Here is a 144,179-nt window from a genome sequence, read left to right as displayed (position 1 = left end):
AAAATCCAGTTATTCTACTCTAATCAAAACAAGTAATTTTCAATCTCCACCTGGGAACCAAGAGGTATCAAGAAATCTGGGAGCTATTTTTGGAAGTTCGGTGGGAATAAACTGCTCTGCCATTCCCAGCACAGTGATTTGCCATGAAGGCAAACAACTCCAAGCAATTATAGTAACCAGCAGGAACTCCCAACTGCTCTTCATCCCAGATATAACTTGATGTAGAAAGTAAGACCAAAGCAATTGCCCCAGCCCCTTACTTCATGCTGTTCAAAAAGGTTTACCAAGAAATCTGTGTGCAACAATACACACCTCATGCAAAGTACCATGCAATCAATAGGTATAATAACGTCATAAAAATGTGAATATTTTCTCTTGAGGATTCAATTTTTAAAAAATGATTGTTAGTGGCAATCAGAGAGTTCAGACTTTAACAGGACAACGAAAGCTGGTGTTTGTTGGTCGCATGTCCCACAGATAGAACATAGAACATTACAGCGCAGTACAGGCCCTTCGGCCCTCGATGTTGCACCGACCTGTGAAACCACTCTAAAGCCCATCTACACTATTCCCTTATCGTCCATATGTCTATCCAATGACCATTTGAATGCCCTTAGTGTTGGCGAGTCCACTACTGTTGCAGGCAGGGCATTCCACGCCCCCACCACTCTCTGAGCAAAGAACCCACCTCTGACATCTGTCCCATATCTATCTCCCCTCAACTTAAAGCCATGTCCCCTCGTGCTAGACATCACCATCCGAAGAAAAGGGCTCTCACTGTCCACCCTATCCAATCCTCTGATCATCATGTATGCCTCAACCAAGTCACCTCTTAACCTTCTTCTCTCTAACGAAAACAGCCTCAGGTCCCTCAGCCTTTCCTCATAAGATCCTCCCTCCATACCAGGCAACACTCTGGCAAATCTTCTCTGCACCCCCTCCAATGCTTCCACATCCTTCCCACAATGCGGCGACCAGAACTGCACGCAACACTCCAAATGCGGCCGCACCAGAGTGTTGTATAGCTGCAACGTGACCTCATGGCTCCTAAATTCAATCCCTCTACCAATAAAAGCCAACACACCGTACGCCTTCTTAACAACCCTCTCAACCCTAGTGGCAACTTTCAGAGATCTATGCACATGGACACCGAGATCTCTCTGCTCATTCGATACTGCCAAGAAACTTACCATTAGCCCAGTACTCTTGTCTTCCTGTTATTCCTTCCAAAATGAATCACCTCACACTTTTCTGCATTAAACTCCATTTGCCACCTCTCATCCCAGCGCTGCAGCCCATCCATGTCCCTCCGTAACTTGTAACATCCTTCCGCACTGTCCACAACTCTACCGACTTTAGTGTCATCTGCAAATTTACTCGCCCATCCTTCCATGCGCTCCTCCAGGTCATTTATAAAAATGACAAACAGCAGTGGCCCCAAAACAGATCCCTGTGGTACACCACTAGTAACTGGACTCCAGTCTGAACACTCCCCATCAACCACCACCCCCTGTCTTCTTCCAGCTAGCCAATTTCTGATGCAAACTGCTAAATCGGGCAGGAGATACAGAAGTCTGAGAACACGCATGAACAGACTCAAAAACAGCTTCTTCCCCACTGTCACCAGACTCCTAAATGACCCTCTTATGGACTGATTTCATTCACACTACACCCTGTATGCTTCATCCGATGCCAGTGTTTTTGTAGTTACATTGTATATGTTGTGTTGCCCTATTATGTATTTTCTTTTATTCCCTTTTCTTCTCATGTACTTAATGATCTGTTGAGCTGCTCGCAGAAAAATACTTTTCACTGTACCTCGGTACACATGACAATAAACAAATCCAATCCAATCTCCCTGAATCCCATGCTTCCGTATTTTCTGCAGTAGCCTACCGTGGGAAACCCCATCAAACGCTCCACCGAAATCCATATAATCTCTTTGTTGTGAGAGACTTGTCACCCAAAACAAAGCCTCGCCATATACTTACTTCTCTGGAATGAACTACTGACTAAACTATACTGACCACTGCACAAACTGAGTTTATTGGGGTTCACTGCTTATTTCTATGAGTCTTCCAGGTTGCTGTGAGCAACAACTGGCAATGTCAGCTGAGACAGAGTATTGGAGTATTTGGTATGGTATCCAAATGTATAGAATGATGAGAGGACTACACTGTGTACAGATTGCTAATTTACTCTAGTTTAACAGCTTGTCAAGGACCAAATGCATACATTTTAACTGAGCAAAAATAGGAATAGATCTGGATGTTAGCTGGTTCTTTTCCCTGAGAATAGTGAGCCTCTGGAATGCATTGCTGACTTGTGCGGTGGGTGCTGACATGCTGTATGCCTTCAAGAGGGAGCTCGACTGGTTCTTAACTGGGGCAGAGATTGCATCATAGAGGAGGTAAGTGAATTAATGCAAGACCTGGTCAGTTGACCTTCTGGACTGGTTTTGATTGCCTCAGGATATTGGAGAGGAATTTTCTATAGGATTTCTTCCTTGGCTGTTTTATTCTTTTGTCTCCCCTTGGACATTAGGTATCTTGTGAGGATGAGGCGTGTCTGGCCATGATATTCAGCGTGGGGCAATCCTGATGGGCCAGCTGGTCTCTTCCGGTTGGATTAGGCAATTTTAACATTGAAACTAGAAACCTGTGTACATAATTCTTGCTGGAGATGCTCCTTTTGGTTCAGTGATGGCAGAGGGGAATTTGAGGTTATTTTCTCAGAATTACTCCGTGTTCTCTCCAAGTTCGGCTTTGTTCAAAATCCAAATATTTCCTAAGTGCCAACATTTTTAGATCTTCACTTGTGATCTAACTATACCTCTCCGTCTTTTACCGTTTGATTGTCAGTTGTAGATTAAAGCAGAACATGGAATTCCTAGAGTAAACTCATCATGTTAACCAAGCAATCATGCGTTGTAATAAAAGTCCTTAACACTCATTTTGTGCTTACTGTTGTTTTAATGCAGAGATGCCAGCCCTCATGGCTCTTCGAAAACGAGCCCAAGGAGAAAAGCCATTAGCTGGAGCCAAGATAGTTGGCTGCACTCATATTACAGCTCAGACTGCGGTGAGTGTCCAACTTTAAATCCCTAGTTATTAAAATCCAAGGGGTGCATGGTGAGTGACTTAATTAACTCAATGCAATGTTCAGAGCTCCTTTTCCAATCCAGCCCAACCTGATGAAACTTTTATGTAGGTTACTGTGTGAAATCAGTTTTTGATTTTCACATCCAACTCTTAAAATGGAATAACAAGGAGAAAATAGTGGTATAGCAGAATATGCTCTTCTGAGGTTAGAATGGAGGGGCATTGTTTGGAGAGCTTTAACCATCAGTTGTACCTTATTTGGTGATGCAAGTAGAAAAAAATCCTTCTTCTGTACTGATGACTGTTGCCATTGTTAAAATATAACTTTGAAAAAGAAATTTGAACTTCCAGCTGATAGCTAATTTCGCATTTTAAGATCGTTACTGTAACAAAATACTAAAATAACTTTTGACTAAGGACTAGCTTTGTAGGCAATATCTTGAATCATATAACAAACTTTCTCCTTTTTACTTTTAGCACGAATGGAAAGAATATACTTCACAGATATACTTTACATGGTCCTTGCAATTCTCCTGTAAACAGTCTAAAGAGATTGCTAGCTCCCGTTCTTCTGTCCTTTTGATTTTTCAGTCTGGTAACTTTTAACCTCAGGATTGTCTTCCACAGTCTTTTCTCTCTTTCTCAACCCCACCCCACCGAGACTCTTCCTCTAAGCTGGGGTAAATCTTCCAGCCTCATTCTAATTCCTCATGAATTTGGTCTTTCCAATCCAAACACGAGCTCTCACCTACGTTCCTGCGCGATTACCCATAAAGACTCTTTCTCACTCTCAACCTGGCAGACTACCCAACCTTTCTGCGATATTCAGGGATATTTTAGGAAATCCTGTAACCCGGTATCACAATTCCTCTGTGACGTTCCCCTCTCGAAGCCCAGCACAACAGCAACATGAATCGCATAGACCTTTTATGCAGGTAGAAATGCTGATTCTTTAGACCTCAACTCTATTTTATCGTGGAATCAAATGGACTGTTTAAAACACTACATGATATTTTAAACCTTCCTGGGAGTTTGGAAACGAGCAGTCTGAACACTGTAAACACTGATGTTTCTGCAGTTGTCTCCTGCTGCGAAAGTCCTGCAACTTCCCAATAAAACAGTCTGTACTTTTCATCTTTAACAGCCCCATCACCCAGGCCTGTTGTCAGGCAGACTTCAGCACAGGTCACTTGACCCCCCTTCATTTTGCCCTAAATTGAAGGCACAGTCCCAAAACATAAGAATCTGATTAACCTCTCAATTGTAGCGCCATCATAACTAGAAATTATCTCTCGGCTCTTTAAAATGTAATTTCCTCATTTAATTATAAATCTTTATTTTCCCTCCTCTTAACTATTGAATATTTCCTCTACTGGAACCTCTTAAGTTTGGAGTCAGAAATAGGGAGCTGAAGTAAAGGCAGGAACCAACAGTACATTCAACAACTGCCAACACAATGTTCCTCACCAGGTTCATGTGCCATCTGTTCTGCATTCACCCACAGCCCCTTTAACTGATTTACTAGGTAAAATGAAGGTTGTGTCATTTACCCCATGCTGTGAAGGTGTGCCGTGATTATTCCTATTAGGCTGCATTCATCTCCAGACTGTTGCAGTTCAATACTTTTCACTTGCAACTATTCCACATTTAATTTTAAGAGCTGGATGGTGGTGCAGTGGTTAGCACTGCTGCCTCATGGCGCCAAGGACCCGGATTCAATCCCGGCCCCGAGTCATTCTTTATGTGAAGTTTGCACATTTGCCCCGTGTCTGCGTGGGTCTCACCCACACAACCAAAAGATGCACAGGGTAGGTGGGTGGCCACGCTAAGTTGCCCTTTAATTGGGAAAAAAAGAATTGGGTACTTTAAATTTAGTTTTTTTTTTAAAATAATAATAATTTCAAGAGCTATGTGGTAAACAGCAGTATCACAGCATTTCCTGCAGGTGGCACTACTGAGCTGTCAGAAACAGCACCACCAGCAGACAATTAATTGTCTACTGCATCCACAGTTCCCTTTATTTCATATGGCATTAGACATTTTCCTTTTTGACTGCATTTGGGTTAGTAGTACTCGCATATCCTCTCGCTGTTACAGCAGAGTCTATACAACTATTTAAGCACTCTATGGTTGCCCACAATAATAGACTGGCTTTTGTTCTTCAGCTACCACCAACTCTGTGATCCTTTTCTTTCTTTTTCATACTTTATCAAGCTGATAATGTATGCTGGGTACATTTCTAGCCTACAAGAGGTGGGGATGGGGATGGTTGTGGGTGATTCAGTGGCCCTTGAAAATCTCACCCAAGTGACAATTCCTCCATGTTTGACCCTGGACAGTGTGGGCAGACTATATTACCTGCAATGGTGAAACAAACAAGCCAGACTGTGCTCCAGATGTCTACGCCCCCATTCCTTTCCAGCACGAGTCACTGGATGGGGATTGTGATCTTGGGGGATCCGACTTAACTGGTATCCCAAGTGGCTCTTTGTATTTTGATGGTAAAGTTATAGGGCGAGATTCTCCGATATTGAGGCCAAGTGTTCGTACCGTCATGAAAGCACGACGGCGCGAACAGGGTCCGGGCACGACCTGTGGGGGCCAGCACGGCACTGGAACGGTTCACGCCGCTCCAGCCTCCTTACGTGGCGCCAAATGGGCGCCGCACCAACCCGTGCATGCGCAGTTGGGGCAGCTCAATCCTGCGCATGCGCATTTGGGCCGCGCCATCCTGCGCATGTGCAGGGAACCTTGCGCGCGCCGGCCCCGACCCAACATGGGGTCGGTGTTCAGGGGCCGTCTGCGCAAGGAAGTAGGCCCGGGGCGGGGGGGAGAGGCCGGCCCGCCGATCGGTGGGCCCCGATCGCGGGCCAGACCCCATCGGACCCCCCCCACCCAACGTTCCCGCAGAGTTCCCGCCAGCAGCGACCAGGGGTGAACGGCGCCGGCGGGACTGTCATTTTTTTTTGCTGGGCACTCGCCCCATCAGGGCCGGAGAATCGCCGCTCGGCGTTTGCAGCGATTCTCCGAGTGGCCCGCCGCGATTCGCGCGTCACTGGTTTCCCGGGGGGGGGGGGGGGGGGGGGGGGGAGAATCGCGTGCGGGTGTCGGGGCGGAGTGATGCGACTCGCGCGGCGCCCCGGCGATTCTCCCACCCGGCGGCGGGGGGGGGGGGGAATACCGCCCATAGTTTCTCTAGTAGCATGATCTTCATTTTAAGTGACTTCCTTGCATAATTGGTTAATATGATTAGTATGATTTTTGGGCCTTGTGTAACAAACCGCTAATATAAACAGTAATGCCTTTCTTTGAACATGATTTAACTGAAACATATGCAGTTACCTTTTCTAACCAGCATTTTTGTTGACAGTAAATATAATGAGTGCAAATTTGGGGTTAATATGTGGGGAAGTCACTGAGGCTAATGAGATGGGCTGAATTGCCTTTACTCCAGTCTGTTACACAAGACTGACTGAAATGCTTGTAAGTGAGTTGTCTCCGGTTTAAAATGAGATGTTGAAGGTTTGTTTAATAATTGTGTTTATTTGGGAGTGAAAGGAATTGTAAACTTTAACGCACAAGGTTATGCATATACTGATCCTGGGGTTTAAATATTCTTCTTTTAACTGAGTAGTTGGCAGTGAACAATTTATGGTGACCACCTTTAATTCCTGCTGCTGTAGGTGCTGATGGAGACACTCGCTGCCCTTGGAGCACAATGTAGGTGGGCAGCCTGCAACATTTATTCCACCCAGAATGAAGTAGCTGCTGCTTTGGCTGAGAACGGTAAAGGAGAAATTATTTAAAATCAATTGCTGTATTCAAGTGGTCCGTTTTCTGCAGTCTGTTCCATGCCTTTTTCCCTGCCTTTTGTCTCTCCCTTTTTCTCTCAGTCATATAACATGACTTAGCTCAGAGGGTGTACTACGGACCAGGTGCAAGTGATTCCCCCTCCAGTTATTCTATTGTTCTGCAAGTTCATAATGTACCCTTCCTTTTAAGTAAAGGTGTTATGTTGCGAGTGATTTAGTGGTACAATTTAAAAATGGGTCATAATTTGTTGTGGGAGTGAATCTAATGGCACCTGCCATGAGGCAGGTTTACCTGTGCTCATAATCTAAATTGCTAAAGTACAACTGAAAAACGTATAATCAGGAAAACCCGGCGCCTGGGACCCGAGTGAACTATGCTTGTGCCTGTGTATCTCTTTATCGATTGTTGAATAAACAGTGCAAGGACTGAGAAAAAAGCATAAATTCGAGTGGCTGAAATTAGAAAGCCAAATTAAGTACAAAGTGAGAAATAAAGTTTGAAGATAAACAAGATTGGATTAAGAGAGGGAGAGAAAAGAGCCAAATAAGGAATGTATATTAAAAAAATTAACATTTTCTAAACATCCAACAACAACTCAATACTGAGAATAGGACACAACATTTGTGGAAGGTGATTTTCAGTTCCAGAGTGTTTCATTGGCAACAATTAAAATTAGAACATTCTTAAACAAATCTCTGATAGCTAATTGAGGCTTTAAAATGCTTCCAAAATAGGCTCCTGGTGCCATTTCAGACCTGGTCACGAGTTAGTTCAGATCTATCTTGCAAGTATGCGTTTCAGTGGTGAGATGCCACTTTTGCAAAGCAAACAGCATAGCAGTGCATCGCAGACAGCAACCTTTGCAGTTGCATGTTAATTCTGGCATCTGCTGTGCCTGAAGTTACTGTGCTATTTCCATGTAAATAATGGTGAGGTTAATTGGACTTGGTGTTATTTTGATAAATTATGGAATATTATTTCCTCCTATTTATATGTTTTTAAAAAAACGTTTTACAGAAACTGTTAGCACCAAAATAAATCCATTTAAAGTAATCCAGTTGTCAATTTCATTGAGCCTTTCCAAAAATATCTTGTTTATTTTTATAATGTTCTGTTAACGTTCTGATTCAGCAGACCATTTACAAATATTATTGTTCAGTGCTCAATTGCAGAGGATTTCTGCATTTAAAAATAACACTGAAGGATTGACATTCAGTATTGTGTCACCTTCAACACAGAACCAGGGCTAGCGGCTGGTATGATGAGCGTTCACCGCATTAAGCAGGCCGCATTTTTGAACATCTTGGAAGAGTGTGAAGCTAACCTACTAAGGTGTAATTTTCTGGTGAATTTGAATACAACAATCTTGAACAAAAATCTGGCTAAGAAACAGATTTTTAATCAGTAGCAAATCCTTCAACAGTCTTGGCCTTATTCCCTGGAAACTATCCCCTTTGACCTTGCTACTTTTCTCCCTGCTTTAAAAACGACCATGGATAGATTTAAGGCTTGACTCTCCAGTACTGCTGGCCATCGTTCCACTTGTGATGCGCCTTGTGATGGATTCTGCATTAAAGGTGCAGCATAAATGCATGTTGTTGCTGTACATTAATATAATGAGACATTGTTTTGTTGCTTGATTACCAATCAAGATACTATAACTGACAACCTCCTAATGTTAGAAATGAGCCTTTCCAATGATCCAGTCATGTGTCAGTTCAAGAACAATTCTTCACTTTCAAACTTTACAAAGTTGAAAAAATATGCTGCATTTAATTAAGTTGGTTGGGCACTGAATATACTTCTGTGCTAGTGGTGGAAAATGTTAAATCTAAAAATAGTATTGAAACAGCATTTAATTTGAAAGCTGTTTTGCACATAATCTGAATTCCTTTGAGGTAATGATATGTGCCAGAATACTGCCGAGCAGCATCTATGCAACAGGGCGTGAAAATTTGGTTGCTTTGACCCCCACCATCCACCTATCACTCCCCCAGCCATTTCACTTGGTTGCCATTCTGAGGTTGTGGAATCTACTTGCAAGATGGTGAAAATTAGCTTAGTTCTCCTCCAGAGCCAAGATGGCCATCTGTGGGGCAATGTCCGGAACCATACACAGTATTCAAGAGAAAGGAAGACCAATGGTTTGTACAAACTGACAATCACTTTCTGGACTGGTGACGGTGGAGTTTTGCTCTGCTGTGCCAGCTATGGGCTATTTTTCACTAAAGCCCAGATCCTTATGTATCCTATCCTGCAGATTGTTTCCATTTTTCATTCTCGCACTTACTTCACTTAATTTCCCCAGCTTTGCGTTGAATAGCAGATGATATTTTTGTGGCCTAAACTTCCAGCCTGCACAGGATCCTTTTGCATTCTTCCTGAATAGTTATGCTCTATTACAAATTTATTTTGGTCATTTAACAAAAAAAAGGAACACCTCACAGACTCTGCTTCCACTGCATCTAGTTTCAATTGTAGTGAGCCAGTTCTATTAATAAAATTGGGAGCTGCTGGCTACAATGCTGAGCTGAAATCACTGTAAACTCTTGAGTCAGCCTTGCCTGTTGGAGACGCAATATCCAATAAACATTAACGGTTGGCTGGAGTCTATCTTACTGATGACTTGACCATAATCTACTCTCTGATTGGATGTGACAAATTACCGTGATGGTTGTGAGGAAAGTTTTATATTGCAGGTATTTATCATGGTGTTTTAAGGATGTCAGGTGCTCTATAGTCTGGTAAATTGTTTGACGTAAGTGACGAATGTAGCTGATAAGTGTGTACTTCAGTCAACACCATGAGGGAAATCTCTGATCTGCTGCCATAATGGAATCAGGAGTGCAGATAATGAATGACCTTACCCTGCAAACTAAATTCACTCAGTGCTGAGCTGGCATTCATATTGATGTCACTGTGGGGCGTTGTGTGTTTTTTTTAAATGGTAGGTGATGGTGAATTTTTCTTTTCAATACATGAGTGCATGGTGCCCTGTTGAGCTTGTCTCATTGCCAATAGTGCAAGATGCAAGTCTTTGAAGAATACCTGTGCTGTGATTGAACAATCCCTCTGAATTGTGAATTACCTCTTTGGAGTCCCAACTATTCATTCTGTTATGGTTCTTGCTTCTGATGAGATTAAATTAAATAGAGTGAAAGTTCCCATCATAGGAATCTCCAAAATAATTTGAAAATGAATCATACCACAGAGCAATAACCGTGGGTTTTAGATGTTGAATACAGACCATTTAAGCTTCACTCCCGAGTTCATTATAGTAGCTGAAATCCATTAAAAATTATTTAAGTATCATTCAAAACATTGAATCCTTCAGTCTGCAGGAAAAAGAATAATCTGTTTATGTATCTGTGGGTGTTACAAATAAGTCACAGCTTTAAGTAAATTTTATTTTATAGATCTGCATTTAAAAGGGTAGATGACCTCCGTTTGGTTTAGGTGTCTGTATGTTTATGTTTTCTAAATTTAAAGTACCAAATGCATTTTCTTTTTTTTAAATTTGTTTTTATTAAGCTTTTCCTCAAACAGAATTTTTACATAACCAATGAAAAAAAAAGAATATTTAACAAAACAAGGTGGCTGTTATCATTATACAAAACGAGAATATACATTAAATGAACAGTCGTCTCTCCTCCTCTCTTCTCCTCTCCCCCCCCCCCCCCCCCCCCCCCCAAGACTGCTGCTGCTGCTGACATTTTAACGCTCCCCTAGAAAGTCAAGGAACGGTTGCCACCGCCGGGCAAACCCCAGCAAGGACCCTCTCAAGGCAAACTTTATTCTCTCAAGACTGAGAAACCCAGCCATGTCCCTAACCCAGGTCTCCACACTTGATGGTTTCGCGAGTCTCCACATTAACAAGATCTGTCTCCGGGCTACCAGGGAGGCAAAGGCCAAAACCTCGGCCTCTTTCGCTTCCTGCACTCCCGGATCCTCTGAGACCCCAAAGATCGCTATCTCTGGACTCTGCTTCACCCGCGTGTCTAAGATCCTGGACGTAGCCTTTGCAAAACCCTGCCAGAATTCTTTAAGCGCCGGGCATGACCAGAACATATGGGCATGGTTTGCTGGGCCCCCTGAACATCTCGCACATCTGTCGTCAACCCCAAAGAGCTTGCTTCAAATTCATTTTCTTTCTCCAATTTGGCAATTTAGCGTGGTCAATCCACCTAACTTGCACATCTTTGGATTGTGGGGATGAGACCCACGCAGACACTGGGAGAATGTGCAAACTCCACATGGGGCCGGGAATGAACCTGGGTCCTCAGTGCCGTGAGGCAGCAAAGCTAACCAATATGGTAATTAAAGTTTATGACCTAAAAGAAAACCGGAAAACTAGGTTGTTCTGAGCAACCAGGGGCCACCCCAGCTTAGAAATAACTTTTGAGTTTAGTTTTAAGCTGGACCCAGGAAGCTGGGGGAAAAAAAGCAAACTTCCCAAAAGAACAAAAAGTCCAGAAACCAGGGAGTTGGGACAAAAATATTCCTCAAAGACAATTAAGTTAAAGGAAGAAGATCATGTTGCATGAAGTTAAAGCAGACTTGCTGAGTTAAAGAGACAGCTTCAAGAACCAGGTTTAAAGTCCAGACATCTGAGGTAAATCAAAAGTTTGGTGATATCTTAATACAGCTGTTTTGTTGGTGTAGCTGGGTACCTGAAAGATTGTGCGGAAGCTTGAATGCATAGAGGAATACATAAAGGAGAGATTGAAATGCTGGAATTGGGTGCTTGGTGAAGGCATCCAAGAGAAAGCACTGTTTGGGAGAAGATTCCAAGATTTCTTTTTCGAGAGTAGAGTTTGGAAACACTTGTGTGGAAGTCAGAGTTTCAGTGAGGCCAGTTGGCTCACCGTGTAACAAGCATCTGGGGATTTGCTGGGTGACACCTGTCAATTGGTTTCAGAGTGTGGTCTGTCTGACCACATTTCATCTAATAATTTAAATGGACTATGTACATTGAGTACAAGGTCCATTTTATTACGTTCCCGGATTAGACCCCAGCGGTTGCCGGGAGAAAATTCCAATATTTTATTTAATTTGTAAGACTGTGAGGAAAGAATACTTCGCTCCAGGATTATTCCACACACAAATAGGGATATTGGATATTAAAACAAACTTTGTAACTAACACAGGATTAAAATAATTTTAACATCATACAAGAAGATAGCTTGCACGTTCAATAATGCTTAACAATGAAACTGCAAAACTTAACGCGGTTGGTGGAACAGATGGAGGAGGACTTCAAGAGATGGGACATGGTTACTCTGTCACTGGCAGGGAGGGTACAAGCGGTTAAAATGGTGGTCCTCCCGAGATTCCTCTTTGTGTTTCAGTGCCTCCCGGTGGTGATCACGAAGGCTTTTTTCAAAAGGATTGAGAAGAGTATCATGAGTTTTGTGTGGGCCGGGAAGACCCCGAGAGTGAGGAAGGGATTTTTGCAGCGTAGTAGAGATAAGGGGGGGGGGGGGGGCTGGCACTACCGAGCCTGAGTGAGTACTACTGGGCCGCCAACATCTCAATGGTATGTAAGTGGATGGGAGAAGAGGAGGGAGCGGCGTGGAAGAGATTGGAGAAGGCGTCCTGTAGGGGGACTTGCCTACAAGCCATGGTGACGGTGCCGTTGCTGTTCTCACCGAAGAAATACACCACAAGCCCGGTGGTGGTGGCTACTCTGAAAATTTGGGGGCAATGGAGACGGCATAGGGGAAAGACGGGAGCCTCGGTGTGGTCCCCAATAAGAAATAATCATAGGTTTGCTCCGGGGAGAATGGATGGGGGATTTGGAACATGGCAAAGAGCAGGAGTAACACAATTGAGAGATCTGTTTGTAGATGGGACGTTTGCAAGTCTGGGAGCGCTGACCGAGAAATATGGGTTGCCCCAAGGGATTGCATTCCGGTATATGCAACTGAGGGCTTTTACGAGGCAACAGGTGAGGGAATTCCCGCAGCTCCCGTCGCAGGAGGTGCAGGACAGAGTGATCTCAAAGACATGGGTGGGGGACGGTAAGGTGTCAGACATATATAGGGAGATGAGAGACGAGGGGGAGATTATGGTAGATGAGCTGAAAGGGAAATGGGAAGAAGAGCTGGGGGAGGAGATTGAGGAGGGGCTGTGGGCTGATGCCCTAAGTAGGGTAAACTCATCGTCCTCGTGTGCCAGGCTAAGCCTGATACAATTTAAGGTGTTACACAGGGCGCATATGACTGGAACACGGCTTAGCAAATTTTTTTGGAGTAGAGGATAGGTGTGCGAGATGCTCGAGAAGCCCAGCGAATCACACCCACATGTTCTGGTCATGTCCGGCACTACTGGGGTTTTGGGTGGGGGTGACAAAGGTGCTTTCGAAGGTAGTGGGGGTCCAGGTCGAACCAAGCTGGGGGTTGGCTATATTTGGGGTTGCAGAAGAGCCGGGAGTGCAGGAGGCGAGAGAGGCTGATGTTTTGGCCTTTGCGTCCCTAGTAGCCCGGCGCAGGATGCTGTTGATGTGGAAGGAAGCCAAGCCCCCGGGTGTGGAGACCTGGATAAATAACATGGCCGGGTTTATAAAGCTGGAACGGATTAAGTTCGTCCTAAGGGGATCGGCTCAAGGGTTCACCAGGCGGTGGCATCCGTTCGTCGAATACCTCACAGAAAGATAGAGGGAATGGAAAAGAAGAAGACAGCAACAGCAGCCCGGGGGGGTGGGGGGGGGGGGAGGAACCAGAGGGATTCTCAGGGATGTTAATATATAAGTATAATATGTATAGGTTGTTGTTATAGATAATTGTATATTGGACTGTTAAAACATATTTTTGGAGAATATTTATCTGGGACAAGGCAGTTGCCATTTAGTTTTGTTTTTGTTTATATATTATTTATTTCTTGTTTATAAATCTGGCCATTGTTATTTATATTGTTATATTACTGTGTAAAGGATACACAATGTACTGTGATGATTGACCAAAAATTTTCAATAAAATATTTTTTTTAAAAAAACAAAACTGCTGTCTTTTATCTCCACTCAAGCAAAACCCATCTCCGGCCAAAATCCACTTTCAAGTACAGTAAGCCAAACTGTAGTCTAACCTTTACAATGCTTTTAACTGCCCCTTGCAGCCCAAGTGTCGTCTTTTAAACCAGGACTGTAAAACAAAGATTACTGTGGCAGTCATACACACGCTAACCCTTACTGAACCAAATTTGCTGGTTTCGCTCAGTTGGCTGGACAGCTGGTTCATGAGGCAGAGCGAGGCCAACACTGTGGGTTCAATTCCCATACTGGCTGCAGTTATTGATGGGAGACCGCCTTCTCAACCTTGCCCCTCGCCTGAGGTGTGGTGATCCTCGGGTTAAATCACCACCAATCACCACGGTGACTTTTATCATAATTTTATAACTTGTGTTATCCTTACAAACCTGTGTACATCTGTAATATTATGGGTGGGGTGAAGGGGTAGGGTGAATGAGTATTATAGTTAGTCTTTTCTTGTTTAATGAAGGTATTATTTTTTTGTTAGAAGTTAATTGGAATCCTACGACTCTGTTCATTCATGTCTCTAAACAAAAAATAAAAGTTACTGTTTATTGAGCCAGGGTTCTGCTCTGGGATCGGCCTGTCCAGTAGTATCATCAGATGGGGCTGGGATTGTAGCAAGTTACAATCAGCTATGGCTTCTGTCTGGATATTCTTTACTCTTTTAAAAAATAAATTTAGAATACCCAATTCATTTTTTTCCAATTAAGGGGCAATTTAGCGTGTTCAATCCACCTACCTTGCATATCTTTGTGTTGTGGGGTCAAAACCCACGCAAACACAGGGAGAATGTGTAAACTCCGCACGGACAGTGACCCAGAGCCGGGATCGAACCTGGGACCTTGGCACCGTGAGACTGGCGTGCTACCACTGCGCCACCATGCTGCCCATTCTTTACTCTTGGAAACACCACCAAACCTCTTAATTAGATTCCAGTACGCGGTGTACAACAAATACCTATGCGTAATGTCCAGGATAGTGACCGACAGAAGAAATAACCTTCAGGAGTTTAATCATAGCACAGGTATTCTCTGAAGACTTGTATCTTGCACTGTTGGCAACCTCAATATTGAGGAAAGATGTTGGGGGAAATTTTTTTTTCACCATCACCAAATTTCATTCCTCGGCATTCATTGTTCTCTGTTTACATTTTGATCCTACAAGAAAGCAATTTTGGTAAATTCCTGATTAGCATCAGGCCTCAAATTTTAAAACTTCAAGTGAGTAGAGGTGATTTATAATTGTTTTTCCATCTAGTAACTGAAAATTTTCTCTCTTTATTCCCCTGTGGCAGGTTATCCAGTTTTTGCTTGGAAGGGAGAATCCGAAGACGATTTCTGGTGGTGCATTGATCGCTGTGTGAATGTGGAAGGATGGCAGCCAAACATGGTAAAGACAGGTTGTTGCTCTTCGCCCATTTTGAATGTTGGTAGATGAAGAGCGACTCTAATGTGATCATTCAGAGTTTGATCAGTTTGCATGATTAAATTAAAAAGCTGAGTAGGTGGTCTTTTTTTACTGTTTTTTGGATGGCTGCGATTTCAGTTAAAAATTAAATATATTTCCTTTGGGTCTTGATGCTCATTGTGTTTGAGAGATCATTTACACCAGTGTTTATCAAACTTTTTTACCAGGGACCCATTTTTACCAATCGGCCGACCTTTGCGACGCCCGCCGGCCGACCTTTGCGACGCCCGCCGGCCGACCTTTGCGACGCCCGCCGGCCGACCTTTGCGACGCCCGCCGGCCGACCTTTGCGGCGCCCGCCGGCCGACCTTTGCGGCGCCCGCCGGCCGACCTTTGCGGCGCCCGCCGGCCGACCTTTGCGGCCCCCGCCGGCCGACCTTTGCGGCCCCCGCCGGCCGACGTGCATGACCCACCATTTTCTCTTGCCTTGTTTGTTGCTAATGAAAATGGGGGAAATGGTTTTTGGTCCCTTTGGCCCCCCCGATCTTGTAAAAAAAAAAGCTGTGACCTTATAATAAACATTTTTTAAAATGCGGCCGCACTGCGATGCGTGCCTGATCATCGGTGCGCATGCACATAGTTTTGGACATGCGCATCGATTGATCGGGCACGCATGCGCAGTGCAGCATTTTGTTTTAAAAGTTCATGGCCACTTTGAAGGCCGCTCGCAGCTGGCATAGTTAAAAAACGTCTGTTGTGCGCGGATTTGCGCGATCGGGAGTGCCGCGACAGACGGTGGCACGACCCTCCCGACACCCGCCCGTGACCCACCCGCGGGTCGCACCCCTGAGTTTGACAATACCTGATTTACACCATGGTAAGTGACTGAAGCCTCCAGTGCCTGCCTCTAGCCTATCCAGTTCTCAGCGACTCCTTTTAGGCATTCTCAAAGAAACCTGCTGATATTATAAAAATATTAAAATTGATTTGGGAATCGTAGGAAAGGAACAACACATTTTCACAAGGACTGAAAGATGGAAAGGATATTGAAGAGTTAGCATGATGCAAAGATAGATTCAATGTAGGAAAATATGAAATGGAAGTAAGAATACTGGAAACTTTAGCAAGATTTTAGAGAAGTAGATTTCACGGTGGTTAGCACTGCTGCCTCACGGCACCAGTGACCCGGGTTCAATTCCGGCCTTGGGTGACTGTCTGTGTAGAGTTTGCACTTTTCCTTGTGTTTGCGTGGGTTTGCTCCGGGTGCTCCGGTTTCCTCCCACAGTCCAAAGAAGTGCAGGTTAGATGAGGTTACAGGGATAAGATGGGAGAGGGGTCTAGATAACTTTTAATAGATTTTGGTTATGGGGAGCACAAGGGCCCACTTTACAGGTGTGATGCAACAGAGATCTAAAGTATTTTTAAACAAAACAATGTTTATTCTATGAATCCAGTTAACATTTATAAACACACAGTAAGCATCTCATCAAGTACCAACACTGATACGCTCCCCAAAAATACAGTACTCTATAGGTAACCCTTAGTAACTTTCCTAACAACTTCCATAAGTCAAAGACCCTTTTTAACAAAGACACTAGGTTTGCATTCCTTACAGTAACAGGTCTTACTCTGAAATCATCAAGTGATCTGGAGCCATTCTTTAGCATGCAGAGAGACCAAAATGCACCTCCTTGGTTTGAATGCAGCTCTCCAACTGAAAACGAAACTAAAACTCAGAGCCAAAAACAGCTTCCAGCTCAAAAGGAAAAGTAAAAAGCAAAGCCAGAGCCCAGCTCCACCCACACAATGACATCACTGCAGCCGCTTGAGAAGACAAACATTTCTTAAAGTGATATTCCCATGACACTCTGGTAGATCGTACTGGCAGAGTAGATATTGATCTCTCTTTATCTTTGTTTGGACAGGTGGTGTCTGGAGCATCTTTGTAGAATTTCACCTGAAGAGATTACCCAGATTAGGTAGATTCCATAGTGGATGGGATATACAAACCTGTGCAATGATTGAGTTCTGAGGATGGGGAATGTCTGCTGTTTCTTTTGTGCTTTTCTTCAAAGGCTTGACTTTTAACACTGGGGGCTAGACTTGCAGTGATTTCCTGTGGCCCCTGTATCACTGTTCTGGTCTGGTTCTACCACATATTATGCTGGCTATCAAATTGCCTTTGCAAATTTGTGTTTTGATACAGATCCTAGATGATGGTGGAGACCTCACCCACTGGATTTACAAGAAGTATCCTAATATGTTCAAGAAGATAAAGGGCATAGTGGAAGAAAGTGTGACTGGTGTTCACCGGTGAGTATTACTCTAGTATACACGAGACTTAGCCAGCCTTCCTTATCCCTGTTTTATTGATCTAACTAGAGTTCTCTGATTCCTTCTAACATTTTAAGTGTCATTCTATATGCTTCCTCTTTGCTGAATCCTCCTCTCCCTCACACTCAACCTTTTTGAGCAATAATATATGACACTGTCAGTTCTGGGTGCTTCTCTTCTCCCACCTCCCAACGTTCCAGAGTTCTTAGCACCACTGCAAGAGATTACAGGAAGCATGACTGACCTATCAATCTCTACAGCAGCCCTGTCTCTAGACTACCTAATTAAACCATACAAGCATATTTGTTATTCAAATAGTCGCTTGGCGATACAGAACTTGAATATTGCTGAAATAAGAGACTTTTGAAGCTTTTCATCTTGCATTCATCAGGAGAGATGCAAGAATGCCAAATTTCAAAGGAAACAACAATTTATACTGCATGAGAAAAAGGTGCTGATTGGTTGGTGAATTGGCTCAGATTGGTCGTGATGTTACCTGGACCGATCCTACCAGATTGCCTGGGCAGCAGGATTCGCCGGCATGTCCCAGGTCCAGGAGATGATCGACGGGACATATGTCCCCCTACGGGCACCAGCACCTGAGGGAGTGACCTTCACCCATCAGAAGGGATTCCATTCCCTCAATGAGCTGTTGGTGTGTGACCACTGGCTGTAAATCCTGTACATCTCCGTCTGCTGTCTGGCACACTCGACGGTGCCCGACACCTTCGAGACGCTTTCCATCAGCTGCCCACAGGGTGTTGGCCTTGGGTCAGCAACATGAGCAGGTCTGGTCCATGGGGCGGGGGATGATAACGACCCACCCCGTGATGAGCTCTGGTGCTCTGCAACGTGTGACTCCTGTCCTGGTGTCACGTTCCACTGTCTACCTGGGTGATCCCTGAAAGTGTACTAGCAATTTAATTATGTGGGTCCACATCCCTCTGGGACTGACTCAGGTCAGCCAGCGCCAGGCCAATGCTCTCGATGACCGCAGCCATGACCTGTTGCGACTGGACCGTGCTCTGGAGCCCTGCAGCAATGTCCATTATTCCTGGTACATGGCTGCCTGTGACATAGCAGTCCTGTCCTGTGCCTCAGCCACTGCCCATACAGTGTGCCCCAGGCCTTGGACATCCTGACTCGACGCTGAAACCTTCGCACCCAAGTCTTCCACCGTGGGCACCACCCATGCGATAATAATAATCTTTATTATTGTCATAGTGAAGTTACAGGACAATGGTTGGGGTACTGCAGTTGGTGAAGAATTGAAAAAACAGCCGGGGTTCTCTTCTCATGATCACAACTCACAAGCCCTTCTGGAACTGGACAATCAGTTGAGCCTTTGCTGCTGTGGTATAAACCTTGCTGACACTCACTGTCTGTACACAGAAGGGAAAGGTGAATGTTGGCAAGACAAGGAGAGAAAATAATATATTGTCATAGCATTTCCCACCTCTTTATGTTACACTGCATCTCCTGGTGTCATATTGAAATTAACCCATTAAAAGTTTTGAAGTATGTCTTTCGTTGGTTTTGATCAGTTGAATTTTGTATTTGCCTTGAGGATAATTCCAGAATATAATTGGGATGATTATACCATCCCAAAGTTAGGGGACTCTTGCAAAGTTGTCAAATAAGTGGGGATTGATTTGCAAGCGTTTCAACCTGATTCATTCTGACTAAAAAAAATAAAGTTCTGCTTTCATATTTGGGTGAAAGGTCCTTCAGCACATTCCATTCATGCCTCAAGTCTTCAGGTCTTTATTGGGCTTCATTGTACTACGTAATTCATTCTTCTGTCTTGTTTATGTCAACTGATTCCATTATAGCTCTCTCGCAGTTATCTGGTGCTGCAATTAAGGCATATATCCTGGTGTTGAGTTATAAAAAGTCCAATGCAGAATGTTAATATGGTGGAAGACTAGCAGGCACCAAATCAGGTCACATTGCACCTTTAATCAATGTGGGAGTAGTCTGTTGAAAATATCTGGAGGAATTTCCAGTCCCATGTTATCGGGCAGAGTAAAGTAGATACGTGATCAATTTAAAAAAGCTTTCTGTTAGTTCAGGCTGGTTGCTCAGGAAACCTATCAGGCTCAGTTGATGTATTGCAAACCAATTTTGGAGCTCTTGGTATTTGACTTGTACTATTTCTCTTTGTTTCTTTTTTAGACTTTACCAGTTGTCTAAAGCTGGTAAGCTCTGCGTCCCAGCCATGAATGTAAACGACTCCGTAACCAAGCAGAAGTTTGATAATCTCTATTGTTGTAGAGAGTCCATACTCGATGGGTATGTAATAAAAGTTTACTGTTGTGAACCAGCTTTAAATTAAGGTGATCAGTAATGTTCAACTATTTGATGGTGAAATAATGATGAACCAATAAATGGCAATGTGTATATCCAGAGATTTTAATGCTCTCAAGTCCTCATCCTGACCAAGTAAGGATATCAAACACTAACCATTCAGCCTCACAAAGTGGTCGGAAGCTAATTTGTGCCTTCACTGTTTTCTGCTGTATTTCTGTGGGAAGATCCCAGGTGGAGCCAAATAGTTTCCCAAAGGAAGTGGAAGCTTTCAGAAGAACTGTAGCCAGCATCTCCTGATGATCTGGGATAGTGTCCCTGGGCTTTGTGTTTTTATTGGGAATAAGCAAAGTGGGAGGGGCCCATGGAAATGAGCAGAAAGCCAATAGAACTGAAGTTGTGAAAAGTTACTTTGTCAATGAGTGACTGACCCGTTCTTAGAAAATTTGAATCCCAACAAGTTATCTCTAGTTTCAAATGGATAAGGTTTGGTTCGTAATCTATTTTATTTCCAGTTTCTCTTACTAAATCCTTAATGTTAGGTTTTCTATTTATTTTAAGAGATCACATTGTTCCCCTAACTACATGCATTGTACATGTTTCGCAATCTCTGATCTCGCTAACCGATCTTAACTCTCAACCAGGTGGACATGTGCCACCGTCTACTCTTTGGGTTCAGCAAGATTTTTGGAAGTGGTTCTTATTGTGGAGAGACATGATACTTCTCTGCCTCCCTACCATACCCCTTTCACCATATGATTAGTTCTGGATAGAGCTGCAGAGTTTGGGATAAGTGGTTAAGAAGGAATATGGGATTCTTGCCTTTTTTAGCCAAGGCATAGAATATAAGAGCAGGGAGGTTATGAGAAGTCGTTTAAAACACTGGTTGGGCCACAGCTAGAGTTTTGGTCACCACACTATAGGAAGGAAGTGATTGCACGAGAGAGGGTGCAAAGGAGATTCACCAGGATGTTTCCTGGGTTGGAGCATTTCAGCTATGAAGAGAAGCTGGTTAGGCTGGGGTTGTTCTTCTTAAAGCAGAGAGGGCTGAGGAGGAATCTGATTGAGGTGTACAAAATTATGAAGAACAAAGATAGGGGAGATAGGAGTTGTCGATAACCGGGAGCATAGATTTAAGGCAAGGGGCAGGGGATGTGAGGAAACTCTTTTTCATCGGGAGGTGGGGGGGGATTTAGTTCACCTTTGGAAAAACACAGATGATTTGGATTTAGATTGGAACTGAAAGTCTACTGGAACTGGTAAAGTCAACTGGAACAGTAAAAAGTATTGTTCTGCATACAGTTGAGTCATATCACTCCATACATGAAAAAAACAAAAGGCATACATAAATACACAATGTAAATACATAGACAGACATCGGGTGAAGCATACAGGATTGTAGTACTACACAGTAGGGAAGATGTGTGGAGAGATCAGTTCAGTCTATAAGAGGATCATTTAGGAGTCTGGTAACAGTGGGGAAGAAGCTGTTTTTGAATCTGTTAGTGCGCGTTCTCAGACTTTTGTATTTCCTGCCTGATGGAAGAGTGAATAAGCCAGGTAGGAGGGATCTTTGATTATGCTGCCCGCTTTCCCAAAGCAGCGGGAGGTGTAGACCGAGTTAGTGGATGGGAGGCGGATTTGCGTGATGGACTGGACTGTGTTCACGACTCTCTGTAGTTTCTTACGGTCTTGGGCCGAGCAGTTGCCAAACCAGGCTGTGATGCAGCCAGATAGGATGCTTTCTATTGTCATAGTAAGAAGTCTTACAACAGGTCCAATAGGTTTGTTTCAAATCACTAGCTTTCGGAGCACTGTTCCTTCCTCCGGTGAAGACTTCTTCCTGTGCTCACCCCAGTCCAACGCCAGCATCTTCACATCATGGCTTCTATTGTCATAACAGTGAGTGATTATAATACATTTTTGCTCAGTGTGTTATATTAATTTGAGAGCTAATTGTATGAATTTTACATCTTTAACAAAAGACTCAAGAGGACTACAGATGTGATGTTTGGAGGAAAACAAGTTGTCGTCTGCGGATATGGGGAGGTAAATATTCCCTTTTTTGGGTGGGAGGGGGTTCTCAGACTAGTCTCCAACCTGCTGTTCTCAACTGTTGAGACCCTTGTTGTCCATGTGAACCTCCTCAACCGGAGTTTACCTCCCAGCCTCAAACTGGCTTTCTTTTTCTTTACGCAGTGGGCTGTGATGTCAGTGGCTTCTGCTTCCCATCTGTGCTATTTTAGATGATTTGTTTGCTGACGTTTGTTTGGTAGATCACACTGAAATCTGTTTCTTCACAATTACTAAGCTTCAGTGAATTTTAAACACCATTTTATGATCACTTTCCACATTAAAGTAACAGGAGTTCTGATGAAACCATCAGTCTTTCAGATTTTATGTGCAAGTTCAGAAAAGAAAGGAGCCACAGAGATTTGGTGATTTTGATGGTGTTTGTCCATGTTTGATGGTACTTCAGAATGATGGTGTGTTGGCATCAACCAGTGCTCCCCATGCATTTTCAATAGGTCATAGTGTCCATTTATCTTGGACGTTTTCACTGCTGCAAGTTGAAAGAAATGTAACCAATGTAAACAAATTTAGCAGTGATTGTTTTCAGTATGTTCAACATCTGAAACATTGTTCTAAATTGTATTTTGATGTTTGTCTGTTATACAGTTTCTTTCATTCTTAAATAGGTTTTAAAATGATGTACGCACTCACAGTAAACATGGGCTGAGATAATGGTATTTCACCAAAAAAAACAAAGTCTATGTATTGATATGCATCATTGTACATACACAAGGGGTTCATGTAAATACACTATAACTAAGTAACCACTAGAGGGAGCACCAGAAATGTCATGATATGCAGACACGCAACCAATGGGTCATTAGAACAGGACACAACCAATGGGTAATCAGGACACCCTGAGGTGGCATTACCACAAGGGGGCACTACACGATCCATATAAAAAGGGCAAGTCACACAGGCTCTGCCTCTTCCACCAGCTGAAACCAAGAGAGCAGGACAGGGTTGATTATCAGCAACATCATACCCTAACACATGGTCGAGAGCAAGCATGTATAGTTAGCGGAATAGACTGAGTTACAAGAGGCAGATTAGCAGAGTGTCAAACTCATTTAGGAGCATTGTTAATCGTTCAATAAATATGTTAAACTTATCTCCAAATCTGGAGCATCTTTCAGCAAAACCTACATCAACATCAAGTAGCAGGTTATGTTACTAGCAATAACACAACACAACAGTCTAGAGATGGGGGATGAATCCTTGCTTATATTCAATTCAGCCCAACATTGGGCTTAAAATGTGTCTGATGATATTCAAATTTGGAGAATGATTATCTGAACAATGCACTTGAGCACTGATGAATGCTGGAGTTTTTATTTATTCCTCTGCTCTTGCCACTTACCAGTATTCAAATAGTCTGGATATGGACACAATGACACAAAAGTGGAGAGCCTGGTTAACTGGGAAACTATCCAGTGGGGAACAGACACTGGTAGATTGTTCGAAAGATTTCACTTATAATCTGATGCAGAGAAAAATAATGCATTTTGAAATGAAAAATAAGGAGAGAAAATCATTTAATATTGCTGAAAAAGAGACATGATGTTGAAACTTCATCTTGCACTCGTCAGGACAGTTCACAATAATACCAATAGTAAAGGGAACAACAATTTATACTGCATGAGAAGAGAGTGCTGATTGGTTGGCAGGTGGATTCTGATTGGTAGAGGCATTGCCACGGAGAGTGCATGCGAAAACAGCTAATTGCCAAGCTTTTGTTCAAATTCAAACCAAAAAGGTCAGCTCTGGTCAAGGAATTGCCATGGGATACGGACAAATAGGACAACAAGGGACTATTTTAGACTGCACCGGGGGACGAGACAGGGATGCCCTCTCTCCCCACTGTTGTTCGCGCTAGCTAGAGAGCCATTGGCAATTGCTCTGAGAGCCTCAAGGGGCTGGTCCGGGGGTGGGGGGGTTGGATGGAGCGCAGAGTCTCGCTATGCAGATGACCTGCTTCTGTATGTATCGGACCCATGGACGGGATGGAAGAAAGCATGAGGATTCGAGGGGAATTTGGCCGGTTTTCGGGGTATCAGCTAAATATGGGGAAAAGTGAGATGTTTGCAGTCCAGGCGAGGGGACAGGAGAGGCAATTGGGGGAGCTGCCATTTAGATTAGTAGGGGGAATCTTTAGGTTCCTAGGCATTCAGGTGGCGCGGGAATGGGACTGGCTGCATAAATTAAATCTGGCCCGGCTAGTAGACCAAATGAAGGACAATTTTCGGAGATGGGATGCGTTCCCGTTGTCATTAGCTGTGAGGGTGCAGACGGTGAAGATGTCGGTCCTCCCGAGATTCCTGTTCGTGTTTCAATGTCTCCCCATCTTTATTCCACGGTCCTTTTTTAACGGGTCAACAAAGTGATCTCTGGCTTTGTTTGGGCGGGCAAGACCCTGCGAGTAAGGAAGGTAATGTTTGAGCGGAGTCGGGGAGAGGGCGGGCTGGTGCTGCCAAATTTTAGTGACTATTACTGGCTGGCGAATATAGCCATGATCAGGGGGGCGGGGGGGGGGGGGGTTGTCGGCATGGGAGCATATGGAGGCAGCTTCATGCAAGGGCACCAGTTTGGGGGCGTTGGTTACTGCGCCTCTGACGTTCCCGCCGGCACGTACTCCACCAGCCCCATGGTGGTGGTGGTGGCCCTGAGAGTCTGTGGGCAATGGAGGAGACGTGTGGGAGCAGAGGGAGCATCGGTCTGGTCCCCAATCTGTAATAATCATCGGTTTGCCCCGGGATGTATGGATGAGGGGGTTCCAGATATGGCGGATAGCAGGGAGGATGGGGGATATGTTTATAGAGGGGAGCTTTCCGAGTATGAGGGCGCTGGAGGAGAAGTTTGGGTTGGCGAGGGGAAACAAATTCCGGTATCTGCAGGTGCGGGACTTCCTATGTAAACAGGTGTCAACCTTCCCGCTCCTACCGCTAAGGGAGATTCAGGACAGGGTAGTTTCCAGAGGGTGGGTAGGAGAAGGGAATGTCTCGGACATTTACAAGGAACGTATGGAATCAGAGGAGACGCAGACGCAAGTAGGAGGAGGAGCTGGGAGGAGAGACAGAGGATGGTCTATGGGCGGATGCGTTGAGTACAGTCAACGCGTCCGCAACATGTGGCAGGCTCAGCCTGATACAATTTAAGGTTGTTCACCGGGCTCACATGACAAAGTGGCCCGGATGAGCAGATTCTTTGGGGTGGAAGACAGGTGTGCAAAATGTGCGGGAGGACCAGCGAACCATGTCCACGTGTTCTGGGCATGTCCGAAGCTTAGGGGATTTTGGCAGGGGTTTGCAGATGTCATGTCCATGGTGTTAAAAACAAGGGTGGCGCTGAGTTCAGAGGTGGCGATTTTCGGGGTGTCGGAAGACCCGGGGATCCAGGAGGAGAAAGATGCAGACGTTCATGGCTATTAGCTTGGAGGGACTCCAAGCATCCAAAGTCGATGACCTGGCTATCGGGCATGGCTAGCTTTCTCTGTTTGGAGAAAATCAAGTTCGCCTTGAGAGGGTCACTGTTAGGGTTCGCTCGGAGGTGGCAACTATTCGTCAACTTCTTCGCGGAAAATTAATCGTCAGCAGAAATGGTGGGGGTTGGGGGGGGGGGGGGGGGTTAGTTTAGCTTAGAATAGGGGGTTAATAAAGGTGGGACCTGGAAGGGAGGGAGACGGCTTTTGCACTATGTTTATAGTTTCACGTACATTGTTTATTGTGTTGTTGTTATAATACCAAAAAATACCTCCATAAAATGTTTATTAAAAATAAAAATAATAAAATAATTTTTAAAAGGAATTGCCATGGGAAATGTACCAGGGAATGCCTGACCCCAAGATTTTGTTTAGTTGAAAAAGGTGCAATGCGCGTATATGCTCCTTCTGTCTGCAACGGACGAGGCCCTATGTATGTAAACACATGTAGCTTCTAGCATACGCAAGTAAGCCACATCTTGGGGGCGCTGCAATTCTCTGGTTCATTCCTCATGGCAATGCCCTGACCAATCCATATTCACTTGCCAGCCAATCAACACTCTCGTCTTGTGCAATATAAATTGTTGTTCTCTTTACTATTGGGTGGCACAGTAGCACAGGGGTGGCACGGTAGCACAGTGGTTAGCACAGTGGCTTCATGGCTCCAGGGTCCCAGGTTCGATTCCCTGCTTGGATCCCTGTGTGTGGAGTCTGCACATTCTGCCCATGTCTGCGTGGGTTTCCTCCGGGTGCTCCAATTTCCTCCCACGATCCAAAGATGTGCAGGTTAGGTGGATTGGTCATGCTAAATTTCCCTTAGTGTCCAAAAAAAGCTTAGGTGGGGTTACTGGGTTACGGGGATAGGGTGGAGGTGTGGGCTTAAGTAGAGTGCTCTTTCCGAGGGCCAGTGCAGACTCGATGTGCCGAATGGCCTCCTTCTGCACTGTAAATTCTATGGTAGTCTTTTGTTTTAATATAAATTTAGAGTACCCAATTCATTCTTTCCAATTAAGGGGCAATTTAGCGTGGCCAATCCACCGACCCTGCACATCTTTGGGTTGTGGGGGTGAAACCCATGCAAACACGGGGAGAATGTGCAAACTCCACACGGACAGTGACCCAGAGCCGGGATCGAACCTGGGACCTCGGCGCCGTGAGGCAGCAGAGCTAACCCATTGCGCCACCGTGCTCTCCTTATTCTATGGTATTCTTGAGAACTGTCCTGATGAGTGTCAGACAAAAGCTTCAACAGCATGTTTCTTTTTTCAGCAGTAATCGAGTTCCGACATACCAAATTACTTTATAACACTTAATGGTAAAACTTAAAAGGGAGAGCATGAGCAGTGAAAGTTGGGGGCTCAAAAGAAATATTGCTGGTGCTAGAATTTCCAAAATTGGACATATTCAGCAAGTCAGGCAGTGTCTGAAGAGATGATCCAATTTCCACTTTCAAATGGATTTGCAAACTAAAACTAAATGTAACAATGTTGACTTTGCAGCATTGAGGTTTTGTTTGTATCAACCTTGAAACCACCAAAATTGTTGCAACGTATAGTTTGATCATTAAGGGCATCATCCTACAGTAATTTTGATTGGGAAATGATGCTGGTTTAGCACAGGACTAAATCGCTGGCTTTTAAAGCAGACCCAGGCAGGCCAGCAGCACGGTTCAATTCCCGTACCAGCCTCTCCGAACAGGCGGCGGAATGTGGAGACTAGGGGCTTTTCACAGTATCTTCATTTGAAGCCTACTTGTAACAATAAGCGATTTTCATTTCATGCTGTGTCAATGGCTCGGTTTATTCTCACCATTTCATTGCCATGCAGACTTTTCCTATGTTGCTTTCCAGGTTGGAAAGGGCTGTTGTGCTGCTTTAAAGGCGATGGGGTCCATAGTGTATGTCACAGAGATTGATCCAATTTGTGCTCTGCAAGCCTGGTAAGGACCTTGAATTAGAATGTTAAGTATATTTGTATACAGGTTTGTTCATGGAGAAATGCAGGGACTTGTGGTTTAATTTGCTTACTCATGACTGGGAGAATCCCACATTTGGTTTCTTCACACAATGCATTCTGTCTTGGTGAAGTCACTTTAGTCCATGTCTGTGCATGTCTGTAATATAGATGGCAGCTGGTGTTAACCTGACACCAACGACATGAATAACATTCACTGCATACAGTGTCTTTTGCAGTAACATGATTACAGACAATTGTATTCTTATTGAGAAAACTTGCAGATTAAGGAGAATTTGTCCTAATGTTTAATTGCAAATGATTGAATAGCTCATAGCTGTAACTAGCCTGAATAAAACTTCAATTAACACTGGTTGACAGGTATTTTGATACTGTACTGGGTTCTCTCAGCAGAGCCAGGATAAGAAAGTACTGTAATTTTTGAAATTTAAACCTTACAGGGTAGATTTTAAACCATTTGCCTGTTGCTTTATTAAATAGGGACAGGCCTAATTTGTTTTTCATCAGTTTGACATGTTTTATGAAGGGACGATGATAGCACAGAACTTTAGGATCTCTTGGATTTGATAGATTCCAGGGACCCGACCTTCTATCAGGTTGCCCCGACCTGTAGGCGACCTGATAGAAGGGGTATAGATAGGGTGAACAGTTGGAGGCTTTTTCCCATGGCGGAAATGACAATTACAAGGGAGCACAAGTTCAAGGTGAGGGGGAAAGGTTCAGTGGAGATGTGCGGGGGGAGTTTTTTTACACAGAGGGTGGTGGTGGCCTGGAATGCACTGCGAAGTGAGGTGGTTGAGGCAGATATGCTCGTGACCTTTAAGACTTATCTGGATAGGCACATAAACAGACAGGATATAAAAGGATACAGGCGGTTGGTCTAGATAGGACACGTGATCGGCACAGGCTTGGAGGGCTGAAGGGCCTGTTCCTGTGCTGTATTGTTCTTTGACCCCAAGGCTTGGAAATTAGGTACATTGAATTAAACAGCATGGTTCAAGTCATTTAACTGATTCAGGATATTGCAGCTTGGGTCTTCACCCACATCGACATCGTTGGTTTGTGCTGAGCTATACTGATTTCCTGTCTCCCAGTGAATTGACTTCAAGCATCTCATCTTCACTTTAAAATCTTCTAGACTCATAGGATCCCTGCGGTGCAGAAGGAGACCATTCGGCCATCGATTCTGCACTGGCCATTGCTCCGATAGAGCACCCTATCTAGGCCCAATCCCCTATCCCTATAACCCCACCTATCCTTTGGGCAATTTAGCATGGCCAATCCACCTAACCTACACATCTTTGGACTGTGGGAGGAAACCGGAGCACCCGGAGGAAACCCACGCATCACAGGGAGAACGTGCAAGCTCCACATAGACAGTTGCCTCATGTCTGAATTGAAACCGGGTCCCTGGTGCTGTGAGGCAACAGTGCTAACCAGTGTGCCACCATGCCACCCTCCATGCTCTTCCATGTCTTGGTTCCCCTTTACTTCAGCAGTGATCTCCAGCCATAATTCCTCATGCAGACTTTTCACATAACAAACCGTGTTTTTCACTTTGTTCGCTCCTTACCATTGGTTGCCAGTCTTTTCGCTGCTGTACCCTGTCCTCTTGAACTTAATCCTTAATTCCCTTCTCCTTGTCACTTTCCTTCTGCCATGAAAATCTCTTTAAAAGTTCTCATATTTAATCATGCCCCACTCACTCATTGTTTTAGCTCAATCTTCAGCAAATGGTATACCTGACCTGCACACACCATATCCCCAGTCACAGCTCATTGTTTGGCCAATAGTGTTCTGTGTTCTGACACTACTAAAATAAACAGACTGTGATGTTTAAAAGCAGAAATACCAAATCAGGCAGACTTGTTTACAAACTCTGTCCTTCTGAATGTGACTCAGCTCCTGTATACATTGACGCAGTTCTGCCTTTCTTTTGCAGTATGGATGGATTCAGACTTGTCAAATTAAATGAAGTCATCAGACAGGTGGATGTTGTCATTACTTGCACAGGTGAAGTATTAATAACATAGGTTAATGTTGGTCTAGGTTCAATATAGCAAACAGAAGTTCAAGTTGGAATTACAGTTAACCACTCAGATTAAAGTCTACTTTGCTGGATTTATTTATTTTTGATGCTTTAATCTTAGATACCAAAAGACCGTAAGGAATAGGAACAGGAGTAGGCTGTTTGGCCCCTTGAGCCTGGTCCGCCATTCAATAGGATCATGGCTAATCCGATATTTGTACCCTTTCCCCGTAATCCTTGATTCCCTTCCTGGTCAAGAATCTATCTCCGCTTTAAGTGTACAGAAGGACTCTGTCCCCACAGCTCTGTGGCAAAGAGTTCCAAAGACACTCAACCCTCTTGAGAGAAGCAATTTATCCCCATCTCAGTCTTAAATTGGCACCCCTTTATTCTGTGACTATGCTCTCTGGTCCTAGACTCTTCCAGGAGAAACATCCTTTCAACATTTACCCGGTCAAGCCCCTTAAGAATTCTATGTTTCAATTAGATCACCTCTTATTCTTCTAAATTCTTAATAGTTAAGTCCCAACTGGTTTAACCTTTGCTCATAAAACAATCCCTCCATTCCAGAGATCAACCAACCCTGAAATATGGGCCAACAGTCTTCCTGATTACCTGCTGCAAATGTGTGCTAGCTTTCTGTTTCATGCAAAAGTACCCCCAAGTCCCTTTGTGTTGCAGCTTTCTGCAGTTTTTCTCCATTTAAATAATACTCTGTTCTTTTGTTCTCCCTTCCAAAATGAACAACTTCACCTTTTCCCACATTATACTCCATTTGCCAATGTTTTGCCCACTTACTTAACCTATCATTATCTCTTTGCAAACTGTTTGTATTCTTCTTGCAACTTGGCCTTTCCACCTATTTTTGTGTCATCTGCAAATTTGGCTACTGTATATTTGCTTCCTTCCTCCAAGTCCTAATATATTGTAAACCGTTGTGGTCCCAGCACTGATTCCTGTGGAACCCCACTGGTTACAGGTTGCCAACCTGAAAAATAACCCCTTATCCCCACTTTCTGTTTCCCGCTCATTAGCGCCAATATACAGCCTCCAACATCATGGCCTCTTATCTTGCAACTTAACCTTTTGTGAGGTACCTTGTCGAACGCCTTCTGGAAGTCCAATTGCATCACACCTACGGGTTCCCCTCTATCCACTCTGGTTGAGACTTCTTTGAATAAATTTGTCAGACATGATTTCCCTTTCCTGAAGCCATGCTGACTCTGCTAGATTATGATTTTCCAAATCTGCTGCCATTACTTTTTTATTGATTCCCAACAATAGATGTTAGGCTAATCGGCCTACAGCTGCCTGCTTTTTACCTCTCCCTTTTTGAACAGGAATGTCACCATGGCAGTTTTCCAATCCTCCAGTGCTTCTCCAGAATCCAAGGATTTTGGAAAATTACAATCAATGTATCCACTTCCTCTGTCCTTGTTTCTTTTTGGATCCTAGGATGCAAGCCATCAGGGCCTGGGACTTATCTGCCTTTAGCCCCATTTGTTTGTCTAATACTACTTCTCTCGTGATGGTGATGGTATTTAATTTCTTCCATGTATTATTTAGTATTAATATGATGTTCGAAGTATCTTCCACCATAAAGACTGACAAAGAACATTTTAAACTAAATTTAGAAGAATCCTAAGGAAATCTGTAATTTTGGCTGATCTATGATGCAGGAATATGGTTGTTGTAAATTTCTCGGGTTCTGTGCTTCAACATGAAACAAGGAAAATTTTACAAAGCTTTACCTGTATAGTTCCCTATTCCATTGCTGAAATAACCAGAAGTTGCCAAAAAGCAATATGTATACAGTACCTCACTATTTTGAGTCCCCTAGAACTTGGCCTTCTTGTAACCAGCTCAACATCCAGAGCACTTACACAATGTTACTCATCTACAACTCCATAACTGCTGGTTCAGCACAAGGCTAAATCGCTGGCTTTTAAAGCAGACCAAGGCAGGCCATCAGCACAGTTCAATTCCCGTACCAGCCTCCCCGAACAGGCGCCGGAATGTGGCGACTAGGGGCTTTTCACAGTAACTTCATTTGAAGCCTACTTGTGACAATAAGCGATTTTCATTTTCATTTCATTTTCAACTATATCTTGATAAAGCACCTGTCTTGTGAGTTTTAATGCTGGATATCTACCATGCTTTTAGGTAACAAAAATGTAGTGACCAGAGAACACTTGGATCGCATGAAGAATGGCTGCATCGTCTGCAATATGGGACATTCCAATACTGAGATTGATGTGGTATGTAACTCGACGTACAATATTCCAATACTAAGATCAGTGTGGAATTTAACTAGACGTGAAATAACTGAACCAAATTATTCCAATATTGAAACCCATGTGACGCATACAAAGTGTAAAATAACTCAACATTTCAGCTTAATAAGAACTCTCAAACCGGTAAGCTGTTGAACAAATTCCTAATGCTTATTACTTTCCCATAATTACTTTCCACCCTCCAGTCAGATGTGCCACTGACCCTGCTGTCAATAGTTTTATGGATACCAGTATTCTTTTGGCATATCAGGTGTTTGTTTAATTTGAATACCCAGACCTGTTGCCAATGTAGCCTCCCAACAGCCAAATGTTTTTCAGAGAGAACAGCTACTATAAGTTGCTGCCTCAATAATTCCCCTCTGTCCTTTCAGGCGAGCCTTCGAACTCCAGAGCTCACGTGGGAGCGTGTTCGGTCACAAGTGGATCACGTTATTTGGCCGGATGGGAAGAGGATTGTGTTGCTAGCTGAGGTAATTGTGCCTTTAGCAAACTGTTCAGTTTTCTGCTTCTTTGTACAGTTTGTGCATTACTGGAGGAGATGACAGAGATAGGTACAGCTAGACCATGAAGCGTCGTGAAAATAAGGATTCAAATTTTAGAATTGATGAGTTGCTTGACTGGGAATCAATGTAGGTCAATGAGAGCAGGTGTGATGGGTGATTGGAACTTGACTCAAGTAAGGAAATGGGCAGCAGAGTTTTGGATTACCTCAAGTTTGTGGAGGGCAAAAGTTTGGACACTGGCTAGGAGTGCTTTTGAATAGAGTGGTTTGGAGGTAACGCGCGTAGGTGAGAATTTAAACAGCTGATAAACGAAAGCAGCAGGGCAGCTGATCAGTTGCTTTCAATCTTGATGACATAGAAGCCCATGAGCTTCTCACATTTGCTGGTAGAGGTGATGATGAAGGAGACGGTGTGGTTTAAGAAGACGATTCGCAGTCTTCTTGCAGGAAAGAAGCAGGGGGAGGTGGTATATTTTTGCATTCCAGGGTGATCCTGGAATAGTGAGCAGTTTTAACAGAAGAGCAGGACCTGATTGTGTCTTTTTTTTGTAAATATATCTATTGAAATTTTATAACCAAACACAACCAGCAAAGATGTAAAAGTACAATGTCAAAAGGTTATACATAAATCTTTCATCAAAATTGCAACATAAAACTTAACCCATTATAAACTAAACCCCCTAACAACTGACAATGCCTAAATCTTTAAAAAAGATAAATGGTTGGCATCTCGGGTAGAACCTCCCCACCTACCTGCTGATGGTATACTTAATTTTTTCCGAGTGCAGAAATGATATCAAATCGTCCAACCAGGCAGATGTACTGGGCGGTGTGGGAGATGTCCAGTTAAGCAATATTTGCCTCCTGGCCGCTAAAGAGGCAAAAGCGAGAACATTCTCCCCTACCCCAGAGTGAAATGCTGGTGAGTCCAAGGCACAAATATAGCTACGAGTGGATGTGGGTCTAGAACCACCTGAAGAATCTCCGAAATGGTATTTAAAAAAAAGGAAACTCAAAAGCTAGCAAGTTTGGGACAAGACCAAATCGTGAGTGTGGTTAGCTGGCGCAAGTGAGCAACAATCACACTTGTGTTCCACATCCTGGAAAAACCCACTCATCGTCGCCTTGGTCCAATGTGTTCAGTGTAATACTTTAAACTGAATAAAACTCAGTCGGGCACAGGAAGAAGTGGAGTTTATCCAGTTCTCTTCTCTTCCCCCCCCCCCCCCCCCCCCCCCCCACCTCTCCCACACCCCATCTAAAGGAGTGGGATCGGACAAAAGGGTAAGGCCATACAGATCTGAAATAGACCCCTTGTCAGGCTGTGCCAAGGACAAAATCCTCCTCTGTAAGGAGGGGGGCGGGGCTAAGGGAAAAGAAGGAAACATCTCACGAGAAAAATCACATTTGAAAGTAACGAAGGAGGTTAGAACTGGGCAACTAGAATTTGTCAGTCAGCTCCTCAAAACTGGCAAATCTCCCATCTACGAATTGATCCCCAAAATGCACAAGTCCCTTTGCCTTCCAAGACTTAAATGAAGGGTCCAGGCCCAAAGGCAAAAATTATTACAAATAGGAGCTAAAGAAGACAGGGAGCGAAGTTTGAAATGCTGCCGAAACGGTTTCCAAATCCTTAGGGAAGAAATCACCACAGGATTTGTAAAAAAAATCCCTTCGGGGAGAAAAGCAGTGGTGCAGTAATTGTAGTGTGGAGAAAGGAGGTGATACATGACCGTGCCTCCATTTTGCCCCAAACCGAGTCAGGGTCACTAAGGCACTGCAGGATTTTTTGAATGTTGGCAGCCCAATAGTAAAACAAAAAATGCAGGAATTCCAACCGTACCGATCCTTTGTCTCTCTGAAGCAGATCACTGCGAACTCTGGGACACTTACCCGCCCAAATAAAAGCAGAAATCAGTTTGTTGATCGTAATAAAAAAAAATGATTTGGGTTTAAAAGAAAAGGGATACATTGAAAGAAAAATAGAAATCTGGGAAGCACATTAATTTTGATCATTTGGATTCTACGTGCCAGGGACAGATGGAGGCTACCACTCCTCCACAGATCTGTTCTGACATTCTTAATGAGGCTTGAGTAATTTAATTTGTATAGTGAAGCCCAATTATGGGCTACACGAACCCCCAAGTAACAGAAACTGGTGTCAGAGAGATGAAGAGGCAATGAACTAAATTGAGTTCCTCTAGCAGGCGGATTCCGTGGAAAACACTCGCTCTTACTTACATTTAGTTTATAGTTGGAAAAGATACCAAATGTAGTGATCGTCCTCATTATGCTATCTATGGAGGATGTCAGGTCTGTAAATACAGAAGTAGGTCGGCTGCATAAAGTGATACCCAATGCTCCACTCCATTCCAACAAATACCCTTCCACAAGGGAAAGTAGTCTAAGTGTACAGTGTTTGTGTGAAAATTGGTCATAGGAGTATTGTACAACAGAACAACACAGGAGGCAAATTTGGGGCCGAATCCAAATCTCCCGAGAATCTTGAGTAGATAGTCCCATTCCACACTGACTATCAAATGCTTTTTCTGCATCCAAAGATACTAGCCCCTCAGGATCTGGAACTCTGGAGGGAGAAGATGATGATGTTCAAAAGGCGTTGAATATTGGTTGACCATTGTCAGCACTTCACAAAACCCGTTTGGTCCTCTGATATTATGCTGGAGCGCCAGGACCTAAGCCAGCAGCTTGACAACCGTATTCAAAAGTGAGATGGGTCGATATGAATCACACTCTACTGGGCCCTTATCCCCCTTAAGGAGCAAAAACATTGGCCTGAGTGAGAGTCAGAGGCAATGAACCCTGAGACAGTGAGTCATTAAACATATCCATAATGAAGAGTATGAGCTGTTTTGAGTACTTTTTATAAAGCTCAGGACCTGGGGCTATGCCACATTGCAGTAGCCTAATACACTTTAAAATCACTCCCAGACATAAAGGGGAATCCAATTCTTGTCTCCTACTCTCTTCGGTAGTCAGAATTTGAAAAACGTCCAGAAATCTAGTTGTACTTGACTTGTCCAAGCGGGGTTCTGACTCCTACAGGTCACGGTAATATGAATTGAAAGCTGCATTGACCTGGAGAGGAGCGGAAACCAGATTGCCGCCTTTATTACAAATCATTGGGATCACTTGAGAGGCAGTCTGCCACTTGGGTCGATGAGCCAGAAGATGATTGGCTTTCTCCCCATGCTCATAGAATGTACTCCTGGATTGTCATAACTGATACACAGCCTTACCAGTAGACACCAATTCAAATTGAAATTGTAACTTCTCTGTGTGTCAGTTGCTCCAGAGTTGATTAAGTTTGCCTTGAGAGGGTCTGCGCAGGGGTTCTACAGGCGGTGGCAACCGTTCCTAGACTACCTCGCGGAGCGTTAGAGGAAGGTCGGTCAGCAGCAGCAGCAACCCTGGGCGGGAGGGGAGGGGGGGAACGAGAGATTGTTTGAGGGGATGGATGCGCAGGCGATAACATGGAGGGTGGGGGAAACTGGCACGGGGGGATATTGTTTGTAAGGGGAAAAAATTGAGTTGTTAAAAAACTTTAATAAATATATATATATTTTTTTTTTTTTAAAGTAGCTCCAGAGTTGGGGCGAGTGAGTATCGGCAGTCCATCTCCCAAGATGAAATCCACCAACCACTGTTGCTCCAACTGTTCCATTTTCAGGGTATAAGCCCTATATAAAATAATTTCCCCCTTACGACGGCCTTGAGTCCCTCCCAAAGTGTGGAGGGAAAGATTGAATCTGATTTGTTGAGTTTAATGAAATCCTGTGTGAATAGAGACAAACGCTCACAAAATTTGTCACCGGATAGCAAGAGTGGTGTCTAGTCTCCAGGGTGGGCATTGGGAAGTGCCGGAATCAAACAGTAAATCAACAGATTGTGGGGTGTGATCCGAGATGACAATCACCAAGTAGACAGCTGCAACTACCGAAGGGAAGAGGAGGGCCTCAACAAAAATAAAAAAGTTGATTCGAGAATATGCACAGTGACATGCGGGGAAAAAAAGAAACCCCTTTATTGTTTGGGTGCAGAAAACGCCATGGATCTACCCCACCCATCTGCTCCATAAAAGAGGACAAAGCCCTGGCCATCCCAGATGGGACAAGAGATTTTGATTTGGAACAATCCAATTTAGGGTCCAAGACACAGTTCCAGTTGCTTCCTAGAATCATCCCGTGTGAATCAAGGTTGGGGAGAGAATTCACGAGAATTTATAAAGTTTGAGTCATCCCAGTTGGGTGCATAGATGTTTACAGGGCTACTGGAGTGTTCGCCACTGAACCGCAAACAGTAATATAGCAGCCATTAGGGTCAGCTATAACCAGAGTGGTGGAGAATTGTATTCTCTTATGAATTAAGATTGCCGTGTCTCTGGCCCTGACATTAAAACTGGAGTGGGAGACCTGCCCCACCCAATTCTTACGTGGTCTTGTCTGTTTTTTTACACGCAAGTGGTTTCCTGTAAAAAAACAAAACATCAAATTTAGATTCTTAAAATGGGTAAAAGCCTTAGACCTTTTTACTGGGCCATTCAGAGCCTGAACATACCAGGTGACCAAACAAATTGTAGGCCCCCCATTGCTCCTCAGCCCAGATTAAACCATTTCCAAGGAGGAATACCAGGCATGGGATCTCGGGAAGATAAAGTGAAGAGACCCACCCAAGACCGCCACCGAGCCAAGTCATACGACTTGACAAAAAAAGGACTCTCAAACACCACCAGCCAATTCACCTTAAAACTCCCCCTTCCCTCCCCACCTCAATGTTTTTAAAATTTAGAGTGCCCAATTCTTTTTGTCCAATCAAGGGGCAATTTGGCGTTGCCAATCCACCTACACTGCACGTTCTTCTTTGTTTGTGGGGGTGAGACCCACTCATATATGGGGAGAATGTGCAAACTCAACACTGACAGTGACCCGGGCCGGGATCGAACCCGGGTTCTCAGTGCCATGAGGCAGCAGTGCTAACCACTGCTCCACCGTGCTGCTCCACCGTGCTGCCCCTCCCTACATAAATAACGCCCTTTATAACACTAAGATACAATATCCTATCTCTGAACCCCCAATTAACAAAGCCCCACTAATTATGCAATAAGCTCATATTCACAAACTGTTCGTGAAGAGCTGCAGTAAACCCCCCCTCACTGTCCGTTAGCTAACTTCATCATTAGCCGAGAGACTCCCCATTATAATAAAATCCTGTTTAATTTATGATAATAAAAATAACCCTTACAAACTTAACAGCATGTACAAATCCCAAGCATGATGAAAACAAATATGAAATTCCCGGTCACACAATAGAATAAACATGAACATGTTTTAAAGAGTTTAAGTTAAGTTTAAGTTTTTGAACAAACGATTTTGCTTTGCCAATCCAAAAGGCAGTCTTTCTCCCCAACAGTCACTCTGGACGAGATGGGTAGATCATGATAAACCTGAATCCTTTTTGGTATAAGATGGAGTTTATCGTGTTGAAGGCAGCTCTTCCTTTTGTCAGGTCTGCACCCGGATCCTGATAAAGTCAAATGGAGTGTGGGATATATGCATAAAGCAAGTTTGTACGTAATGTTTTTTTTTAAATAATTTTTATTAAGGTTTTCACAGAATATCAATAACAAAATGAATAAGGAACCCAGCAGGATTAAATACAAAACAGTCAAAAAACAACCCTCCATACCCCCCCCTGTACATAAATAATAAATTAACACCCCAACTTAACACAAAGCCAACATAGCAAATATATACACCCCCTCAGATCCCCCAGTGTAAATAAACAAAAATAAAGTAACCCCCCCCCCCCCCCCCACCCGAGTTGCTGCTGCCATTGACCAATGTCTACCGTTCTGCCAGGAAGTCTAAGAACGGTTGCCACCGCCTGAAGAACCCTTGTACCGACCCTCTCAAGGCGAATTTCACCCTCTCCAACTTAATAAACCCCGCCATGTCGTTGATCCAGGATTCCACGCTTGGGGGCCTCGCGTCCTTCCACTGAAGAAGAATCCTCCACCGGCCTACCACGGGCGCAAAGGCCAGAATACCGGCCTCTTTCGCCTCCTGCACTCCCGGCTCGTCTGCCACCCCAAATATTGTGTACGTAATGTTATGCACAACCTCCAACCACTAGGTGGCAGTGTAAACCCACCACGTGACCCTGTGGTTGGGAGAAGGTCCTGCTGAAAGATAGACGTATTTTGCAGTAGCTCTACCATAGTTGATTAGTGTTAGTAGTTTAGTATTTTATTTATCCTAGTTATCTTATCACGCAGGTGTTCCATAATTAATTATTTAAACTAGATGTTCTGTAGCTCATCATTAATTTTGGCCAGTCTACAGAGCATGACAGAGTGGGCCTGCCATATTCTATCCCGATGCTCCCTAGCCCAGCGAAGCTGTGAAAATGAATGATAACCTCAAGGTGGTTCTCCAGCTCAAGGCTTTGTCCGCAGAGAGCTGTGTGTCCTGTGTAAGTCTGGGGGGGATGTGAATACACCCCCACCCACCATCTTGTACAACATGCTTGCAAAGTAATCAGTAAGGGTGCGGCCCTCTATCTCCTCCAGCAATCCCATGATGCGGATGTTTTGCCTTCTTGATTGGTTTTCAAGATCTTTTATTTTGGCCTTTAGAATTTTATTACTCTCAACCACTGGGGTTAGGTCGGCTTCCAAAGATATGATCCGATCATTAGGGCTGTTTCAATGCTGTTCAGTGATCCTTTTAGATCTATCGTCAGACTTTGGCAATGTTTTCCCAATTCTATCACCATTATGCGGCCAAGATCGCCAGCCATCAGTGGCGTGGTCGGTAGGGGAGAAGGAAAGCTCGCCCCTGCCATCTTACTGTTCACCAAGTCTGAAGACGTACTATGGCCCGAATCCTCCTTGCTTTTCTCCTTTCTTTTGTAACTTTGTTGTTTTTTTAAATAAGTTGGGCTGTTCGTTGTGCTTAAAACAAAAATGCGGCTCTAAGGAGAGTTTCCAATTGCACGCTCCTCTTCTACGTGCATCACCTGAAATCCAGTACTGATGATGCTTAACGTGGTCCAGCCAGGTCTGACACTGGTAGCTAAACTAGTTCTTTGTCACATTCTTTCAAGTCTGCATCCCTTGTACTTAAGGGAGCAGATATAAGGGACATACAGGAGCAATGGCTCGGGGGAGTGAGTGATGATTTTTTTGGGGACTAGGACATCAAAGGTGGTGGTGAGGGTGCAGTTGAGCAAATTAGTAACTGCAGAAATGTTGTGGTGAATGAGGGGTGTGCCAAAGGTTAGTCAGTTAGGATTTTGAAAGTACAGTTGTCAATTAATTGGGGGATAGATTTTTCCAGGGATGGATGTCGGAGATGTTAGAGTTGAAGAGGAGATGTGAATGGAGAGTGATGTAAACAATCAGAAATGACCTTGTCTATGATTTGATAGGATGGAACTAGCAAAACCAATAAGATGGCAGGATCAAGGTGGAGGCTGTGAATATGGGTTAGGTTGTTTATAAAGACTTTATGTAGCACGTACCCAGGTTACAGAGATGGAAATATATAGCCTTGAATGTGTAGTCAGTAGCTGGCCTCTGCTTCAGATCTGACACCATAGTTACAAATAGTGTGGTTTAGTCTCAGATGGTTGCCAGGGAGAGGGATGGAGCAGACAACTAACAAACTTGAGTTTGTGGCTGGGATCATAGACAGTTCATTGTTTGGTTGAATTAAGTTTCTGCTCATCCAGTACTGGATGCCAGACAAGTAGTCTGATAGTTTAGCAACAGTGGAGTAGTTGTGAAAGGTGGAGGTGAGATTCGAGCTGGGTGTTGTCAGTGTACATACGTGCAAAAACGTGTTTTTGATGATGTTGCTGAAGGACAGCACGTAGATAAGAGGAGGGAGCCAAGCATAGATTTTTGGAGAACACTACGTAGTCTTACGGGAGCAGGAAGAGAAGTCACTGCAAGCGATGCTCCGGCTACAATTAGTTGGATAATGCACCCAGCTGAGACGGTTGTATGGCAAGTAAATCAGCCTGGTCCTCTTCAAGAGTTGACTAACCGTGTGGTTGTTACAGCTGTAATGGGGTCAGTACATTCTTCCTAGATGGATGGCAAGGGTGAGCAGAATGACGTCCTTCACCTGTACCTAACTTTGTATTACAAAATCGTGCTTTTAGGCAGCATGATCTGGTTATGAGAACTGAGGAATGAATAGAAGTGACCTCACTGTGCAGTTGAAGCTTAGCTCCTGAGGTGTACCCTGTGCTTTGCTCTATCTTTCAGGATAAAATATTAGCAGATGAGTAACTGGTTGTCCCACTTTTCTATCTAGGGGCGACTGCTTAACTTGAGCTGTTCCACAGTCCCTACATTTGTGCTGTCAATTACTGCTACCACACAGGTAAGGTAACTTTTATAGTGTTGAATTGTTAACGGTGGAATAGAGGTGTGTCCTGTGACACGGGAGCGCTGGACGCCTTAGTAAATAAATTAATTCCAAAACTGATTCGAACTGATCTTGGAGTATAGTGTTCAATTCTGGTCGCCACACTACCAGAAGGATGTGGAGGCTTTAGAGAGGGTGCAGAAGAGATTTACCAGACTGTTGCCTGGTATGGAGGGCATAAGCTATGAGGAGCGATTGAATAAACTCGGTTTGTTCTCACTGGAACGAAGGAGGTTGAGGGGCGACCTGATAGAGGTATACAAAATTATGAGGAGCATAGACAGAGTGGATAGTCAGAGGCTTTTCCCCAGGGTAGAGGGGTCAATTACTAGGGGGCATAGGTTTAAGGTGAGAGGGGCAAGGTTTAGAGTAGATGTACGAGGCAAGTTTTTTACGCAGAGGGTCGTGGGTGCCTGGAACTCACTACCGGAGGAGGTAGTGGAAGCAGGGACGATAGGGACATTTAAGGGGCATCTTGACAAATATATGAATAGGATGGGAATAGAAGGATACGGACCCAGGAAGTGTAGAAGATTGTAGTTTAGTCGGGCAGTATGGTCGGCACGGGCTTGGAGGGCCGAAGGGCCTGTTCCTGTGCTGTACATTTCTTTGTTCTTTGTTCTTTGTTCTTTGAAAGGAGTTTGTCACTGTTTTATTACAAAGTTTAAAATGATAAATTCTCAAATCGGTATTTTTGAAAGTGGTTATGGTTTGTGTTGTATATTGTCTTAATAAACAGCCTAACCTATATTCACGGCCACCCCTTGCTCTTGCCATCTCGTGGTCTTGCTAGTCCCATCGTATCAACCACAGAAAAGGCCAACTTTGTTTGTTTTATCACTCTCCACCCACACCCCTCTTCTACATCTGATCCTACCACCACCTATATCCACTGCTGGAAAAGTCTCCCCCAATTAACATACAACTTCACTTTCAAATTCCCAACCGACTTAACCTTTGGCCCTCTGTCCACCACAATGTTTCTGCAGCTACCAGTTTGCACAGCCACACCCTCACCTGCTCTCATCTGTTAAAACTGCTCACTATTCCGGAATCAATCCGGAATGCAAATATAGAGTCCTGCCAGCTTCTTTCCCTGACTGCAAACTGTCTTCTTAAACCTTTCTCTCCGTCTTTGTCATTAAGATTGAAACCATCAAATCATGTCACATGTGTTGGGCATGCCTGAAGCTTAGAGGGTTTTGGCAGGATTTTGCTAAGGCAATGTCCACGGTACTAAAATCACGGGTCTTTGCCTCCCTGGTAGCCCAGAGACAGATCTTGTTAATGTGGAGGGACTCGAAACCCCCGAGTGTAGAGACCTGGGTTTGTGACATGGCTGGGTTTCTCAATCTCGAGGAAATAAAGTTCGCCTTAAGAGGGTCAATGTTAGGATTCTCCCGGAGGTGGCAGCCGTTCACCGACTTTCTCGGGGAAAATTAAAACGTCAGCAGGTGCAGTATTCCGGGGGGAGGGGGAATAAAATATTACAAAAAAAAAAGATTGAAACCATCCAATTAGCTGCCTCTGCTGCTTGCCGTAATTGTGTTTTCAGTTGCCTAGCCCCTATTTCCCCCGACACATCTCCACATCTCTACCTTGCTTTCCTCCTTTTTGTTCATCATGCCCAATTTCTCCCTTTGTGGCTCCGTGTCATACTTTTCAGAAGAGTCATGACAGCTCTGAATTGCCCATTGGGTCCATGCAGCGCTCTGTCGGGCAATCCAGTCAGTCCCAATTCCCACCCTATTCCCATATCTGCAAGTTTGGGTCCCTCAAGTGCCCATCTAATATCTTTTCCAAATCATCTGGGTAGGATTCTCCATGCCCGGCATGCATTCCCCGGTGGGGCGGAGAATTGACCATCGGGGGAAATCAGCGCCAGGTGTCGACCCGAATGCAATGTTCTGATCCATCCATCCCCCCCCCCCCCCCCGGTGGTGTAAACGAGGTCAACAATGCGTGCTGGCAGGTAGATGCAAATTAAATGTAAATGGGTCTCAATGACCCGCTGGCACCTATTTAGTGGGTCAGGCACCCTATACTCCGGCCTCCTGTGATTCTTCGGTCCCTGCGGCTGGGAAACATGTGGATGCGGATCATTTGTGGTTTCAGCAATCGTGAACCTGGTGTGGTGGACCTCACGGTGTTGCCCCCTTGGCCCACTGCGAGGTCCACCACACCAGGGCCATGCTGGTAGAGCCCATCCGCAGCTCTGATCCATTCCTTTTTTAAAAAAATTTCTATAAATTTAGAGTACCCAATTAATTTTATTTCCAAATTAAGGGCCAATTTACCATGACCAATTCACCTACCATGCATACCTTTGGGTTGTGGGGGTGAGACCCGCGCAGACATGGGGAGAATGTGCAAACTCCACACGGACAGTGACCCGGAGCCGGGATCGAACCCGGGTCCTCAGCGCCATGAGGCAGCAGTGTTAACCACTGCGCCAACATGCCGCCATTCTGATCCATTCATTTCCCTTTACGCTTCAGTGACCCAAGTGATAAGACCGCCATGTTTGCAAGCATATACCACATCCAAGAAATGTGAGTGCACTCCAAGCACTAAGTGCATTCCAATCACTCACGCGTATGATTTCACTGCACCCACCTCATTTTGGTCTTTTGGAGTTGGAGTTCTGTGGCAGGGTGTCCTTTAGGCAGGGGGTCCCAGGGGGGAGGGGCCTTATTACATGGGTTCCGGGGGGGGGGGGGGGGGGGGCAGGGGGGGCGGGGGCAGGGGGGGGGGGGGCAGGGGGGGCGGGGGCAGGGGGGGCGGGGGCGGGGGGGGGCACCCAAGCAATCTGGGGGTGGGGGGGGCTGCTGTGTGATGGGGAGGGACGGTTTCCGGTGCGGGGAGGGGAGTGGTCGGCTGCGGGATCTCGCTATCAGGCCGTCTGCTGAAGATGACGGCCCGATGGTGGGATTCCTTGGGAATCCCTCATGTTCCACGCCATGCATAAATTTGATTGGTGTGGAACATAATGAAATAAACAACCAATGAGAATGCAAGAGTGCAAGAAATTACAAGCAAAAAAGAACACATAATTAACTTAAACACTATAACTAAACCCCCTAGCAGGTGACAGTGTCCAGATTCTTAAAAAACGAAATAAATAGTTGCCATCTCGGGTAAAACCTCTCCACATACCCCCTAATGGTGAATTTGATTTTCTGTAAGTGTAGGAATGATTTTAAGTCACCCAACCTGGCAGAGGCACTGAGTGGCATGGGAGATCTCTAACCGAGCAATATTCACCTCCGGGCTATCAGTGAGGCAAAGGCGACAACGTCTGCCTCCACCCCAGAGTGAAATGCTGGTGAATCCTAAATATGGCTACCATGGGTTTAAATTTATCCAGATTATCTTCGACATAGTATTAAAAAAGGAAGCCCAGAGGCTAGCGCGTTTGGGGCAGGACCAAAACATATGTGTATGCTTAACTGTGGCAAGAGAACAGCGATCATGTCTGTCCTGAATGCTTGGGAAAAAAACACTCATTCTTGCTTTGGCCAAATGCGCCCTATGTACCACCTTGAACTGATTTAGACTCAACTGGGCACATGGGAGAACGTGGAGTTGACCCTGTGCAGAGCCTCCCTCCAAGCCTCACTAATAAATATAGGCTGCAGCTCACTTTCCTATCTCGCCCTTCTCCCATTTAGTGGGGAGGGATCTGACGAGAGAATATAGCCATATAGGTACGAAATAGACCCCTCGCCAGGCTAAGCCAAGGATAAAATCGTCTTTAAGAAGGAGGAAGGTGGAGCCAAGGGAAAACTGCAAGAGAAGTAGCGAACTTGAAAATAACGAAAAAGGCTAGAGCTGGATGTTTGTCAGCCAGCTCTGTAAAGCTGGCAAGGTTCGCCTCCACAAACAGGTCACCAAAATGCTCAAGTGTCTTTGCTTTCCAAGATTTAAATGTTGGGTCCGATCCAGAAGATAAGGATGATTGTTACAAACAGGAGCCAGTGAAGATAGGGAAAGGAGTGTAAAATGTTGTCGAAACTGTTTCCAAATCCTTAAAGAGAAGAGACTGCCACTGGGTTTGAGGCGAAATTTATCAGGGAAAAAGGACAATAGTGCAGTAACTATGGCAAGGAGAGCAGAAGTAGTGCAAGAGCATAGAATCGGGGTCAGTGATCCACAATAAGGTTTTTTGGATGTTAGCAGCCCAGTAACAAAACGATAAATTTGGGAGGGCCAAGCCCCCTGTCTGCCTGTCTGTCTCTGTTCTAGAAGGCTACGGATTCTGGGATTCTTACCCATCTAAATAAAAGTAGATAGCAATTTGTTAACCTTAATGAAAAAGGATTTAGCAGAAAAATGGGGAGTCATTGAAAGAGAATTAAAACCTAGGAAGCACGTTCATTTTAATTGTTTGAACCCTACCCTCCTACGGTCAAGGAAGGTTGTTCCACCTCTGTAGGTCCATTTTAACATTATTAATCAGGCTTGAATAATTCAACTCATGAAGTGAGGCCCAGTTGTGGACCACCAAGAAGCAAAAACATATTAGATTTATTTGATTAAGGGCCAATCCACCTGCCCTGAACATATTTGGGGTGTGGGGGTGAAAACTTGTATTAGAGAGGCGGATAGGTAATGTTCTTCTTGGTGGCTCCACAAGCTTCAACTGTCCTTTTGTGGTTTCAAGAACCAAATGAATGGGGACCAAGACCTCTTCAATTGATTGTTTTAAGATCCACCAACAAGTTTTGTTCATGTTTCTCAAGCTCGATTGCCAAAATGTTAGTGAGAGCCATGGCCGGTTGTGGAGTGGTCGGAGAGGAAGAAGCTATCCCGCCATCTTGCCTCCAGTAGAATACTGAGAGACTTCAGAATCAGTTGACTGATTTCGGCTCAAATTTCTCTTGACTCAACTCCCTTGGGCATCGCAAAGAAGGGGGAACTCTTCCCCTTTTCTGAAACGTAAATTATCCATGGCACCAGGAAAAAGGGCAAAAAGATCAGCTTTCCAGCAGAAGTCACCCCATGCACGTCTTCCCCTCACATTGCGCCACCGGAAGTCAAACTGTGCCATTAAGTCTATATTACTTCTCCCTATCCTCTGCCAAAATGCACCACTTCAAACCTTTCTGCACCAAACTCCATTTGCCACCCATCTGCCTCCCCCATCAGCCTATCTACATTCAGTTGGAGTCGATTTATCCCATTCCTTATTTGCCACATCTCCAAGTTTGGTATCATCAACAAATGTTTAAATTTTACTGGTGTACTCCAATATCCAAGTCTTTTATACATATTTTAAAAAGCAGTGGTGCCAGCACTTTGATCTTTGGAGAACACCGCTATCAACCATCCTCCAATCGCTAAAAACAACCAATTACCAAGACATGCTGGTTCTATTCTTGTTTCATAATGGTTCTCTGCTTCACCTTAGGATGTTTTTCTCCATTAGAGACATTATATAAACAACTTGTTTTAAATTGTGGTACGTATGATTCTCTAGAATTGATAGACCCAGACCTCTATTTATTATTCTGTGCAGTAGGTTTGATTGTGTCAGCATGAAGTGTAATCAGGAACTTCCGGGTGCGGCGATGACCAGCTGAGTCGCACGTTTCGGCAGCTCCCTGTGAAACGGACTTTTGGGCTCTTGATAGGAGCCCCAACGGCAATTTTAACGGCTGAAAACACCGTGCGGTAAACCAGAAGGGTGTTCCCCCTGGACACGGATGGAAAAAGGAGAGGAAAGTGGCCGGATTGCAGCGGATCCTTTGGAACAACGGCAAGGAAGGCAAGCAGAAACCAAGATGGCGTCGTAAGGTGGCAGTTTCATATGGGGCCCTGAACAACAAGAGTTTTTGAAACGCTGCGTGGAGGAGATAAAAAAGGAAATGAAGAAAGAGTTGTTGGCCCCGATATTACAGGCGATTGAAGGGCTGAAAGAGGAACAAAAGACCCAGGAGCAGGAGCTTCGGGTCGTGAAGGCGAAAGCAGCAGAGAATGAAAACGATATACAGGGTCTGGTGGTGAAGTCGGAGATACAGGAGGCACACCAGAAACTATCTGTGGAGAGGTTGGAGGCACTGGAAAATAACGCAAGGAGGAACAACTTGAGGATTCTTGGCCTTCCTGAAGGTGTGGAGGGGGCGGACGTCGGGGCATATGTGAGCACGATGCTGCACTCGTTAATGGGAGTGGAGGCCCCGACGGGTCCGTTGGAGGTGGAGGGAGCATACCGAGTTATGGTGCGAGGATCGAGAGCAGGAGAAGCTCCCAGAGCCATAGTGGTGAGATTTCTCCGTTTTAAGGATAGAGAAATGGTCCTTAGATGGGCGAAGAAAACTCGGTGTAGTAAATGGGAGAACGCGGTGATCCGCGTCTATCAAGATTGGAGTGCGGAGGTGGCGAGAAGGAGGGCGAGCTTTAATCGGGCCAAAGCGGTACTTCACAAAAAAAAGATAAAGTTTGGAATGCTGCAACCGGCAAGACTGTGGGTCACATATCAAGGGAGGCACCACTACTTTGAGACGGCGGATGAAGCGTGGACTTTTATTGTAGAAGAAAAATTGGAATGATTGGACTACGAAAATGAACGTTTGGACAAAGTGGTGGGACGAGTGGGGGGGGTGGGGGGCGAAGAGGGATTGTATGATTAATCCTGCGGTATGGTAACTTTTCTTTCTCCCACAGGTGGTGATGGGGGGAGGTGGGGAGGGAGAGGAGATGGGGCGTTGGCCATGGGAGGCGGGGCCGAGGGAGAGGCGCGGGCTTGGTTCCCGCGCTATGATAATTATGGCGGGAATAGAGAAGCAGGAAGGAGGGGGCGCCGCACGGGGCGAGCCGTGATCACGGGGGGAAGCCGAGGTCAGCCAGAGTTTGCTGACTTCTGGGAGCAACATGGGGGGAGTAATTACGCTAGCGGGGGGGGGGGGGGGGGGGGGGGGAATTACTGGGTTGCTGCTGCTGGGGAAAGGGGGGAGTGGGTACGGGAAAGGATGGGCGGGGGGGCACCGTCTGGGAGAAATACAGCTGCGTGGGAACTGGGCGAGAAGCTGGAAAAAGATGATGGCTAACCGGCAAGGGGGGGGGTGGTGGGAAGCCCCCCAACTCGGCTGATCACGTGGAACGTGAGGGGGCTTAACGGGCCGATAAAGAGGGCACGAGTACTCGCACACCTTAAGAAACTTAAAGCAGATGTGGTCATGTTACAGGAAACGCACCTGAAACTGATAGATCAGGTTAGGTTGCGCAAAGGATGGGTAGGGCAGGTGTTCCATTCGGGGCTGGATGCGAAAAACAGGGGGGTGGCTATATTAGTGGGGAAGCGGGTAATGTTCGAGGCAAAGACTATAGTGGCGGATAACGGGGGCAGATACGTGATGGTGAGTGGCAAATTACAGGGAGAGATGGTGGTGTTGGTAAACGTGTATGCCCCGAATTGGGACGATGCCAATTTTGAGGCGAATGCTAGGACGCATCCCAGACCTAGAGACCGGAAAGCTGATAATGGGGGGAGACTTTAACACGGTGTTGGAACCAAGGCTGGATAGGTCGAAGTCCAGGACTGGTAGGAGGCCGGCAGCAGCCAAGGTGCTTAAGGATTTTATGGAGCAGATGGGAGGGGTGGACCCGTGGAGATTCAGTAGACCTAGGAGTAAGGAGTTCTCGTTTTTCTCCTATGTCCATAAAGTCTATTCACGCATAGACTTTTTTGTGTTGGGTAGGGCATTGATCCCGAGGGTGAGGGGAACGGAATATACGGCTATAGCCATTTCGGATCATGCCCCACACTGGGTAGACTTGGAGATAGGGGAGGAAACAAGAGGGCGTCCACCCTGGAGAATGGACATGGGACTAATGGCGGATGAGGGGGTGTGCTTAAGGGTGAGGGGATGCATTGAAAAGTACTTGGAACTCAATGATAATGGGGAGGTTCAGGTGGGAGTGGTCTGGGAGGCGTTGAAGGCGGTGGTTAGGGGGGAGCTGATATCAATAAGGACACATAAAGGGAAGCAGGAGAGTAAGGAACGGGAGCGGTTGTTGCAAGAACTTTTGAGGGTGGACAGACAGTATGCGGAAGCACCGGAGGAGGGACTGTATAGGGAAAGGCAAAGGCTGCATGTGGAATTTGACTTGCTGACCACAGGCACTGCAGAGGCACAATGGAGGAAGGCACAGGGTGTACAGTATGAATATGGAGAGAAGGCGAGCAGATTGCTGGCACACCAATTGAGGAAAAGGGGAGCAGCGAGGGAAATAGGGGGGGTGAGAGACGAAGATGGAGAGACGGAGCGGGGAGCGGAGAGAGTGAATGAAGTGTTTAAGACATTTTATAAAAAATTGTATGAAGCTCAACCCCCGGATGGGAGGGAGAGAATGATGGAGTTTTTGGATCGGCTGGAAATTCCCAAGGTGGAAGAGCAGGAAAGGATGGGATTGGGAGCACAGATCACGGTAGAAGAAGTGGTGAAAGGAATTAGGAACATGCAGACGGGAAAGGCCCCGGGACCGGACGGATTCCCAGTTGAATTTTACAGAAAATATTTGGACTTGCTCGCCCCGCTACTGACGAGGACCTTTAACGAGGCAAAGGAAAGGGGACAACTGCCCCCGACTATGTCAGAAGCAACGATATCGCTTCTTTTAAAGAAGGAAAAGGATCCGCTACAATGCGGGTCCTACAGACCAATCTCCCTCCTCAATGTAGATGCCAAGGTATTGGCCAAGGTAATGGCAATGAGAATAGAAGAATGTGTCCCGGGGGTGGTTCATGAGGACCAAACTGGGTTTGTGAAGGGGAGACAGTTGAACACGAACATACGGAGGTTGCTAGGGGTAATGATGATGGCCCCACCAGAGGGTGAAACGGAGATAGTAGTGGCGATGGATGCCGAGAAAGCATTTGATAGAGTGGAGTGGGATTATCTGTGGGAGGTGTTGAGGAGATTTGGGTTCGGAGAGGGGTATGTTAGATGGGTGCAGCTGTTGTATAGGGCCCCAGTGGCGAGTGTGGTCACGAATGGACGGGGATCGGCATATTTTCGGCTCCATAGAGGGACAAGGCAGGGATGTCCTCTGTCCCCATTACTGTTTGCACTGGCGATTGAGCCCCTGGCGATAGCGCTGAGAGGTTCCAAAGGATGGAGGGGAATACTTAGGGGAGGAGAAGAACACCGGGTATCTTTATATGCGGATGATCTGCTACTATATGTGGCGGATCCAGCGGAGGGGATGCCAGAAATAATGCGGATACTTGGGGAGTTTGGGGATTTTTCAGGGTATAAATTGAACATGGGGAAGAGTGAGCTGTTTGTGGTGCATCCAGGGGAGCAGAGTAGAGAAATAGAAGACCTACCGTTGAGGAAGGTAACAAGAGACTTTCGTTACCTGGGGATCCAGATAGCTAAGAATTGGGGCACATTGCACAGGCTAAATTTGACGCGGTTGGTGGAACAGATGGAGGAAGATTTCAAGAGATGGGATATGGTAGCATTGTCAATGGCAGGGAGGGTGCAGGCGGTTAAGATGGTGGTCCTCCCGAGATTCCTCTTTGTGTTTCAGTGTCTCCCGGTGGTGATCACGAAGGCTTTTTTCAAAACGATAGAAAAGAGTATCATGGGTTTTGTTTGGGCCGGGAAGACTCCGAGAGTGAGGAAGGGATTCTTACAGCGTAGTAGGGATAGTGGGGGGCTGGCACTACCGAGCCTAAGTGAGTATTATTGGGCCGCTAATATTTCAATGGTGAGTAAGTGGATGGGAGAGGAGGAAGGAGCGGCGTGGAAGAGATTAGAGAGGGCGTCCTGTAGGGGGACCAGCCTGCAGGCTATGGTGACAGCCCCATTGCCGTTCTCACCAAGGAACTATACCACGAGTCCGGTGGTGGTAGCTACACTGAAGATTTGGGGACAGTGGAGACGACATAGGGGAAAGACCGGAGCACTGGGGGGGTCCCCGATAAGAAACAACCATAGGTTTGCCCCGGGGGGAATGGATGGGGGATATGGAATGTGGCAAAGAGCAGGTATAACGCAATTGAAAGATCTATTTGTGGATGGGAAGTTTGCGAGTCTGGGAGCGCTGACCGAGAAATATGGGTTGCCCCAAGGGAATGCATTCAGGTACATGCAATTGAGGGCTTTTGCGAGGCAACAGGTGAGGGAATTCCCGCAGCCCCCGACACAAGAGGTGCAGGACAGAGTCATCTCAAAGAAATGGGTGGGGGACGGTAAGGTGTCGGATATATATAGGGAAATGAGAGACGAAGGGGAGAGTATGATGGACGAACTAAAAGGGAAATGGGAAGAAGAGCTAGGGGAGGAGATTGAGGAGGGGATGTGGGCAGATGCCCTAAACAGGGTAAACTCGTCGTCCTCGTGCGCCAGGCTAAGCCTGATTCAGTTTAAGGTATTACACAGGGCACATATGACTGGAACACGGCTCAGTAAATTTTTTGGGGTGGAGGATAGGTGTGCGAGGTGCTCGAGAAGCCCAGCGAATCATACCCATATGTTTTGGTCATGCCCGGCACTACAGGGGTTTTGGATGGGGGTGACAAAGGTGCTTTCGAAAGTAGTAGGAGTCCGGGTCGAACCAAGCTGGGGGTTGGCTATATTTGGGGTTGCACAAGAGCCGGGAGTGCAGGAGGCGAAAGAGGCTGATGTTTTGGCCTTTGCGTCCCTAGTAGCCCGGCGCAGGATGCTGTTGATGTGGAAGGAAGCCAAGCCCCCGGGTGTGGAGACCTGGATAAATGACATGGCAGGGTTTATAAAGCTGGAACGGATTAAGTTCGTCCTAAGGGGATCGGCTCAAGGGTTCACCAGGCGGTGGCAACCGCTCGTCGAATACCTCACAGAAAGATAGAGGGAATGGAAAAGAAGAAGACAGCAGCAGCAACCCGGGGGGGGGGAGAGGGGGGGGGGGGGGAGAGGGGGGGGGGGAGAGGGGGGGGGGGGGGGAGAGGGGAGGGGGGGGGGGGGGAGAGGAGGGGGGGGGAGAGGGAGGGGGGGGGGAGAGGGGAGGGGGGGGGGGGGGAGAGGAGGGGGGGAGAGGGGGGGGAGAGGGGGGGGAGGGGAGGGGGGGGGAGGGGGGGGGGGGGGGGGGGAGAGGGGGGGGGGAGGGGGGGGAGGGGGAGGGGGAGGGGGGGAAGAGGGAGGGGGGGGAGGGGGGGGGGGGGGGGGGGGGAGAGGGGGGGGGGAGGGGGGGGAGGGGGAGGGGGAGGGGGGGAAGAGGGAGGGGGGGGAGAGGGGGGGGAGAGGGGGGGGAGAGGGGGGGGGGGAGGGGAGGGGGGGGGGAGGGGAGGGGGGGGGGAGGGGGGGGGGGAGAGGGGGGGGGGAGGGGGGGGAGGGGGAGGGGGAGGGGGGGAAGAGGGAGGGGGGGGAGGGGGGGGGGGGGGGGGGGGGGGGAGGGGGGGGAGGGGGAGGGGGAGGGGGGGAAGAGGGAGGGGGGGGAGGGGGGGGGGGGGGGGGGGAGAGGGGGGGGGGAGGGGGGGGGGGGGGGGGAGAGGGGGGGGGGAGGGGGGGGAGGGGGGGGGGGGGGGGGGGGAGAGGGAGGGGGGGAAGAGGGAGGGAGGGGGGGGGGAGGGGAGGGAGGGATGGGGGGATGGGGGGGAGGGATGGGGGGGGGTGGCCTGAGACAAGGCAGTTGCCAATTAGGGCTTGTTTTTATTTTTTGTTATTTAATATTTATTTATTTGTTGTTGTTTTTGTTTAAATTTAAAAAGGTCATTATTATCTGTATTGTTACAATGTTGTGTAAAGGATGCACAATGTGCTGTGTTGGTTGACCAAAAATTTTCAATAAAATATTATTTAAAAAAAAAATGAAGTGTAATCTTCATTTCCCAAATTTGGGTCAACAAGCTTTCTGCCAGTAATGCTACTGAATAAATCCACCAGAGTCGTAACATTAAAACCTATTTGATCCTGTTTGACAGATCAGTTTGTTTAAATATATACTTCCACTCACATGGCACAACATTGTTCACGGTATGATGCTTGATTCATTTTACTTATTTGACAGACCTGATTGTGCTCAGGTGGCATTTGAGCCAATGACACAGTTAGTAGATGCACTATCCATTGTGATTTTCTTCTACCTGGAGCATATGTTTAATTGCCAGTCTGTGATGCCAGCTGATGGCAGTAGGAATTCAACAGGTGGCATCAATATCCCTGTGCTAAAGAAAATAAATCTCAGCAAGAGTTTCCACTCCTCATTGTTTTCTAGTAAACCTCTGCAGAAACCCCTGCAGAAAAATGCACTTGTGGCTTGTCTATAAACACTTTCCCTGTCAAAAATCCTACCACTTGCCATCTGTGCTCCTATGTGAAGAATGATTACCGCATTGAAGCCTTTACAGGACAGCAGACAACAGTACCCAAACACGAGTTGGTACCTTCAATGATAGAGGAGGAAAACATAAATAAGAATATTCCTTCTAGGTTTAATTTCACTTTGTATTATTTTATGCAGCACTTGTATTATGAGCTGTTCATTGGAGTACGGGGCAAAATAATGAGTTCATACTGGTTGAACATTTACCTCAAACTCCATCATAGCTCTGGGAGTTCTCTATTTTCTCAAGGAAACATTTAAGGACTTCCTGACCCATGAGCTTTGTGCTAATGACTAATTATTAAAAGTTTTCTATCCCAGAGTATGTAAGGGAGGACTACACAGTTGAGCAGGAAGAGCTGAAACAGATTAAGAGGCTGTAATTCCCATGGTTATTATCTGGCAGTTGAATGAAAATGTCTGCCCCAGTTTAATGCAGATCTTTTTTTCCAAGTTTTTAACTTTGGAACAATTATTGCTGCATTCATTGTCCGTTTTCTCACATTAACCTGAGCTACGATAAATTGTAATTATTTTTTCCGCCTAAAATTTTTCCTCTGCTGTCCTCAAGGTGCTCACTCTTGCTGAAGAATAATTCTGTAGACAATAGCAGCCCTCTGGAATCTTACCCATTTCTTGTTTGGGTTGAGGTAATGACCAGGCTTTTTGAAGGAGAGGGAGGGATTGTAGCTGAGGCCCATCCTGTTCTTGTCCAATGTCAACACACTTTTCTCAATAGCCCTACTCATGGGCCCTAGTCAATTCATTACCCATGTCTGTAGCCAACATGACACTGTGGCCAGTATTATGTCTCAACTGCTACTCTGGTTCAAGTCAGGTAATTTGGGCTCCTAGTCACTTTGTTGTACCTGTATTTTCACTGTCTGTACAAAGTATTGAAATTAATATTTGTTGTGTTGTCCTCAGGCACTGGCAATGATAGAGCTGTACAATGCCCCGGAGGGACGGTATAAGCAAGATGTCTATTTGCTGCCTAAGAAAATGGGTACGTTCCAGAACGTGTGTATGCTTTTGCGGTCCTCCGTGCCCTTAAGGTGACCTGGCACAGTAGATCTCGGGATTGAATCCAACATTTAAAAGCTTTGAGTGACTTGGCATTGGTACCCCCCATCTGCCAAAAATGATGGACATGCAGCAAATCAGATCCTTTGGGGATGGTGTAGCTTCTTATGAAGTGACTTATATATTAAAATTAAAAAAAATTAAATTTGGAGTACCCAATTATTTTTTTTCCAATTAAGGGGCAATTTAGCGTGGCCAATCCACCTAACCACATCTTTGGGTTGTGGGGGTGAAACCCACGCAGACATGGGGAGAATGTGCAAACTCCACATGGACAGTAACTCAGGGCCGGGATTCAAACCCGGATCCTCAGCGCCACAGTCACATTGCTAACCACTGCGCCACACGTCGCCCTATATTAAAATAAATTGACAAAATAGAATCAAGCGAATGAGAGAACACCATACAATCAAGAAATAATTTATTTGTGAAATGCCTACATTGTGTGTTCTCATTTATTGACTGCAAGGGAAAAATAATCCTTTTTCAGTTCCCCATCCCTTGTGCTGCAGCTGGGAGGGTAGGGAGAGAGACTGCTCCCCGGCTAGTGCTGCTCTGCAACTGTTAATTGATTGTGCAGGAAACGGTCTGAGATAATTAACTTTATCCTTATTTGAAAATTGCTTGACACATGCAAACGCATGTGGAGAGACTGGGCACCTGCGACAGATACCCACACAGACAAGCACTCACATAGGCACCAGAGACAGGCACTGTGAATATCAGAGGCTAGTCCTCTAGTGAGTTGTGACCAGTGTTATTCCACAGGCCAACCAGAAGAATTTAACCAGCAGCTTTGTAGATTGAATTCATATTGAGCTGCTCTCCGCTTAGAAGTTATTCAAACTTTTCAGACGTAATTTGATTTTAAGGAAATAGTTATTTTTCAAAGTGTTCCATTGTATTTGTTTTGTGGGATTTCTGCTGCTGAGCATACTGTTAACTCACGTTTTTCAGATGAATATGTAGCAAGTCTTCACCTGCCCACATTTGATGCACATCTCACAGAACTGTCAGACGAACAGGCAAAATACCTGGGTTTGAACAAGAACGGACCTTTCAAGCCAAACTATTATCGGTAAGGTGCACAAAATACCTATAACAACAATGTTAAGTTCAGCTACTAACAGGTGGCAGGCTTGAAAATAATGAAAGAGAGGATTTTTGTCTGAGCATTCTGACTAGAACTGTGGGTGAAGCAAGTTGTTTTTCAAGTCCTTGGAAGGCAAGGAATTGCAAACATCTAGAAGAGTAAAGAGCAGTTAGGTTTCAGAACTGATGGAAGGTCCCAGTTTTGAGATGATGGTGTTGTGCATTTTCTAATTATAAATCTTATCCACTCAATTGGTTGGTGACATTGTTGAATTGATCATGGTGTAAAATTTATTATTTTTGCACATGAGCCAGCATAAACCGCTCTTTAGATAGATAGGACAGGTTGGATTTAAAGTAAAACTCCTGCTACACTATAAAGCACTAAGGTACAGCATGGATCTTGTACAAAATGCATCTCCTGCAGTAGCTCAGTGAGTACTGTTAAGTCATAAACAGCTTGAGCTCGGTACACAGGAAAGCTACTTCTGGACTGCCTGATTATGTGGCCTGAAATCCAACAAAGCTGCACATGGGTAAGGAAGTAACTATAGATAATGACAGGTGGAAAATAGGAAAAGGAAATATCCAGTCTGTAACTCCAGAAGAATTGCAAAGAGTCAATGATGCCTAAAGGTGGGATGAGGAAATTTGTGTCGGAACTATTTTGCAGGTCAATGAGGGCAGAACCTGGTGAAGCATTGCTGATGCGTTGTTTATGTTGTTCTTTGTCCTAGGTATTAAATGCAGAACAATAAGAACAACAAACAAGAGGTGGAGCCTTTCATCACTACTGTACAGGATCAAAACCTCTGATTTAGAGCTGGCCTTGATTAAGTAGTTTTAGGTATATAGTCATTTATTTATTTAAATAGAATGTGTATAATCCCACCGGACAGTTTTTACTGCACTAGAAGATGAAAAAAAGTGTTTCTGCTTAATGTGATTTTTTTTTTCTTCTATTGCCTTAGTGTTTTAAAATAATTAATTTGAAAATCCTAGCTATTAACCGTGGAAAATAAAGTATGGAAACAAAATCAAACCGTCAGCTGTTTTAAAAGTTTTAAGGTGCACATATTCCAGTCTTTTTCTTTTGTTTTTTAAAAAACATTTTGAGTAATAGGGTATAGTAAAAGAACGGCTAAATACTTCATCTTTATAATATCTTTATGGAATTCCTCAAAGGATTTTTTCTAAACAAAGCCCAGCGGCATAAGCTGGAGAACTCGCAAACTATAACTTGTCATTTATGTTCCATTTTTGAATCTTTAAAAAAAAAATAGTGTCTAGCAGACTAGGTTCTGTCTGACTGGTCAGGTAACGTAGCACTTAAAATTCCTCCTTGACAGCACTGCTGTTCTTGGCTCAGGCCCCTGGCAGTCTCACCTGTTGCGAACATCAGCTTCTTCTGCAAGCAGCAGGGGCATTAGCTTTGAGTTGGTGGAGCGCGAGAAGACGAGAACGGTGTGTTGGGACTGATTGGGTCACCGAATGTTGCACAGGTAATCTGCAGACCCTCCTTTATTCTGTTTTAAAAAGTGAGCTGTACTGTGTTTTGGATTCGAGCGGAATAAAGTTGCATTTGGCTCGGCAGCTCTTAAATGGAAAAGGGGAATTGTCGGCTATTTTAAAAAGAGAAGCTGCATTTGTTTGCATAACAGTGGATTTATATTGTGGGAACACCATGAAAGAGAGACTTTGGTGTCTTTGATGCCAGTGTGTTTTTGATTTAATTTATTATTCTAACTCTCCCACCAGCCTCAGAAGCTCCAAATGGTACTAGCTGTTACAAACAGTTAGCTGATGGCTAGGGCATGTGATTTGCCTTCTCACAGACCAGCATTTTCATTGATTTAGGGATTTCCATTCATGTTGTGCTGCAGAAAATCTCCTGGTCAGGAAGTAAATAGAGAAATGTTGTGCAGTTCATCACTGGTTACAACCTTGGATATTTACAACACAGATTTGGCCCATTGGCCCTCTACCAGCTCTCTGATCTATACACGTTGCACCATTCCTCTCCCTGTTTTACATTTTCCTATTTTGTACTCTGACACATCACTTGCCCTATCGATGGCTACCAGTCTAATTATTTGTCATAAATATATTATGTAATGTTAAGCAAGTGCTGTTTTATTGAAACATTTGATCACATCTGTTTTAGGATTCCAATAAATATCTTGATCCTATGCATTTCTGCAAGCTGCTATATTTGTGTGGGGGGGGTGGGGGTCCCCGTCCCCCGTCCCCCCGTCCCCCCCAAAAACTGATGCTCATATTTGAATTCCCAGCCAGTTTTAATGATTTATGATTTTTAATTGTTTTGATCGTGGAGAAGGGGTGCTAGTGAATATAATAATTATCATATATAACAAATAAAAGTTTGAGGGGAAAAAGGACACCAGCAACCTGCTCAGAAGAGCAGAAAAATCAACTTTTAAAAAGAAAAAAAATCACTTGTTTATCTGCACAAACTGAGTTTCAAAATTGAGGTAACTATTTTAAGTACTGTATTAATGGTTAAGTATTGTAGTAGATGAGCAATAATGAATCTGTAATCCTAAACCCAAATAAAGTGTTGATAAATTCAAAGTACGTTCTATGTTTTTTTTTCTGTTGCATCGCACATATTTTTCAATGAAGCATGCATTGATTTCCATCATTTCAATTCCTTTTCCACATCCCCATCCTCTCCCATATCCATATTTGGAGAGAGACAAACCAGCCCACTGACATTTTCCTTCAGGATACAATCTCTAGCCAATCCATCTTCGATTTTGTGCCTTTGCAGTGCAAGTAGCACCTTTCTCCAACCCCAGCATTGACTTGCTGAAGCTTTCCAAACTCTTCAAGAGCAAGTTTGATGATGAGATGTGAATTAAAGACTTAACGCTCCATTAAGGCGTTGTAAGTTTGTGGCCTACAATGGTTTTGAGTAGAGGCCTGGAAATCTCTATGTAAATTGAACAGCAAGAGGCTGAATCTTGCCAGCATTTTTACTGGACTTTTCAAAATTCCTCAGCTGACACCCTGTCCCACTTCCCCTTCACCCCTGTCCTCACCAACTTTCACTGGCTCCTCGTTTCTCTCCTCTGTCATTGATTACACAACTTCTATCCTTGTTTACAAATCTCTATGTCCTTGCCATCCCTCCGTCTGTAATATACTCCAACCCTGAATGCTAACGTGCTTTACTCCAACTCTGGCTAACTCTGCAATTCTATATCTGCTACACATTCATAATAATAATCTTTATTACTGTCACAAGTAGGCTTACATTAACATTGCAATGAAGTTACTGTGAAAATTCCCGAGTCGCCACACTCTGGCGTCTGAACAGGTACACAGAGGGAAAAGTCAGAATTTCCAAAGACTTTCGGGACTTTTGCAAAGTCTTTAGTCGTTTTGTCTCAACGATATCCTTAAATCCAGGCAGCACGGTGGTGCAGTGGTTAGCACTGTTGTCTCACAGCACCGAGGTCCCAGGTTCGATCCCGGTTCTGGGTCACTGTCCGTGTGGAGTTTGCACATTTTCCCCGTGTTTGCGTGGGTTTCGCCCCCACAATCCAAAGATGTGCAGGGTAGGTGGATTGGCCACTTTAAATTGCCCCTTAATTGGAAAAAATTAATTGGGTACTCTTTAAAAAAAAAATTTTTTTTTTTTTTTTAAATATCCTTAAATCCCTCTACCTTGCTTATCTGCTTTTCAAAGGCCCCCTGAAAACCTGTCCCTTGATTATGTGTGTTTCTGTTGCCCTACAAGATGCACTGCTGATTTGCACTAATTTCCAAGTAAGAGTCAGCATGAAGTTGTGACACCTTTGCCATTGTTACCTTTGACCCCTGACAGGTGGAAAAAGAAGGAGACCAGTTAATCATTGACACAACTGATAAACAGGTGCTTAGGCCCAGGAAAGGTGAGATAGAAAAAAGCTTAAAGTGAAAAGGAAAAAGATAACAATATTAATCCAATAGCCCCAAAGTATTTTATTTGTTTAATTTTTATTTTTGAAGAACCAATTTTCTTTTAACATAAAATAACATTGGCACATCAATTCAGTACAGGACCTGGGAACGCAGTGGCGTAGTGATATTGTCGTTGGGCTAGTAATCCAAAGATCCAGGTAATGCTCTGAGACCGGGTTCAAATCCAGCCATAGAACATAGAACATTACAGTGCAGTCAGTACAGGCCCTTCGGCCCTCGATGTTGCGCCGACCTGTGAAACCACTCTAAAGCCCATCTACACTATTCCCTTATTGTCCATTTGTCTATCCAATGACCATTTGAATGTCCTTAGTATTGGCGAGTCCACTACTGTTGCAGGCAGGGCATTCCACGCCCTTACTACTCTCTTGAGTAAAGAACCTACCTCTGACATCTGTCTTGTATCTATCTCCCCTCAATTTAAAGCTATGTCCCCTCGTGCTAGACATCACCATCCGAGGAAAAAGGCTCTCCCTGTCCACCCTATCCAATCCTCTGATCATCTTGTATGCTTCAATTAAGTCACCTCTTAACCTTCTTCTCTCTAACAAAAACAGCCTCAAGTCCCTCAGCCTTTCCTCATAAGATCTTCCCTCCATACCAGGCAACATTCTGGTAAATCTCCTCTGCACCCTTTCCAATGCTTCCACATCCTTCCTATAATGCGGCGACCAGAATTGCACGCAATACTCCAAATGCGGCCGCACCAGAGTGTTGTATAGCTGCAACATGACCTCATGGCTCCTAAACTCAATCCCTCTACCAATAAAAGCTAACACACCGTACGCCTTCTTAACAACCCTCTCAACCTGGGTGGCAACTTTCAGGGATCTATGTACATGGACACCGAGATCTCTCTGCTCATCCACACTGCCAAGAAACTTACCATTAGCCCAGTACTCTTGTCTTCCTGTTATTCCTTCCAAAATGAATCACCTCACACTTTTCTGCATTAAACTCCATTTGCCACCTCTCAGCCCAGCACTGCAGCTTATCCATGTCCCTCTGTAACTTGTAACATCCTTCCGCACTGTCCACAACTCCACCGACTTTAGTGTCATCTGCAAATTTACTCACCCATCCTTCTACGCCCTCCTCCAGGTCATTTATAAAAATGACAGATGGTGAAATGTGAATTCAATAAAAATATAATCTTGAATTAAAAAGTCTCATGATGAGCATGAAACCAATTGTCGCAAAAAATCCATCTGGTTCACTAATGTTCTTTAGGGAAGGAAATCTGTCATCCTTACCTGGTCTGGCCTACGTGTGACTTCAGATCCACAGCAATGTGGTTGACTCTTAAATTCCCTCGGAGATGGGGTACCTGGGGGCTGCCCTCTTCAAAGCCTTCTTAACAGCATCCCCTCCCAGGACTGCTGACCTGCACACACCCACCCTTCAACCCCCACTCCACCCTCCTGTCATGGGCATGGACTCCCTCAGGCCCTGACCCTTGACAGTACCACCCTGGGCACTCTTGCATTGTCACCGTCGCACCCGGCCAGTGCTCCAGCCAGCTTGGCAGTGCCACTTGGACACCTTGGCAGTGCCAGAGTGGCAGTGCCAAGGTGCCAGCTGGGCAGTGCAAGGTGCCCACGTTCCAGGGAAGGGCCAGGAGGCCACCCTGCACTTATCTTGACCACTCAGGCCCGGAAGAACCCACCTCCACCCCCCCCCCCCACAGGTGCTGTTCCGCCTAGTCCACGTTCTTGTGGACCAGCATTGATTGGCACCCGGATGCAACCTCCCTGGGGAGGCCATTGAATCGAGGGAGGCTGGTTTATCCTGGGTGAGTAGGTCTTGAGTAGATTTAAGACCGACTTCCAGGAAGGCTGTTTGGCCCCACCTCTTCTGGGCGGAGTTCAGATTCCAACGCTTCACAGGACCTGGGTGAATCCTGCAAGGAGCGGAAGCTGCCGGGAAGCCAGGGAGAGGGCTGTCCTGGGATTCTCCGGCTGCATTGTGTTCTCGCTCAAGCGCAACGCAGCCAAAATATCGTGCCCATAGTTTTAAGTGGGATTAATATTTCTGTGTCTGGAAGGGTAAAACACAGTTAGTCATGTTGGACAAATGTGTTTGTATGTGTGGGGGTTAGTTTAAATTCCAACTGTGATTAGATTCTGCTTAGAGAGTGTTACAGCGTGAAGAATAAGTAGAACTCGCAGAGGTTGCTTGTAAGGATAAAAAAAGCCCTTCAGTTTTAGTTTAAGCTGAATTTGAGGACAGTTGGAAGCAGGACCTCCGGGAGAGAACATCTCTCAACTCTGCCAGAAGAAAAACTGGGCAGAACGGAAGCCACAAAGAGGCAGGCTTCCTAAAGTACACGTTACAGGCCAGATAACCAGGGAATTGCCATAGAAAGAATGCTTAAGACGATTGGAGCTAAGTGGATAGAGAGCAAGATATTGTTCAGAAGAATTCAAGGAAGAATGAACAAAGTGTTCTGTGTTAAAGAGACAATTGCAGTAACTAGGTTTAAAGTGGATGTTGTCCTTTTGTGTGACTGCTTCTCAGGCAGACCCCTGGTTACATAAGAACTAGGAGTAGGCAATTCAGCTCCTCAAGCCCGGCTCTGTCATTCATGGCTGATCTCATCTCTGCCTCAACTTCACTTTCCCACCGGCTCTCCATACCCCTCAACCCATTAGGAATTAAAAATCTGTCTAACTCCTCAAATTTACCCAATATCTCGGTATCCACTGCACTCTGGGGTAGCGAATTCCACAGATTCATGACACTTTGAGCAAAGTAATTTCTCCTCATCTCTGTTTTAAATCTGCTACCCTGTACCCTAAAACTATGACCCCCCCCCCCCCATTCTAGATTGCCCTGCAAGAGAAAGCATCCACTCTACATCTACTTTGTCAATACTGTTAGGACACCTGGGCTAGGGCGCGGTCAATTCCAGCCCCACCTCCCCAGAGTCATAACAATTGAATTAACCAATAATTCTTGGAAAAATACCCAAAGCCCTTGGGACCTTGACTGCCCAATAATTGCAGTCACCTGGTTTGTAAATATAAACACAATTAATTTTTACTCCTAACAAGAACAATAATGAAATATGCAGCAAGCAGGTTAACTATCAACTAATTCCTAATCCCCACCCTATCACACACACACAAGACAGACAGGAGGGGTGAAAATAATGAGTAAAAGGAAAAAGAGTCTTTGTTTCAGATGTTTGTCTTTCTGCTTATGAAAGTAAGCTTTCTGATCCAGGTCTCTGTTTGCAGCCTGTAATGGTTTTCATGATCGATTAATTCCTTCAGGTTCTCTGTCGGTTCAGAAATACATTAACACAGCGTTTCTGGAGAGAGGAGAGAGGGAGCAGGTCTTTGACCCTCATCTCGACTCTGCTTTCCTTAGGTCTCTGGAAGCCATGCCACTCCGATGGGATCCAATCACCATCTGTTACCAGGCAGAATATAGCCTTTTGACCAATTCATTGGCCACCAGTCAACCAATCGAACTGAGTCCCATCCCATCTCTCAGGTGCCACAAAGTCTGGGTTCTGTTCAAAGCTAGCAGCACCATATACTGTGTTGCAACTTCTTGAATTCCTCTTTCTCTCTGCTGCTTGACTTAAAGACTCCCATTCAAAGTATTGTCTTGTATCTTTGACTTTTGTCGATTATATATGTTTCTGGAACCCAGCTCTTCATTCACCTGAGGAAGGAGATGTGCTCCGAAAGCTAGTGATTCAAAACAAACCTGTTGGACTTTAACCTGGTGTTGTAAGACTTCTTACTGTGCTTGACTTAAAGATACATGTCCATTAAGCATCCATGGATCTAAAATGATAATGGCAAAACAAAGGGGAAATAAGGGAATCAACGGGAAGGACCCTTTCAATACCTTTTTATCATCGTATATACCTCAATTAGATAGCCTTTTATTCTTCTAAACACAAGAGATTATAGGCCTAACCTTTGCGATATCTCTTCAGAAGACAATCTCCTCATTTCTGAAATCAATTTAGTGAACCTCTGAACTGCCCCTAATGCAACTACATCCCTCCTCAAATTAGGAGACCAAAACTAGGCAGGTGTGAAATATTCACTGTGGAAGATCGGCAGTTGCAAGTAAGTTTTGGACAGGGTGGATATTCATGGTACTTTCTTCCCACCAGGAAACCTTGCACTTTGAAAATTTCATTCAGTCCAAGGCTACTCGCACTGTAGAAGTATAAAAAATTATTAGGGTAGGTTACTCTGGTACGTGCACAACCTCTAACTTTAAGGTTGTGACGCCTGTCCATCCGCTCCACTTTATGCTCCACTCCCTGTGTCTTCCAGCCTCTGTGCTCTCCACTCTGCATCTTTCATTATCTCCACTCTCCAGTGATCTTTCTGATGAGTAACCCAATACTACAGATGAGCAAAGTGTAAGGTTCAGAGCCCAGCCTGTGCACTGAATTAGCTGATTTGTATCATATTAGGAAATAATTGTCCTTGGCACCCCTAGATTTTGGAGAGCAAATGGCTGTGGAGTTGGGGAGATTGTGCGGACTGTCCTGAGGAAGGTTGCTTAGACCTGAAACGTTGAACCCTACAGAAGCTGCTTGACGTGTTACTTAGAACGGTATTTTTCTGCTTTCATTTCCAGCAGCTATAATATTTTTGGGGCACATGTAGATGCCTATGAAAGCAGAATTGAGCTTGGCTATGATGCCTCACAATTGAACACCTTACTGTTACACTGCAAAATAATCAGGAAACTTGACTTTCTGTATGTGAACACACAGCACTACTCCCAAGCCTCAAACTTGGTAAAATTCCTAATATTTGGAAAACAACGTGGTATGGTTGGAAGGTCAGTCTGGTCAAAGCTACACCCCACAGGTGACAACAATAGCCCCAAAAGAATCAAACCCATTGATTTTCCAGCTATGTACACTAACTCAAGAGGTCTTGTGGTGCAGTGGGCAATATCCCTGCCTCTAAGTCAAAAGCTCGGGCGGCATGGCAGCACAAGTGGATAGCACTGTGGCTTCACAGCGCCAGGGTCCCAGGTTCGATTCCCCGCTGGGTCACTGTCTGTGTGGAGTCTGCACGTTCTCCCCGTGTCTGCGTGGGTTTCCTCCGGGTGCTCCGGTTTCCTCCCAAAGTCCAAAAATGTGCAGTTAGGTGGATTGGCCATGATAAAATTGCCCTTGGTGACCAAAAAGTTTGGAGGGGTTATGGGGATAAGGTGAAGTTAGGGCTTAAGTGGGTTGGTGCAGACTCGATGGGCCGAATGGCCTCCTGCACTGTATGCTCTTTGTTAAGTTCCACTTGAGGACTTGTTGGTCAAGGAAGGCGTGTTCATAACTCAGCCAAGCAGGTATCAACCTTTAATACCATCCAAAACATGCCAATGGCGGACGGTAAGAATGGGAGAGATTCCTGGTTAGCCATGTGATGGAAAGAATATTGGACCTTATATCATTGCTGTCCATAGCTCCAGCTTACAATGTGCATGTAATAATGCGTGTTTCCACGGAAACTGGAACTTCCTGAGGGAACTGTAATATATCACCACCTCATTAACCTTAAACGGATCTCGACAGAGTAGATAGAGGGGAACTGTTTCTATTGACTGAAAGATTCACATCCAGAGGTTACTGGTTCCAAGTCAGAATGGGATGTGCATGGCGAGGAATATGTGGGTGCTATCCTTGTCCTAGGTGGTAGAGATCGTAATTTTGGAAGGTGCTGTCAAAGGAGTCTTGGTGAGTTGCTGGAATGCATAATAAGACCGTAAGACATAGAAGCAGAAATAAGCCATTCGGCCCATCAAGTATGTTCTGCCATTCAATCATGGCTGATAGGTTTCGCATTTCCACTCTCCTGTCTTCTCACCATAACCGCTGATCCCCTTATTAATCAAGAACATATCTCTGTCTTAAAGACACTCAGTGACTTGGCCTCCACAGCCTTCTGTGGCAAAGAGTTCCACAGATTCATCACCTTCTGGCTGAAGAAATTCCTCCTCATCTCTGTTTTAAAGTAAGAGGTTTTACAACACCAGGTTAAAGTCAAACAGGTTTGTTTCGATGTCACTAGCTTTCGGAGCGCTGCTCCTTCCTCAGGTGAAGGATGTTTTAAAGGATCATCTCTTAAGTCTGAGGCTGTGCCCTAGGGTTTAGTTTCTCCTACTAGTTTCTCCTAAGAAACATCCTCTCCACGTTCACTCTATCTTGTAGATAGTACAGACTGCTGCAACTGTATATTGGCAATGGAGGGAGTGAATGTTTAAGGTTGTTGATTAAATGCCAACCAAGCATCTGATGGTGTCAAGCTTCTTGAGTGTTGTTGGAGCTGTGCTCATACAAACAATTCCATCACACTCCTGGCTTGTGCCTTGTAGATGGTGGACAGGCTTTGGGGAGTAAGGTGAGTTACTCTCCACCAAATTCCCAGCCTCTGACCTGCTCTTGCAGCCACAAGATTATATGGCTGATCCAGTTCAGGTTCTGGTCAATGGTAACCCCCAGGATGTTGATAGTGGGGGATTCAACCATGTTAATGTAATTGAATGTCATGGGAAGATTCTCTCACTTCCCACTTATCAGCCCAAGCCTGAATATCGTCCTGACTGCTGCATATATATGGACACTGCTTCAGTATCTGAGCAGTCATGAATGTTGCAAAACATTGTATAATCATTGGCAAAAATCTGTACTTCTGACCTTATGATGGAGGGAAGGTTATTGATGAAGCAGCTGAAGATGATAAGGCAGAGGACACCACCCTGAGGAACTCTTGCAGCAATATCCCAGAACGTAAAATAATTGATTACCGACAACCGCATCACTCTTTCTTTGTATTACATATGACCCTAAAAAGTGGAAAATTTTCCCTGATTCCCATTGACTCCAGGTTCAGGCTCCTTGATGCCAAACTCAGTCAAATGCTGCCTTGATGTCAAGGACAGTCACTTTCACCTCACCTCTAGATTTCAGCTCTTTTGCCCATGTTTGGATCAATGAGTTCAGGAGACTAGTGACCCTGGCAGAATCCAAATTGAGAATGTGAGCAGGTTATTGCGAAGCAAGGGCTACTTGATAGTACTGTTGACAAATACCTTCCATCACTGTGCTGATGATTGAGAGTAGACTTTGGGGTGGCAATTGGCCAGTTGGATTTACCCTGCTCTTTGTGGACAGGACATGTATCTTCAATTTTCCACACTGCCAGGTAGATGCCAGTCTTTTAGCTGTACTGGAATAGTTTAGTTACAGGTAGAAGTTCTGCGGAAGGGTCATATGGACTCAAATGGTTAACTTGTTCTCTACTGTGATGAATGTAGCTGTGTGCGCCCATACAGCTGATGGGTCGGCTGGGGCCAGGGGGCACCCACGGGGTGCCCTGGTAGGACACTTAACTGACCCGTGACACTAGGTTCAAAGTGGGCTGTGAGTGGTGTGCGCAGCTGCATGCCTGCCTTGCCGGCTGTGGCAATGGTGTTCCACGCCCGTCCACCCTGACCCCACAGCCCACCTCCTGGCCACCCCCCCCACTACGCCCCACAGCCCTGGCAGAACCCCCCAGCCAGCAGCACAACTGTCAGCAAACTATGGTGATGTTGGGACACCTGTACCCCCTCGCTCCCCCTCAGCAGCTGCCATGCCGGTTTCATGATTTTTAAAAGCACAAGTGAAGCACGCCATCGGAACTCGGCCCAGCGGAGATGGAGCATCGCGGAGGCCCCAGAGAATGCCGGGTCGGGCCCACTAATGATATGCAAACTGTGTCTATTGTACGTGCATTCCAAAACGCATTGACGCCACTGTTAAGATGCTGGAGCATCGTGATTTGGCGTCAAATCGCCGCCTGCTGCAATTTCAGCGTCGGAAATGATTCTCCACCCAATCGCCTTTCCTGATTTCAGCGTTGGCTAACTGAGAATCCTGCCCATTGTGTTTAGCTTAGTCAAATGATGTAGTTAATGGGAGGAGTCAGGCTTTCAGTTTTGAAATTCAGTTTTAGATTGGGATGTGGAGAGACCAGCAGCTTCTCTGAAAACAGTTGAGTTTAGATCTGTGAACAGGAGCAGTTTCTCTCAAAAAAGTGAGATAATGATTAGCCTGTGAACTGGAAGGAGCAATTTATCAAATGCTGATAGGTTAAACAGTAGTTTGAGACAGGCAAGAGAATCTTCAAGCTGGTTCCTGAATGACATCTATTTCTCAAAGTAGGGTCTTGCTTTTTTTGTATTGTTAAACATTGGTGAACTGATCAGCGTAAGCTATTGTTTTTATGATAAAGTTAATAATACTGTGGTGTTAATAAAGTTTGTTGTAATATATTTATGCATGTCATCACTCCTGGAGCAAAGTACCCTTTTCTCACACTCTTACAAATTAAATTAAATATTGGGGTTTCTATCTGGTATCCAAGCAACTGTTGGGGTCTGTTCTGGGATCATAATATTCCACAGGTGCTGCTGGACCTGAGTTTATCCAGCATTTTCTGTTTTAATTTAGATTTCCAGCATCTGCAGTATTTTACTTTTGGTAGAGAGTGGGGGTATTTGTGGAGCTGCCTCCTCCAGTGAGTTGTTCAATTGTCCACCACCATTTACGACTAGATATGGCAGCACAATAATAATAGTCTTTATTAGTGTCATAAGTAGGCTCAAATTAACACTGCAATGAAATTACTGTGAAAATCCCCTGATTGCCGTACTCTGGCGCTTATTCGGGTACACAGAGGGAGAATTCAGAATGTCCAATTCACCTAACAGCACATCTTTCAGGACATGTGGGAGAAACCGGAGCACCCGGAGGAAACCCACCCAGACACGGGGAGAACGTGCAGATGCCGCACAGGCAGTGACCCGAGCCAGGAATCGAACCTGGGTCCCTAGCACTGTGAAGCAACAGTGCTACTGTGCCGTCCATTGAAAGCAAAGCTTCGATCTGGCAAATGAACCAACAGTTGTACGAGGAATATTTTTCCTGTAGCGCGTGGTTGGGATTTGGAATGTCCTGCCAGACAGAGAACGATGTGGAGGAAGATGCCAGTGTGGATTTCGGAAAGGAATTGGATAAGCTTCTGCTTTAGTTGTGCCTGCATCATTCCATATTCCTCCAACACCGGTAGCTAAACCAGGCATAACCCACTGCGATGACAGTCGCAGGTGGGGGGAGTGGGATTAGCCACATTGACCTGGCAGAGGGTGGGCATGGACACGGGCCGAACGGCCTCTGCTGTTCTGATTCTAAAGCTGATGGGGCGGGTAATGGCAGCTGACTGACGTCCCATCTATCCAATCAGGGGCCGAGCCTGCTTCCAGGCCCCGCCCCCAGGTGGATCGTCCAATGGGAAGTGGGTGGGCGGGTTCAGCAGGCGGGCGCCTGGTTACAGAGTGTCCCCGAGGTGAGTGCCGGAGGATGGAGGCGGCCGGCGGGGCCGGCGGCAGCGTCGCTTCCCGGGCCAAGGAGCTCTTCCGAAACCAGCGAAGGGACTCCGAGGTGAGTGTGAAGCCCGGGATCGGCCGGCATCGCCGGCCAGGGAGGCAGGCAGCCAGCCGGCGGCGGCAGCAGCAGCAGCTGCCCGTCCCTGTCCCTCACGGGCGGTGAGAATGGATCCAGACAACTTCCCCAAAATACAACTCTGTCAGAAGCCCAAGTTTTCTCTTTGCTTTTAAGCAACAGAACCAGGTTTGACCCAACTTTTCAAGATTTGCACTGAAAAACAGGCTTGCCTTTTTTATGTTGCAGTTTAGTTGAGCAGGGAACGTCTGAGAGCACTTTCCAGGCGGTGAAGTACTTTTGAAGTGTAGTCACTGTTGTAGTGGCAGAATGGTTAGGGCACTGGCTCTCCCAAGGAGCAGTTTACCCAGTGCTACTCCCTGCCTTCTGCCCTCCACATTCTTTGCAGATCATTCAATTATTTCTTAAACGTCTGCCTCCACCGCACATTCAGGCAGTGCATCCCAGATCCCAACCACTGGCTGCATGAAAAAAGTTTTTCGACAAACCTTAATTCTTTTGGTCATTACTTTAAATCTCTGTCCTCTCGTTCTCAATCCTTCCACCAATGTGAACTGGTTTCCCCCAATATCCTCTGATTCTGAATACCTCTATCAGATCTCCACACAACCTTCTCTTCACCAAGGAAAACAGTCCGAACTTTTCCAATCTGTCTATGTAACGAAAGTTCTTCATCCCTGGAACCGTTCTCCTGAATCTTTTCTGTACTCTCTCTAATGCCTTTGCGTCTTTCCTAACGTGTGGTGAGCAGAGCTAGACATAATACCCTAGTTGAGATCGAGCCAGCGCTGTACAAGTTCAACGTAACCTTGTTCTTGTACTCTGTGCCCCATTAACAAAATACTACATACTTACCTCTCAAACCAGCCCTGCCTCCTTTGATGACTTATGCACATATACACCCAGGTTAGCTTACTTGGCTAGACAGCTGTTTCATGATGCAGAGCAAGGCCAGCAGCGTGGGTTCAATTCCTGTACCGGCTGAGGTTATTCATGGAAGACCATCTTCTCAACCTTGCCCCTCGCTTGAGGTGTGGTGATCCTTGGGTTAAATCACCACCAGTCAGCTCTCCCACTCAAAAGGGGAAAGCGGCCTATGGGCATCTGGGACTGTGGCGACTTTACTTTTACATTTGCTCCTGCACCCCCCCCCCCTTAGAATTGTAATTTATATTGTCTTGCTCCGTTCGTCCGACTAAAATGAATCACCTCACTTCCTTGCAGTAAATTTTATCTGCCATGCCTGTCCATTCCATCAACCTGTCATCTGTCCTTTTGAAGTTCTAGACTCGCAGCTTATAATAGTTTAGTATTGTCGGCAAATTCTGAAACTGCCCTGCACACTGAAGTCTAGGTCATTAATATATATCAGGAAGAGCAAGGGTCCCAACAGTGATTTCTGGAGAATTCCACTACAAACCTTCCTCCAGTCCAAAACACATCCGCTGACTGCTACACTCGGTTTCCTGTCACTCGGCCAATTTCACATCCGTGTCAATATTGTCCATTTTATTCCATGAGTTAAAACTCTACTCAAGCCTGTTGTGTGATATTGTTATAACTTGCCCAAAACCAATTGTCCCTAGCCAACAGGATCCGGGAAGGTTATAACATTTAACAAATGCCTTTTGTTAATGTAGGAAATGTGACAGCCAACTTGTGTAGAATGAACACCCACAAACAGTCACACTGTATACCAGATAACCTGTTTTTATGAAACAGGTTTCTCATGATGTTGATTGAGGGATAAATATTGGCTGAGACACTGGGCCCAACACCCTTCCTCTTCAAAATAGTGACATGGGATCCTTTACATCCACCCAAAGAGGATGGGAAAACCCCATTTCACAAATCTCAGACAGCGCAGCACTCCCTCGGTGCTGTGCTAAAGTGCCAGCCCTGGAGTGGGCCTTGAACCCAGAACCTTGTGACTACAGTGCTTCAAACTGACACATCAATAAAGCCTCAGGTTTAAAATATAGTGTTTTGGAAGACTTGCTCATTGTAACTAATGTTTAATTTATGAATTGTAATGGCGGCGTTTGGTGCAGTGGTTAGCACTGGGACGGCAGTGCTGAGGGCCCGGATTCGAATCCCAGCCCCGGGTCACTGTCCGTGTGGAGTTTGCACATTCTCCCCATGTTTGCGTGGGTTTAACCCCCACAGCCCAAAAGATGTGCCGGTTAGGTGGATTGGCTACGCTAAATTGCCCCTTAATTGGGAAAAAAAAAAAATTAAAAATAATTGGGTACTCCAAATTTATTTATTTTAATGTATGAATTGTGTTGAAACCAAGCCAGTTAACTGACAACTTGAAATCAGGATTGTATCCTTATCTGGATAGTCTATCCTGCCCTAACTTTCTCATTCCCGCTTTGTATTTCTTAATCTAATATCTCTCCCATTTTTGTGGCTCTTTCTTGTCTCTCTCATGCCTCATCTGTCTCTTTTCTCAACCATCATTAATTTTCCTCCTCTTCTGTCTCACTCCCTCTTACCTCGCTCTTCCACTCCACTGTCTCTCTCAAACTCTTCTGACTTCCTATCAACGCTTCTCACTCTTTCCCGCCCCCCAATTCTGCCTTCACTGTCCTTGTTTGACATGCGATCGCCAGCTGACCTTTTGGGAAGCTGTCCCTTTTGTTATCACCATAGCACAGAGGAGAGGTGAAGAGTTGGTTGAGGGACGATTGCTCATCTGATATTGTTTGGATGAAGGTGGGTGCTAGCCTGTATCTCTTTGATCCACTTTGCATTCCGTTTGCATCCTGAGTGCCGGCCTGCAATGCCAACCTGCTAGATTGTGGAATGATTGTAGCTTGCCGATTGAATGTGTGCTGTTAAAATGCACCATCGCTGGAGGAACTACTGTGATTTGTTTCCTGCAGAGAGAGCCAGTAATAGTGTACATAGAATTTACAGTGCAGAAGGATGCCATTCGGCCCATCGAGTCAGCACCGGCCCTTGGAAAGAGCACCTCCACCCTATCCCCGTAGCCCCATAACCCAGTAACCCCACCCAACCTTTTTGGACACTAAGGGCAATTTATCATGGCCAATCAACCTAACCTGCACATCTTTGGACTGTGGGAGGAAACTGGAGCATCCGGAGGAAACCCACGCAGACACGGGGAGACTGTGCAGACTCCGCACAGACAGCGACCCAAGCCGGGAATCAAATCTAGGACCTTGGAGCTGTGAAGCAACGGTGCTAACCACTGTGCTACCATGCTGCCCTTAATGAGCGAAGGTTTGTGTTGGTGGCAGCCAAATTGGTGTCACTTCTCATTTGCCCCTTGTTATCACCAGAGAGGTGAAGAGTTGGTTGAGGGAAGATTGCTCATCTGATATTGTTTGGATGAAGGTGGGTGCTAGCCTGTATCTTTTTTTAAAAATATTTTATTGTAAATTTTTGGTCAACCATCACAGTACATTGTGTATCCTTTACACAATAATATAACAGTATAAATAACAATGACCTGTTTTATAAATAAAGAATAAATAATATATAACAAAAACTAAAACTAAATGGCAACTGTCTTGTCTCAGATAAACACTCTCCAAAAATATGATTTAACAGTCCAATATACAATTATTTATAGCAACGACCTATACATATTATACATATATGTTAATAACCCTGAGACTCCTTCTGGTTCCTCCCCCCGCCCCCCTGGGCTGCTGCTGCTGCCTTCTTCTTTTCCATTCCCTCTATCTTTCTGTGAGGTATTCGACGAACGGTTGCCACCGCCTGGTGAACCCTTGAGCCGATCCCCTTAGGACGAACTTAATCCGTTCCAGCTTTATAAACCCTGCCATGTCATTTATCCAGGTCTCCACCCCTGGGGGCTTGGCTTCCTTCCACATCAACAGTATCCTGCGCCGGGCTACTAGGGACGCAAAGGCCAAAACATCGGCCTCTTTCGCCTCCTGCACTCCCGGCTCTTCTGCAACCCCGAATATAGCCAACCCCCAGCTTGGTTCGACCTGGACCCCCACTACTTTCGAAAGCACCTTTGTCACCCCCACCCAGAACCCCTGTAGTGCCGGACATGACCAGAACATGTGGGTGTGATTCACTGGGCTTCTCGAGCATCTCGCACACCTATCCTCTACCCCAAAAAATTTACTGAGCCGTGCTCCAGTCATATGCGCCCTGTGTAACACCTTAAATTGAATCAGGCTTAGCCTGGCACACGAGGACGATGAGTTTACCCTACTTAGGGCATCCGCCCACAGCCCCTCCTCAATCTCCTCCCCCAGCTCTTCTTCCCATTTCCCTTTCAGCTCATCTACCATAATCTCCCCTTCGTCCCTCATTTCCCGATATATATCCGACACCTTACCGTCCCCCACCCATGTCTTTGAGATTACTCTGTCCTGCACCTCATGCGTCGGGAGCTGCGGGAATTCCCTCACCTGCTGCCTCACAAAAGCCCTCAGTTGCATATACCGGAATGCATTCCCTTGGGGCAACCCATATTTCTCGGTCAGCGCTCCCAGACTTGCGAACTTCCCATCTACAAACAGATCTTTCAGTTGCGATACTCCTGCTCTTTGCCATATTCCAAATCCCCCATCCATTCTCCCCGGGGCAAACCTATGGTTATTTCTTATCGGGGACCCCGCCAAGGCTCCCGCCTTTCCCCTATGCCGTCTCCACTGTCCCCAAATTTTAAAAGTCGCCACCACCACCAGGCTTGTGGTGTATTTCTTCGGTGAGAACGGCAATGGGGCCGTCACCATAGCTTGTAGGCTAGTCCCCCTATAGGACGCCCTCTCCAATCTCTTCCACGCCGCTCCCTCCTCTTCTCCCATCCACTTACTCACCATTGAGATATTGGAGGCCCAGTAGTACTCACTTAGGCTCGGTAGTGCCAGCCCCCCCTATCCCTACTACGCTGTAAGAATCCCTTCCTCACTCTCGGGGTCTTCCCGGCCCACACAAAACTCGTGATACTCTTTTCGATCCTTTTGAAAAAAGCCTTCGTGATCACCACCGGGAGGCACTGAAACACAAAGAGGAATCTCGGGAGGACTACCATTTTAACCGCCTGCACCCTCCCTGCCAGTGACAGGGATACCATGTCCCATCTCTTGAAGTCCTCCTCCATTTGTTCCACCAATCGCGTTAAATTTAACCTATGCAATGTACCCCAATTCTTGGCTATCTGGATCCCCAAGTAACGAAAGTCCCTTGTTACCTTCCTCAGCGGAAAGTCCTCTATTTCTCTGCTCTGCTCCCCTGGATGCACCACAAACAACTCACTTTTCCCCATGTTCAGTTTATATCCTGAGAATTCTCCAAACTCCCGAAGTGTCCGCATTATCTCTGGCATCCCCTCAACCGGGTCCGCTACATATAACAACAAATCATCCGCATACAGAGATACCCGGTGTTCTTCTCCTCCTCTAAGTACTCCCCTCCACTTCTTGGAACCCCTCAATGCTATTGCCAGGGGCTCAATCGCCAGTGCAAACAGTAATGGGGACAGAGGGCATCCCTGCCTTGTCCCTCTATGGAGCCGAAAGTATGCAGATCCCCGTCCATTCGTGACCACACTCGCCACTGGGGCCCTATACAACAGCTGCACCCATCCAACATACTCATCTCCAAAACCAAATCTCCTCAGCACCTCCCACAAATAATCCCACTCCACTCTATCAAATGCTTTCTCGGCATCCATCGCCACCACTATCTCCGCTTCCCCCTCTGGTGGGGGCATCATCATTGCCCCTAGCAGCCTCCGTATATTCGTATTCAGCTGTCTCCCCTTCACAAACCCAGTTTGGTCCTCATGGACCACCCTCGGGACACAGTCCTCTATCCTCGTCGCCATTACCTTGGCCAGAATCTTAGCATCCACATTTAAAAGAGAAATGGGCCTATAGGATCCGCATTGCAGCGGGTCTTTTTCCTTCTTTAGGAGGAGCGATATCGTTGCCTCTGACATAGTCGGGGGCAGCTGCCCCCTTTCCCTAGCCTCATTAAAGGTTCTCGTCAGAAGCGGGGTCAGCAAGTTCATATACTTCTTATAAAATTCCACCGGGAATCCGTCTGGTCCCGGGGCCTTCCCCGCCTGCATGCTCCCAATCCCTTTCACTACCTCCTCCATCTCAATCTGTGCTCCCAGTCCCGCCCTCTCCTGCTCCTCCACCTTAGGGAATTCCAGCTGATCCAGAAAGCTCATCATTCTCTCCTTCCCTTCCGGGGGCTGAGCTTTGTATAATCTTTCATAGAATGCCTTGAACACCCCATTCACTCTCTCCGCTCCCCGCTCCATCTCTCCCTCCTCATCTCTCACCCCCCCATCTCCCTCGCTGCTCCCCTCTTCCTCAGTTGGTGGGCCAGCAACCGGCTCGCCTTCTCCCCATATTCGTACTGTACACCCTGTGCCTTCCTCCATTGTGCCTCTGCATTACCCGTAGTCAGCAAGTCAAATTCTACATGTAGCCTTTGCCTTTCCCTGTACAGTCCCTCCTCCGGTGCCTCCGCATATTGTCTGTCCACTCTCAAAAGTTCTTTCAGCAACCGCTCCCTTTCCCTACCCTCCTGCTTTCCTTTATGTGCCCTGATAGATATCAGCTCCCCTCTAACCACTGCCCTCAATGTCTCCCAGACCACTCCCACCTGAACCTCCCCATTGTCATTGAGCTCCAAGTACCTTTCAATATGGTGTATATGGATTTCAGCAAAGCATTTGATAAGGTTCCCCACGGTAGGCTATTGCAGAAAATACAGAGGCTGGGGATTGAGGGTGATTTAGAGGTGTGGATCAGAAATTGGCTAGCTGAAAGAAGACAGAGGGTGGTGGTTGATGGGAAATGTTCAGAATGGAGTACAGTCACAAGTGGAGTACCACAAGGATCTGTTCTGGGGCCGTTGCTGTTTGTCATTTTTATCAATGACCTAGAGGAAGGCGCAGAAGGGTGGGTGAGTAAATTTGCAGACGATACTAAAGTCGGTGGTGTTGTCGATAGTGTGGAAGGATGTAGCAGGTTACAGAGGGATATAGATAAGCTGCAGAGCTGGGCTGAGAGGTGGCAAATGGAGTTTAATGTAGAGAAGTGTGAGGTGATTCACTTTGGAAGGAATAACAGGAATGCGGAATATTTGGCTAATGGTAAAGTTCTTGAAAGTGTGGATGAGCAGAGGGATCTAGGTGTCCATGTACATAGATCCCTGAAAGTTGCCACCCAGGTTGATAGGGTTGTGAAGAGGGCCGATGGAGTGTTGCCCTTTATTGGTAGAGGGATTGAGTTCCGGAGTCGGGAGGTCATGTTGCAGCTGTACAGAACTCTGGTACGGCCGCATTTGGAGTATTGCGTACAGTTCTGGTCACCGCATTATAGGAAGGACGTGGAGGCTTTGGAGCGGGTGCAGAGGAGATTTACCAGGATGTTGCCTGGTATGGAGGGAAAATCTTATGAGGAAAGGCTGATGGACTTGAGGTTGTTTTCGTTGGAGAGAAGAAGGTTAAGAGGAGACTTAATAGAGGCATACAAAATGATCAGGGGGTTGGATAGGGTGGACAGTGAGAGCCTTCTCCCGCGGATGGAAATGGCTGGCACGAGGGGACATAACTTTAAACTGAGGGGTAATAGATATAGGACAGAGGTCAGAGGTAGGTTCTTTACGCAAAGAGTAGTGAGGCCGTGGAATGCCCTACCTGCTACAGTAGTGAACTCGCCAACATTGAGGGCATTTAAAAGTTTATTGGATAAACATATGGATGATAATGGCATAGTGTAGGTTAGATGGCTTTTGTTTTGGTGCAACACCGTGGGCCGAAGGGCCTGTACTACGCTGTATTGTTCTATATTCTAATATACCCCCTCACCCTTAAACATACCCCCTCATCTGCCAAAATCCCCATGTCCATTATCCAGGGCGGGTGCTGTTCTTTTTCCTCCCCTATCTCCAGGTCCACCCATTGTGGAGTGTGGTCCGAGATAGCTATAGCCGTGTACTCCGTCCCTGTCACCTTCGGGATCAGCGCCCTTCCCAAAACAAAAAAGTCTATCCGTGAATATACTTTATGGACATAGGAGAAAAACGAGAACTCCTTACTCCTAGGCCTGCTAAATCTCCAGGGGTCTACTCCTCCCATCTGCTCCATAAAGTCCTTGAGCACCCTAGCTGCAGCCGGCCTCCTCCCGGTCCTGGACCTCGATCTGTCCAGCCCTGGGTCCAGCACCGTATTGAAGTCTCCCCCCATTACCAACTTTCCCGCCTCTAGGTCCGGGATACGTCCCAACATACGCCTCATAAAATTGGCATCATCCCAGTTCGGGGCATATACGTTCACTAGAACCACCGCCTCCCCTTGCAATCTGCCACTCACCATCACGTATCTACCCCCACTATCCGCCACTATGGCCTTTGCCTCAAACAGTACCCGTTTCCCCACTAATATAGCCACCCCCCTGTTCTTTGCGTCTAACCCCGAATGAAACACCTGCCCCACCCATCCTTTGCGTAATCTGACCTGGTCTATCAGTTTCAAATGCATCTCCTGCAACATAACCACATCTGCCTTTAATTTCTTTAGGTGTGCGAGTACCCGTGCCATTTTAATCGGCCCGTTCAGCCCCCTCACATTCCACGTGATCAGCCGGGTTGGGGGGCTCTTTACCCCCCCCCCCCCCTTGTCGACTAGCCATCCCCTTTTTTTAATCCAGCTCCTCACCCGGTTCCCACGTAGCCGTATCTCCCCCCGACGGCGCCCTCCCGCCTCGACCACCCCACCCCGTACCAGCTCCGCCTTCTCCCCAGCAGCAGCAACCCAGTTAACCCCCCCCCGCTAGACCCTTTTCTAGCGTAATTGCTCCCCCCATGTTGCTCCCAGAAGTCAGCAAACTCTGGCTGACCTCGGCTTCCCCCCGTGACCTCGGCCCCCACTGTGCGAGGCCCCCTCCTTCCTGCTTCCCTGTTCCCGCCATGATTACCATAGCGCGGGAACAAAGCCCGTGTTTCCCACTTGGCCCCACCCCTAATGGCCGGCGCCCACAATTCCTCATCCTCCCTCCCCCCTCTCCCCCACGACATGGGGAAGAGAGAAAAGTTACAGGGTCGCAAGATTAACAACTTGAGAGATCATCCCTTCCCCCTTTTTCCCCCCCTTCACCCCACGTAATCACCCCACCACTTTGTCCCAAACGTTCTTTTTCTGGCCCGCCTATTCCAGCTTCTCCACAATAAATGTCCACTCCTCTTCTGCCGTCTCAAAGTAGTTCACTTGGTGTGTGACCCACAGTCTTGCCGGCTGCAACATTCCAAATTTGACCTTCCTTTTGAAAAGCACCGCCTTGGCCCGATTAAAACTTGCCCTCCTTCTCGCCACCTCCGCACTCCAATCTTGATATACGCGGATCACCGCGTTCTCCCACTTACTGCTCCGAGTTTTCTTCGCCCATCTGAGGACCATCTCTCTGTCATTATATCTGAGAAATTTCACTACTATGGCTCGAGGTATTTCTACAGCCCTCGGTCTTCGCGTCATAACTCGATAAGCTCCCTCCACCTCCAACGGGCCCGTCGGGGCCTCCAATCCCATTAACGAGTGCAGCATCGTGCTCACATATGCCCCGACGTCCGCCCCTTCTGCACCTTCGTGAAGACCAAGAATCCTTAAATTCTTCCTCCTCGCATTATTCTCCAGCACCTCCAGCCTTTCCACACACCTTTTGTGTTGTGCCTCGTGCATCTCTGCCTTCACCACCAGGCCCTGTATTTCGTCTTCATTTTCAGCGGCCTTTGCCATCACGACCCGAAGCTCCTGCTCCTGGGTCTTTTGCTCCTCCTTTAGCCCTTCAATCGCCTGTAATATCGGGGCCAGCAGCTCCTTCTTCATCTCCTTTTTAAGTTCTTCCACACAGCGCCGCAGGAACTCTTGTTGGTCAGGGCCTCATACTAGACGGCCACCTTCCGACGCCATCTTGCTTTGTGCTTGCCTTCCTTGCCGCTGCTCTAGAGGATCCTCCTCAATCCGGCCACTTTCCTCTCCTTTTTCCATCCGTGTCCAGGGGGAATTCCCTTCTGGTTTACCGCACAGTGTTTTTAGCCGTTAAAATTGCCGTTGGGGCTCCTATTAAGAGCCCAAAAGTCCGTTCCACCGGGAGCTGCCGAAACGTGCGACTTAGCTGGTCATCGCCGCACCCGGAAGTCCCACTTTGCATTCATAAAGGGTTCCAGGGGGCGGCTGGGAAGTGGACAACATAGGGCCGACATAAGACCATAATACATAGAAGCAGAATTAGGCCACTCGGCCCATCGAGTTCGCTCTGCCATTCAATCATGGCTGATATTTTTCTCATCCCCATTCTCCTGCCTTCTCCCCGTAACCCCTGATCCCCTTATTAATCAAGACCTATCTATCTCTGTCTTAAAGACACTCAGTGGTTCGGCCTCCACAGCCTACTGTGGCAAAGAGTTCCACAGAATCACCACCCTCTGGCTGAAGAAATTCCTCCTCATCTCTGTTTTGAAGGATCGTCCCTTTAGTCTGAGATGGTGTCCTCTGCTTCTAGTTTTTCCTACAAGTGGAAACATCCTCTCCACGTCCACTCCATCCAGGCCACGCAGTATCCTATAAGTTTCAATAAGGTCCCCCCTCACCCTTCTAAACTCCAACGAGTACAGACCCAGAGTCCTCAACCGTTCCTCATGTGAAGATTGTGGCACGGCTGTTAAATTTGGATGGTTAGCTTCATGAAGAAAAGGAAGATTATATCATGCTTATTTCCCAGCTTTCATTGTCATTCCATCGGTGCCATGCCACGGTGCGTTGTGCCCATGTTTTGATAACATGGGAGCAGGAGGGTGTCACTCCAACTGTTTTCCCATTCAGTTAGATCACGGATTATCTGTACGTCATCTCCATTTGCTCATAATTCCTTAATGCCCTTATCCAACAAAAAAGATGTAGATTTAGCTTAACCTCAATGGTACTGTCAGTCTCTGAACTGATGCCTGTTAAAGTATAATTGAGTGATGATGTGCCACCTTTGATGACGAATCTCTGCTTCCTTTTCAATTGATCCAATATTGCTAAGCAGATGAAGCAACAAGGTTGTGCAATGGAGGACATACGGTTCGGTAGATGGTCTATAGTAATCCTAAACTTGTATACTTTGGGTCCTGGAGGCACTCTTCAGAACCTGCCTCATGAAAACACCATGAACTAGGTAGAGTGAATCATACATGATCAAGCCATTGGTTTATTGCAAGAGTTCCTCCTGTGCGGATCCCAAACCAGGGCACAAATGGGCCAAATGGTTCCCATTTTAAAGTCCTTATCCCAAAAGTAGGTAGCAATTAATCTCTGTTTGGCCAAGTTCAATTTGACCAAGTTTTACTCAATGAATTAGAAGTGTGTTTAATGCATTGCTTGCGGTTACAATACTTTTAAGACTTAAAGTGGTGATGACAAAGTTGAAACCAACAGAATGCTCCTCTCGCCAATTTTTAGGGTTCACTGGATTTCCCTAACCTAGAGTTTGAATATGGAGATTCCGACAGTATTGTTGCAGAACTGTCAGGTAAGGTGAATTTCACCTCAAATACTCTATATTTTAGTCCTCTCTTAATTAATGTGCCCTTTAGCGAGTAGCTGTAGCAAGCCTGGTATTTTTAAAATTCCACTGGAAATGTTGCTCACAGACACTGATGCAGTTGGCTACAATGAGCGTGCTTGATGGGGAGAATAAATAATTTGTGTCTGTGTTCCACCTTGGAAGAATTTTTATTCGTACAACATTTTGCATGGCCTCAAGATGTCCCGATGTGCTTCAGTCAATGAAGAGCCTCTGAAATATAGTCACCATTGTAATAGGGCAAATGCAGTAGTTAATTTGTACACCGCAAGATTCCACAAACAGCAATGTGATCAAATGATTAGACAAACTTACATTTAGATACCCCCTTTTAGTATTGGTCTCGAGCTGATTCAACGGTATGGTTACCTGACACCGAGCCATGTGTGGAAGTATTAGGAGAAGTGACCAAAAGCTTGGTCATAGAGAGAGGTTTTGAGGATAATTTTAGAGGAGGAAAGAGAGATATTTTTTGGGGGGGGCAGATTTTCCAGAGCTTAGGGCATTGATCGAGGTAGTAGAAATCGTTTATGTTTGTATATGAAGTGGACAGAACCTCTCCTCCAAAAGGCAACCTTAAATCCTTCATAGTGGTGAGGAATTGTTGGTGTGTGTATATATACGGAGGCGCAGCCTCCATGCCTGTTGGTAATATTGATGGGAGGCCAACTTAGAAATAAGAGGAGGCCTAGAATGGCACCTTACAACAAACCACAGGTGACCCTCCAGGTGTGAGGACAAGCAGTTGCAAGAGGTGTGCGGACTGCAATGGGAAGGGTGGAATGGAAGCCTATCGGGCCTGTGTATCACATATGTGGAACATGGAGGAGTATGATGTGGTTCAAAGCCACACATGAAATCTAGACATAACGGCACTCAACAGCCATTGTCACTTTCCATGTTGACGGTCATGTTGTGTCATAAGCAGGACAGAAACTGAACTGAAAGTATTTGAACAAGGAAAGGTGGACATGGTGGTTGATTGAGGATACTTTTCAGAACCTTAAGAAGGTTAGATTTAAGATGGAGTAGTCATTGCGGAGGATCGCTGCAGACCTGTTAAGGAGCAGGGTGTATAATAGCTGAAGGTGTGAAGGCCGAGTCTAATGAGGGGTAGTTGAGTATTTTGGAGCGGGGTGGGGGGCGTGGGAAGAGTGGTCAAAGCACAAGTCAGGAGTGTGATGGAATACTCTCCACTTGCCTGGATGAATCCAGCTCCAACAACACTCAAGAAGCTTGACACCATCCAGGACGAAGCAGCCCGCTTGATTGCTCCACCTTCCACAAACATTCAAATCCTCCACCACCGACGAACAGTGGCAGCCGTGCGTACAATCTACAAGACGCACTGCAGTAACTCACCAAGGTGCCTTAGACAGCATCTTCCAAACCCATGACGGATGGAGGGAAGTGCCTGAAGGGGCTCCAATTTGAGAGCCTTGATTACGACTCCTGTTCCATTCTCTCCGGCTAAATGGATTTCCAGTCCGGTGGTGGTGGCCATCTTGCGAAAATGGAGACAGTTTAGGCAGCATTTAATCTGGGTGCTATGTCATTGTTGGCCCCAGTTGTGAGAATCATAGTTTTATACCGGCAGCCTCGGACTCTGTGTTTGGGACATGGAGGGAGGACTGGTTGGAGCAGTTTGGAGATTTGGTTATAGATGGGAAGTTGGCTGATTTTAAGGAGTGAGTGGGTAGGTACCGGCTCTCGAGAGCTCACCTGTTTCGGTATTATCAGGTATCTGCCTCTGAACGCAAGGAGAACTCATCCTCTTGGCACCTCCGCCCTCGTTGAGGGATAGGGTTTTTCAGTGGTGGGTGTAGAGGAAGGGGAAGACATCGGACATTTATAGTTGGCTCGTATTGATGGATCAGGTTCCACTGGATGAGATTAAGAGGAGGGGGAGCTGGGCCGGGGGTTGGTGGACAGGGGACCGGGAGGGGCAGCGAGGCTCTACACAAGTCAACTCCACTTCCTTGTGCGCTGGGCTCAGCCTGATTCAGTTCAAGGTGGTGCATGATGCACATCTGACCAGGATGAGTGGGTTCCTCCTGGAAGTAGGTGGTATGTGTGAGCAGAGCTCTAGACATCCAGCGCACTATACGCACATGCACTGGTCTTGTTTTTAGCTTATGAGCCATCACACTGCACAATGTCAAACAATCTTTCTTCTTCCCTTCCCACAGAACTGTACAGTTACACAGAAGAACCTGAATTTGCTGCTAACAGGGATTGCTTTGAAGAGGATTTTGCGATTCATGGTAATGGACAATCTTGAAGAACAGTGAGAGGACTCCGTAACAGCCTCCGCATGTTTTCTGAAGTTTGAGCAGGGTTTTGATGAAGCTGATATCCCAGATTTGGAGGGGAGAAGCTGAGCCCTGGAGATCAGCTATAAACTAGTGCTTCCCAAGCATTTTTGCTGTGACCCCATTTTAATGCTTCACACTTGGTGCAACGCCAGAGTGATAATTGGGGGTGCAGGGGTGGGTGAGGGAATCCTTTTGAACGGATGGAGTTAAAACAGCAGAGATACAGGCAAGAAAATAACTAAGACACCTACCATTTTATACACTTTGGTGTCAGCGATCGTTCCCTCACCTGCGGGCCCTGTGTTCCCCCGCCCAGATTAGGCTGTGCCCACAGGTTCTGTACCCTCTGAGTGAAGAAGTTTCTCCTCTTCTCAGTCCGAAATGGCTGTCATCGTATTCTGAAACTGTGACTCTTCTTCCAGATTTCCAGCCAGGAGAAACAACACCATTTCTGGTCTGTCCAGCCTGTCAGAATGTTATACCTTTCAATGAGATCCCCTCTCATTCTTCTAAATTCCAGTGATTACAGGCCCAATCAATGCCACTTTCCAAAATGGTGCGGCTGACATGTCTTCATTCTTCCGAGTGGACAGCACGGCTGCCTCATGACGCCAAGGACCCGGGTTCGATCCCGTCCCCGGGTCACTGTCCGTGTGGAGTTTGCACATTCTCATGTGTCTGCGGGGGTCTCACCCCCACAAACCCAAAGATGTGCAGGGTAGGTGGATTGGCCAAGCAAAATTGCCCCTTCATTGGAAAAAAAGAATTGGGTACTTCAAATTTATATTTTAAAAAGTCTTCATTCTTCGTCAATTGTGGTTTCCCTGCCACTGTGGTCAGGGCTCTCAACTATGTCTAACCTAATTCCTGCAACTCTGCTCTCACCCCTTCCCCGCCCTCCCAGAACCAGGATAGGGTCCCCCTGGTCTTGACGTTTTAGCCCACCAGCCTCCGCATTCGAAAGATCACCCTCTGCCTGTTCCACCAACTCCAGCTTGATGTCAACACTAAACACTTTTTCCCCCTCATGCCCCGGTCAGCACTCTGCAGGGACCGTTCCCTCTGGGGCAGCATGATAGCCTTGTGCATAGCACAATTGCTTCACAGCTCCAGGGTCCCAGGTTCGATTCCGGCTTGGGTCACTGTCTGTGTGGAGTCTGCATGTTCTCCCCGTGTGTGCGTGGGTTTCCTCTGGGTGCTCCGGTTTCCTCCCACAGTCCAAAGATGTGCAGGTTAGGTGGATTGGCCATGATAAATTACCCTTGGTGTCCAAAATTGCCCTTAGTGTTGGGTGGGGTTACTGGGTTATGGTGATAGGGTGGCGGTGTTGACCTTGGGTAGGGTGCTCTTTCCAAGAGCCGGTGCAGACTCGATGGGCTGAATGGCCTCCTTCTGCACTGTAAATTCTATGTTCTATGTTCCATCACCCCCAACACCTCACCCTCTTCCCACAACACGTTCCCATGCAATCATAGAAGGTGCAACACCTGCTCCTTTACTTCCTCCCTGCTCACCATCCAAGGGCCGAAACACACTTTTCACCTGCACCTCCTTCAATCTGGTCTATTGCATTCGCTTCTCCCAATGCGGTCTACTCTACATTGGAGAGACTAAACGCAGACTGGGTGACCGTTTCGCCAAACAACTTCTGTTCGTCCACAGCAAGTTCTATGGCTTGCCATTTCAACACCATCCTACTCTCATGTCCACATGTCCGTCCTTGGCCTGCTGCAATGTTCCAGTGAAACCCAACACAAGCTGGAAGAACAGCCCCTCATCTTCCAATTTAGGCACGTTACAGCCTTCCGGACTCAACATGAATTGAACAACTTCAGACTGTGAACTCTCCTCCACCTTCACCTCATTTTTATTTCTAGCAATTTCTTCCATCGATCTGTTTTCCCCTTACTGTTGTCTCCCCTCCCCCTTTTGTCAGTCTCCCTCTATTGTTGGCCCTCTGTTCCACCCCCCAGCCTCCCAGCAACAGTATAAATCTCACCCTATTTCCAGTGGGGTTGGGTAGACGGCCAGCAGTAGGGGATATTGGCAAATATATTGTGGACTGAAAGACAAAGGACTGTAAATGGTGGTGATCAAGGCTAAGAAAGGTGCTAATAGTGGCACATTCAGTAAGATCAGCTCTGACAGCAATATCAGTGCAGTGCTCCTAGCCCACATTTCAATTGGCTGGTTTCTGTTGGTCTCGACATGTGGTAATAAACACGCACAGACTGCAAGAGCCCAGTTAAAGCCAGGTGAATTAACATTTCCCTCCTGGCTGAGGGGAAAGAGACCACAGTGGCAGGTTCCAGTTAGGTAATAAATATGGCTTTTTTTTTTTTGCAGAGTAATATGTTTAACAGAGGTTTCTCTCCCGTTATTATTTCTTTTTTACTTTGTTTGTTTATAGCCTGTCTCCACTTCTTGCATATTAAGGGGTAAAATTGTTCTCCAGGGAATGGATTGAATTGGGTTTAAAAACCAGCAGGGACCCAGAGAGGTTTGTTCAACCTGTTGCGTGTTGGGAGAGGTGAGGATCGTGAATGTTGGCATCAGTATAATTTAACACTTTTTGTCTCTCTCAGGGAAGGGCAAGAAATGGGTTGAACTGGAAGAGGATGAACATAAATCCTACTTAATGAGGTTACTGGATGGATTGGAAGTAATAAGCAGGGAGAGGAGACTCAAATTTGCCAGAGCCATTCTTTACCTGGCCCAAGGTAATTAGCAAGTGACAATATAACTCCTTTCTTTTCTGAAGTGCCTTCCTCCATAACAGTGTTCTGTTATGTAAATCTAGTGGGAAAAGTTAAGCTAACAGCATGGATTCAACTAAAGTTTACCTGTATAAAACGCAAACATATGCAGCCGTAGCTCTGTGCAAGGATGTCTTATCATCCTAACTAGTCGACACTTCATATTGTTCGCATTCTTTTAATGAAAAAATGATTTAGTTCATCAAATCTCTGAAATCAATTGCAGGGAAGGTTCTCAATTCTTTTGTCGTGGGAGTGTCCCTTTAAGAAATGTTTTTGTCTGATCACATGGCTTCAGTGACGTCATTGTGTGGGTGGAGCTGGGCTGTGGCTCTGAGTTTTTACTGTCGCTTTGAGTTTGGACTGGTTTTGAACTGCACAAACTGGTTGGAAGAAGTGTGTCTCTTCATTTTAACAGCTGTTTCTAGACTGCTTGATAACTTACAAGAGATAATTGCTTTCTGAAAGGAATTCAAATCTGCTGTTTGAAAAGGAGAACAGAGTATCAATAACAAGTCTTATACCAGTGAGAATGCTGTGTGCTAGGCCACACCTTTGGAAAGGTGTTTCTGGTTTTACTTGCATTTTGTTATTAAATTGGAACAGTTAAGGGGGAATTCATTAAGCGTTATACATAGATTACTGTAGCCGTGTGGGGTCTTTACATTTATAATTGATCAGTCTTGCTGTGTGTGTTTATACAAATGTTAACTAAATTTGTAGAATAAAGCTTGTTTTTTGATTAAAAGCACCTAAGAACTCTGTTGAATAACACTGAAAGGCAGGCTCTTGTGCCCATCGTGACCAAAATTAATAAACAGTTATAGGTCAGGTGAACTCCATGATATACTTTGGAGTTTTCTAAACCCTGGCCCATAACAAATATTTGATCCCATTGTAGAAGTTAGCGAGTAGGGAGTACTCCCCAAAAGGTCCTGGCCAGAATCCTGGTCATTAATCTCATTGCTGCCCATCACAACTAGATTTCTGTATCTCTGACACCAAAGTCCTTCCTTGGTATAGCACTGGAGTGTCAATTTAGATCATGTACTGACATCCTGCCTTGTGTTATGAGCCTGTAATGTTCTGACATAAACTGAACCAAACTGCTGTTTAGGTGGCTAGTAATGATGAGGATTTTCGCCCCTGTAGAAGTGGAGACATGTTTTCTTATGTGCTATCTATTTTTATCTGCCTACAGAGGGGAAGCAAGCATAGATTTCCTGGAAATGATTAACCGGCAATTACTTAATAGTCTCGGGGGTGCCACTTACAAACTTCTTTATGAAATTCTTCAAGTGGAGGTTGTGCACCTCTCCCCTTTTTCACACCCAGGCACCCATCCACCATCTCCTTGTCGGCATGTGTAGTGCCAGAGGAGATCAGTTGAAACAGTTTGGAACACCGTGAATACTGTTGCTAGTGGGCAGTTGGGACCATAACATAAAATGACTCAATGTGTCATAAAATGCCGATTTACTACAGACAGTCCACTCGTGGTGTCAGATATTTTCCTGAATTAGTGGCGGTGGATACTTGACTGGTTTGCCAATGACTTGAACACATTTTCACTGACTCTCGGCACGAGAATTACCAAACTTTCCACCCCCAATGTGCTGGCATAACTTCACAACTGAAGAGAAAACCGTACCTTCTTCCTGTGTTCCTGGTCAGCTGCAGACTGAAGTCCAGAAGGTGCCGCACTTGCAGGCCACCCACAAACTATTCCCGTTAAGATACCCTGCAATAAAATTTGAAGGCACTGCTCATGGTATGAACAAGCCACAGAGAAACCTAAAATAAAATTAGAGGAGTCATTGCAGTCATCTTCCCCACAAGAAGTAAAAAATAATATGAATGTTTTTTTCCTCCTGCTTGCTGTACCTGACCCCTCGGTTTTGATGCTCCCTATAGGTGTGTTTGAAGACTGCTACACGGAAACTGAAGTGGTGCATTGGGCCCGGCACAATGTCTTCCTTCTCTATGAAATGGGCATGTTTGGAGCATTGGTGGAGCTCCTCAATATTGAGGTCGAGTGAGTGAAGGAGGGGACTGGTTGCAGTGGTAATGATCTGCCTGTGGATTACTTTTCCACGTGAAGTGCGATTAGATTTGTAGGCTCAGTGGAGGCGAAGATCAGCTGGAGCCCAATAAAACCACAGACTGGCACTCAAGCGGTAGACCTCCAGATGATGATTGCCTATCCCTAAAGGGAAATGTGAGGCTACAGATGGAATCTGCAAAGTGGTGGCCACCAATATGATGGAGTCACTGAATACAGTGAGACGGGTGGGAGACCCAGGGTGCTGTTGACTCTGAATTAGAAACAAGACAACATGATACCTATTTTTAAGTAAAATGGTAAAATAACTGCCGGCTCATTAATCTTTAATCAGTAGCAGCACGGGGAGGTATGGTAGCGCAGTGCTTAGCACTATTGCTTCACAGCGCTTGGGTCCCAGGTTCGATTCACGCTTGGGTCACTATCTGTACTCCTGCACGTCCCCGTCCCCCCCGCGTGTCCATGTGGGTTTCCTCTAGCTGCTCCGGTTTCCTCCCACAAGTCCCAAAAGACGTGCTGTTAGGTAATTTGGATATTCTGAATTCTCCCTCAGTATACCTAAACAGGCGCCGGAATGTGGCGACTAGGGGATTTTCACAGTAACTTAATTGCAAGCCTTCTTGCGACAATAATAAAGATTGTTATTATAACTGGCAAGGTAATGGAACTGAGCATTTTTGGAATCAAATTGGACCACATTGTCCAGCTAATGGTAGCCAGCACTAACTCACCCTGCCTGACCTTTTGTTAAAGAAAGCGACATCCTATGTGGATGTTGAAAAGCTGAACGGTATATTATTCCTAGATACCAGGGAGGTTTTCATAAAAGTTCCACACAAAAGTCTTGCAGTGAATAAGGATTTGGCTGGAAGAGGGTGAAACAAGCAAGTGCCAATTAGGGACGTGATTTGGGGATAAGGAGAAGTACTAATCATGTATCCTTGATTCTGGGGCCTGTACTGTTTCTGATTTACATAAATTGTCCGAATTCATTAAACCATAGATCTGGTGAAATAGGGAAGTACAGATGCACCTGGACAACATTTGCAAATGTACAGAGCCAAGACAGGAAATTTAAACCTTTGTAAGGCCTAATAACTGGAAGAGATGTTTCGGGCACGTAATGTTACTGGCTTGATTCGGGCAAAAAGATCTATAGTGATAGTAGACTCAACAGTAATCATATCCAATCACTACAGACCAGCTATTAACAAGGGAAATTCGCCCCGAGTTTATGTTTGCTGCTGTTCATGTGTGTGATGTTCAGGCCAGAATTCGAATAAGGTATTTAATTGCAGTTAGTCGGGCATGAGGAAAACGCTCAAGGCCTTGAAACCATCCGGAGGAGGGCCATGGAGCTCATCCCTGGTGCCTGAGGGTTGAGTCATGAGGAAAATTTGGAAAACCCCTCAGCTTTGAAAATAGCTGATTGGCAAGGAGAGGATACTTAAGGAACTGCACAAGATAGGAAGATGACTATAAAGGTTAACCCTGAGCACAGCTTCACATTAAACCAGGATCAAGGAGTCACAGATATAAGTTGCTGATAGACCTAATGATGTCAGGAAGCATTTGTCCAAAGGAGTGATCAACACCTAGACTGATCCCTGTATACCCTGTTGGGTTTATGACTGTCATCTTGCTAATGGAAGCTTGCAGTTGGATGTAAATGTAACTCTCTTTAAACGCAGTCACAGCCAGGCGTGCAGCAGTTCCCTGAGAAAACCAGCCATCTCACTGGCGGACAGCACTGAGCTGAGGTAAGAGGATTACACACCCGTTTCTTATTGCATTGGTGCCCACACAAGAAATGATAGCATGTGTCATAGAATACGCCTGATACTGTTTGAGTACCATGGAGGCATGTTTCAGCTATTGCCCACGCATGTTTCTAATCCCGGATCCATCTCCTGTCCAGGAGGCACTGGCTCACATTGTGCTGGCAGTCATCATCTGGTACCTTGCCCAAATCCACTTCTGACAGGTGTGCCCTTGGAACATGAATGGTGCCAGGCTGTTTGATCCAGCTCGGCATAATCCAGACATTCACACGTGCCCAGAATCCTGCAGGAATGGCTGGCCAGCAATCGAACAATGGGCAAGTGTTTGCTGTCTCCATTTTCTTTTTCTTCCTCTAAAGACAGATGTTTGAGGTCAGTTTTTGTGGCATTGCTACTAACTGACCGGGGTCAAACATCCTGCTTTGGCTGACGCAGTCTGAGTGCTGTACTTGTACACTGATTAATGTGATCCAATAATGGAAGAGCTTTCATCCTACATTTCCCTGCTGGCTATTGAGAAAAGGTTTCCTCCCCAGCCATCTCGGCTCTGCTGTTTGGTGTTTGTATGACTCCAGTTTTACCAAACCCTGACTTTTGTGCGTGGCTGATATTTTAGGGTGCTGCTCAATATTATGTACCTGATGGTGGAGATCATGCGCCGAGAGGGGGAAGATGACAGACCAGAGTGGAGTTTAGTGAGAGATGGATTCCGTACTGAACTAAGTGAGTATGGTTGCTGACCTTCCTGGTGAGAATTGATCGACTAACACCGAATGCCCCTCCATTTTATAGCTTTCGCCATTTTTTATATAGACAGACTTGCATTTTGTTTTATTTTATTTTATCAGATGTGAGTGATACGACCCTCTGGGCTTGTGCGCGGTCAATTCCAGCCCCACTTGACCAGGAGTCGCAACACAATTGGAATTAATAAATAACTCTTGGAAATACACCCAAAGTCTTTGGCCCTTAGCTGCCCTATAATTACAGTCACCAGGTTTGTAAAGTGAAACAAATTACTTTTTATTTATAATAAGAACTGTAACTAAATATTCAGCAAATGTAACTGGTTGACCATTATCTAATTCCTAATACCCCACTTTAACTTGCCCCCACTCTCTATATTATATGTACACACATATGACAAATAAACAGAGAGGAAGGGAGGGATGAAAGTAATAAGTAAAAGGATAAAGAGTCTTTGTTTCAGAAGATTGTCTTTAAGCACTTTTCCTTCAAATTAGGCTTTCAGTTCGAGGTTTTCTGTTTCAGGCTTAATGGTTTTTACTGTAGATTCATTCCTTCAGGTTCTCTGGAGGTTCAGAAATACAGCAGCACACAGCATGTCTGGAGAGTGAGGGAGAGGGAGGAGCAGGTACTCACAGCTCCTTCTTCCTTGAGCATCCAGGTCCCACCTCTGCTTTCCGTGAGTCTCTGGAAATTATCCCGCTCGGATAGGATCCAATTCACCACCTGTTACGGGGCAGAATGCAGTCTTTTGGCCAATTCATTGGCCACCAGCCAACCAATCAAACCAAGTTCTGCTGCTCGAAAACGAGCACCATACACTTATGTTGCAACTTTTTGGAATTCCTCATTATCACTGCTGCTTGACTTAAGGTACATGTCCATTAAGCATCCATGGATAACGCCAAAAAATAAAGCAAGGGGAAATAAAGGAATCAACAGGAAGGAGTCGTACAGTGTCACTAGAAAGGCCAATATTTGTTGCCCATCCCTAATTGCTTGAAAAGGTTGAGGTGAGCCACCATCTTGAGCTACTGCAGTCCATCTGATGCAGGTACACCCACAGTGCTGTTAGGGCGGTCACTCCTGCCACTCCTGTCAGGGGTTGGTTTAGAACAGTGGGCTAAAAAGCTGGCTTGTAATGCAGAACACGGCAGCAGCGTGGGTTCCATTCCCAACAGGCCTCCCCGAGCAGGTGCCGGAATGTGGCAACTAGGGGCTTTTCACAGTAACTTCACTGAAGCCTACTTCATGGGGCAGCACGGTAGCACAAGTGGGTAGCACTGGGGCGTCACAGAGCCAGGGTCCCAGGTTCGATTCCTCGCTGGGTCACTGTCTGTGCAGAGTCTGGATGTTCTCCCCGTGTCTATGTGGGTTTCCTCCCGGGTGCTCCGGTTTCCTCCCACAGTCCAAAGGCATGCAGGTCTGATGGATTGGCCATGAGAAATTGCCCTTAGTGTCCAAAAATGTTTTTTCAGCTGTCTGATGGCTTTTTCGACCTCATGGCGAGCTGGGGTGAGAGGACGGCTGAAAGCGTATTGCGGGGTCGTGTCGAAGGTACTTGCGTCAAAGACTGCCTTGGTTGAGGAGGTCCTTGAAGTGCGCTCTCCAGCAGGTGTCGACTGCCTCTCTGTCTCTGAGATAATGTGGCGGTGGGCACCACGGTAGCACAAGTGATTAGCACTGTGGCTTCACAGCGCCAGGGTCCCAGGTTTGATTCCCTGCTGGGTCACTGTCTGTGCGGAGTCTGCACGTTCTCCCCGTTTCTGCGTGGGTTTCCTCCGGGTGCTCCGGTTTCCTCCCACAGTCCAAAGACGTGCAGGTTAGGTGGATTGTCCATGATAAATTGCCCTTAGTGACCAAAAAATGTTAGGAGGGGTTATTGGGTTCCGGGGGTTCCGGTGGAAATGAGGGCTTAAGTGGGTCGGTGCAGACTCAATGGGCTGAATGGCTTCCTTCTGCACTGTATGTTCTATGTACTATGTACTTGTGACAATAAGTGATTATTATTATTATATAATCATGGAAAGATGCATCTGCGACAGGCACATTGTTGAGGATAAGGTCTAGTATGTTTTTCCCTCTCTCTGGTTTCTTCACAACCTGCTGACAACCCAAGTCTAGTGGCTATGTTCTTCAGGACTTGCCCAGCTTGGTTAGTAGTGGTGCTACTAAGCTATTGTTGGTGATGGATATTGAAGTCCCCCACTTCAAGTACGTTTTGTGCTCTTCCTATCCTCAAGTGGTGTTTAACATTTGAGGAGTACGGCTTCATCAGCCCAGGGAAGGTGATAATCAACATGATGTTTCCGTGCCCTTGTTTGCCCTGATGCCACGAGACGTCATAGAGTCCAGAGTTAATATTGGGGACTCCCCAGGTAACTCCATCCTGACTATACCACTGCCTCTGTTGAGTCTGCACCCAGGAACAGTAATGGTGACGACAGGAACAATGTCTGTCAGGTATCATTATGCCAGGTTGTTGCTAGTTGGCTGGTCTGTGGGATAGTTCTCCCAATTTTACACAAGGGAAGGTGAACTTTACAGGGTCAACAGCACTCAGTGTGCCTTTGTCATTTCCGACAAAGTCGATGGTAGTTGATCCATCCGGTTTTATTCCTTTTTGACTTTCCTGAAGTGATTTGGTATAACTGGTTGCTAGGCTATTTCAGAGGACAGTCTAGAGTCAGCCATATTACTGTTTGTCTGGAGTTACATATAGGCCAACCCAGATTTGGACGGCAGATTTCCTTCTCTAAAGGACATTAGTGAACCAAAGGGCATTAATGGCACCATTATTTTATTTTTTTTAATTTAGAGTACCCAATTCATTTTTTCCAATTAAGAGGCAATTTAGCGTGTTCAATCCACCTACCCTGCACATCTTTGGGTTGTGGGGGCGAAACCCACGCAAACACGGGGAGAATGTGCAAACTCCACACGGACAGTGACCCAGAGCCGGGATCGAACCTGGGACCTCGGCGCCGTGAGGCAGCAATGCTAACCACTGCGCCACCATGCTGCCCCCAATGGCACCATTACTGAGACTAACTGTCAATTCCAGGTTTTAAATTCCACAGCTGCTTTGGTGGGGTTTGAACCTGAGTCCCCAGAGTAATAGTCTGGGCATCTGGATTACTGGTCCAGTGATATCACCACTATGGCGCCAGCATCTATACAATGATTTTCAGACTTCAGGAATGAAGTACTTCTGAATTGCAGTGTTAGGAAATAGAGATTGTATTATGGGTATTAGGAATAAGTTTCAGCGTTAAGTTTAATTTATACTCTTTATTTGTGGGTTAAAAAAGCGAAACTTGGGTTTAGTTTCATTTTACAGTGGAGACAGGCCTGGAATTTAGTATGGCCAATTCACCTACCCTGCACATCTTTTTGGGTTGTAGGGGTGAGACCCACGCAGACAAGGGGAGAATGTGCAAACTCCACATGGATGGTGACCCGGGGCTGGGATTGAACCCGAGTCCTCGGCGCCGTGGGACAGCAGTGCTAACCACTGCACCACTGTGCTACCCCACATTTATTCACAGTTGGTGTAACTTTAACGTTTTCCCTGAGATCTAAAAATGACTGCCAATGTGCAGCGGGTCAGTCAGCAGCGATTACAAAGGGCAGCTTATTGATGACCTGGATGTAGACCCTTCATCTGACCCCTTGAGAGTTCTGACGAAGGGGTATGCATCCAAAATATCAATAGTGCAACATTTCACTCCACATGGGTGCTGACTAAACATCTGTTTCCAACATTTCGTTTTTACTTTAATTTCAAATTTCCAGTATTCGCTGTTTGTCTTGATGTTTTCCCAGGCAACGTGGCTGCTTGGGATGAGGTGAGAGGTGGAGGAAAGAAATAGAGGAAGAGAGACGAGAAACTGTGTTAACTGGTTAAAAATAAATGTAAGGTGCTCACTACGGGGATTTAGTCCAGTTTCACCAATTATAAAACAAGTAATGTCCTGGATTTTATATCTGATAAAAGTTGTATTCTCTGAGGTATTGACCCAGAAAATTGTGTACAGAATTTGGGAAGACATAACCAGGACACGGTGTTGAGACCAAAACTAGAGACTGTGCATCATATCTAATGGGGAATTCAGTAGAAATGTCTTCGCTCAGAGTGTTTAAGAATGCAGAACTTGTTAGGTGTGTACCAATTGATTTTAATTATATGCAGGTGAAGGGCATTAATTAGGGTTTGACTTGAGCACATGGGGGAGGTGGTGGTGTACTGGTTTAGTAATCCAGAGACCCAGCATAATGGCAGATGTGAAATTTGAATTAGTTTTCAAAAATCTGGAATTAAAAGTTTAACGATAACCATTGTTGACATTGTTCACTAATGCCCTTTTGGGAGGGGGGGTAGGAGAATCTGACCTACATGTGACTCCAGATCTACGGCAATGTGATTGACTCTTAAATGCCCTCTGAAATGACCCAGCAAGTCCCTGAGTTCAAGGGCAATTTGGGATTGAGAACGAATGCTGGCCCAGCCAGTGAAGCCCACATCCCAATAAATCAGAAGGAAATAACATTGTCAAGAGACACTTACTGAAACTGTGGTGTTGTTGAGTTAGGAGAGGTATGCTTGTTATGTTCCACTCTGTAAATAAATGTAAAGGTTGCAGTGAAAGATTGGCTCCAGTACTATCCTTCAGCAACTGGCTTTCCAGAATTGAACAGAGCTCATTACCACATTGAAGTAAAGAGCACCGATATTGGTAAGGAGAGCTAAATAAATTATTGTCACAAGTAAGCTTACATTAACACTGCAATGAAGTTACTGTGAAAAGCCCCTAGTCGCCACATTCCGGCACCTGTTCGGGTACACCGAGAGAATTCAGAATGTCCAATTCACCTAACAGCATGTCTTACGGGACTTCTGGGAGAAAACCAGAGCACCCGTAGAAAACACATGGAGGAACCGAATCGAGTAATTGACAGATATGCTGACGGGGAGTCGGAGGAGGTTCATGTGATGCATGAATCTGTTTGACCATTTAAACTGTCTCTGTGCTGTAAATGCTCCAATATGTAGCTTTAAATGTGTTCCTGTGAATCATTAGCTTTAAAAATTTAAATTTTACAACTGTGGTGTGATTTTGTTGTTAAGAAGTACAGTTGGTTCTTGTGTCCCTGGGTTAGGGATGGCAAAGGTCAGCTAATCTCCTGCCCCTGATTGCTACCCAGTGACCTCGGCTGGTTATCAAGTTAGGGTGGGGGTCTGGCTTGTCTGTGATGCACCCTGACATTGAATAGCTTGTTGCTGGGCTCGCACGTATGAAGATTGACCACTTCTGAATGCTGGAATTTAAAAAAAATAATACTTTAGAGTACCCAATCATTTTTTTTCCAATTAAGGAGCAGTTTAGTGTGGCCAATCCACCTAATCTGCACATCTTTGGGTTGTGGGGGTGAAACCCATGCAGACATGGGGAGAATATGCAAACTCCACACGGACAGTGAACCGGGGCTGGGAATGAACCCGGGTCCCCAGCACCGTAGGCAGCAGTGCTCACCACTGCGCCACCGTGCCGCCAATGAATGCTGGAAGTTAACTGACATGCTCATGCCTGAAGCACAGCATGATTAAGACTTGGTGTTGATTGGCAAGCTATTAGACTGCAGAATTCTTGTCAGCTGATTCCTGCCATGTCCTCATTGTGATCCATTCTTCTAGCAGGCATCCCGGGTGCTGAGATGATAGTCCCTCTACCCTATCCCACACCAGGCCATTTCCATGGCTGCCTAGTCCAAGTCAGGCTGCTGGTTTGTGAAAAGGTGTGAAGGTACCTTCCATCGCTGCTGTTGCTTCTTGACGATCGCGCAGGAATAGAACCAAATATTTAGGATGATTCAGGTGTGAATTTAAATGGGATTCACACTCTCTGTCCTACTGAAATGTCCCCTCCCGGACCCACTACCTTATGAATTTGCAGATAATCCAGAGGTTTGTTACAGTTATGTGAATGGAGTTTGTAATTAAAATGGATTTAGCCCTAGCTGGCTCAGACTGTTTCTCTGAGCGTTCACGTGATAGGTTAAGTGTATCTTGTGTTGATGAATTGTATCATGTTCCTTAGGTTCCCTGGTGTATAATGGTGAGCCCTTTGCAGTTCTTCTCTTCTCCCTCGTTAATAAATACTGTAATGGGCACATTCCACATTGCCCCATTAAGAAGGTCTTGCTGCTGCTTTGGAAAACAATTCTGGTAGGTTTCCGTGCTCTTTCCGTTATGCTATCTGTTTATTCAGATTTATTCCATCTCGGGATAAGGCAAGGCCAGCATTTAAAGTCTATCCTTAATTGCTCTTGAGAAAGTGGTAATGAGCTGCCTTGAGCCACTGCAGTGTGTGTGGTGCACTCAGTTAGTGAGGTGGTTCCATGATTTTCGTCCAGCGACAGTGAAGGAAGAACCCGACTATGTGTCCAAGTCAAGATGCAGCACGACTTGGGAAACCTGCAGGGCGGTGGTGTTCCCAGGGGTGCCACCTCGTCTTGGGAAATAAGGAAGGGCAAGTGATAGAAGTGCTAGTGAGGGATCACTTTGGGACAAGTGACCATAATTCCATTAGTTTTAAGATAGCTATGGAGAATGATAGGTCTGGCCCAAGAGTTAAAATTCTTAATTGGGGCAAGGCCAATTTTGATGGTATCAGACAGGAACTTGCAGAGGTAGATTGGGGGAGACTATTGGCAGACAAAGGGACGGCTGGTAAATGGGAGGCTTTTAAAAATGTGTTAACCAGGGTGCAGGGTAAGCACATTCCCTTTAGAGTGAAGGGCAAGGCTGGTAGAAGTAGGGAACCCTGGATGACTCGAGATATTGAGACTCTGGTCAAAAAGAAGAAGGAGGCATATGACGTACATAAGCAACTGGGATCAAGTAGATCCCTTGAAGAGTATAGAGATTGTCGAAATAGAGTTAAGAGGGAAATCAGGAGGGCAAAAAGGGGACATGAAATTGCTTTGGCAAATAATGCAAGGGAGAATCCAAAGAGATTCTACAGATACATAAAGGGGAAAAGAGTAACTAGGGACAGAGTAGGGCCTCTTAAGGATCAACAAGGGCATCTATGTGCAGAGCCACAAGAGTTGGGTGAGATCCTGAATGAATATTTCTCATCGGTATTCACGGTGGAGAAAGGCATGGATGTTAGGAAACTAAGGGAAATAAATAGTGATGTCTTGAGAAGTGTGCATATTACAGAGGAGGAGGTGCTGGAAGTCTTAAAGCGCATCAAGGTAGATAAATCCCCGGGACCTGATGAAATGTATCCCAGGATGTTGTGGGAGGCTAGGGAGGAAATTGCGGGTCCCCTAACCGAGATATTTGAATCATCGGCAGCCACAGGTGAGGTGCCTGAAGATTGGAGAGTGGCGAATGTTGTGCCCTTGTTTAAGAAGGGCAGCAGGGAAAAGCCTGGGAACTACAGACCGGTGAGCCTAACGTCTGTAGTAGGTAAGTTGCTAGAAGGTATTCTGAGAGACAGGATCTACAAGCATTTAGAGAGGCAAGGACTGATTCGGGGCAGTCAGCATGGCTTTGTGCGTGGAAAATCATGTCTCACAAATTTGATTGAGTTTTTTGAGGGAGTGACCAAGAAGGTAGATGAGGGTAGTGCAGTAGACGTTGTCTACATGGACTTTAGCAAAGCCTTTGACAAGGTACCGCATGGTAGGTTGTTGCAGAAGGTTAAAGCTCACGGGATCCAGGGTGAGGTTGCCAATTGGATTCAAAATTGGCTGGACGACAGAAGGCAGAGGGTGGTTGTAGAGGGTTGTTTTTCAAACTGGAGGCCTGTGACCAGTGGTGTGCCTCAGGGATCGGTGCTGGGTCCACTGTTATTTGTGATTTATATTAATGATTTGGATGAGAATTTAGGAGGCATGGTTAGTAAGTTTGCAGATGACACCAAGATTGGTGGCACAGTGGATAGTGAAGAAGGTTATCTAGGATTGCAACGGGATCTTGATCAATTAGGCCAGTGGGCCGACGAATGGCAGATGGAGTTTAATTTAGATAAATGTGAGGTGATGCATTTTGGCAGATCGAATCAGGCCAGGACCTACTCAGTTAATGGTATGGCGTTGGGGAGAGTTATAGAACAAAGAGATCTAGGAGTACAGGTTCATAGCTCCTTGAAGGTGGAGTCGCAGGTGGACAGGGTGGTGAAGAAGGCATTCGGCATGCTTGGTTTCATTGGTCAGAACATTGAATATAGGAGTTGGGACGTCTTGTTGAAGTTGTACAAGACATTGGTACGGCCACACTTGGAATACTGTGTGCAGTTCTGGTCACCCTATTATAGAAAGGATATTATTAAACTAGAAAGAGTGCAGAAAAGATTTACTAGGATGTTGCCGGGACTTGATGGTTTGAGTTATAAGGAGAGGCTGGATAGACTGGGACTTTTTTCCCTGGAGCGTAGGAGGCTTAGGGGTGATCTTATAGAGGTCTATAAAATAATGAGGGGCATAGATAAGGTAGATAGTCAACATCTTTTCCCAAAGGTAGGGGAGTCTAAAACTAGAGGGCATAGGTTTAAGGTGAGAGGGGAGAGATTCAGAAGGGCCCAGAGGGGCAATTTCTTCACTCAGAGGGTAGTGAGTGTCTGGAATGGGCTGCCAGAGGTAGTAGTAGAAGCGGGTACAATTGTGTCTTTCAAAAAGCATTTAGATGGTTACATGGGTAAGATGGGTATAGAGGGTTATGGGCCAAGTGCGGGCAACTGGGACTAGCTTAATGGTAAAAAACTGGGCGGCATGGACTGGTTGGGCCGAAGGGCCTGTTTCCATGCTGTAAACTTCTATGATTCTATTCTATGATTCTATAAAATGGATTTAGCCCTAGCTGGCTCAGACTGTTTCTCTGAGCGTTCACGTGATAGGTTAAGTGTATCTTGTGTTGATGAATTGTATCATGTTCCTTAGGTTCCCTGGTGTATAATGGTGAGCCCTTTGCAGTTCTTCTCTTCTCCCTCGTTAATAAATACTGTAATGGGCACATTCCACATTGCCCCATTAAGAAGGTCTTGCTGCTGCTTTGGAAAACAATTCTGGTAGGTTTCCGAGCTCTTTCCGTTATGCTATCTGTTTATTCAGATTTATTCCATCTCGGGATAAGGCAAGGCCAGCATTTAAAGTCTATCCTCAGTTGCTCTTGAGAAAGTGGTAATGAGCTGCCTTGAGCCACTGCAGTGTGTGTGGTGCACTCAGTTAGTGAGGTGGTTCCATGATTTTCGTCCAGCGACAGTGAAGGAAGAACCCGACTATGTGTCCAAGTCAAGATGCAGCACGACTTGGGAAACCTGCAGGGCGGTGGTGTTCCCAGGGGTGCCTTTGTAATTTTAGGTGGAAAGGTGACAGGTTTGAAAGCAGCTGAGGAAATCTTAACTAGTTGCTGCGGTGTATCCTATAGATGGTGCATGCTACAGACCGGTACTCTCCCCGACATCTCCATTCCCCTGCCCAGTTGACTCTCCTCAGCTGCGGGTGCTGCTCCTTGCTGGAAGATGAGGTGTCTCAGCCCCACCAGCCCTCTGTTCTCTGCAGTTCATACAGACACTTGCCTCTGGAGAGCTTTATTTGTTTTAAATATAAATTTAGAATACCCAATTCTTTTTTTCCCCCCAATTAAGGGGTAATTTAGCGTGGCCAATTCACATACCCTGCACATCTTTTTGGGTTGTGGGGGGTGAGACCTACGCAGACACGGGGAGAATGTGCAAACTCCCTGTGGAGAGCCTTGTAACCAAATCTAGTCCTGGTCTTCTTCGTGTCTGAGATCCGTTTGCAAGGACCTCCCATCAGGTTAACTGTCAGGAATGGGAACCATGGCTGATTTTCCCCACCCTCACAGGGGCACTGAGGCCAATGTCCATCATCACCTCCAGCCCTGTCGAGTTTGGCTAACAGCACAGACTGGGGTCTCTTACCTGGAATCTCACGTGTGAAGGAAGTGATGGTGCTCCTTTAAATCCCTGGCTAGTCCCGCCCCGCCCTACCTGAATCTACATGCACCCTCTACACTGGGTCACTCATTGAATTCTCACTCCATCAGTTAGTGGCTGGCTGTTTCTGCCCTCCACACCTTCCTCACTATTTCCCTTTTCATTGCCTTCAAAAAAAACCTCTCCTTCGGTGTTCCTTTGATAGGGGCATTGTAACTGACCAGATAGGACTCTGAGTCTAACCTATTCCATCTGCCATCAACAATCCAGACCATGCACCTCTCTCTCCCTCACTGGTTATGTAGGCTGTGCAAAGGGAGATCTTGTGGATGCAGAAAAATGGTCACAGACGAATTGTACCTTTTAATATAAAGTTTATACATACTAAGAGCAAGTGTGTTAATGATTCAGTTCCAGGTATTAATGTAACTCTTCATGGTGATGTAGGTGAATAAACCAAACACTTATATCTGTGTGTTACAACCAGAAAAAAAGTTTTTTTTTTGTACTTCTTTACAGCCCTTCAAACCTGTGCTAACCCTCTTACAGAGCTATTCGATTAGTCCCACTCCCTCCTGCTTTTTCCCTCTAACCCTGTGGACTGTTTTTTTTCTTCCAAATTTTTATTCATTTCCCTTTTGAAAGTTTCTTATTGAATCTGCTGCCTTCACCCTTTCAGATAATTTTTTTTTTTTTTTAAACCTGCTCCCTAAAAATATATTCCTCCTCGTCACCTCTCTGGTGCTTTTTGACAATTAACTGAAATCTGAGTCCGCTGATCGGCAACCCTCCCACAGGTGAAAATAATGCAATCTCGCTTTGGTCCGACCCCATGATATTTTTAAACACCCCAAACATTTCATCCCTTAATTACCCCTGTTCCAAGGAGATCAATCCCAGCAACTCTAGTCTCTCCCTCTCTTATCCCTGGTATCATTCTAGTAAATCTCTCCTGCATTCGCACCAAAGTCTTCGTATCCTTCACTGCTTTGTGATTGTTGCATTTACCATTCGCCCCCTCGGTGCTCCGATTGTACCTGACACGATTGAATGCGTGGGGTCATTTGGTTAACCGTTTCCCTTTGTTCCCAGTTCTGTTTCGGAGGTTTCGAGAAACTTCAGGAGTTGAAGGTGGAAAAGCGGGCGAAGCTGGGCCTCCCTCCGCTTTTGGAGAACAGTATCCAGGTGACGCGGACCTTGCGAGCCACTTCTCCACCAGCGTCTGCCATGGACATCCTGGAGCAGCAGCAGAAGAGAGGTCGCAGGGGCAGGAGGGTAAGATCATCTTCAGAGCCGCTGATCCCCTTCTGTTCTTAGCGGGGAACCAGGAGGAGGTCATTCAGCCCCTTCAAGCCAGTGTGCTCCATTCAGTTAGGTTATGGCTGATCTAAATCTTAACTCCATTTGCCTGTCTTGGGCCCATGTCGATCGCACTCAGTTTGGAAAGAAAGGCCAGGGGGAATGAACTAACGGATGAGCTTGGGGTGGGTGGGACACCTGCAGTAATGGTGGATGTGGGGGTGGGGGCAATGGGGATATGCTGGTCGGCTGGGGAATGTTAACCATCTGGTCTGACTGGCAGGTTCTGGTGAAACAGGACAGCCTGGACATCTACTGTGAGAGGGATGAGACTCGGGAAGAAGAAGACGAGGCTGATGATGGTGACGGTGGGATTGAGGGAGAAGTGGACCCACTGGAGAGAGAGGCACTGATTCAGGAGCTGCCTCCCCCTGGACTGGTGCCAGAGAGGTGGTTATTCCCTCGGTGCCTGCCCTGGGCTACCAAAGTCAGGTGTGTTTAATGACAGTTAGTTATTGGCAGTATATGTCAGACTTTTCTTAAACTATTTTTTCTGTTTGGTTATGTATCTTTTCTGTGAAGAACACTCATCTTCACCCTTCCCCACCCAGCCCCCTCCTTACTGGTCGGTAGTTCCCTGGAGGACATGTCCCACAGCAACAAGAGCTGATCACTGGTTCCTGGTCACCACACCCCATTTAACTGGATGAGCACCACAGTATTCCAGGGGATCATCCCATTCACATCCGTCACTTTTCCCCTTGTCCTCAGGTAACCACACCTGATCTCTGTTCACACCCTAACCTCCTCAATACCCTGAAGATTTGTTTCCATAGAAATGTGTTGCGTTCGTTTGCACAGTCACAACTTAATGTCTCATCACCTCCAATGTGAACATAACTCTCAGTTCTGTTTACTCACTTCTGCAGAGAGAGGGACATTGAAGAGTTTCTGGAAGTCAGTAGGTGCAAGTTCATTGGATTCACTCTGGGAAAGTGAGTGAGAAAGTGGCGTTGCGTGTCTGTGTGCGGATTTTATGTATACCTGGTGTTCTATGTATATATGTGTTGTGTTCTATTTATCGGGGGCTGGATTCTCCAATTCTGAGCCTATGTCCCCATGCCAGCGTAGCAACAGTGGCGTTTTACGCCAAAACAAATAGCGCAAAACGGCCAGCGATTCCCTGTTCTGCTGGGGCTTAGCATTCTGGCAGCATAGAGCACCAAGCTCCAGCTGCTGATATGTCCCGGTGAATTGCCGGGTCCGTGGCCGCGCACGCGCACAGAGGTGGCATGCAACGGAGGCCACTTGCGGACCCGGCGCGTGAAATAGTCCCACCCTTCGGTCGGCTCGCGCGCCCCGGACCCCCCCCCCCCCCCACAGTGCCCCCAATCCCGAATAATGTACCCCCCTGCTCGCGGATAGGCCCTCCTCCAACTGTGGCGGTGCTGGATTCAGTCTGCAGCCACCATGCCGAGTTCCTGACTGATGAGACCACACGTGTCCCATGCCGTTCGGAACTCGGCCGGTTGGGGGCGGAACATCGGGGAACAGGCCTCAGACAATGTCTTGAGGCCGTCGATACGGGCTCCGAGAGTATGTCGCTTTGGAGAGGGCGGAGCATTGGGGGCGGAGCATTGTGAAAGCGCCGCCCCCAATTTGGTCGGAATCAGGTATTCTCCGGCCTATCGCCGAATGTGATTTTGGCGTCGGCGACCGAATAATTCCACGCCGGGTTTGTGTACCTGTGAATTATACATATCTATGTATCTATGTGTCCATCTGTCTGTCCGTCAACACAGCACTGACAATGGGGCCAACTGCAATAAAATGTGCGTTGACACCTGCTCCTGGCCTTCCCGTCACCGGGAGAGTTTTGGGGGGGGGGGGGTTCCTGGCCTGTCCGTCACCTGGAAAGTTTTGAGGGGGGTTCCTGCCTCCTGGCCTGTCCGTCACCAGGGGGGGGGGGGGTGGTGGGTGGTTCCCTGGTTCCTGCCTCCTGACCTGACTGTCACCAGGGGGGTTCCTGTCTCCTGGCCTGACCTTCACTGGGGGGGGGGGGGGGGGGGGGGTGATTCCAGGTCTGCCTCTCACTGGTGGTGGGGGGTGTTCCTACCTCCTGGTCTGTCCATCATTGATGTAATGCTTTGGACACGAGCACAAGAGAAATGACCGAGTACTGCTGGTAGCTAGTTCAACAGATTGTCTGACTGGGATCAACAACAGTACACCAGAAGTGATAAGATTCTAAAATGGGCATGGAATGCAGAGATCAGTGGCTGCAGATGCATAGGGAGTGCAGACAGAAAAAGACCATTAAAAATAGCAACTGGGTCTTTGTGTTTTCTGTAAAAGGCTGCTGAACACAAAGGCAAGTGAAGTAGCACGTGTTTGTACAAGACATGGGTTCTGGAGACTCCATGATAGGGAGGATATTAGAACCATGGAAAGGGACTGGGGCTGGATTAGCATAGTGGGCTAAATAGCTGGCTTGTAATGCAGAACGCAGGTTCAATTCCCGTACCGGCCTCCCTGATCAGGCGCCGGAATGTGGCGACAGGGACTGTTTAGCACTGGGCTAAATCGCTGGCTTTGAAAGCAGACCAAGGCAGGCCAGCAGCACCGTTCAATTCCCGTAACAGCCTCCCCGAACAGGCGCCGGAATGTGGCGACTAGGGGCTTTTCACAGTAACTTCATTGAAGCCTACTTCTGACAAGCAATTTTCATTTCATTTCATTTTCACAGTAACTTCATTGAAGCCTACTCGTGACAATAAGCAGTTATTATTTTATTATATTATTAAGAAATTTCAAAAATAAATCCGGAAGGAGGGGACATAGTTACAAAGAAATTGAGTGTATTTTTAAACTGGAACGGAGAAGATTAGTGATTCAATCGGAGCTTTTCTTAGCTTTATAAAGGCAGACTTTACAAAGGTAGACAGTGAGATTGGTTACACTGGTTTGAAAGTTGATTACTGGGAGGTACAGGCTGTGGATTAGCAGGAACGGAACAATGGGAAAGTTGGCAGAAAGTCGTTCCCCAGATATTTAAAAATTAAAAATTGGATTTTATTGGAATAGAAACTCGAGCGAGAAGAGCGTTCGTGTGTCAGATGGGCCAAATGGCCTGTTTCTGTGGTTCTGATTCTCCGCTGTGCCTGCTCTCTCTTTTACCGACCAAATGATTGTTTAAAATATTCTTCCGCTTTGTTTTCAGTGACACTGAAACCCTGGTGGGTTTGCCCAGACCCATCCACAATAGTGTGAAAACCCTGAAACAGGTAGGAGAGTTAAATACTGAGTATAATTCTTTTGAATCACAGAGTTTTTATTTCTTTTTGAAAAAACATGCACAAGCAAATATTTTAGAGAAACAAAAACATAAAATGTTGTCTTCAAAAGAAAAACATGCGTGGAAGTTGGGGGTGGGGTGGAAGGAGGAGGGTGGGGGAGAAGTGGGGATGAAGGAGGGTGGTCCATGTAACTCGGGATGACCCTCTCCCATGAACAATTTGCTGAATTCGGGGGAAACATGGGGACAAACCAGCGTGCAATTTGGTTTTTAAAAATGGTGAGGATACTGGGAGGATAATGGTGAGGTTACAGTACAGAGTGGCAAAATGGGGGAATCAATCAGGAAGATATGGGTTTCTTGACATGATCGTGAAGGGAATTCGTTCAACAGATAATTACACTCTGCGTTGGTGAGATTAGTTTCTTCTGAAAGGGTGGCCCAGTACTACTTGCCGTGGTGATATTTTGCGGATTTACTTTCTCGGGTTCAAGGAAAATGAAACACTTTTTTTTACATTTTTTGTTTTTAATCATCAAAGTCTGCACCAAACTCTCTCTCTCACTAGGCCAAGTGCTGATGAGATGCTTCTCTCCCTCTGTGTTTTGTCTAGGGCAGGTTTCCACATTCCAAATGTCCTATTTTTAGGTGCTGTGCTATTCTGAGGGATCTACAGACCTCTCTCTCTCTCTCTCTCTCGGGGTCTCTCTCTCTCTCTCGGGGTCTCTCTCTCTCTCTCGGGGTCTCTCTCTCTCTCTCGGGGTCTCTCTCTCTCTCTCTCGGGGTCTCTCTCTCTCTCTCGGGGTCTCTCTCTCTCTCTCTCGGGGTCTCTCTCTCTCTCTCTCTCGGGGTCTCTCTCTCTCTCTCTCGGGGTCTCTCTCTCTCTCTCTCGGGGTCTCTCTCTCTCTCTCTCGGGGTCTCTCTCTCTCTCTCGGGGTCTCTCTCTCTCTCTCGGGGTCTCTCTCTCTCTCTCGGGGTCTCTCTCTCTCTCTCGGGGTCTCTCTCTCTCTCTCGGGGTCTCTCTCTCTCTCTCGGGGTCTCTCTCTCTCTCTCGGGGTCTCTCTCACTCTCGGGGTCTCTCTCACTCTCGGGGTCTCTCTCACTCTCGGGGTCTCCCTCTCTCTTGGGATCTCTCTCTCTCTCTCCCTCTCTGTCTCTCTCCCTCTCTGTCTCTCTCTCACTCTCACCTTTCATTTCCACCGCAAGATTGTTTGGATTAATAACCTATTTTCTCCACCTGTTTTGCTGCAAAGATAAATACAGGTGGCTCAATAATGATTACTCCTTCCTATGAAGAATTTTAACCATTCGTTTCCAGTTTGGAAGGTTTCTGGGTTCAGATTCTGCTGCCATGTTTGCCGATGACATGCATGCGACTAGACTTCAAAAAGTAATTGAATGGCTGGGAAACACTTCGGAAAGTCCTGAGTGCGTGTATGGTCTATATATAACTGCTATGAGATGAAGTTTCACAGCAGCTGTACTCATTCTGTAGAGTCACTTTCTGTTGTACAAACACAGCAGGCAGCGTGCCTTGGAAATCCATGGCCACCAAATTGGCTCTGGAATTTCTCCTGAAGCATTTTTCCCCTTGGGCTTGCTTTTGTAATGAATTCCCAGTCTTCTGGCAATTGGTGGCATCCATCTTTCACCTTTTGATTGACTTTTTAAATGATTTAGTCAGGTGGGTGACGGAGCATAGGAAGGGAGTTTGAGGATTTTGGAGCCAATGATACTGAACGAGCGGCAATATATATCAAAATCAGGGTGGTGTGTGACCGAGGGGTGTGTGACAGATGGTGGTCTTCCCAAGCCTCTGCCACCCTTGTCTTTCTTAGATGGTAAAGATTGCAGGTTCAGTAAGAATTGTTAAGGAAACCTCCATGAGTTGATGCATGTGATTTATCTACCGCTTCATGTTTCATACCTTGCACACTTTACTTCCAGGAATGACCATTTTGACTATATGATGCCATTGGGACTCTGCATGGCTAAGAACCCAAACCTGGTTAATAAATATTTTTATGTGAGTGCATTTACCAATGGTATCTTCCATTTGGTTTAATGAGCCAGTTAGCAGAGCACCAGTTAGAGGTTCATTTTGATTCGAGACTTGGAGCCTATGGATCAGTCAGCACAGAGGCAACGGGTGAATGGGACCCGTTGACAATTAGGTTATGGGCAGCAGAGTCTTGGATGGGTTGAAGTTTGTGGAGTTTCCAATTAAGGGGCAATTTAACGTGGCCAATCCACCTATCCTGCACATCTTTGGGTTGTGGGGGTGAAACCCACGCAGACACAGGGAGAATGTGCAATCTCCACACTGACAGTGACCCAGGGCCGGGATTCGAACCCGGGTCCTCAGCGCTGTAGTCCCAATTCTAACCACTGTGTAACCGTGTTACCCTCTTGGTGGGCGATAATTTTGGCGAAGGAGCATAGAGTAGTCGAGTCTCCAGGCAACAAATGAATGAATGAGGTTTTCAGCAGCTGGTGAGCTAAGGGTGGGGAGGAAACGAGCAATGTTACAGTGGTGGGAGTGGGTGGTCATGGACATGGAGAGGATATGGGATTGGAAACTCAGCACAGGGTCATATTAAAGTTGATTCAGCATCATGCAGTAGCCAAGGAGTGAGGTGGAGTCCAAATCCTGCTATGATTACTGTTAACTAATAATTGCTAATAATCTTACAGCTAGGGACCTTAAATGCAAGATATATGTGATGTTCTTTGGTTGTTAAAATTAATATTATTAAGGTTGTATTGTTGCTACAAAGAACATGCAGACTTTGTACTAAATCAAAGCTAATTTATTTACACTATGCTATAAATTGTGAATTCTTAAGTATGCCGTAAGTATTAGATTAAATATATACAATACACAGAGCTACTGAAAAACACGACTGTCTCCAACCCTCTCTACTAGCTCACTCCCCCAAGATCACATGGACCACCGTGTGGCTCGTGGGATGTGCTCTTACTACATCTAGTGGCTGGATGCTGTAATTACACACTATTCTACATGATCATTCATATATACAAACATGATATACTAGATATCATTACAATACTTGCCAATAAATATGATGGTAAGACATTTATTTTATTTGGAGTGGTTAGGATATTGAACCTGCTACCGCAGGAAGTGGTTAAGGATGCTTTCAAGGGCAGCACGGTGGCGCAGTGGTTAGCATTGCTGCCTCACGGCGCTGAGGTCCCAGGTTCGATCCCGGCCCTTGGACACTGTCCATGGGGAGTTTGCACATTCTCCCTGTGTTTGCGTGGGTTTCGCCCCCACAACCCAAAGATGTGCAGGGTAGGTGGATCGGCCATGCTAAATTACCCCTGAATTGGAAAAAATGAATTGGGCACTCTAAATTTATATATTTTTTAAAAAACGGATTGTTACAAAAGGAAACTAGACGAGTGGCTGAGAGAAAAGTGAATAGGACGGTCAGGTAAAAGGCTGAGATGGGAATGGAAGTAAACTTAAATGGTCAAACAGCAGCATCGTCTAGTTGAGCCAGACAGCAAGTTGCTGTGTTGTGTAGAATCTATGTAAGTCTAACTTGATCAGATACATTGCTGATTTAGACATAGGGCATAGAACATACAGTGCAGAAGGAAGCCATTTGGCCCATCGAGTATGCACCGACCCACTTAAGCCCTCACTTCCACCCTATCCCCGCAACCCAATAACCCCTCCTAACCTTTTTGGTCACCAACGGCAATTTATCATGGTCAATCCACCTAACCTGCACGTCTTTGGTCTGTGGGGGGCAATTGGAGCACCTGGAGGAAACCCACGCAAACACGGGGAGAACGTGCAGACTCCGCACAGACAGTGACCCAGCGGGGAATCGAACCTGGGACCCTGGCGCTGTGAAGCCACAGCGCTATCCACTTGTGCTGCCCTGAATAGTCTGGTGCTGCAGCATTTTGAGTCTGTTCATGCTGCAATTCTGGCGGCTGCATTATTGGAAGGATGAGGCAAGGAGTGCGCTGTGTTGTGATGCCCTCCATGGTGCAGCGGTCAGCTGTGATTGACTATCCTGGCTCAACAATGGGTGTTCAGTGGATCATCAAGGAACTTGATGTGACTAAATAATTAGGCTAGGGCATCTTTTGGTTGAAGAAAAATATTTTGTTTATATAATAAAGAATGATTTTGTGCTTTTCCTCCATTAGCACAAGTATGTGTCCATTGCAGAGGTACAGTCCAAGATGGAGGAGGAGCTACAGAAGTCCCCTGTGTCCCTGGTAAGAATTGTGTAGTGTGAACTCACCCAGTGGTACATGAGGAACAGCAGCAGGCTCTTAGTCAAATACACTCCTGCTACATGCATTTTGTTCAATAGGACATAAAAGCACGTCATAGAGGTGGCCTTCAAGTCCACTGACTTGCATCATTTGGAGTTCTGCGTCCAGTTCTGGACACAGTACTGGAGGAAGGATGTGAAGTCATGAAGAGAATACAGAGGAGATTCACTTTACATTTTATTTTGTTCCTAATTTATATTTGACGTTGCTTGGGAATATGCTGAGTGTGGTAGCCAGTATAGAGAGATTAAATAGATATTCTGATTAGCTGATTTACCTCTTGAAGGAGAGGGTCGAAGGTTTTGTAGAATATGTCCTGGTCTGGGTTGAGCAGTGTCTAAGATACACAGGCTGGTCCCCTCTGGCAATGACAAGACACAAGCTTGTCAACAAGCTTTCTTCACAATCGAACAAGCTGCAAAAGTAAATCGTCACAGCCCCATCACTTGAAACCTTCAAGACCCATCTCTAGTTTATTTCCATTTGTACGCTTTTCATTTTCAGGGTTACGGTCATGTCTGGTTTGTGAGCACTACCCATGTAAAAGTTGGTGGAATACAGGTGTTAGTATGGAATGCTGACACAAAGCAAATCATGTGGAATGAAAGGTGTTAATCATCTCCACCACATACATGCAATCGCACACACACAATCACACACACACATATTGTGCGGGTATAAAGTAGTGAAACCTGCTTAAACTCATAACTTACTGCACTCTTAGCAACTGGAGGGGCATATTCTCACCTAGCTCATATTAAAGTGGGATATTAAATAATTGTTACTAACAAGGTGGTCAAGAAAGCATATGGAAGGGCAGCACGGTGATGCAGTGGGTAGCACTGCTGCCTCACGGCGCCGAGGTCCCAGGTTCGATCCCGGCTCTGGGCCACCAAACAATTACTCTGGAGAGAGTGCAGAGGAGATTTACAAGAATGTTGCTAGGGCTTGAAAATTGCAGCTATGAGGAGAGATTGGATAGGCTAGATTTCTTTTCCTTATATGATGTTATTGGTATTACGGAGACTTGGTTGAGGGAAGGGCAAGACTGGCAACTAAATATCTCAGGGTATAGATGCTTCAGGAGGGATAGAGAGGGAGGTAAAAGGGGTGGAGGAATTGCATTACTGGTCAAAGATGATATCACAGCGATGATTAAGGAGGGCACGACGGAGGATTCGAGCACTGAGGCAATATGGGTAGAGCTAAGAAATAGGAAGGGTGCAGTAACATTATTGGGACTTTACTACAGGCCTCCCAAAAGCGAGGGTGAAGTAGAGGTACAAATATGTAGACAGATTATAGAAAAATGTAGGAGCAATAGGGTGGTCGTGATGGGAGATTTTAACTTCCCCAGCATTGAATGGGACTCGTGTAGTGTTGGAGGCGTAGATGGAGCAGAATTTGTAAGGAGCATCCAGGAGAGTTTTTTAGAGCAGTATGTAAATAGTCCAACTCGGGAAGGGGCCATACTGGACCTGGTATTGGGAAATGATCCCGGCCAGGTGGTTGAAGTTTCAGTTGGTGATTACTTTGGGAATAGCGATCACAATTCCGTAAGTTTTAGAATACTCATGGACAAAGTCGAGAGTGGACCTAAAGAAAGAGTGCTAAATTGGGGAAAGGCCAAGTATAACAAAATTCGGCAGGAGCTGGAGAATGGGGCTGGTTTAGCACAGGGCTAAATCGCTGGCTTTGAAAGCAGACCAAGGCAGGCCAGCAGCACGGTTTAATTCCCATACTCCCCGAACAGGCGCCGGAATGTGGCGACTAGGGGCTTTTCACAGTAACTTCATTTGAAGCCTACTTGTGACAATAAGCGATTTTCATTTCATTTCATGTGGATTGGGAGCAGCTGTTTAAGGAAAGGTTGATTAGAGTGCAGGACAGACATGTCCCTGTGAAAATGAGGGATAGAAATGGCAAGATTAGGGAACCATGGATGACGGGGTGGAATTGTGAGACTAGCTAAGATGAAAAAAGAAGCATACATAAGATCTAGGCGACTTAAATCTGATGAAGCTTTGGAGGAATATCGGGAAAGTAGGACAAATCTCAAACGTGCAATAAAGAGGGCTAAAAGGGGTCATGAAATATCTTTGGCTAACAGGGTTAAGGAAAATCCCAAAGTCTTTTATTCGTATATAAGGAGCAAGAGGGTAACTAGAGAAAGGATTGGCCCACTCAGACAAAAGAGGGAATTTATATGTGGAGTCAGAGGAAATGGTTGAGATTCTTAATGAGTACTTTGCATCGGTATTCACCAAGGAGAGGGACATGACGGATGTTGAGGCTAAGGATGGATGTTTAAATACTCTAGGTCAAGTCGGTATAAGGAAGGGGGAAGTTTTGGGTATTCTAAAAGGCATTAAGGTGGACAAGTCCCCAGGTCCGGATGGGATCTATCCCAGGTTACTGAGGGAAGCGAGGGAAGAAATAGATATCTTTGCAGAATCCTTGAGCATGGGTGAGGTCACGGAGGACTGGAGAATTGCTAATGTCCCTTTGTTTAAGAAGGGTAGCAGGGATAATCCAGGGAATTATAGACCTGTGAGCTTGACGTCAGTGGTAGGCAAACTGTTGGAGAAGATACTGAGGGATAGGGCCTATTCACATTTGGAAGAAAATAGACTTATCAGTGATAGGCAGCATGGTTTTGTGCAGGGAAGGTCATGTCTTACAAACCTAATAGAATTCTTTGAGGAAGTGACAACGTTAATTGATGAGGGAAGGGCTGTAGATGTCATATACATGGACTTCAGTAAGACGTTTGATAAAGTTTCCCATGGCAGGTTGATGGAAAAAGTGAAGTCGCATGGGGTTCAGGGTGTACTAGCTAGATGGATAAAGAACTGGCTGGGCAACAGGAGACAGAGAGTAGTGGTGGAAAGGAGTGTCTCAAAATGGAGAAAGGTGACTAGTGGTGTTCCACAGGGATCCGTGCTCGGACCACTGTTGTTTGTGATATACATAAATGATCTGGACGAAGGTATAGGTGGCCTGATTAGCAAGTTTGCAGATGATACTAAGATTGGTGGAGTTGCATTTAGCGAGGAGGACTGTCAGAGAATACAGCAAAATATATATAGATTGGAGAGTTGGGCAGAGAAATGGCAGATGGAGTTCATTCCAGGCAAATGCGAGGTGATGCATTTTGGAAGATCTAATTCAAGAGCGGACTATACGGTCAATGGAAGAGTCCTGGGGAAAATTAATGTACAGAGAGATCTGGGAGTTCAGGTCCATTGTACCCTGAAGGTGGCAACGCAGGTCGATAGAGTGGTCAAGAAGGCGTACAGCATGCTTGCCTTCATCGGACAGGGTATTGAGTACAAGAGTCGGCAGGTCATGTTACAGTTGTATAGGACTTTGGTTAGGCCACATTTGGAATACTGCGTGCAGTTCTGGTCGCCACATTACCAGAAGGAGGTGGATGCTTTAGAGACGGTGCAGAGGAGGTTCACCAGGATGTTGCCTGGTATGGCGGGTGCTAGCTATGAAGAAAGGTTGAGTAGATTAGGATTGTTTTCATTGGAAAGACGGAGGTTGAGGGGGGACCTGATTGAGGTCTACAAAATTATTAGAGGTATGGACAGGGTGGATAGCAACAAGCTTTTTCCAAGAGTGGGGGTGTCAATTACAAGGGGTCACGATTTCAAGGTGAGAGGGGGAAAGTTTAAGGGAGATGTGCGTGGAAATTTTTTACGCAGAGGGTGGTGGGTGCCTGGAACACCTTGTCAGCGGAGGTGGTAGAGGCGGGCACAATAGCATCATTTAAGATGCATCTAGACAGATATACGAACGGGTGGGGAACAGAGGGAAGTAGATCCTTGGAAAATAGGTGACCGGTTTAGATAAAGGATCTGGATCGGCCCAGGCTGGGAGGGCCGAAGGGCCTGTTCCTGTGCTGTAATTTTCTTTGTTCGATCAGAGGAGGCCAAGGGTTGACCTGATTGAGGTGTACAAAATCATGAGGGGCCTAGACAGGATAGAGAGGAAAGACCCCGAGTTGAGGGTCAATTACCAGGGGGTCATACATAGATTTAAGGTGATTGGTAGAAGGATTAGAGGGGACATGAGGAAAAAATGTTCGCCGAGGGTGGTGGAACTTCTGGAATTCACTGCCTATGTTGGTGGATGAGGCTGAAACATTCCACTCCTTTCAAAAGGTACCTGGATCTGCTTCTGAAGTGCTGTAACCTGTGAGGCTACGGACCAGGTACTGAAAAATGGTATTAAAATGGGCAACTTATTTCTTTTCTTTCTCTGCCTGGAGCAGACATGATGGGCTGAATGGCCCCTTTAGGCACCGTATCCTTTCCATGGTTCTATGTTCAGTTTAACAATAAAGTGTCCCGGCCCCGGGTCACTGTCCGTGCGGAGTTTGCACATTCTCCCCGTGTCTGCGTGGGTCTCACCCCCACAACCCAAAAAGATGTGCAGGGTAGGTGGATTGGTCACGCTAAATCACCCCTTAATTGGAAAAAAATATAATTGGACACTCTAAATTTATTTTAAAAAAGAAAAAGAAAAAAAACAACAAACTGAACTAGGTAGCGTTAAATAAAATGATTACATTTCTGCCTTTTCCTTAAACACAGGGAGCTGAGGAGGTTGAGCAGACCTCGGTCGAGATCCTGTATCAGTCAATGTTATATAACCTCCCTCAGTATATGGTGAGTATCGGCTGTATACAGACTGTGCCATCAATGGTACCTTGGTCCATGGTCAGTGTCCCTATCTGTGCCATTCTTTTGTTTTTTATTATCCCCAATTTCCTAAGCATACCATCCGCAGTTAATTGATTGAGGTCAGTTACACTGGGGCTAGCTCATGCTCCCATCCCCAGGCCCTCCCCAAGGTCTTCCTCTGGTTTATGAGCCAAAGTTGCCATGATGGCAGAGATCCACACAGACATGGGGATTCATCCTGGGATCGTCCTTTGCCGTACTGCCCCTTAAAACTTGGTGATTTTCTTTTTTCCTCCTTGCTTTTCCTTTCTGCTGGGAAGAAGTCCCCGGAGTTCTTTCACCTCTCTACAGGAACATTCCTAAGACTGAATTGGGAATTGAAACCCTGATCTTCAGTGTTTTTCACTGGCTTTACCAGCTGACCCCTTGAAAGTGCAGCAAAGTATTAAATCCTATTGTTTGTTTCCCTACTTCCAACTAATTCTGTTTCCCACTCTTTACCTTGTTCCCCTTGGTAATAGCTCTGCTTGCAAAAATATAATCTTTATATTATTCTGAAAGCCAGTTCAGCAGACAGACCTTCACTTCATATTTCCTTGGATGTCAGCCGTAACTTGGTTGGGAGCATTTTTACCTTTTGCGTCTGGTGGTTGAGATTTCAAATCTTACTCCAGAGACTCCAGTGGTCTACGCTAACAGCCCAGTAATGAGTGTGCTGCACTGTCAGAAGTGCCAGATATTGGATGAGATTTTAAAGTCATGTGAACATAAATATATCCCCCTGATGCCTCTTGGAAGGAATGAGTCAAGAGCAGGGGATTTCTTCCCAATGTCCTGACTAATAATTACCCCTCAACCAGCATCACGAAAACCAAATTATCTGGTCGTTCTCAAATTGCTGTTTGTGGGAGCTTGCTGTGCACAAACTGACTGCTGCCTGCCCTAACAGAAATACTTAATTGGCTGTTCAGAAGGGGGTGTGCTGAGGTTGTCAAAGGTGCAATTTTAAAAAATGCAATTTCTTCCCTTCCTGACTAACCGCTGATGATGGGCTGGGGGGTTATTGTGGTTCCACAGATAGCACTGCTGAAGATCCAGTTGGCTGCTGCCCCCACATCCAAGACAAAGACGGACTCCATCAATATCTTGGCAGATCTCTTGCCTGAGGAGATGCCGTGAGTTTTGTTCAGATAATATTTTCAGTGACTTCTTTCCCCGCGTCCTGATTTGGAATGTTTGCCCGTCGGGTAAACGGGTCTGTTTGATTTGTTTTTCATTATCCTCACGCTACCCTTGGATCGAGGGTCTGGTTTTCCGTTCACCCATGTCGCGCCGAGTTCCGTTTCCCAGCAGCCTTCGGTGCACTCCAGTCGCATTCATTTCCTGGTGCGGCTGGAGAGATGTGACCATTGGCCCTGTGATTAGTCTTCACGTCCAAGCTGAGGCAAAACTGCCGAACCTGGAGCGAGAGAAGAGGAAGGACTTTGCCTGTTATTTTCCTCTTCCGCCAACCTCTTCCTGATTGCGACAGTCAGCTGCCCCTGACCAGCTGTCACTGGGCAAATGCAAATTGAAATCAAAATTGGGATCTTCCTGATTATATCCCAGTCCCACACCGGGGTTTATTTTGGGACTCCATCCCGGTGGATGATTCTGTCACCAACTGAATGACCTGTCTTTTTAAGATAGCTCGAGAGGAGGTATCGTAATAGAGTATTTAATATTTCAGTGAGATAGATTCACCTCTTTGTTACATTTTGTGCAGCAACACCGTGTTACAAAGCATGAAGCTGGGGATTGACGTCAATAGACACAAGGAGATCATTGTTAAAGCTATCTCAGCACTGATGCTTCTGCTACTCAAACATCTCAAACTCAACCATGTCTATCAGGTAAGCAACACCGGAGGCACTGGACAAGTCAGGGGAATTGGTGCGGGGGTGGGGGGCGGGGTTCCAGTGTGAGGGTGGGCACTGGATAGTGTGGGTTTTGTTTCCCTAACTCCGGGTGATTCCTCATCTTGAGCTGTATTAAGTGGACTGGCTGCAGATTGGATGCCTTGTGCCTCCTAGTGGTCAACCAGGATGCACTGGGTGGAGACTGAGCTGACGGTTCTTTGCAATCTTAGCAGCTAAGGCACCGAGCCTGGACGGACGAAAAACTGGCTTAATTAGGGGGGGATGCCCAGTAAAGCAATGGTATATAATAGATGAGGGGGACAACAAAGAGTTGTGATATGCTTCCACAAATGCCTGTCCTGTTGATCTATAGTCACACAGGGAAGCATTCACAGGTGTGCTGCTGCGCTCCAAAGTAATGTACTTGGAAAATCAATCTTATTCCAAACACACAAGAGAATGATTTAGTAAGTAAGTAAAATCGCCGCAGACCCAGATGACCATTGGCTGCTTTCTCCTTTGATGGGGAGAGCTGAGAGGTGGTGATTTAACGTGAGGATCACCACACTTCAGGCGGGGGACAGGGTTGAGAAGGCGGGGCCTTCATGAATAACCTCAGCCGGTACGGGGAAATGAACCCTCGCTGCTGGCCTCATTCTGCATCACAGACCAGCTGTCCAGCCCACTGAATTAAACCAAGACATTGGTCAGTGAGGTAAAAAATATCTGTCTTGGTAACTGAACCTTATTCCAATTGACAGTTCTACATCTGAATCCTGGATTATGTTTCAGCTTCTAACTCGCGCTCCGATATCCATTATTCTATCTATAAACCACCCAGACCCCTGGATTAGATTCCAGCCTGTGACTCACTCGCTTCATGTGACAGCCTGAAAAGCAATATTAAATGTGAAACCTGCCATCCTCTGGTCAGGAAATGTTATTCACCCAGAGAAGGATTCTTGTCGATTCGTGATGGGAGGTAGATGGGAATTTTATGCTCATATCAAATGGTGGCACAGACTCGAGGGGCCAAACTCCTAATTCTTGTGGATGAGCACTGATGTTTGAGAACAGGGTGGTTTGGATAGCCCCTCCACAGTCACACAACGGGCATTGCAATGCAGATCGGACTGACGTGTACTTTTGTGGTTGATTCACAAATGGTTCTGAACCCCCCCCCCCCCACCCACCCCCTGCTTTCCCACATCCTCCTCCTCGCACTAAACTGTGCATTTTGTTCTTTTTAAAAAATAAATTTAGAGTACCCAACTATTTTTTTCCAATTGAGGGGCAATTTAACGTGGCCAATCCACCCAACCTGCACATCTTTGGGTTGTGAGGGTGAAACCCACGCAGACACGGGGAGAATGTGCAAACCCCCCCCCCCTTTCATCTGCTATTTGCCTCATCAACAACTGGTCATCAATCCTATTCACTGGTCTTCTAAATTGTAACTCAAAAGCCAAAGGAACATCAGGCAGCATTTGTGGAAAGGGAAACTGAGCTGAGACTTCGCGTTGCTGGCCTTTCATCAGAACCAGAAGATGTTGGGGATTTGCCAGTTTTTAACAGAGCCTGGGAAGGGGGGGGTTAAAAGTAAATAACAATTGGGAAGCCCGGTGATGGTGTGGGAGGCAGTGTGATTAAATGACAAAAGGGAGGATGGAGCAAGGCAAAAAGAAAAGATGGGTGCACAAGAATAGCAGAGGGGGAAGGAACAGGAAATCGGTGTAATGTAAGAGAAGCTTCTGTGGCCTGGGGATGTCATTTTCAATTTTAAATAGATTTTGATTTATTGTCACGTGTACAGAGGTTCAGTGAAAAGTATTGTTCTGCGTACAGTCCAGTCCAGTCAGATCGTTCCATACATGAAAAAACATAGGACATACATAAATAACAATGTAAATACATAGACATGGACACCGGGTGAAGCATACAGAGTGTAGTACTGCACAGTAGAGAAGATGTGTGGAGAGATCAGTTCAGTCCATAAGAGGGTCATTTAGGAGTCTGGTAACAGCGGCGAAGAAGCTGTTTTTGAATCTGTTAGTGCGTGTTCTCAAACCTTTGTACTGAAGATGATAGAAGTCCAAGGATGTGTAGGTTAGATGGATTGGCTGTGCTAAATTGCCCCTTAGTGCCCAGGGATGTGCAGGTTAGGCAGATTGACCGTGCTAAATTGTCCCTTAGTGTCCAGAGATGTGCAGGTTAGATGGATTGGCTGTGCTAAATTGTCCCTTAATGTCAGGGATGTGCAGGTTAGATGGATTGGCTGTGCTAAATTGTCCCTTAATGTCAGGGATGTGCAGGTTAGATGGATTGGCTGTGCTAAATTGTCCCTTAATGTCAGGGATGTGCAGGTTAGATGGATTGGCTGTGCTAAATTGTCCCTTGGTGTCCAGGGATGTGCAGGATAGGTGGGGTGGGTGGGGTCAAGTTTTCTTTCGGAGGGTTGGTACAGATTCAATGGGTGGAATAGCCTGCTTCTGCACAGAAGGGAGTCTGATTCTATGGTCCCTTCTTATTTTCCTCTTTGCCTTTCCTCCTAGTTTGAATATGTTTCCCAGCACTTGGTGTTTGCCAACTGTATCCCACTCATTTTGAAGTTCTTCAATCAGAGCATCATGTCCTACGTCACCACCAAGAACAGGTAAGAAGGGTGAACTCTAAAACCAAACCCAGCCAGGGGCACTAACCTGCCCCTCTGCAATTCTATCTGGATTACTATCCTACAACATCCCCTCCTCATGACTGTAAAGCCCAATTTGTGGGAGGATAGGCAGGCTTAGCTGTGATGCTTCCCGTGATCGAATGGCTTGCTGGCACTCATTGCTCAGAGTCTTTTCTCTCAGGAATGGTGGTCCCCTTGGGAGCAGCAGGTGCCAATGGAAGGAATGTTAGCACCTTCAGAGGACGAAGGAAATTTGTGCTGAGAAGGCCTGAATGCTCCGTTTCACTTCTCGTTAACAGAGGGGATGGCAGGGAATTAAAACTTTTTTTTCTGTCCCCCAACTGCTCCTCCTGAGCTGACTCGGGCTGGCATGCCATTCCAACGGGGCCAACCTTTCTCCATGACCTCCCTGTATTACCATCATGCGGCTGGAAGCCTTCAGGAAGCATCACACTGATCTTAAAACCTGTCCTATGCCCCTCTAGTTTTCGAGCAGAGTGATTAGGAACCAGGGACTGCAATAGTTGTTGGGTTTCCCTCCTCCCAGAGTTAGGGCAGCATAGGCCCTTGTAACTCCCTGATTGAGCTTAGTTACTCCTGATTAAACCACACACAATTTCTTGATCTGTAACAATCAAAAACTAACAGATTGTGACATTTGTTTAGAAAACTCTTTCAATAAAACACTAACAACCATATTACACAACTAGTACAATTACAATTCTAGACTCAACCCCCCCTAACCCACAAAGAAAATCAACCAAGACAAATCCCGGACCCCCCCCCCCCCCCACCCCCCGCTGCCAAACATCTGATGGTGACCAGCTCCCTGAAGTAGGAAATGAAAGGCTGCCACCTTGAAATGAAGCCTTCTGCCTAACTCCTCATGATGTACTTGACCTTTTCTAAGTCCAAGAACTCAATGAGGTTAGGATGGCACAGTGGTTAGCACTGCTGCCTCACAGGCGCCGAGAAACAGGGCTCGATCCCAGCCCCAAGACAATGCACACTCACCCCCACCCCCACCCCCCGAAAGCCTGACCCAGCTTCCTCTCCCACTTCCTTTTAAACTCATACAATGGAGCTTACTCCACCAACCGTAAGTATCTATTTTCTTCCCTTCCGCCAGCTCAACTGTTGAAAGAACTCCATCCATCAACGAGGGCAAGGATGCCAAGGGGAAGAAAGGAATATCCTTGCGCGAAACATTACACACCTGATAATACGTAAAAGGATTAGTTCTTGTAAGCTCCTTAAAACCCTCCAATCTCCCTTCTATAAACATGTCCCTGAACTGTTCCAACCCCTCCTCCTCCTATGCCCAAAACGGCAAGTCCAAGGCGGCTGGAACAAAACGATGATTATCAATATTTGCCGCCAATAATAAAATAACAGATCGAGCAACGATAGGACCCCCAATTGCCATTCCCTCTGCAAAAACACCCTGCGAATCCGTGGGGTCTTAGCCGCCCAAATATAAGAAGATACAATTTTATTGACTTTCACAAAAAGGATTTGCAAAGGAGAACTGGAAGACACAAAACAAAATAGAAATCTTGGGAGAGTATTCATCTTCACCGACTGGACCCTGCCCGCCAGGGACAGAGGGAGGTGATCCCACTTCTTCAAGTCTGACTTGACCCCATTCACCAGACCCGCAAAATTTAGTTTATGGAGTGAGTCCCAATCATGGGCCACCTGGCTTCCCAGGTAACGGAAGCTGGACCTAGCCAGGCGTGAAGGCAACCTCACCAGGTCGGCTCCTCTCCCTGGGGCTGAAGACGGGGACAGATAACATTAAGCAATCGCCGAATATTGGCCAACAGCTGCCTGCCCTTATTAAACTCAGCCTGTTCTTCCGATATAACCCCTGGAAGACAGGGCTCCAAGCGCATTGCCAAAACCTTCGGCAACAACTTTGCATCCACATTCACTAATGAAATAGGGCAATAAGACTCTCACTCTTTCGAATCCTTATCCTTTTTCAAATCCGAGAAATTGACACCTGCGCCAATGTAGCCTCATTCCCCCTAGACATGGAGTTGTTAAACATCTCGAACAACAATGGGATCAGCTGACCCTCTCATTTCTTATAAAATTTGATCGAAAGTCTATCCGGGCCTGACACGTTTTACCCGACTGCATCAAGCCCATGCATTTCATGACCTCCTCCTAGGTCAGTGGGGACTCCGATTCCTCCCTTCTCCTTCATTCTGCATTCCGGATAGACAAGCCATCCAAAAACGCCCACATAGACAACCCATCCTCCGGGAGCTCCGACTTATAAAGATTATGATAGAAAGTCTCAGTGGCTGTATCTGGGGCGGAGACCAACCTGCCACTGTAGCCTGCATTATTTGCCGAGAGCCACCTGCTGCCTCAGCTGGTGCGTCAACAGACGACTGGCCTCCTCCCATGTTTAGAAAAAGCCCTCATCGAGCATCACAGCTGGTGTGCCGCCCTGCCCATCGAAAGCAGCCCAAATTCCAACTGCAGTTTCTTTTTTTTGAATATAAATTTAGAGTACCCAATTCATTTTTTCCAATTAAATGGGCGATCTAGCGTGGCCAATCCACCTACCCTGCACAAAGAACAAAGAAAAGTACAGCACAGGAACAGGCCCTTCGGCCCTCCAAGCCCGTGCCGACCATGCTGCCTGACTAAACTAAAATCTTCTACACTTCCAGGGTCTGTATCCCTCTATTCCCATCCTATTCATGTATTTGTCAAGATGCCCCTTAAATGTCACTACCGTCCCTGCTTCCACCACCTCCTCCGGCAGCGAGTTCCAGGCACCCACTACCCTCTGTGTAAAAAAACATGCCTCGTACATCTACTCTAAACCTTGCCCCTCGCACCTTAAACCTATGCCCCCGAGTAATTGACCCCTCTACCCTGGGGAAAAGCCTTTGACTATCCACTCTGTCTATGCCCCTCATAATTTTGTAGATCTCTATCAGATCGCCCCTCAACCTCCGTCGTTCCAGTGAGAACAAACCAAGTTTATTCAACCGCTCCTCATAGCTAATGCCCTCCATACCAGGCAACATCCTGGTAAATCTCTTCTGCACCCTCTCTAAAGCCTCCACATCCTTCTGGTAGTGTGGCGACCAAAATTGAACACTATACTCCAAGTGTGGCCTAACTAAGGTTCTATACAACTGCAACATGACTTGCCAATTCTTATACTCAATGCCCCGGCCAATGAAGGCAAGCATGCCGTATGCCTTCTTGACTACCTTCTCCACCTGTGTTGTCCCTTTCAGTGACCTGTGGACCTGTACACCTAGATCTCTCTGACTTTCAATACTCTTGAGGATTCTACCATTCACTGTATATTCCCTACCTGCATTAGACCTTCCAAAATGCATTACCTCACATTTGTCCGGATTAAACTCCATCTGCCATCTCTCCGCCCAAGTCTCCAAACAATCAAAATCCTGCTGTATCCTCTGACAGTCCTCATCGCTATCTGCAATTCCACCAACCTTTGTGTCGTCTGCAAACTTACTAATCAGACCAGTTACATTTTCCTCCAAATCATTTATATATACTACAAACAGCAAAGGTCCCAGCACTGATCCCTGCGGATCACCACGGTTCACAGCCCTCCAATTAGAAAAGCATCTTTCCATTGCTATTCTCTACATCTTTGGGTCTTTGCACAATTCCACACGGACAGTGACCCAGATTCGGGATTGAATCTGGGACCTCGGTGTCGTGAGGCAGCAGTGCTAACCACCGTGCTGCCCTCAACTGCAGTTTCTTTCTGTTTGCCAACAACTCTGGTGTTGGGGCAAGCAAGTACTGGGCGATCACCACCCAAAATGGCATCCACCAACCTCTGCCTCTCCACCTTTTCACACTTCTCTTTCTGTGCCCCAAAGAGATTATCGCCCCCCCCCCCCACTCCCTGAATAGCCGTCTTCAAAGCCTCCCACAATGTGGAAGGTGAAATGTTCTCACTCCTATTACAATCAATGCACTCCAAAGAAATCCGCTCAGAATCCCTCATCGCCAACAGCATCATTTCCAACCTGCTGGGGGGTGGGGGCGCTGAGCAGGACCCAACCCCAACACCAAATCCACAAAATGTGGAGAATGATCAGAAATCACTATTGCCGAATACCCCGCCCCCACCTCTCCCAGGAGCAGGAGTTTAAAATTTGGAGGGTTCTTTTGTAGGCGGGAAGAAATTATTTCCACTTGAAGAAAGGACAGTGAGTAGAAGTCCCAGATTTAAAGTGAATGGCAGAAAAAGCCAGGGAAGATGAGGAGCATTTTCTTTATTCAGTAAGTTGTTTTGATCTGGAGTACACTCTCTGCTCGAGTGTTGGAAGCAAATTCAATAGCGGCTTTCAAAGGGGAATTGGATCTATAAATGCAGGAATATGGGGAAAGGGCAAGGGAGTTGCACTAATTGGTTAGGTCTTTCAGAAGCCAGCACAGACAGAATGGGCTGAATGCCCTTTTAGGGTGCTGCATGATTCCAGGTGCTATTTGAAGGAAAAGCAAGATAATGTTGGAGGAAGCACTGCGCATTGCAAGTATTGATTCTGTACAAAACCTGGATATCGGAGGATGGGGGCAGAGAGGGGGTGCCAACCGCAGAACAAGTTCTGCAGACGGCTGTGTTGCAAGAGCACGTACAGCATCGGCAGGCCCGATCACACATTCTGCTGTGTGTCCGCCTGCCCCTCGGTAATGATTTGATCAGGATTCCCGCAGTGAGAACCAGCTCTGAAAGGTCTGTTAAATCACTCAGATGATTTCTTGAACGATGAGCCAGCTAACTGTGTCCTAATTGTTCTGTTTCTTTGTGCACACAGTATCTGCGTCCTAGACTACCCTCACTGTGTAATCCATGAGCTGCCGGAACTCACCACAGACGTTCTGGTAAGTCCGGCAGACATAGAAATCAAAATTTGTGCTGTGATACTGGGTAACAGGGTCCCAGGTTTGGCTCCAGCTAAGCTGAGATGGTGGAGCCCTGATGATCACCTTGCCGCTCCTGGGCAGGGAAGGCAGCACTCAACCACTTCCTGATTCCTGCTGGGGAGGGCGGACATATGTACATATTGAGTGAGGATAGTATGACTACCAGGTGGCTGCCAGTGCTATAGGCAGAGGGCCTAGAACCCAGCATCAATCAGCATCTTCGGGATTCGGACACAGCAGAAATAATCAATCCTACACAGTTCCAGTATTAATTATTCTACCACACTAACTGAGCCCACATTTTCAGCTCTACAGCAGATCATATATTCGAGCCCCATTCTCCCCTCGTGCTGAAGGAAAGCTGCAGCTGCATAGAACCTTAGTTAGGCCACACTTGGAGTATAGTGTTCAATTCTGGTCGCCACACTACCAAGAGGATGTGGAGGCTTTAGAGAGGGTGCAGAAGAGATTTACCAGAATGTTGCCTGGTATGGAGGGCATTAGCTATGAGAGGTTGAATAAACTCGGTTGTTCTCACTGGAACGACGGAGGTTGAGGGGCGATCTTATAGAGGTCTATAAGATTGAGGGGCATAGACAGAGTGGATAGTCAGAGGCTTTTTCCCAGGGTAGAGGGGTCAATTACTAGGGGGCATAGGTTTAAGGTGCGAGGGGCAAAGTTGAGAGTAGATGTACGAGGCAAGTTTTTTTACACAGAGGGTAGTGGGTGCCTGGAACTCGCTGCCGGAAGAGGTGGTGGAAGCAGGGACGGTAGTGACGTTTAAGGGGCATCTTGACAAATACATGAATAGGATGGGAATAGAGGGATACGGACCCCGGAAGTGTAGAAGATTTTAGTTTAGACGGGCAGCATGGTCGGCGCAGGCTTGGAGGGCCGAAGGACCTGTTCCTGTGCTGTACTTTTCTTTGTTCTTTGCATTGTTAGGGGTAAGTAGTTTGCCTCATCTGGTGGATGCAATTTGGAGAAAGCAGAGAGTTCTCCCAACTCCTCGGATGACTCATCCCTTGGGAGAAGCCTGAACAGAAACCGATCTGGAGTTCCTTTACCTTGTTTGTTTGTGACAATGCAGCTTTTAGTGCTAGAAGAGAGCAGACGGGAACTAACCAGTAACGCACTTAGTGGAGGAGGGTGGACACCCCTCTGGTTTAGTCCATTCTCTGGGGTCAGCATTCCGATTCAGCCCGTTCTCTCAGGGTCACTGTCTCCTCCTCCAGTTTGAGGGAAGCTGTTTAGTGAACTTGAATCAAATGAATTTAGTTCATAGAAAGGGAGTTCGAGAGGGAAGTCACGCTAGGTTCAGGGGAAATTCACCAGCTAGTATGACCGCCCTACAGTTTGTGCAGCTCCTGGACAGGACGTCACTTTGAAGACTCAAAGTGCCTCTTTGAAGAATACTTGACATCCCAGTGGGTGAAATGGGGCTTGAACACCTGGTCGGAATACCGTCAATTCATTTCCTAGTGGGCGCAAGTCCAAAACTTGAGGATAACTGAAATTGAACAGTAAATAGCGGGTTTTCCAAAGGGGCCAGAAAGTGGCTAATGTTCAGGAAGTGTTCTTCCCAATGGGATTGAGATGCCTTCTTGAGTCGGGATAAGAAGAGCTTTACTAAATATTTAATCTGTGCAACAGTGCTCAATCCTGTCATTGGGTCAGGGAGAAAGCAGAAAATGTTCCCTTCTTCATTATTATTCCTCCGTGTTTTAAAAAAACGAGGACTGGAATCAGTGTTGAGGCATTCTCAGATGTGCCCTGTGTGAGGGGATGTGACATTGTGATGTCCCCATATTCAACACACACAATCCTGGACAACCACTACCAGCCCTGGATACTGACCTCCATTGGCTCCTGCTTCGGCAATGCCTTAACTTGAAAGTTCTTATCCCTCTGTTCAAGTCACTCCGTGACCTGACCTCACCCTCCCCCCATCTTTGAAACCTCCTCCAGCCCTACAATCCTCCAAGATTGCTGTGTTCCTCCAACTCTAGCCTCTCGTGCATCACCTCCTCCCATTGTCTTTAGCTCTTTAGACATCAAGCTTTGGAAATCCCTCCTGAAAACTCTCCATCTCTCTCTCCGTTATGACTCCTGAAAAGCTAATTATCCAGAAGGAAGAAGCCGTAAAATGGGGAAATAAGAATACAGGTCCGAACCGATTTTTCCTTCTGGATAGCTTTTATTCGCCTGCCCCAGCATCTCCTCCTCCATCTCTGTGTCACTTGTGTGTGAAGTGCTTTGGGATGTTTCATTATATTTAAGGAGCTGTTTGTTTGTTTTGCCTCCAGGAAGCTGGTGACCACACCCAGTTTTGCTGGAGGAATGTCTTCTCGTGCATCAATCTGCTGCGTATCCTAAACAAGCTCACCAAATGGAAACACTCCCGCATCATGGTGAGACTAAAGATTCTGTTGTACCTGTCTAAACCACGGTGTCTTAACCTGTATAAGATGGACAACTGACTGAGATTCAGTTTATAAAACCGAACAATATTTATTCACGCGCACACATGGTTATGGTTATTCAATCACACACTCCCAATTATAGGTTACACTACACGCCAATAATTCCAAGATCTTAACATAACTTGGCAGTAACCGACAAGTGCTAGGCAGATACAGGCCTGTTATCTGTGGTTGCAGTCTTGTAGTCTCTGTTGGTTGGTTATCAGTCTGGTTCTCTTCTGGCTCGTGTCCTCCTTCTGTTGGTCTTTCTCTTTGGCCGATGAAGGGTCGCCTTTGTTGGTTGCTGCTGCAGAGAGAGATTCTCAGGTGGTGCAGCACCTTTTAACCTGCTTGGATTTCGCCCCCTTTGATGGGCGATATGTGGGTCATTTGTCAATCAATTGACCAGGGCTCGATCAGCCTCATCAATCAAGTCCAATCGGGGACTGCAACATCAATTTTGGGGTGGGCGCTCAGTGGCCATGCCTGGCATGTAGGCCTTTCCAAATAAGGAATTTATTTAGGTGCCACTGTCTCTGGTAAACAAGTGTGATTGACAGGACAGTTTTATCATTCCCGGGATGGCCTGGAGATGGCCATTTCCCTATGTTGTTTGCAACAACCTGCAAAATCTTTTGAAGTCTGCAAAGCCTTTTGCTGCATCTTTGTTTGATCTGTTCTGCAGCCTGCTTGCCCATAAAACCTGACCACTCTTCCCAGCACCCCTTGCTGGACCCATTTTAGGTGGCCACAGTTCTTTGGCTACACCACAAGAGTGATCAAGGATCCCAGTGACTGACAGCGCATCTAAGCTAAAATGGTGCTTTTCCGACATGTGCTGTGTCCTACCCCATTCCTCCTCACCCTCTTTTCCCCGTCACCATAGAACAGTGTTGAGTCAAAGAGCCTGGCCTTTACCCCTGCATTGTTCCCACACCAGATGATCACTGAAATGGATGCAGACAGTCCAATTTGCAGACACCTGCATCGTGGAGAATGAGCCATTCATGGTATGGTCAGTCTGTCTGGCTTGTTGTGTTTTGCTGCCTAATCTCATTCTCACCGCCACCCAGCTATTGGCTGTGGTCCCTTAAACCTGGCGTAAAGGAGCCCATAACCTTCATACAAGAGTCAGAAATTTCCTTTGTAAAAGCCCATGGTAATAAATGATATGTACCCCTTTGATTTTTCTTTTTGGAATACAAAATGTGGCTTGACGTGCTCCTTGATTACCTGCACATTCTGGTTTATCTCTAGATGCTTGTGGTTTTCAAGTCTGCTCCAATTTTAAAGCGAGTGCTGAGGGCAGAGCAGGCAATGCTGCAGCTCTACGCACTGAAGCTGTTGAAATTCCAAACCAAATACCTGGGGCGCCAGTGGAGGAAGAGTAACATGAAGATCATGTCTGCCATCTACCACAAAGTGCGACATCGCCTCAACGATGACTGGGCGTATGGAAACGGTATGGCAAAGAGATTCCGACCCAGACAGGGGTAGCTAGCATGGGTCAGCAGCGCACAGTGTACTGAAGCGGGAGCAGTGCAGGATATTGAGGTTCCAGGTAGGGCACCCACTCCTAATTTAAGAGACGTGCCAACGGTCAATTTGCACACAGTAAGATCCCACAACCAGCCCAGATCATCTTTTAGCGATGCTAGTTGAGGGATAGATATTAGTTCGAACACGGGAGCGATGCTCTTCCAGCCGTGGCTGTCGGATCTTTTGTGATGCTCTGTGAGCTCAGAGGGGAACACTGTTTAATGCCACCTCCAGCAGTGTAGTATTCCGGTACTCGGATTGTCAGGTTAGAAAGCCTGTTCAGTCTTTAGTGAATTGTTAACCACTCAGTTCTGGCACCGTCCTTGTAAATGTGGGATCTCGATTAGTTTCAAACCGCAATAAGCTGTGACCTCTGTCTTCCCACAGATATTGATGCTCGACCCTGGGACTTCCAGGCAGAGGAGTGTGGCCTGAGGGTGAATATTGAAATGTTCAACAGCCGCCGCTATGGTCTGCACCACACTGACCTGGAGTTTGCCCCAGTGGACAACTGTCTCCAGAGTGTCCTGGGCCATCATGTCTCGCTGCCTGAGGATTTCCGCTACAGCTATGAGCTCTGGTTGGACAGAGAGGTTTTTGCCCATCCCATCCATTGGGAGGATCTTCTGCAGCCTCTAACTTAATGAGGACAGCTCACCTCTTTAGCAGGTGCTTCTTTAAAGACCTGTCTTCAAAAGACTTAATTCAATGAAAAGCCCATCTCAGCACGTTTTGGTGTTTGGTTTTTAACATTATTTCATGAGGGTAGTAATTTTCCAGCATTGTTTCTTCCACTAACAGCCCCTGCATATTCCAGCCTGTCATGACTGAGCGGGTGCACCCACATTTCCTCCTGGAGTCAGTCACTTACAGCCACTGGATCAGGACACGGGCCATTCAGAGGGACTCCCTTCCCACCCACTTGACTTGACAGATCAGGAACTCACTGGAGCTTGACGTATGTTTTACTGTTGGAAACTTGAGTAATGCATTGGTACAGGGATGGAGCTGAGTTCATCTTGTCCTACTGAATGTGCAAGGCAAGACCAAGCACACCCTCTTTCTTTCCCCTGCCCCCGCTTGGAAAAATGGGAAAGGTGATTTTCAATCAAAAGTGCATTTCGATCTGGCAAGAAGCTGAAATGATGGGTTGGGCAGCCAACTCCTGCTCTATAAAACTTCTGTGGATTGCAGGCCTTACTTCTGTGGATTGGAGGAATCCTTACAGTGCAAAAGGAGGTAATTCAACCCATCGAGTCTGCACCGGCCCTCTGAAAGAGCACTCTCCTAGGCCCACTCCCCCACCCTTTCCCCATACCCCACCAAACCTGCGCGTCTTTGGACTGGGAGGAAACCGGAGCACCCGGAGGAAACCCACGCAGACACTGGGAGAACGTGCAGACTCCGCACAGACCGACCCAAGGTTGGAATTGAACCTGGGACCCTGGCGCTGTGAGGCAGCAATGCTAACCACTGTGCCACCGTGCTGCTCTGTCTTATTGTGAGACTTGCCGCTGCTTGTATTAAATTTGTGGATACTCCACTGAGTATTGTTCATCACAATGGCTCAGGAGGCAGTGAAAGTCTGAGAGCTGGTGAAATGCATGATGCTGAAGTGCCTTTCGTTCTTCTCTGGAAACCTTAGCTGAATTGTGTTGATGGCTTCCTATGGCTTTTCTTTGAGTGTTGCTGATATATTTAAAGTGTGCAACAGATTTTGAACCAGGCTGGTCCAAGTGGCATTGCTCATGTCTGGGCTCTGTTCTTTGTGAAGTTTGCAGCACAGCTGAAGGTGTTTGTCACCCCACTACCTGAGAATGCAATTTGGGGCTTCAGTTTCATGTCCCACCCAGAAGGCTTTCCCTCTGTACAACACTGAAGTGTCAGCCTGGATCATGTGCTCAAGTCTGTGGAATGGGACAATCACCCCACAGCCTTCTGGCTTAGATGCAAGGAATGTTACACTGAGACGAGGCTGCCATGATTGCATTAATCACTGAGTTCAAGGCTGGTCAGGGGTTCTATTTCACAGCAAACAAAATGTACTTATTCGGCAGCAAGTCTGATTAAACAGCTAACAGTCTACATTTGACTTTAAATGCGACTACAAGAAACGGGAGACTCAGAATTGAAACTGAAGCAACGTCTCCTGATAAAATCAGGGTGGTCTCTTCAACAAAATGCAGAATAGTTACATGATACAAATTGTGTAACTGGATAACTGTCCCCTCATCTCCACTCTGGCCAGGAATGGTGGTGTCTCTAAATGCTGCCCAAAGATTGGTAAACATCATTGAACCATACAGCACAGAAGGAGACTGTTTAGCCCACCTTGCCTGTTTTTTTTATTAGCTATCTAATTAGTTCCACTCCCTGCTCTTTCTCATTTACTCTGTAAATCTTTCCTCTTCAGGTAATTATCCAATCCCCTTTAAGTTACTATTGAATCCGCTTCCTCCACCCTATTTTTTTTTTTTAATTTAGGGGATGTGGGCATCACTGGTTAGGCCAGCATTTATTTCCCTTCCCTAGTTGCCTTTTAGAGGGCAGTGGTGAGCTGCCTTCTTGAACCGCTGCAGTCCCTGAGCACAGGTTAAGAGCACAGCTGATGTTAAATGCTGGGTATTCTAAATCCCAGAAGGGAACTTTGGAATGCTTGTATTTTGCAACTTGGTATAATATGAGGATAGTTGTGAAGACCAGTGAAGGATGTCCCAGACTCACTATTTTAAATAAAATAAATGCTTATTATGCTAAAAAAATATAGTTACCTGCATTAATGGCTACCTACAATATCTTTAAATTTATTGTTTTCAAACCCCTCTATTTTCCTAACCTCGGAGCTGAATCTCCCCAAACAACAGCCTATAGGTTTTAAAACTCTAAACAAGATAGCACACCAGGGGCGGGATTCTCCGTTGCCCGATGCCAAAATCAGGAACGATGGCGGAATCGCGGCAGGTGCCGGTTTGACACCGGGTCGCGATGCTCCGCCCCGTCCAAATCTGCATCATTGAGAGACACATGTCGCACCCTGTCGCATCCCCGTTGGAATGTTATTAGCGGGCCCACCCGCGATGTTCTGCCTACGATGGGCCGAGTTCCCGACGGCGCGAGCCATGTGTGGTCTCAGCGGTGGTGAGCCTGACGTGGCGGCTGCGGAGAGAGAGTGAAGGCATGCGGACCAGGTCCAGCACTGCCACGCCCAGCTGAGATCCGTGCCGCTGGTCGGGTGACTTCTGCCAGGGCTGGGGGGGGGGGGTAAGTGGGCTGTGGGTCGGGGTGCGTGTGTACGCGGTCCAGCACAACTGGCGCCATCATTTGTGGCGCGATCGGTGCGTGTGTGGGGAATGAAGGTGTACGCGTGGCTGCAGCTTGTCAGCCCTGTGCAAGTGCAGCACGGACCCACCGATTCTCGAACCGTTTTCCGCGCGTTCCGCTGGTGTTTCATGTGGCACCGGTGCTAACCCCTCACCGGTAGCAGAATCGGTGGGGGTTTCGCTCCGATTTTCCCGTCGTGAAGCACCATGGATCCTCCGTTGGGGTCTGCACTTACCCACTTACCCTCAGGAACGGAGAATCCAGCCCCAGGTGCCTATATTGTTCGGGGCTGCTTCCGACTTAGAATAGAGGTAATTGGCTTCTCAAAACAGGCTTTCTGCAGGCACAGCTGGTTGGGAGTGGACACAGTTCCTGCTGTGGGCGCTGCGGTCTCGAAACTGCTACCTTGCATTGGGCTAACTTGTCTCTGAAACACTGTTTTCCCATTTGATCTCCCCATATCTGAACTATCCTTCTGAAAAATCCCTCTTTATTACCTTTATTACATGACCTCATCTAGAGTGTAAATGCGATATTCACCTCCATCTTCTCTTTTGAACTTTTACCACCTCCACAATAATGTTTGATGCTCCATCTCCCATTGTTACCAACTTGTCTTAGGTAAATACTTGTTCAGTGTTGCTAGGCTAATCAGCATATCAAAACCCTAATTCCATCCACCCAGCCAATCTCTTTTATTCACTTTCCATTTTAAAAATAGCTTGTGTCTCCTTTAAACATACAAACACCAGGAAAATTCCCTATTATTCGATTTCTTTTTTTTTCATTTTACCACAATGTCCTAACACTACCAGCACTGAAATCTAGATCATTCTATCCCACTGCTTTAAAACAATTCCCCTCCTACTACTGGCTTTTTAACATTTATCTTAAATCTGTGTCTCTATTTGCCCTCAAACTCATCCTGAACCCCTCCCAATAAGTGGAAATAGTTTCTCATTGTTTGCTCTACACCCCTGTTAAATCTACCTTATGTCTCTGCTCCAAGGACAACCAATCCCAACTTCTCCACAGAAGTTCTTCAGCCCTGCTCCCATTCTAGTAAATCTCTACATCCTCACCTTGACATCTTTCTGTTGTGTGGCAGCCAGGAATTGACACTATTCTCCTGCTGGAGCCTAATCGGTGAGTTGTAAAGGTTTACCATGGGTTAATTCTTTTGGACCAGGGCAGCACAGTGGCGCAGTGGTTAGCACTGCTGCCTCACGGCACTGAGGACCCGCGTTCGATCCCAGCCCAGGGTCACTGTCCGGGTGGACTTTGTACATTCTCCCCGTGTCTGCGTGGATCTCACCCCCACAACCCAAAAGATGTGCAAGGTAGGTGGATTGGCCACACTAAATTGCCCCTTAATTGGGAAAAAAATGATTTTAAAAATTCTTTTGGACCACCACATGTAAGTAGTGGAGTTTAGAGTTAGAAATGTATTGATGGGGAGGAAGGGCGGCCGATGGCACTGTGGTTAGCATTGCTGCCTCACAGCGCCAGGGATTCTGGTTCAATTCCAACCTTGGGTGATTGTCTGTGTGGAGTTTGCACATTCTCCCCATGTTTCCTCCGGGTGCTGTGATTTCTTCCCACAGTCCAAAGATGTGCATGTTGGGTAGCTTGGCCATGCTAAATTGCCCCTTAGTTAGGTGGGGTTGCGGGGTTGCGGGGGAGTGGACCTAGGTAGGATGCTCTTTCAGAGGGTTGGTGCAGAATGGCCTCCTTCTGCACTGTAGGGATTCTATTCTATGAAGATAACTTTCAAATAAATGATTTTATAACATGCTGTGTGTAAAGGCACTGTACAGTCTAAAGCATTCACCCATAATCCTTAATATTATGAAAGGAATAATAAAACATAGAAAAATACAGCACAGAACAGGCCCTTCGGCCCACGATGTTGTGCTGAACCTTTGTCCTAGATTAATCATAAATTATCATTGAATTTACAGTGCAAAAGGAGGCCATTCGGCCCACTGAGTCTGCAGCGGCTCTTGGAAAGAGCACCCTACCCAAGGTCAACACCTCCACCCAACACTAAGGGCAATTTATCATGGCCAATCCACCTAACCTGCACATCTTTGGACTGTGGGAGGAAACCGGAGCACCCGGAAGAAACCCACGCACACACGGGGAGGATGTGCAGACTCCGCACAGACAATGACCCAAGCCGGAATCGAACCTGGGACCCTGGAGCTGTGAAGCAATTGTGCTAACCACAATGCTACCGTGTTGCCCTGAAGAACTAATAAATCTACACTATATCATTTTCCATAATCCATGTACCTATCCAATAGCTGCTTGAAGGTCCCTAATGTTTCCGACTCAACTACTTCCACAGGCAGTGCATTCCATGCCCCCGCTATTCTCTGGGTAAAGAACCTACCTCTGACATCCCCCCTATATCTTCCACCTTTCACCTTAAATTTATGTCCCCTTGTAATGGTTTGTTCCACCCGGGGAAAAAGTCTCTGACTGTCTATCTATTCCCCTGATCATCTTATAAACCTCTATCAAGTCGCCCCTCATCCTTCTCCGTTCTAATGAGAAAAGGCCTAGCACCCTCAACCTTTCCTCATAAGACCTACTCTCCATTCCAGGCAACATCCTGGTAAATCTCCTTTGCACCTTTTCCAAAGCTTCCACATCCTTCCTAAAATGAGGCGACCAGAACTGTACACAGTACTCCAAATGTGGCCTTACCAAAGTTTTGTACAGCTGCATCATCACGTCACGGCACTTAAATTCAATCCCTCTGTTAATGAACGCTAGCACACCATAGGCCTTCTTCACAGCTCTATCCGCTTGAGTGGCAACTTTCAAAGATAATATGCAGTTGTGCTAATAGACTTCCAGCACAGTGGTAACATTCCATTCTGCCCAACCATCCTTGCAATTGGTTATGCTGCTGTATCAGTAAGTACTATTCTTTTTTCAACAACTGCTAATCCAGCTTTCTCTTAAATGAATCTATACTGTTCTCAACCACTCCTAGTGTTGGAGAGTTTGACATTTTCACCACACTCTGTGTAAAGACATTTCTTCTGCGCTCCTGAATGAATTTAATGGATGTCTTTGACTTTTGGCTCCATGGTTCTGGACTTACTCCATGAGAGATAGACCATGCAGAAAATGCTTCACATCAAACCCTTTTATAATAGTACAGAGCACTTCTCAGGTCGGTTGTTCTGGAGCAGTCGCTGTTTGCCTTTAGAAACCCATGTCAGTTATATTGTGTAAATCTCCCTCTGCTGTGATGACACAGGCAGTCAATGCTGCCCACAATGCACTATCCTTATTCATGATGTCACAGCAGATGATGCATTAAGTGATGATGAATTCAATGCCCTCCTAACCAGCAATTCTAAAGCCAAAAAGCTGGTCCAGTGGTAAGTGTACAGATTATGGAGATATACAGTAACGTAAGCACATGAAAATTAGTGAAGGGGAAAATGCATATGCACGTTAACTAATATCGGGGGGGGGGGGTGAGAAAAAAATCTTTATTTGTTTACAATCTGCAGTCAGTTTGGTGTGGGAAACAGGAAAAACTTGGAATCCCAAAATTGTTTGTGCTTCCGAGATGTCTAGCAATGTTAGTATCACAAGATGGAGGGCAGCACGGTGGCGCAGTGGGTTAGCCCTGTTGCCTCACGGCACCGAGGTCCCAGGTTCGATCCCGGCTCTGGGTCAATGTCCGTGTGGAGTTTGCACATTCTCCCCGGGTTTGCGTGGGTTTCGCTCCCACAACCCAAAGATGTGCAGGCTAGGTGGATTGGCCAAGCTAAATTGCCCCTTTATTGGAAAAAATGAACTGGGTACTCTAAAGTATCCAATTCTTTAAAAAATGTTCATGTCACATGACCTGATAAAGTTTACTTTATGAAAGAAAATCATATGGCCCATTGTGTTTGTACTAGAACAATGCAACACCTCTTTCATCACATTGCCGTTTTTCTCCACCTCCTGCAAATATTCATTCAATTTCCCCTTAATAGAAGCAGTAACCTTTCCATGTGGAATAGCATTCCTCTGTGATTCCCTTGTTTTGCTACCTTAGTGACCATTCTAACCAGAGAATAAAATCATTCCCTATTCAAAACTTCTCCGTTTTAAGAAATGTAATAAAATCTTCTCTCCTCCGGTGGAAATGATCCCAGGACCTCAAGTCTCACCTCCTACATAGGATCCTGAGTCAGCTATTCAATCGTTCCTGCCTGTTGCATTATTCAGTCAAATCCTAATTGAGCCGCACCTCAGCTACATTTACCTGCCTTAGCTCCCTGTCTCCTGACATCCTTACCACTTGATCCCAGCCTTGCATCGATGTCACGTGACTGAGACTGGCTTCCACCAACTATAACCATCTTTGCGAGAGATCGCAGCCATCGTAGGGTTTTCCCCTGGACCACACTAACTCCCAGCTTTGCTTCTTGGTCAAATGCTGCCTTTAATATTTTTTTTTAAATATATATTTTATTAAAGTTTTCAAACACAATTTTGTCCCTTACAAATCAACAAAAATGGTAACATGGTAACTGCTATATAACATTGTATAACTAACATAGTAACCTAACCAAATAACACAAAGTAATGCTCCCCCCCACCCCCTCTCCCCCTCCAAAAACACAAACAATTTACCCCCCACCCCCGCCCGGGTTGCTGCTGCTGGCATTCTATCTTCCCCCTAACGTTCCGCTAGGTAGTCGAGGAATGGTTGCCACCGTCTGGTGAACCCTTGAGCCGATCCTCTCAGCGCAAACTTCATCTGCTCTAGTTTTATGAACCCCGCCATATCGTTTATCCAGGCCTCCAGTCCGGGGGGTTTTGCTTCCTTCCACATGAGTAAACTCCTACGCCGGGCTACTAGGGACGCAAAGGCCACAACATCGGCCTCTTTCGCCTCCTGCACTCCCGGCTCATCCGCTACTCCAAATATAGCTAACCCCCAGCCTGGCTTGACCCGGACCTTCACCACCTTCGAGGTCACTCCCGTCACTCCCCTCCAATACCCCTCCAGTGCCGGACACAACCAAAACATATGTGTGTGGTTCGCCGGGCGTCCCCCGCAGCTCCCACACTTGTCCTCCACTCCGAAGAACCTGCTCAGCCTCGCTCCCGTTATGTGTGCTCTATGCAGCACCTTAAATTGGATCAGGCTAAGCCTGGCACACGAGGAAGAGGAATTTACCCTGCTTAGGGCATCAGCCCACAAACCCTCCTCAATCTCCTCCCCGAGCTGCTCTTCCCATTTTCCCTTCAGTTCGCCCACCAGCTCCTCCCCCTCTTCTCTCATCTCCCGGTATATCTCTGACACTTTGCCCTCCCCGACCCACCCCCCCGAAAGCACCCTGTCCTGGATCCCTTGTGTCGGGAGCAGCGGAAATTCCCTCACCAGTTGTCTCGTGAACGCTCTCATCTGCATATATCTAAAGGAATTTCCCCGGGGCAGCTCATACTTTTCCTCAAGCGCTCCCAAGCTCGCAAACGTCCCATCTATAAATAAATCTCCCACTCTCCTGATTCCTACCCGGTGCCAGCTCTGGAATTCTCCGTCCAGCCTCCCTGGGGCAAACCTATGGTTGTTCCTGATCGGGGACCACACCGAGGCTCCCAGCACACCCCTCTGTCGCCTCCATTGGCCGCAGGTACTTAATGTTGCCGCCACCACTGGGTTCGTGGTAAATCTTTTTTGGGAGAGCGGTAGTGGCGCCGTCACCAGCGCTTTTAAGCTCGTTCCTTTGCAGGACGCCATCTCCAGCCTTTTCCACGCTGCTCCCTCTCCCTCCAACCTACGAATCATCGCCACGTTGGCGGCCCAATAGTAATCGCCCAAATTCGGCAACGCCAGTCCCCCTCTGACTCTGCTACGTTGTAGGAACCCCCTCCTTACCCTTGGGGCCTTCCCTGCCCACACGAAGCTCGTGATGTTTCTATCTATTTTTTTGAAAAAGGCCTTAGTGATCAGTATAGCGAGACATTGGAACACGAATAGGAACCTCGGGAGGACCATCATCTTAATCGCCTGCACTCTGCCCGCCAGCGACAGCGGCTGCATGGCCCACCTTTTGAAATCCTCTTCCATTTGTTCCACCAGTCGAGTCAGATTGAGTCTGTGTAAGGTTCCCCAACTCCTGGCTATCTGAATCCCCAGGTATCGGAAGTTTCTTTCCACTCTCCTTAGCGGTAGGCCATCTATCCCTCTACTCTGGTCCCCAGGGTGTATCACAAAAAGCTCACTCTTTCCCATGTTAAGCCTATATCCCGAGAAATCTCCAAACTCCCTCAATATCTGCATGACCTCTGTCATCCCCCCCACTGGGTCCGTCACATGCAGCAGTAGGTCATCCGCGTAGAGTGACACTCGGTGTTCCTCTCCCCCTCTAATCACACCTCTCCATTTTCTGGAGTCTCTCAGCGCTATGGCCAGTGGTTCAATTGCCAGCGCGAACAGTAATGGGGACAACAGGTATCCCTGTCTTGTTCCCCTGTGTAGTCGAAAATACTCCGACCTTTGCCGATTTGTGACCACACTTGCCGTTGGGGCCCCATGTAGGAGTTTAACCCAGCAGACAAACCCCTCCCCGAACCCGAACCTCCTCAGCACCTCCCATAGATACTCCCACTCCACCCTATCAAATGCCTTCTCTGCATCCATTGCCGCCACTATCTCTGCCTCCCCCTCTGCTGGGGGCATCATTATCACCCCTAATAGCCGTCGCACGTTGACATTTAGTTGTCTCCCCTTTACGAACCCTGTCTGGTCTTCGTGCACCACCCCCGGGACACAATCCTCTATCCTCGTTGCCAGCACCTTTGCCAGCAACTTGGTGTCCACATTTAGCAGTGAGATAGGCCTATAGGACCCGCACTGCAGCGGTCTTTATGGTGCTTCAGGATTAGCGATATCGTCGCCTCCGACATTGTCGGGGGTAGGGTCCCCCCTTCTCTGGCCTCGTTAAAAGTCCTTACCAGCAGTGGGGCCAACAAGTCCACATATTTTCTATAGAATTCCACCGGGAATCCATCTGGTCCCGGGGCCTTCCCTGCCTGCATGTTCCCCAGCCCCTTGGTAACCTCGTCCACCCCAATCGGCGCCCCCAGGCCTTCCACCTCCTGCTCCTCCACCCTCGGGAACCTTAATTGGTCCAAAAACTGCCGCATCCCCTCTTTTCCCTCCGGGGGTTGGGACCTATATAGTTTCTCGTAAAAGGTCTTAAACACCTCGTTTATCTTCCCTGCTCTCCGCACCGTGGCTCCCATTTCATCCCTAATTCCCCCCATCTCCCTCGCCGCTGTCCTCTTTCGCAGCTGGTGGGCCAACAGGCGACTCGCCTTTTCCCCATATTCATATCTCATCCCCTGTGCCTTTCTCCACTGTGCCTCTGCCCTCCCTGTGGTCAACAGGTCGAACTCCGTCTGGAGTCATCGCCTCTCCCTGTATAGTCCTTCATCCGGGGCCTCCGCATATTTTTTATCTACCCGCAAAATCTCCCCCAGTAGTCTTTCCCTTTCCTTGGCCTCTGTTTTCCCCTTGTGGGCCCTGATGGAGATCAGCTCTCCTCTGACCACCGCCTTTAGTGCTTCCCATACTACTCCCACTCGGACCTCCCCGTCGTCATTGGCCTCCAGGTACCTTTCGATACATCCCCGCAGACTCCCTCATCCGCCAATAATCCCACATCCAGTCGCCAGAGTGGACGCTGCTCCCTCTCCTCTCCTAATTCCAGGTCCACCCATTGTGAGGCATGATCTGAAACAGCTATAGCTGAGTACTCAGTTCCTTCCACCCTCGAAATCAGTGACCTTCCCAAAACAAAGAAATCTATCCGGGAGTACACCTTGTGGACATGGGAGAAGGAGGAGAACTCTTTGGCCATCGGCCTAACAAATCGCCACGGATCCACTCCCCCGATTTGGTCCATAAACCCCCTAAGCACCTTGGCCGCTGCCGGCCTTCTTCCGGTCCTAGATCTAGATCGATCTAACCCTGGGTCCAGCATGGTGTTGAAGTTTCCCCCCCCCCCCCCCCCCCCATTATCCGGTTTCCTACCACCAGGTCCGGGATACGTCCCAGCATCCGCTTCATAAATCCCGCATCATCCCAATTCGGGGCATATATGTTAACCAACACGACCTCCATTCCCTGCAATCTGCCACTCACCATCACATATCTGCCACCGCTGTCTGCTACAATGTTCCTAGCCTCGCATGACACCCGTTTCCCCACCAGTATGGCCACCCCTCTGTTCTTTGCATCCTGCCCTGAGTGGAACACCTGTCCCACCCATCCTTTCCTGAACCTAACTTGGTCTGCCACCTTCAGGTGCGTCTCCTGAAGCATGGCCACGTCTGCCCTCAGTCCTTTCAAGTGCGCGAACACTCGGGCCATCTTAATCGGCCCATTTAGGCCTCTCACTTTCCACGTGATCAGCCGAACTGAGGGGCTGCCTGCCCCCCTCCCCTGTCGACTAGCCATCACCCTCTCTGGGCCAGTCCCACCTCCCGGTTCCGTGCACCCACCCGTTCCCCAGGCGGCGCATTCCCGCCCCGACCACCTTTTCTTTTACCAGTTCCTTTTCGATCTCTGCAGCAGCAACTCAGTTATCCCTTATCCCCCCCCTCCCTCTCTCTCTCTTTCCCCCCCCCCCCCGCTAGATCCCCATCTAGCATGGTTACTCCCCCCATATTGCTTCCGAAAGTCAGCTGACTTCAACTGACCCCGGCTTCTCCCGCTCTCTCCTTGACCCCCCCCCCCCCCCCCCCCCGTGTGGGGAACTCCCATCTACCTTGCGCCTATCTTCCCGCCATCATCTTTCTGGCGCGGGAACAAGAAAAATAAGCCCCGTGTTCTCTAGAGCCGTCCCGCCCCTCGTGGCGCAGCTCCCTCTGCCGCCCCACTCCCATTCCCCATCCCCCGCCTATGTCTCTTCTTCCCCCCCCACCGGCGCCCACATTTTTCAATGTCCCCCCCTCCCCAATTTACATCTCTATATACATCAGCATTGTCGTTTCCCCTCCAACATCAGTCCCTCAGTTCTGATTCAGTTTCTCGTTTTTAATGAAGGTCCATGCTTCTTCCGCCGTTTCGAAATAGTGATGCCTCTCCTGGTGCGTGACCCACAGTCGCGCCGGCTGCAACATCCCGAACTTCACCTTCTTGTGTAGCACCTCCTTGGCTCGATTAAAACTCGCCCTCCTTCTCGCCACCTCCGCACTCCAATCCTGGTACACCCGTACCACCGCATTCTCCCATCTACTACTTCGTACCTTTTTGGCCCATCTCAGAACCACCTCTCTGTCATTGAAGCGGTGAAATCGCACGATCATCGCCCTAGGTGGTTCTCCCGCCTTTGGTCTCCTCGCAGGGACCCGATGGGCCCCTTCCACTTCCAAGGGGCCCGAGGGGGCCTCAGCTCCCATTAGTGAGCATAGCATCGTGCTCACGTAAGCCCCACCGTCCGCTCCTTCCACTCCCTCGGGGAGACCCAGGATCCGAAGGTTCTTTCTCCGTGATCTGTTTTCTAGGACTTCAATCCTTTCAGTGCACTTTTTGTGGAGCGTCTCGAGCGTCTGCATTTTGACCGCCAGGCCCAGAATCTCGTCCTCATTGTCCGTCACCTTCTGCTCCACCCGGAGCTCCATCTCCTGGGTCTTTTGTGTCTCCTTAAGCCCCTCAATTGCTTGTAGCATCGGGGCCAGCACCTCCTTTTTAAGCAGCTCCACACACCGTCTTAAAAATTCGTCTTGGTCCGGCCCCCATGTCACCTGGGCTCTCTCCGCCGCCATCTTGCTCCTTTTTTCCTTCTGCCCCTGTCCTCGAGGATTCTTCGCGATCTGGCTGCCGCCGCCGATATTTTTCTTTTACGTTGGGGGGGACTCCCTGTTGTCTCACCCCACACCGGGTTTCGTCACGAAAAAATTCCCCGTTGGGGCTCTTAAAAGAGCCCAAAGGTCCGTTCGAGCTGGAGCCGCCGAAACGTGCGGCTTAGCTGGTCATCGCCGCAACCGGAAGTCCACTGCCTTTAATATTGAGGGCAGTTCATCTCTATGCCCTTGTTGCCATGTCTCATTCAAGGCCTTGATGGGAGCCTGAAGTTGAGTGTTTCTAGCTGAATCGACCGACCACTGCAGAGACTGGGTCATGTAATGGCACTATTTATAACTCCCTGCATTACTTCATTAATGAATTGGAGAAGATGGATGGGTAGGGCAGTAATTGACTGGTTTGGATTTATTCTGTAAAACATACCTAGGCAATCTTTCACATTCTTAGGAGTCTTAGTTAACTTGTCTTATTCAAGCCAACCCAGTTACTCTGGGAGGGAAGCATTTTATTGCCCAAAGACGAGAAAGAACATCACCAACACATTTATCTATCTTTATATTTCTACTTTTCAATTTTGACTGGCGATTTGCCACACATCTCCCTTTGTTCCACAGCATAGCTTCCATTCTTTTTCATCATGTATTTTAACATCTCGATCTATATTCACCCCTAAAACTGCTAAGTATAATCCCCCCCCCCCCCCCCCCCCCCCACACACACACACACACTTGTACAGCTCATTTCATTGCCTAGCTCTGATCATTTAAGCCATCAAACCATTGCACTTGGTGTTGACAACTTCTGCCTGACTTTCATTCTTATTTCCAACTTGTGGCCAAGATACTTGGATGCTAACACTGACACCTTGTCACATATGCCCATCTCCAAGGGCTTCACAGTGGATTATGTTTTGGAGTGTGGAGGCCAATATGTTTGCTATTTTGCATTAGCGGCACTCCATAAATTGCATTCTGCAAATGACCTGGCTAACTCTTCTCTCCTGCTTTAAGATACCCTTTAAGATTTGCTTTTTTTGACCAAGCTTGTCCTAATATCGCCCTGTAGCTCAGTGTCAAATGTTGTTTGTTAATCATTCCTGTAAAGCATGTTGGCATGTTTGACTACCTCAGAGCACTATATAATTGCAAGTTGTTAAAAGGGGCTTTCTTTGGTGTCTATTGATTGAAGACTTTTGGCTCAGGCTCAAACCCTGTTCTGAAAACCGTGCCATGGTGCAGTTCAACTGGTCCTGGGCTCTAAATGCAGGATTCTGTGTTTCTTGGAGTCTGTGCAGATGCTGCGCCAGAATTTCATCCTTCCGTGGGGGACTATAGCAAGTGGCAATTGGCGTTTGATTTTGTTGATAAAGGAATAACCAATTGCTCTGACCCTGGTTGTATGGTGCTAATGGTCCCTCATGAGTGCTTTTGTAGTGGGTTTGGTATAGGCAGAGCAGGTTTGCCATCCACACCTTTCCGTCACTGTGCGTGTTGGGAATAAATCAAATGGATGCGAAGGTACAGGATTACAAGCCAATTTGGTATAAATGTCATCTGAGTTTGTGGATTATATTACAGTCTCTTTCATTCGCCAATACAAACTTTTCTTCCAAATAATGCTGGCACAATAGGATCAAATTATACTAATGGCCATTCATAATAGGAATCGCTGCAGGGTACTCCTCCATTGAGTATTTATTCGTTGAGTAACTACAGAATGTTTCTTCACTGTGTAATCACTTTGAAGTAATTTGCTATTGAAGGGGTAATATTTCAATAAAGTGATGGAAAATTTACCTGGTTTGGATTCCATCAGAATCACTCCGCTTCAGATGTCCTTGGTCCACATGTGGGTTTAGCCACTGTATTCCAGAGGTGAGGTGCAATTGACATCAAGGCAGCATTTGACCAAGTAAAGTTCAAGTAATTGGGAAGTGGGAGAAAAACTCTCAACTGGCTGGAGTGATATCAAGAACAAAGGATCATTGTGGTTGTTGGAGGCCAATCATCTCAGCTCAAGCACATGTTTGCAAGAGTTCCTCGATGTAGTGTCCTCAGCCAACTATCTTCAGGTCAGAAGTAAGACAGTTTGTTGATGACTGTACACTGTTCAGTTCCATTCATTACTCCTAATTAAGCAGGACCTACTACATGCTCAGGATTTGTATAACATTCAGGCTCTGTCTTGTGGCAAGTAGCATGGTGGCCAAACAAGTGCAAGGCAATGAATGATCCTCTGCAAGAAGTGAAAGTCCAGCCATCTCCCCATTAAATTCAATCACATTACCATCACAACTCCTCCTCTTCCAGGGGGACGGGGTTATCATCAGCCAGAAAGACAAATGGACCAGCCATATGAATCTTGTAGTGTTGAGCAGGTCAGAGGCTGGATATTCTACAGCAAGTAACTCCCCTCCTGACTCCCAAAGCCTGTCCAGCATTGAGAAAAGACAAATTAGGCATGTGATGGGATACTCTCTACTTTCCTAGGTGAATGCAGCTTCAACAACACTTCAAGCTCAATCATCCTGGAGGAAAGCAGCCCACTTTGTTAACACTCCATCCACCACCTTAAGCATTCACTCCTTCTGTTATCAGCACATGTGTATGTTGCAAGATATACTGCTGCAACTCACCAAGGCTCCTTCCTCAGCATCTTCCAACCCCACAACCAGTACCGCCTAGAACACAAGTCCGCTTTAAGTTATAATAATCTGTATTGTCACAAGTAGGCTTACATTAACACTGCAATGAAGTTACAGTGAAAATCCCCTAGTCGCCACACTCTGGCGCCTGTTCAGGTACACGGCGGGAGAATTCAGAACGTCCAAATTACCTAACAGCACGTCTTTTGGGATTTGTGGGAGGAAACTGGAGCACCCAAGGAAACCCACGCAGACACGTGGAGAACGTGCAGACTCCGCACACACAGTGACCCAAGCCGGGAATTGAACCTGGGACCCTGCAGCTTTGAAGCAACTGTGCTAACCACTGTGCTACCGTGCTGCCTACACCATCCTAATGCGGAAATACATTAGCCGCTCTTTCAGTGTCAATATCCTGGAACTCCCCAGCACTATGCAAGTATCAATGCCATGTGAACAGCTGCGGCTCAAGGCAGCAGCTCACCACCACCTCAAGCGGAATTGGCTGAGCAATAAATGCCGACTTTCCCTTGAATGAACAAAGAAATTAGTGTAAGAGTACTCCATTGATTTTTGGGGTGTGAGCTTTGCTGGCTAGGTCTACATTTGTTGCCCTTCCTTAATTACCTTTGAGAAAGAGGTGGCGATTTGCTACATGTGGTTTAGCTGCACTCACGGTACTGGGAGGAAGGGAGTTCCTTGTTTTTGACCTAGTGACAGTGAAGGAATGGTGATATAGTTCCAAATCGAGGTGATGTATATATATTTTTTTAATGATAATTATTTCACAGAGTGAAATAATTCGTCCTGAAGGATTGCTGCAGTGATGTCCTGGGCTGAGATGATTGGTCTCCAACAACCACCACCATCTCCATTTGGACTAGGCATTCCGAGAACGGCATCATTGATAAATCATCACAGACCAGATCTTGTTTTGTCACATCCAAAATGTTTTCACTCACATATAATCCAAAGGCTCTGCCTCCACAGAGATACACCTGCACCTTCTATTGTCTTTCAATTTTCATGGTCTTAAAGGGAGATGAATCTATTATTGGACAAATTAGAAAAAGCAAATATTCTCTGTAGAGAGTAGTTTTATCCTGACCTGCATTCATGTGCAATATAGAGCATCTCAAATGTTTCTCACACACTAGATTACAGTAATATATATTAGTGTTTTCTGCAGCCCTTGGGCGGCAATGAGGGAAAGGGACAGAGGCTGAGGGTTTTCCAGGGAATCTCCCTGCGCTAACTTCCTAATGACACAGCAGGAAGTCTTAC

General features: G+C 46.4%; 2 protein-coding genes across 9 annotated transcripts in view; both read left to right on the top strand.

Moving 5' to 3' along the window:
- ahcyl2b (adenosylhomocysteinase like 2b) overlaps nucleotides 1–57,874 on the top strand; it is a 134,708-nt gene extending 76,834 nt beyond the window's left edge. For 5 of the 8 annotated variants that reach the window (XM_072471156.1, XM_072471161.1, XM_072471158.1 and 2 more), the window contains 14 exons: nucleotides 2,981–3,081; nucleotides 6,785–6,887; nucleotides 15,239–15,333; nucleotides 17,558–17,664; nucleotides 19,861–19,977; nucleotides 21,978–22,041; nucleotides 27,394–27,482; nucleotides 29,460–29,530; nucleotides 31,710–31,804; nucleotides 32,212–32,310; nucleotides 40,685–40,753; nucleotides 54,035–54,113; nucleotides 55,148–55,268; nucleotides 56,020–57,874. In XM_072471156.1, the coding sequence (XP_072327257.1) occupies nucleotides 2,981–3,081; nucleotides 6,785–6,887; nucleotides 15,239–15,333; nucleotides 17,558–17,664; nucleotides 19,861–19,977; nucleotides 21,978–22,041; nucleotides 27,394–27,482; nucleotides 29,460–29,530; nucleotides 31,710–31,804; nucleotides 32,212–32,310; nucleotides 40,685–40,753; nucleotides 54,035–54,113; nucleotides 55,148–55,268; nucleotides 56,020–56,026 (1,217 nt within the window). In that variant the 3' untranslated portion in view covers nucleotides 56,027–57,874. Of the gene's footprint in view, nucleotides 1–2,980; nucleotides 3,082–6,784; nucleotides 6,888–15,238; nucleotides 15,334–17,557; nucleotides 17,665–19,860; nucleotides 19,978–21,977; nucleotides 22,042–27,393; nucleotides 27,483–29,459; nucleotides 29,531–31,709; nucleotides 31,805–32,211; nucleotides 32,311–40,684; nucleotides 40,754–54,034; nucleotides 54,114–55,147; nucleotides 55,273–56,019 lie in introns of those variants that run through there. The other 3 variants (XM_072471159.1, XM_072471163.1, XM_072471162.1) reach the window with 1 other exon arrangement.
- A 10,748-nt stretch (nucleotides 57,875–68,622) lies between these two features.
- LOC140387882 (striatin-interacting protein 2-like) lies at nucleotides 68,623–129,177 on the top strand. The gene is made up of 21 exons (XM_072471155.1): nucleotides 68,623–68,732; nucleotides 80,224–80,293; nucleotides 82,537–82,611; nucleotides 85,248–85,382; nucleotides 87,333–87,453; nucleotides 89,172–89,240; nucleotides 89,878–89,984; nucleotides 96,107–96,234; nucleotides 101,069–101,251; nucleotides 101,559–101,767; nucleotides 102,205–102,270; nucleotides 104,496–104,559; nucleotides 108,759–108,830; nucleotides 113,492–113,566; nucleotides 114,659–114,756; nucleotides 115,347–115,473; nucleotides 118,032–118,132; nucleotides 122,983–123,049; nucleotides 125,398–125,502; nucleotides 126,811–127,015; nucleotides 127,480–129,177. The coding sequence occupies exons 1-21, from the start codon at nucleotides 68,652–68,654 to the stop codon at nucleotides 127,734–127,736; spliced, it is 2,415 nt and encodes an 804-aa protein (XP_072327256.1). The 5' UTR covers nucleotides 68,623–68,651; the 3' UTR covers nucleotides 127,737–129,177.
- The last annotated feature ends 15,002 nt before the right edge of the window (nucleotides 129,178–144,179 follow it).

Source organism: Scyliorhinus torazame, chromosome 13 (assembly GCF_047496885.1).
Source record: "Scyliorhinus torazame isolate Kashiwa2021f chromosome 13, sScyTor2.1, whole genome shotgun sequence".
Classification (NCBI taxonomy): Eukaryota; Metazoa; Chordata; class Chondrichthyes; order Carcharhiniformes; family Scyliorhinidae; genus Scyliorhinus; species Scyliorhinus torazame.
This window is presented reverse-complemented; position numbering and strand designations above follow the sequence as displayed.

Coding starts and splice junctions, on each gene's coding strand:
- LOC140387882 (XM_072471155.1), top strand. CDS start 68,652: ATGGAGGCGGCCGGCGGGGCCGGCGGCAGCGTCGCTTCCCGGGCCAAG. Junction 80,294..82,536: donor TATTGTTGCAGAACTGTCAG/GTAAGGTGAATT, acceptor CCCTTCCCACAG/AACTGTACAGTTACACAGAA. Junction 118,133..122,982: donor TACGTCACCACCAAGAACAG/GTAAGAAGGGTG, acceptor TTGTGCACACAG/TATCTGCGTCCTAGACTACC.